The 144179-nt window shown below is 38.8% G+C and overlaps 10 protein-coding genes and 2 pseudogenes across 10 annotated transcripts; 9 read left to right on the forward strand and 3 right to left on the reverse strand.

The window, feature by feature from the left end:
- Positions 1–9212: 9212 nt before the first annotated feature.
- LOC112167838 (pentatricopeptide repeat-containing protein At2g29760, chloroplastic) lies at positions 9213–11673 on the forward strand. Its single transcript, XM_024304923.2, has one exon. It carries the CDS (start codon positions 9244–9246, stop codon positions 11458–11460), a length of 2217 nt encoding a protein of 738 aa, XP_024160691.1. The 5' UTR covers positions 9213–9243; the 3' UTR covers positions 11461–11673.
- Positions 11674–12075: 402 nt separating this feature from the next.
- Positions 12076–13659, forward strand: LOC112164058 (phosphoglucan, water dikinase, chloroplastic-like). Its single transcript, XM_024300302.2, has 4 exons — positions 12076–12273; positions 12655–12700; positions 12797–12957; positions 13072–13659. Exons 1-4 carry the CDS (start codon positions 12076–12078, stop codon positions 13657–13659), a joined length of 993 nt encoding a protein of 330 aa, XP_024156070.1.
- A 695-nt stretch (positions 13660–14354) lies between these two features.
- LOC112167366 (zinc finger CCCH domain-containing protein 25) lies at positions 14355–16463 on the reverse strand. Its single transcript, XM_024304377.2, has 3 exons — positions 16207–16463; positions 15833–16130; positions 14355–15505 (listed from the first exon to the last, which is right to left on the reverse strand). Exons 1-3 carry the CDS (start codon positions 16377–16379, stop codon positions 14867–14869), a joined length of 1110 nt encoding a protein of 369 aa, XP_024160145.1. The 5' UTR covers positions 16380–16463; the 3' UTR covers positions 14355–14866.
- Positions 16464–51839: 35376 nt separating this feature from the next.
- LOC121049634 lies at positions 51840–64560 on the forward strand. The gene is made up of 4 exons (XM_040507476.1): positions 51840–52023; positions 52137–52204; positions 64234–64302; positions 64451–64560. The coding sequence occupies exons 1-4, from the start codon at positions 51864–51866 to the stop codon at positions 64475–64477; spliced, it is 324 nt and encodes a 107-aa protein (XP_040363410.1). The 5' UTR covers positions 51840–51863; the 3' UTR covers positions 64478–64560.
- A 2138-nt stretch (positions 64561–66698) lies between these two features.
- LOC112164061 (fatty acyl-CoA reductase 1) lies at positions 66699–79905 on the forward strand. The gene is made up of 11 exons (XM_024300304.1): positions 66699–66707; positions 66877–66943; positions 67051–67154; positions 67359–67561; positions 71706–71806; positions 76098–76293; positions 76453–76617; positions 76806–76887; positions 77201–77467; positions 79532–79659; positions 79749–79905. Exons 1-11 carry the CDS (start codon positions 66699–66701, stop codon positions 79903–79905), a joined length of 1479 nt encoding a protein of 492 aa, XP_024156072.1.
- A 4665-nt stretch (positions 79906–84570) lies between these two features.
- LOC112167924 (villin-1) lies at positions 84571–91913 on the forward strand. The gene is made up of 23 exons (XM_024305029.2): positions 84571–84794; positions 84887–84978; positions 85304–85403; positions 85665–85733; positions 85931–86167; positions 86408–86585; positions 86662–86794; positions 86947–87112; positions 87289–87439; positions 87557–87645; positions 87734–87889; positions 88141–88209; positions 88327–88395; positions 88516–88653; positions 88840–88968; positions 89169–89316; positions 89464–89474; positions 89685–89825; positions 90158–90283; positions 90442–90504; positions 90701–90941; positions 91136–91311; positions 91407–91913. Exons 2-23 carry the CDS (start codon positions 84923–84925, stop codon positions 91518–91520), a joined length of 2760 nt encoding a protein of 919 aa, XP_024160797.1. The 5' UTR covers positions 84571–84794; positions 84887–84922; the 3' UTR covers positions 91521–91913.
- A 1036-nt stretch (positions 91914–92949) lies between these two features.
- LOC112165498 (non-specific phospholipase C1) lies at positions 92950–96295 on the forward strand. The gene is made up of 3 exons (XM_024302043.2): positions 92950–94306; positions 95460–95636; positions 95778–96295. The coding sequence occupies exons 1-3, from the start codon at positions 93211–93213 to the stop codon at positions 96098–96100; spliced, it is 1596 nt and encodes a 531-aa protein (XP_024157811.1). The 5' UTR covers positions 92950–93210; the 3' UTR covers positions 96101–96295.
- A 413-nt stretch (positions 96296–96708) lies between these two features.
- On the forward strand, positions 96709–98232 carry LOC112165499 (ammonium transporter 1 member 3). Its single transcript, XM_024302044.2, has one exon. The coding sequence runs from the start codon at positions 96715–96717 to the stop codon at positions 98107–98109; it is 1395 nt and encodes a 464-aa protein (XP_024157812.1). The 5' UTR covers positions 96709–96714; the 3' UTR covers positions 98110–98232.
- A 151-nt stretch (positions 98233–98383) lies between these two features.
- Positions 98384–101615, reverse strand: LOC112165500 (E3 ubiquitin-protein ligase AIRP2). Its single transcript, XM_024302045.2, has 5 exons — positions 101338–101615; positions 100571–100721; positions 100082–100148; positions 99697–99931; positions 98384–98748 (listed from the first exon to the last, which is right to left on the reverse strand). Exons 1-5 carry the CDS (start codon positions 101400–101402, stop codon positions 98538–98540), a joined length of 729 nt encoding a protein of 242 aa, XP_024157813.1. The 5' UTR covers positions 101403–101615; the 3' UTR covers positions 98384–98537.
- A 5437-nt stretch (positions 101616–107052) lies between these two features.
- Positions 107053–118248, forward strand: LOC112165501 (annotated as a pseudogene).
- Positions 118249–118606: 358 nt separating this feature from the next.
- Positions 118607–119468, forward strand: LOC112165502 (heavy metal-associated isoprenylated plant protein 27). The gene is made up of 2 exons (XM_024302046.2): positions 118607–118759; positions 118904–119468. Exons 1-2 carry the CDS (start codon positions 118610–118612, stop codon positions 119294–119296), a joined length of 543 nt encoding a protein of 180 aa, XP_024157814.2. The 5' UTR covers positions 118607–118609; the 3' UTR covers positions 119297–119468.
- A 5435-nt stretch (positions 119469–124903) lies between these two features.
- Positions 124904–132127, reverse strand: LOC112164063 (annotated as a pseudogene).
- Between the last annotated feature and the right edge of the window lie 12052 nt (positions 132128–144179).

Raw genomic sequence — 144179 nt, forward strand, 5'->3', positions numbered from 1 at the left:
ATTGCCCTCCTTGACTGGAGACTTGGGGGACTTGTACTTACATGAGCATTTGCAAGCATAATTATCTACAAAAGAGCCACACTCATGTTAACACCAGCGGTACCAACTACCGCCAACGGTATGACCTACGGAATCACCACCAAGCAAGCTACCGCCCGAGCCCCGGCTGGCCCCCAGATCACCGCCGACACGCCACGTCAAGTTGGCATCAGAAGCTCCAGAAGCTGGGAACTAAAGCATATCAGTCCCACATCGAAAACATGGAAGAGATCAGCCTCTTCCCCATCTATAAAAGGTTCTCTCCTCTCTCCTCATTAATTACGCATTTACTACTCACCTACTGCTATTCTGTCAACACAAATACATTGACTAACTTAGGCATCAGAGAAGAGAAGACTTCCCAACGCGTTCTCCCTTTGACGCCGCTTTGTATTTCACTTGACAGGTAGCGAAAGCTCTGAAACATTACAAGTAACGATCCACCCATCGGATCAGCGTTATCCAAAGGCTTGGGCCACCGCTCAAACCTTAAGCATCAACAGTATATAATTTGATGTTATGGCCGTAAGGTATGCTTAATGTCATGGCTACAAGATAGTAGGCGTGACTTCCAAGTTCTTAAAATTTAATGCCTACTGGCTTTCTATTTTATTTTATTTTTTCTTATGCTATGAATTTCATTGGTTACTTATTCTAAATGTATGATATTTAGTGATGTTCACGGCTATGAGGTAGGTTGTTTTATGCTATGAGTTTTTTTGATACCATGTCAAGAGGTATATAGTTATAGATACCCCATTGCTATGTGATTTATTAGTTACCAATTCTGAAGGTATGTTATTTAATGTCATGGATATGAGGTATGTTTAATGTTATTTAATGTCATTACTATAAGGTTATAGACGTGATCTTCAAGTTCTAAACATTTAATGTCTACTGGCGTTTTTATTTTAATTTATTTATTATTATGCTATGAGTTTTCATTGGTTATCTATTCCAAACGTATGATTTTTAGTGATGTTCATGGATATGAGGTAGGTTGTTTTATGTTACAAATTTTTTCTGATACCTTGTTAAGAGGTATATAGTTTTTGTTACCTCAATAATATGTGATTTATTAGTTACCTATTCTAGAGGTATGTTATTTAATGTAATGGCTATGAGGTTATAGACGTGACTTTCAAGTTCTAAAAATAATATTTGCTGGAGTTTTCATTGGTTATCTATTTCAAATGTATGATTTTTAGTGATGTTCATGGATATGAGGTTGGTTGTTTTATGTTATGAATTTCTTCCGATACGTTGTGAAGAGGTATATAGTTTTTGATACCTCAATGATATGTGATTTAATAGTTACCTATTCTAGAGGTATGTTATGCAATGTCCTGGCTATAAGGTATGTTTAATGTTATTTAATGTCAAGGCTATAAGGTATGTTCATGGCTATAAGGTAGTAGGCGTGATTTTCAAGTTCTAATAAAAATTTAAGGCCTACCGGCTTTTTATTTTATTATATAGTTCTTTATGTTATGAGTTTCATTGGTTCCAAAGATATGATAATTTGTTATCCTCATGGTTATGAGGTAGGTTGTATTATGCTATAATTTTTTTCTGATACCTTGTCAAGAGGTATATAATTTTAGATACCTCATTGGTATGAGATTTATTGGCTACCTATTCTAGAGAAATATGTCAATTGTCCTGACCATTGTTATTTAATATCATGGCTATATGGTATGTTTAATATTATGAGTTCACAAGTATAGTTTTATATTACAATATCATGCATAGATCTATTTTTTGTTTTTCAAATATAGTTTTATATTACAATATCATGCATAGATCTATTTTTTGTTTTTCAAATAGTGGCCTTACGTGAATTGGGTGTAGATTAATAAGAAAATATGTATTGGTTTTTCCCAGTACTTAAAAAAAAAAGGTTTATATCTAATTTTTCCAAAATAATAATTTAGGGTTTATTGTACTACAAAGTTATGCATGACATTAAAAAAACAGAAAAAAAGTATGGATGATGAATGCCTAAAAATCTTTCAATACCGAAATCCTTCATTGTGTTTATAATAACTTGTTCTAAAACATCTTGTACTTTTAGTTGATACAATTTATCCTTTATCAAGTTCTTTTCCACTACTTCAATATCATTTTTAGTTGTTTCATTCGACATCTCATGCATTGAAGATAAGTGTTCTTGTAATGACTTGCATTTTTGTGTTAATTTTGTGTATTTTACGTGAAATTAATCAATGTCCCAGTTGGTACAAATTATGGTATTGATGCCTTGTTCTTATGATTAATCGAGAATTAGAAATTATTTCGGACAACTATTCGCTCGGAGTGCTTCGATTTAAGGGTTGACTTTTTATACGTTAGGATTCTGTGAAAACTTCCTTCACGGAAATCGTAGAGCACGTTATTACGAGTTAGTGGACATGACGAACGCCAAAATCGGAGTCCGTACGAAGAAATTATGGTCAACGGAAAAAGTTTTCATTTTTGTATAAAGGTAAAAATTTTAGAAAACGGCAACAAAAAAAAAAAAAAAAAACCCTAGTTTCCTTTTTGGAAACCCAACACTTTCTCTCTCTCCCGAGCCAGAAATCGTCGTTCTCCTTCCTCCGACCATATCTCGGCCGTCCGGCCACGTATTGGAGCTCCACATGTCGCTTTCGATTCGCCTCTACTCCCTCTCCAAGTCTGTGGTAGCCTTGTTGCACAATTTGGGCTTTAGAAGGCGTAGTAAGGCAAAGAAGATTGGTGGCGGCGTTGCATCGGGGTATCATCAGAACTCTAGATTTCGGCCACTTCCAGCAACGATTCTTGAGGACTTTTGAAGCCCAGGATACGTAGTTACTTCCTTCTAATCGGCTTGCAACGATTTGAAGTGTGGAGGTCGAATCGAAGATTTGAAATTATAGGTTTTCACCGATTCTTGGATTTGGATTTTTGAGGTAAATTCTAACCAAATGGCTTAGATTCACACTTTTTGCTAGTTGTGAAAGTTGTTGTACTTGTTGAGATGAACATTTTGGCATAAGTTTCGTGACCCACTTTGGGGGTTGCAGCCGGCGTGTGGAGCCCATGCTCAGCCACTACTGGCGGCGCATCCAGCCAGGTTTTTGGGTTCTGTTTTCAAGGTTATCGATACGAGCTTATTGATATATCATGAGGTCATGTTGTGTTAAATTGAAGCATGCTAGATTTACGTAATTTCAGTTTTTCTCGATTTGTGATCCATGAGGATCCGACCGTTGGATTGTCTTATAATTTTGAGAAATTGATCCTAGAAGTGTTCCGAATACCTTGGGAGGTCTCGGAGGAAGTTTTGTCTCGACTGACGAAATCTTCGATTTCAGGTTCAAATGCTCTGTTCGAATCATAATAGCTTTCGTTTTAATCGTGCACTAAATTGAGACCTTATTTTACTTAGGTGATTGATGAAGAGTGTTCCATTCTTTATCTTGGTTGTAAGAGAAGACGCAACGGGATTTAGAAGTGAGTAAATCTCACGTGGTTCATTTATGAACCGAGTTACATTATTGTTCAGTTTAATCACTAAATTGTGAAATTGTTTTCTGGAAATAAAGATTTGTTTTAAATTATATGAACTTCATCGGCTACGGTTCATCGGTAAGTAAAATGATATTTTAATTATAAAAATGATTTTTCCTTAGTTTTGCGATTGTGGACTGTAGTTTCTGGAAATAAAGATTTGTTTTAAATTATATGAACTTCATCGGCTACGGTTCATCGGTAAGTAAAATGATATTTTAATTATAAAAATGATTTTTCCTTAGTTTTGCGATTGTGGACTGTAGTTGGTATTAGTGGCATTCCTGAGTGGATGACTACGTGTATGTGTGTGTGTGTGTGTGTGTGTGTGTGTATGTGTGTGTGTGTGTGGCATTGTGATATGCATAATAAATTGTGATTTTATTCAGGTTATGGTTTTGAGCATTTACTCTTTGCGGGAATACAATATATCATGTAATTGTTGATTTTATTGTGTTGAAAGAGTATTTGAGTTTTGGTGTAACATTTTAAGTCATGTGGGACATTTTAAATATTTTCGGATCTACAGATCTGGTGTCACAGTACTGACAGAGAGAGACAAATATATCGGGAACCATGCCTTTGGCCGGGCGAGTGGTTACGATCAGTTAGAGCTCTAGTCTGTCTGCCATTGTATTGCATGGGGGTAACACGTGTGTTACTTGAGGCTCATGAGTACACGTTTTTAAAAGACAGTTTCGGGTGGTTTCTCTTTTTTATTGTCCATTAAGGGACTTGGGTTCTTACTAAATTGTGGAGTTGGTTTCGGATTGCTTTAATTTATTCTTGAGTGAGAAATTGTCAAGCATGCGGTGTTTGAGTCATTTTATTTGAGTTTACTCATACGAGCTTAAAAAACTTACTGGGTTTGTTGTTTGCAACCCGGTGTACTATTCCATGGTGTATGAGTTATTCCTGCAGGTTAAGATAACCAGGGTTGAGATCAAGGCGTGTAGTGCAGTAGTGTTAGGTTCAGAACCTATTTTTGTTATCATACTGCTGTTTTTGGTATGTTCTTAGTGAGCGTTAGATTTTGCATTGATGCTTTCGTGTTTATGTAAACACTTGGAGATGTAATATTTGACTCTAGTGATTGAGTTTGTATTAACATTTGTGGTTTCAGTTTATTTGTTGCTTAGTTTAAATGAAAAAACTCTAACCATTTGGGCTATTGTTGATGTAATACTCCAGAAATTCGTTATTAATTTCTTGGAATTAATAAAGTGTTCGTTGGTACGATTTCGTGGTTCGGGAGTGGAGCGAAATTGTTTTGGACGAATAATTACTTGAAACGTTTTATTTTCGAGGGTTCAAAAGGTTGACGTTATGTTCATTGAGTTTCTCCAAAAACTTCCTTCACGAAAGTTGTAGAGCACATCAATACGAGTTCGTGGATATGTGGAACGTAGAAATCAGATTTCGTATGAAAAAGTTATGGTCAACGGAAGAAGTTTCCAATTTTGAAAATTTTCTATGAGTAGGATTTTTCTAATTTTTTTTCATAATTTCCAAAATTTTTTTTTTTTTTTTCGGAAATTTTCTCTGTTCTCTCTCCTCCATAAAACCCTAGGATTCGCCGAACCTCAGCCGACCAGACCCGACTTTTCCGGCGCCATCAGACGTCCTCCAACCAAGAAACCACTGCAGACCGAGTCGTCTCCACTCCGCCATTGTCCCCACCAAGCTTGTTTTCGTTGATTCAAGCCGGAAGTTGCAGATCTACGATGTGAGTCCCGATTAGATTTTTCGATTCCGGTGGTGGCTGAACTCGAAACCGGTTATTTTGTGACGCTCTGCTCCTCCTGATCACATCCATACAAGTCTTAAGTTCCAATTAAAAGTGTGGAGGTGCAACTCACGATGAATAGTAATTCTTGGCTTGCGGCTGTGATCTGGCCGAATGGACTCAAGTCTCAAGTATTAAAGTTTATCATCATAGTGTAAACTTCATTTTGGACGATTGGATCTTGTTGGTTTTTAGTTTGGTCTGGCAGCGGGTGGAGGCCACGTGCTGTCACTTGTGGCAACGCGTCCGACCTCTGTTGGAGTAGTTTCTTACTTTATTATCATCTACTCGTCAATACGAGAATTTATTATATGATTGGTAACATTTGGAGATCGTTTGAAATATTAGGGTTTTTCTGTAACTTTAATTATCTCGGTTTTCGATCCGTAAGGATCGACTTGTCATTTTAACACATTGATTCTAGGAGTGTTCCGGAGACCTTGGGAGGTCTCGAAGGAAGTTTCGTCTTGTTGGACATAGCCTTTGGTTTTTAGTTCGCGTGTTTCAAACTTTAAATGCTTGTGTATGTTGTGTCGTATTGAGCGTGACTTGTTGTGACTAGGTGTGAAGAGGTTGTTGAGAGGAGTTTGATGGTTTGAGCTTTATCTCGTGTGGCGTGTGAAGACGCAGCTAGATTTAGAGGTGAATAAATCTCACAAGGTTCATTTATGAACAAAATAACTTTATTAATTCAGAATTAATTGTTTAATTGTTAAATCATTTTCGGAAATAAATATTTGTTTTGAATTATATGAACTTGATCATCTATTGTTCATAGGTAAGTAAAATGAAGTTTTATTATAAAAAATGATTTTTCACGGGTTTTGTAATTATGAACTATAGTTGGTATAAGTGGCATCCCTGAGTAGATGACTACGTGTGTGTGTGTGTGTTTGTATTTATTTATTTATTTATGTGAAATATATATATATATATATATTTATATATTTATATATATATCTTGGTGGAATTGGGCGTTGTTGTTCACTTTTGTTGTACGATGTGATTTTGAGGAAAACAAATGAAATTGGAAAGAAAGATGATTTTGTCGGATTGAACTTGATTTATGTGTGTACTATTTTGATGATGGTTTTGAGATATAAAAATATTATTGTTGAAATGATTTTGTTATTGTTTTAAGGTTGTTGGAGATGATGAAACAATGTTATGTGCTAACCAGTGTGGTGATCTGTGAGATGATATGCGTGATGATTTTGCGTAAATGATGTGGGTTGTGGTTGTTGACTGATTGGTGTTATCAATGGTTGAGTGTGTATTGTTTTTAGTTTATTTCTGTAATTGAATTGCTTGTTTTCTTTCGTGATCTCCTGAACTAAATTATATGCAAGGATTACTATTTTCTGAATTGATTGGTTTTAATATAATTTCCTGAACTAAACTATATGCAGGGATTACTATAATTTCTATTGTTTGATTTTAATGTAATCTCCTAAACTAAACTACATGTAGGGATTACTATGATTTTGGATTGTGTGCTTTTTGGTGATTCCTTAACTACTTTTCTAAGCAGGGATTACTGATTTTATTTAGTTTAATTTGCGAGTGCAGTTGTGGATGAGACTCGTTATCATGACATCGTGGTGATAAATGCTTCTTGTTGAGAGGAAAAAAGAGTGAATTCTTGGGTTGTTGCTGAGATCTTAAATGATTTGGTTTGTTACGGTGGTGACTTGCGTTTTCCTTTAAAAAAAAAAGATTTTGATTTTGGAAAATAACCATTGTGTTGATTTGTTGTCCTTGAGTCAAAAAGGTGCTTTGTGGTTATTATGGTTTACTCACACAAGCTTGCAAAATCTTACCGGGTTTGTTGTTTCAATCCAATGTACTATTCCATGGTGTAGGGGTTATTGTGCAGGTCAGAGTAACCAATAAACTTCGTCGAAGCTGAGTCCTTGTTGCTATCGTAGCGTGGACATAGAAGTGTATTTTGATTTTAGTCTTCCGCTGTGTAATGAGTGAGTTTACTTATTGAATTGTTGTTTCGGTTTAATTTGTAAGCTTGGTATAATGTAATATGTGACTCTAAACAACAAGTCGGTATTGACATTGATAGGCTCGGCTTGTTTTGTTGCTTAGTTTAATTGAAAAAATTCTCAGAGTGTTATTTTGCTTGTTAAGTTATCGCATTTCAGATTCGAATTTCTTTAATCGAATTTTAGGCGTGACAGTTGAGTTATCGCGTTTCAGATTTGAATTTCCTTTATCCTTTATTAGAAATTCGGGCCGTGACACTTCTAGTGTAGATCTTGCCCTTTCGCCACATACATAAGCTGGAAACCATTCACCATTAATTTTCCAGTCAAGTTTTGCCAAAGTCACTTGATTATAATGAGATGAGGGTCTAATACCAATCTACCTTTATCTTTAGGTGCACAAATTGCTACTCCAGGTGTGCTTGTGTCTCACCACCCCATAAAAAATTTCTACACTCATTGTCTAAGGCATTAGTAACAAATTTAGGACATTTAAAATAGGAAAGAACATGGTTTGACATTCCAAAAAGGTTGGCCTTACCCATGGTTAACCTGCCTTCTCTAGAGAGGGAATTTGTTTTTCAGCTAGCAAATTTCTTTTGTATAGACTAATTGTGATTCGTGTATGCAATTAAAATAATGGAAATACGCATATAATTGCATAGAGGAGTCATAGCTATCTTAAGTAAAACTACTCAACAACTAAGATCACGATACAGTTTATTTCAACTGGATGCATAAATTAAGCTTAGTCTTGTCAGAGTTACTTAATTGGAAGAATCTAACAGATTATTTAATTGAAATCAAATAATAGTCCCCCTTATTTTCTTACACAAAAATATATTAAATTAAAAAAATATCTGTCTCGAAGAACTACGAGATTCTACTCTTCTTATTTTTCTTTTTCAAGTTATGAAAAATATATATTAAGACTCAAGCCATATGAGCTTGCGATGAGAGCGGATATGCTGTCCCCAAAAATTCTGTCTCTATTTTGTCCCGCAAATAATATATCACCACATGTTTTCCAACTAGTAGAGACTTAACACCGTCAAATTCTATTATTTTCATTAAAGACAAATTACAAAATGGTAAACCCTGTGCAGATTGCTGAACTCCTACATTAGTACTTCTCTATTCCTTCTGTTCGATTCACCTACCAAAGACAAGGCTTTTTTTTTTCTTTTTTTTTATAGTTAAAAAATTTATTGAATTAGCAATAGAAATCACGCAAGAAGGAATCCTAATGTGGAGCATATAAGGGCCGAATCCAACTTGACCCTAGAGCTAGGAAAGGACAAACCAAGAGGTGTACCCTACCAACAAGTTGTCTTTGTACAATAAAACACTGCTCCGAAACACTAATAGAGAGAAATTAGTAAAAATTGAAGGTAAATCCTCAGTCTCCTCAAAATAATTACCAAATATCAACAATAGAATTGTCACGATCTTAAGATTTGTAGACCAAATCATTAAAATTTATAATATGGGTATTTAAGAAATCGGCAAATCAACCAAAAATAGACTTGTACGAGCCCAAAAGCCCACTGCTCGCCAAGGCTCGCAATTGTGGTACTCACAGCATGATTGTACTGAGACTCTTTGTAGAATATAGTAATGATCAATCTATTTGAAACAAAATAGAGATAATAACAAACTGAAAGATGTCTCCTGAGTCCCAAATTCAATCCCGTGGAGAAACTAAACCCAACAAATGGCTCCTGTTTTGAGCACGCTGCACCTAAATTCCCGACACCTAATGTGGTTCCTCAAGTTCATTTCATCAATCTTGGGCCTGGGCCTGAACCTGAGCCTGAGCCTTATCATGTTGGCAAATAGAAAGCCGTTTTTAAGTAGAAGAATGGGTTTAGTATCAACGTGACCGCAGGAGACATGGCAACTCTAGGCACCCCAGTTATCTCTCTCCCACGTCATCCCACCACTCCCTCTCCAACCGTCAACAACGACCTTCGCTTCCCAACCCAACCGCTTCTCCCACTGATAGAACAATGCACCACCATCAACCAGCTCAAGCAAGTCCATGCCCAAATGCTCAAAACAGCCCTATTCTTCGACCCTTATTCCGCTAGTAAGCTCATCACAGCTGCTGCTCTCTCCTCCTACTCGAGCCTCGACTATGCACGCCAAGTGTTCGATGAAATTCCTGACCCAAATCTGTTCACTTGGAACGCCCTCATTCGCGCGTACGCCTCCAGCCCCGACCCAGTTGAAAGCATTCTCGTATTTCTGCAGATGCTCGACGAGTGTGATGAGTGCCCCAATAAGTTTACTTTCCCTTTTTTGCTCAAGGCCGCCTCGGAGCTCCGGGCTTCCAAGGTTGGGAGAGGTTTCCATGCCATGGTGATAAAAGCCGAGCTGGGTTCGGATGTTTATATTGTTAATTCGCTCATTCACTTTTATGGGTCGTGCGGGGATTTGGATTTGGCGCGTTTGGTGTTTTTGAAGACTTACAAAAAGGATGTTGTTACTTGGAACTCTGTTATCACGGCTTTTGCTCAGGGGAATTGCCCTGAGGTGGCGTTGGAGTTGTTTAAGGAAATGGAGGCGGAGAATATGAAGCCGAATGATGTCACCATGGTTAGTGTCTTGTCAGCTTGCGCAAAGAAGGCGGATTTGGAGTTTGGGAGGTGGGTTTGTTTGAATGTTGAAAGGCATGGAGTTGAAGAGAACTTGACTTTGAATAATGCTATGCTAGATATGTATGTGAAATGCGGGAGTGTTGAAGATGCAGAGAGATTGTTTGGAAGGATGCTGGAGAAGGACGTTGTGTCGTGGACTACCATGCTTGATGGGTATGCTCGGATGGGGAAATATGATGAGGCTAGGCGTGTTTTTGCTGTCATGCCTAGTCAGGATATTGCTGCGTGGAATGTGCTCATTTCATCTTATGAACAGAATGGTAGGCCGAAAGAGGCTTTAGCTGTCTTCCATGAGTTGCAAAAGAACAAGGGTCCCAAGCCTGATGAGGTTACTCTAGTTAGTACTCTGGCAGCGTGTGCTCAATTGGGAGCGATTGATCTTGGCGGCTGGATACATGTTTACATAAAGAAGCAGGGAATGAAGTTGAATTGTCACCTCACAACCTCGCTGATCGACATGTATGCAAAATGCGGAAATCTAGAGAAGGCACTTGAGGTTTTTAATTCGGTGGAGATAAGAGACGTATTTGTCTGGAGTGCCATGATTGCTGCTTTGGCAATGCATGGTCAGGGGAGGGATGCATTGCACTTTTTCTCAAAAATGCTAGAAGCTAAGGTGAAGCCAAATGCTGTGACATTTACTAACATATTATGCGCATGTAGCCACGCAGGATTGGTGGATGAGGGAAGAATATTTTTCTATCAAATGGAGCGAGTTTATGGAGTTGTGCCTGGAATAAAGCACTATGCGTGCATGGTTGACATTCTTGGTCGTTCAGGTAATCTGGAGGAAGCTGCAGAACTGATAGAGAAAATGCCAATTTCTCCCACTCCTTCTGTATGGGGGGCTCTGCTTGGTGCATGTACGCGCCATGGGAATATTGCACTTGCTGAAAAGGCTTGTAGCCATTTGCTCGACTTGGATCCCAGAAATCATGGAGCCTATGTACTCTTATCAAATATATATGCCAAAACAGGGAAATGGGAAGCAGTTTCTGGGTTAAGGAAGCTCATGCGAGATTCTGGAATAAAGAAAGAACCTGGTTGTAGCTCAATTGAAATCAACGGTAGTGTTCATGAATTTCTAGTTGGTGATAATACTCATCCTTTATCCAAAGATATCTACTCAAAGTTGGATGAGATAGCAGGGAGATTGAAGTCAATCGGATATGTGCCAAACAAGTCACACCTACTGCAATTTGTTGAGGAAGAGGACATGAAGGAACAGGCCCTAATTCTTCATAGTGAGAAACTAGCGATTGCCTTTGGACTTATTAGCTCCAAGCCATCTCAATCAATTCGCGTTGTGAAGAATCTTCGTGTTTGTGGAGACTGCCACTCAGTTGCTAAGCTTATATCGAAGCTTTATAATAGGGAGATTTTTCTGAGAGATCGATATCGGTTTCATCATTTTAGAGAGGGGCATTGTTCATGTAATGATTACTGGTGAAAATGGAAAGCTTTTGCAGCTCCCAAACCCTCACTCCTACAAAAACATTAGACAAATGTTCATCTTTTGTATATACATGTTATGTTATGATGTGGAATCTGTTGAGTCGAACTTGTTGAGAATGGAAGATAACTAGGTAACCTTCGTTTAGTTTCTCAATGAATGTTTATTTGGAATATTGCTAAAAATTTTACCTTCTATTATTATCTGGTTTTCTTTCTCTTTTTCCATGTTCCCTATAGTTCAAAGCATTTCTTTCTTGGGCTGAAAGGGGCATCCGCATAGAGCGGTTCGACTCAAAAGTTGTAAGAATACTAAGAAATTCTTTTTCCTATTATTGTCTCAGATCCAATCAAACAGTAGTAAAACCAAAACTGAAAATTCGCACTAAAACAGGGCTCAGATTTCTCATTTCAGTTGAGGGCACGAGAGCTTTTACCATGTTGCGTGCATGGTATAAATATAAAATAGTCCAACCTCATTCTGCCATGTGTTGAGTTTCCACCTGATGTCAGATCCGTACCCTTCTCATTTCTCATGCCTATATGCCTGTTATACATATAGCTTTGTTCATTTTATATCATTAGGACTCTCTTTCTGATACAACAGAGCCAAATGGAAGCCTTTGCAAGATCTTCCACAACGTTGTTTGCAAAGGCTAATACTAACAAGCGTCCATCGCCTGTAAAAGCTCTTCTGAGTCAATCTGGCATTTGCTTTGTAAGGGTTGGGAATTCAAATGCAAATGTTCTTCATCATACTTCTTTGCTTAGGCACAAAGCTATTCGATCGGTTGCCTCATCTGAAACAAGGGTACTAAAATCCTCGAATTCTTTCATGCCATTCTCATTAGTTTGTTTCTTTGGCGTTCTTGACTCGATGAACCAGGCTATTACGGGCGGTAGAAACACAAAATCACTCAAAACAGTTCCCCCGTGCAGTATTTCAGTATTTCAATCTTTTCAATCCAATGCTGCTTTCTTAATTTCTTTTACATAACATGTTAAGTCCAATATGTTGTCACGTATAAGACTACACATATCTGTAAGTTTGTTTCAACCAGCTAAAACCTCAAACTAGCAGTCAACATGGTGAAGGATAGAGAATTTAGCTAAACTGACTTGTATGTTCGATCATCTAATTTCTCTTCCCCAACTTGATCCACTGATTTAACTCTCTAAAATTCATGAGTAGGTGTTAAGGAACCCAGACTCAGCCGGAATTGGGATCGAACCAGCAGGTAAGTTTACCATATTACTATGATCTTGTTAAGCTTTCAACAATCAGTTTCGATCTGCTTCTCAATATAAAGTCACTGTTACTTTCTGCTTCACAGCGCCATCAAAAACCGTTAATGTCCAATTCCAATTACACAAGAAGTGCCGCTTCGGTGATAATTTTCTCTTAGTAGGGAATGAACCTATCATTGGACAGTGGAACCCTTCAAGTGCTATACCCCTTAACTGGTCAGATGGAAACATTTGGACAGTTGACCTGGTAAGAACTTCAAAAGCATAGTATTAATAATTTGGAAGTTGTAAATTTGATCAAAATAGACGTTAATCCTGTGAAGTCATAATGTCGTTTTCGAATTTGGATGGTTTCAAATAGGACATACCAATTGACAGAGCAATCCAGTTCAAGTTTATACTAAAGAAAAGCACAGGAGATCTGTTGTGGCAACCTGGTCCAGACCGAATTCTTCACACCTGGGATACCAACAGCAGTATAACCATAGCCGAAGACTGGAAAAATGCGAAACTTCAGAAATTAACTGAAAAGAAAATTGTCAGTCGAAACGAGACGCTACTTACAAACCAGGCTTATAGCATACCAACTTATAGCAACAAGAATGAGTTTGCTTTCAAAGAGAGGGCGTTTGGTTCTGAAAAGGGAACTCTGCTTCAGGAAAGCCAAGCAGTTTGCATTGCAGACGACGGTGTTTGCATCATGACAAGACCAGCATCCTTAGGAAGCATGGATGAAGATGAATACTGTGAAGTTGAATATTATGACGATGAATATTACGATGATGACTGTGAATATGAAGATAGATATGAAGACGAAGACATCATGTTTACTTATGAAGGAGGCCGTGTTCTCGTGCCTGGTTTAGTACAAGGGGTAACTGGAAAAACCATTGATATCAGTGCTGATGGCTCGATTGTGATTGATGCGAGAGGGGAACACAATTCTTAATCAATCTGGTCACTCTTATTCTATATACTGCTTTTTCTTAGAAGAAACCTGCACAATTTTGTTTTTGTCACCACTCATTTGGAGACTGGAGAGCCTACTACTAGGTAAATGTAAATACGGCCTTGAGTATTTGGGACAGCCTTTTTTTATATGTAATCGCTCACCTCGAGCAAAATTTTGTTCTTTTTGCCTTTTAACTATATATACAGCAATTAATCAACTGATAAACTTTTAAAGATTTGATTGCATTGGAGTTTGTTTCTATTTTATGTGTGAATCTTCAAATTATAAGCGCGCGGATTGAAGCAAATCAGTTGCTAAAATGGTGTTGTTCTCTACAAGGTTGACTAACATTCAAATTCCCTAGGCCTTTCACTAATGCTCGTCTGACTAAGCTTTGTCAGAGCTGGAGAATCGTTTGGTACTCGATGCTTGTCCATCATCCTAGGCTCCTAGCCAATGCTTCTTACAGTTGGTTCAAACCAAGCTTGGAAAACCATGGTTTCTCCTGTAAATTTAACTTCACAGTTCTTTCTGAGAAAAAAATAGCACTGATATTTCATCACCATTATCAACAGATAGCACTAATGATTGAAATTTTTCACACAAATAGAAAAGCTATCAATCCTAGATACGCCCTCAACAATACACAGTTGGTAGACATCTGTTAAAATGTCCACGACAACCATCACAAATTAAGAATCAAGAACAGATATTATGCAGAGTTGCTTACTTGCATAAGCATTGCCTTTATCGCATGCATCATCACCCCGACTTCCTCGTCCTTTTGGGTAGGAATGACCAAAAAGTAGCAAGATAAGATATTCCACAAACATTGATTGGCCAAGGCCTTGGCATATCAAATGCAATATACAAACCAGAGAACATATTAGGACCATATCAGCAACAAATAAGGATACACCTCACACAATCTACCGGAAACAACTCTTTAACATTGCATAACAGGAAGCATTACAAACAAGACATGTGAAAATTGTGAAGGGCTTGAGTATATGTTTTACACCATTACTCCCTCCTTTTGACCAATGTTAGAATCCCACCCATGAGTCAACGATATGTCTACCCTGTCACATCAATATTCTTCCATGTATTTGGTCCAGCTTTCAGTGATAATTGATTACTTCCTAATCTCCCTTTTGGCGAACTTCTCTAGACTTTGGAGGCACTTCATCATCATGATGCCTTCTCAATCTCTCTCCTTACCCCGACTTGCTCGTGGCTGTGGCTCTAATTCGTCATGATTGGGTCGCCTTGATCTCTTTTCTTCCATCCTATCACGATCTTCCCTCATGTCATGAGCTTCCAAATCATCACCACGTCTTTTTGGTCTCCTATCTTCTCTTCTATCATATTCACTCCTGACATGATCTTCTCTAGACTTGGGCTCATATGCAGCATCATCACCACGCCTTCTGGGTCTCTTATCTTCTACAGACTTTAGCTTCGGTTCAAATTCATCGTCGCCTTGCCTTCTGGGTCTCCTATCTTCCCTTCTATCATGATATTCTCTTGCCTTCGGCTGAAATTCAAAATCATCATGTCTTCTTGGTCTCTTTTCTTCCCTCCTATCATAATCTTCTCTTGATCTTGGCTCCAACTCATCATTCTCACCACGTCTTCTTGATGTCCTCTTTTCTTCCTCCAAGGCCCTCCTGTCCGGTACTGTCTTAAACTTATCTTTAGTGCTGAAATCTTCTCGCACTCTAGGCTCTGGAACACGATTTGAGGGGATGGTGCCAGGTCTTTTGTCACTCTTTCTCGGACCATCATAGTTTTCGTGTCCCCATTTCTTGTCCTCAGCACCCCACCCTGTGTTTGCAGCTCTCTGAATACAAACAAAACAAAATCATCCATAAGCACCTAGATATGCAGAGAGAGAATTATTTATAGCAAAAAAGAAACATAACTCCTCATCTATCTTCATAAACTCCGATCTTGCATTTGCTCCAACCATGTAGAGCATATATAATTAGTAACATACAGGAAACAAGCTCACTATCCCCCAGGGGAAGCTAAAGGCAGATAATTCAAAACTAAAACTGACATTAAATTCCATCAATCCTCAAAATCCAAACATCAACAGACATTGCAAAAATAACAACGCAGTCATGCCCGAGAACTGAAAACAAAATCATGGCAATGGCAGCCTTACCTGTTCATTGTGAGAAAATCTACATCCAGCTCCACGAGTACATTCACCTCTCTGGAAAGCTCGGCAAACGCCACGCTCCTCCCTCTTCCTCTGCTCCTCCTCTTCATCTTCCTCTTCTTTCTTCTTGTACTTATCCACATGATCAACCCTGATAGTTCGACCCACCACTTGGGCTCCGTTCAAATTATCCACAGCGAGATTGGTACTCCTCTGGTCCTCATACGCAACAAAGGCGAACCCTTTGGATTTCCCGGTCCCTTTATCGCGAACGAGGTTGACATCGACGACCTCTCCGTACCTGAAATCGAATCAAGATTAAAAATTGAAGACGAAGTTGCAATGAATTGGAATTAGGGTTAGGGTTAGGGGTTTACTGTGCGAAGATGGCGAGGAGATCGCCTTCGGTGAGATCAAAGGGAATGCCGCCGGCGTAAACGTAAGCGGAGTCTTTGTACTTGGCGTGCCATGAAGCGTCCTCTGAAATCCCTAATTGAGCTTCTCTCGCATTGATGTTCTGAATCCGCTTCACTAGGGTTAGTGGGTTCATCGCTTCGTCGTCGTCTCCCCCTGAATTTTCAGCTCTCTCTCTCCGAGTTAAACCCTAATTTCTGCCAGCAAGAAAGAAAGAAAGACTTTGATGGGCCGGACCGGACCTTTTATTGGACTAGAATATAAAAAACGGTATTTTTGTAGAATTTTTTTTTTTTTTTTTTTTAAATACGTAAGAGATTTGGATGTTCACCGAGGGAAACAACGATGTACTCCCTTGGTGTAAGGAGAAGAAGCTTGTACATCCATTCACTACTCCTTATAATAATTTTAGAAAATTACATGTAAGTGTCATTTTGAAACTTATATTAGCCATAAGGCCACTTAACTTATCTTGTACACATAAGGCCACTTACATTCACAAATTATTTTTTTCATGACAATTTTACCCTTATGCCTAACAAACCCAAGTGCATCGATCTTTCCGTCTTACATCGATCAGATCGATCACGATCTCTCTCTCTCTCTCTCTCTCTCTCTCTCTCTCTGTGTAGCGACCTTCTTGCTCTTCTCCGGCGGTGAGGATGTCGGTGACGCTGTTTGGACGAGGCGGCAGGCCAGGCTTCTCTCTCTCCTCCCAATTTTAACGAGAGAGCTCCCCTTCTGTTTCTCTGCTGCTCCAATTTGAGCACCACCGCCTTCACGTCGTTGTCTCCACCTCCGATTCCGGCGACCACCTGCACGACGCTATCAGACCTTGCACAGCCATCTTCACCTTCGATTTTCCAGAAAATAAAGCTGATCAAAAAATTACAAACCGGACGAAAACGTTGGGAAGTCTGCGGCTACAGTCTGATTCTCTCACTGGAGACGATTCTCTACTCATCTCCGATTCACTCAGATCTCCAATTTCGACTTGAGACACCTCACGAGCCTCGGCTCCGGCAGCTCCTTTCCTCACATCTAGCTCGGCTCCGGCAACACCCTTCCTCCACCGCCACCATCGCCTCTTCCTCCACCTCACCTGCATCGGAAACCTAAATGAGCACTGATTCTCCGGCGACGACGACAAGGCCCGCGACCTCTTCATCTCCAACCGAAAAGTCGCTCCAGCTCTTCGAAATGGCCTACAGGTCAGACAACGACTACCACTTCAAGGTCATCTTGATCGGCCATGCTGGTATCGGTAAATCCGATTTGTTGTCCAGGTTTGCCACCCGAGTTCAACCTCGAGTCTAAGTCCACCTTCGGTGTCGAGTTTGGCACCCGGAGCATCCATGTCGATGATTAGATTGTCAAGGCCCAGATTTGGGACACCGCCGGCCAAGAAATGTGATAAGCTTTTCAATTCCATTCATTATTGTCATTGTATTTGGTTTACTTATTGAGGTTGAGACAAAATCCTTCTGGTATTTTTGTTGAAATTAATTAGACGGCATGATTAGAATTTGTTTAGTTTGGTTTGATTTGATTGTGATTTATTGGAATAAATGGGCTTGGATTTGTTTGAATTCATCTGTTGTGGAATTTTGCAGGGGAGAGAAAGAGAGTTGTGCTCTTGTGTGATGGGGGATGGTTTTGTGGTTGAATTCTGTTTTCTGATGGTGTTGTGATGTATTTTGATTGATGAATAATGAACCGTTTCTTGTATGTTATTTGTTGCAGTTAGTAACTCTCTATAACTGTTATAGCGGCTTTTCAACATAGCGATAGTATCTTTCTATATCTATGTTAGTATTTTTTCAACATGATGTCAATAGCTTCTATTTTCATTTTCATTATTTCAAGTTAGCAGCTCCGTGTAATTGTTTTAGTAGCATTTCAATATCGTGATAGTAGCTTTATGTGTCTATGTTAGTATATTTTCAAGCTAATGTCAATAGATTTTTTTTTTTCAAATCAGTAGCTCTCTGTAACTATTTTGGTGGTTTTCCATAATGGTGATCGTAGCTTTCTGTACCTATGTTAGTAGCTCTGTAATGTTAGTGAGAGTAGCTCGTTGGTGTTAGTGACAATAACTTTTGTGGTTGGTAAAAGTAGTTTTTGGTGTTAGTGAGAGTAATTTTCTGGTGTTGGTGAGAGTAGCATTTGTCGTTGATGAGAGTAGTTTTTGGTATTGGTGACAGTATCTTTTGTTTGTGAGGATAGTAGCTTTTCGTTTTGAGGAGCAGAGATTTTTTGGGTAAGGAGTAGCTTTTGTTGTGGGTGATAGTAGCTTTTTTTGTTGGTGATAGTAGCTTTTATTATCTCACCGGAGGTTGCCGGAAATCTCACTAGAGTAGCTTTTGTTACTAGTGACAGTATCTTTTGTTGGTAGTGATAGTAGTTTTTGTGACCTTGCAGGAGGTGGCTAAAAATCTCATAAGAATAGCTTTTGTTGCTAGCCACAGTAGCTTTTGGTGTCAGTGAGAGTAGCTTTTGTGGTCGCCGGAGTTGGTCGGAAGTTGGCCGGAGATCCGCCGGAAGTTGGCCGGAGGTCGGCCGGAGACCTGCCGGAGTTGGTCGGTGACCTCGCCGGAGAGGAGAGAGAATAATTGTTGATTTTGTACTTTAGTGGCATTTATGTAAATATGTTGGTTTTTAAGATCCAAAATATAACAACTTTTTTAGTCCAGTGGCCTTATGAGGGAAAAAACTAGTTGGTGGCCTTATGACTAAAAAAACAATCAAAGATGCACTTATATGTAATTAACCCTAATAATTTTGCATTGAAGCATGATCGTCTTTCAATGATTGGAATTTGTAACAAGTTGGTATGCCTTGCTGATTTTCAGGTGTAGTTCTTGTGGGAGAATCATAGTTAGAAAGTATGTGGTTTGCCTAGTGTTTTTCCGGACATTTTTGTTATTTTACATTTGACTTTGATTCATGTAACAATGACCATAAGGTGTGATCCTTAACTAGAGGCTCACGGAAGAGTTTTTTTTTTTTTTTTTGGGTCAATGATTGTATTAGAATATTCAAATGATTAAGCAAAATACAAGAGGTATATAAGATTCCAACAAAAGAGACACATAGGCCTAGATAATGAGGCACAAAGGCCTATAAGACATGAGATAAAGCCCACAATGAGCCTAACCCAAATACAAGACATGTGAACAAAGAAAAACTTGGAACCCTAAAATCCTATCTAACAACCACCAAGATGAGATCTGTTGCCACGAAATACTATTTGTCGTTGGTTGAACGGAAGCCACAACCGTAAAACCACATCGTGTCATCTCATCTACTGGTTGGACATACCCGGGCTTAAGAACGGCCAAGAGAAACAAAGTAACCATAAAGCAGAGTGTGATTGCTGAGGCAATCTTAACGTCCTCTTTAGAATGGACAAAAATAGGCCAAAACAGGCGAAAGCTTGCGTAGATGTAGTGGAGAAATAAGTAGCTCTACTTGACAAAATGGCGCTTTGTATTTGGCTCAACTTCGTACAAGAAGAAACATTCTTTTATTGCAAGGTCAGATACGAATAGTGAACTGTTTTGTGAGATAGTGATGCCCGAAACTTTAAGAAGAAGAAATAGAGATTAGTGTTCTATATCAAGATACGAAGGGTCTCTTGCCTAGTTTACGTTTGAATGTTTAAGGTCCGCTTAGGATAGTTCTGATTTTCACTTGTGAGTCATGAAAGAATATGGTATAGCATAATCGTGGACCAAGTTTTTTAATACATATGGCAGGTATTCCTCTATGCCATAAGCCATTTGGTTTTAAAAGGAATGGATAAGCAAAACGTATTCGGTCCACCGACGGTGAACGTTAACTAGCAGGTCAACAATGTCACGCCCTGATTTTCAAGCAAAATAATAAACAAGTTAAACAATCACAATTACTCCTGGCCTGATGGTTTAGACATCAACACAAAATACCTGAAAAAATAATAATGCAAGCAACCAACGATGTCATGAACCCATAATGTCAATACAAACTCATTCTTTAGAGTCACATATTACATTATACTAAGTTTAAAATTAAGTTGAAATGACAATTTAATAAGTAAACACACTCACTACACAATGGAAAACTAACAAGCGCGAAACACTAGAATCAGATTTCCAACCTTACTTTGACAATAATAAGGAAGCCTTATATATCAACCATGTACCCCGACCGGCAAGATAAACCCCTACACCATCGAATAATGCACAGGGTTGCAACAAACAAACCGGTAAGCTTATGAAGCTCGTGTGAGTAAACTGAAAACAAACATACCAAAAAACACATGCTTAAGTCATCTCAATCTAAACAATTCAATAAGCATATATCACGACAACATCATCAAATTCACATCCTTCAATAACAGGTTTAAGTCAGCTAACTCGTGACTAACACCCACATGCTCTGACTCTCAACTCAACATCCGGTTAACAAAACTATAACCAAAACAATTCCACCTCAAATAATGTTAAAGGTGAACTCCATAATCAACACCACATAAATCTCCCTTCTCAAAAACAAAACATTTGTAATTTTTTAAATTATTTTAAAATTCAACAACAACTTTGCAAAGCAAAGTAAATCTCAAATTATCACAACATTCACAATTTAAATAAAGTAAACCCAGTAATCCTGCATAGAATTTAGTTCAGGAGATCACATAAAAGTGGTGATAACCAAAGTGGTAACTAGTGTGGTGACTTATGGGTAAAGTTGTTGGGTTGTTGTTGAGTTAATGATGGTTGAGAACTTTAGATTTTTGATATGGTGACTAGTGTTACTGGTATATGAAAGAGTATTGATTTTTAGATTATTGCTAGTATTTGAATTGCTTGATTTTGTCGAAATCTCCTAGACTAAATTAGATGCAGAGATTACTATTTTCAAAATTAATTAGTTTCTTTGTAATCTCCTGAACTAAACTATATGCAGGGAATACTATAATTTTAATTTGTGTCATTTTAGGTGATCTTCTGAACTAAAATCTATGCAGAGATTACTGGTTTTGCTTTGTTTAAATTGTGAGTGCTGTGATGGATTGAGATATTTATTGCTTTGAAAAAATTGTTGTTGCATTTAAAATGTTTTAAAATGTTACGAGGGTGACAAACATTTTGTTTTCCGAGAAAGGAGTCATGGTTCATGTGGTGCTGATTATTAATTTCACCTTTAACGTTACTTGAGATGGAATTGTTTTGGTTATAGTTTTGTTAATTAACTGAATGCTAAGTTGAGAGTCAAAGCATGTGGGTGTTAGTTATGATTTGGCTTACTTAAGTCTGTTATTGAAGGATGTAAAATTGATGATTGTTGTTGTGATAAATGCATATCGATTTGTTTAATTAGGTTAAGATGACTTAAACATGTGTTGTTTGTTATGGTTGTTTGAGTTTACTAACACGAGTTTTATAAGCTTACTAGTTTTTTTTTTGCAAACCGGTTGTAATACCCCGAAAATTTATTATTAATTTCTAATGATTTTCCAGAAATTATTGAGTTGATCGCTAGAAAAATTTCGTGGTTCGAGGGTGGGGCAAACGTGTTTTGGACGAATAATTACTGGAAACGTTTTATTGACTTTTTATTTTATTGGTTGAGTTTCTCTGAAAACTTACTTCACGAAAGTTGTAGAGCGCCTCGATACGAGTTCGTGAACATGTGGCACACGAAAATTGGAGTTCGTATGAAGAAGTTATGGTTATCGGAAGAAGTTTCTAATTTTGGAAATTTTCCTATAAATAGAAAAATCAGAAAATCCAAGGTTCCAAAATTTGGAAACGCCGAAACCCTAGTTTCTCTACCAAAGTGCAGCCGACCCGACTTGAACCCGGTTGACAACTTGGAGATTCTGACGCCATCTGACGACCTCTGGCGATGCCACCACCATGGTTCTCTTCCTCTCTCTTTCCTCTACCGACCCCGACCACTCACTCACCTTAACAACCACCGTGCCCAGCACAGCAAGGCTTGAAAGGTGGAGGAGTGCCGCCTGCATTACTCCATCCTTTTTCCGGCGACGATAGGGCTAGAACCGTACTAGGTTTTATAGCTCTCCTCTTGCTCTCCACATTCACACCGGCCTTGCTACACGATTCGCCGTGGATTGACCGGAATCTGGAATTGAAGTTCAAATGGCGAAAATCGACAATCTAGCTTTTGAGCTTGATCCTGGCCGGTTAAGGCCGAATCAACCTTAGCTCTAGGTATAAATTTTGATCCTCTTGTTGTGCTCTACATTGTGTACGGTTGGATTAGCCTGGAATAGAGGTCGGAGTGGCGGCACGTGGGGCTCACGCATAGCAGCTTGTGGCGGCACGTGGCAGCGCATTCCGCCTTTGTTGGAGCATATCCTTTCTCCTTTATCATCTACTCACCAATACGAGAGTTTTGATATATGATTTGTAGCATTTGGAGATCGTTTGAGCATGTTAGGGTTTTTAGTGGTTTCAATTATCTCGGTTTTCGATCTGTGAGGATCCGGCCGTTGGATCATCCTTTTTGTTTAGGCGATTTGACTCTAGGAGTGTTCCGGAGACTTTGGCCAGTCTTGGATGATGTTCGTCTCGATTGACTTAATATTCAGGTTTTAGTTCGCATGTTTTGAACTTCAATGCTTTCGTATCTCAAGTGGTATTAAAATGTGACCTTGATGTGACTAGGTAAGTGACAAAGTTATTTTGGACGGATTGTGTTATCTCGATCTGTAAGACGATGCAACGGGATTCAGAGGTGAGTAAATCTCACGAGGTTCATTTATGAATAGACTTTCTTTATTTTTTTTGGTTTAATCGCTAAATTGTGAAATTATTTTCTAGAAATTAATATTTGTTTTAAATTATATGAACTTGATCGTCTACAATTCATAGGTAAGTTATGAGGTTTCAATCATAAAAATGATTTTTCCCGAGTTTTTCGAATCTGGACTATAGTTGGTATTAGTGGCATTTCTGAGTGGATGACTACGTGTGTGTGTGTGTGTATTTATGTGAAATATATATATATATATATATCTTGATGGTGTGGCATTGTGATAAGTATAATAATTGTTATTTTATTCAAGTTATTGTTTGGGCAATTACTCTTTTCGAGAATGCAATATATCATGTAATTGTTTATCTATATTGTGTTTAAAGAATACTTGAATTTTGGTGTAACATTTGAGTTATGTGTGACTTTTTAAATGTTTTCGGTCTACGGATCTGGTGTTATAGTAGTGACAGAGGAAAATATATCTGGATACTAAGCCTTTAGCCGGGTGATTGGTTATGATTCAATTAGAGTTCTAATATGTCTGTCATTGTATATCATGGGGGTAACAAGGGTGTTACTTGCGACTCATGAGTACACGTTTTTAAAAAAGAGTTTTGGGTGTGTATTCTTTCTTTTATTGTCCAAGAGGGACATGGGTTTTGTATTTAAAATGCATGAGTATTCACTGGAGTTGAAATGGTGATTCATTGGCTTTAGCTTGAGTTGTTTGATTTTCTTATTTATTTTCCTTTTTCATTTGAATTGTTTGGCTTTTACATAATCTCCTGAACTAAACTTTGTGCAGGAGTTGCTATGATTTGAATTGTGTGATTTTTGGTAATCTCCTGAACAAATTTTCTATGCATGAATTACTGATTTTTACCTTGTGTGATTTTAAGTTCGATTGTGTATTGTGGACTTAAATGTTGTTGCTTTAATTTATTCATAAGTTGAGGAAATTATAAGCATGTGTGTTTTGAGTCATTTTAGTTGATTTTACTCATACGAACTTAAAAAGCTTACCGGGTTTGTTGTTGCAACCCGGTGCACTATTCCATGGTGTAGGGGTTATTCCTGCAGGTCAAGGCAATCAGGATTGAAGTCGTGGCTTGTTATTGCAACAGCGTTAGGTTTAGAATCTATTTGTGTATCTACTACTGTTTGTAGGTATGCTCCTAGTGAGCATTTACATTTACTTTGATACTTTTGAGTTTATGTAAACACTTAGTAATATAATATGTGATTCTAGAGAACTAGTCGGTATTGACATTGTGGCTTGGTTTGTTTGTTGCTTAGATTAAAGGGAAAAAAATGCAAACAATACCCGACCTTTGGCCCATTAGTAACTTTAGTACCTGACAAAAAAAATATATATCACTTTGGTACCTGAAGTTCGGACCCCGACCCAACATTAGTACCTAGAACACTGTGCGTTGGCCATTACGGCGTTAGCCAAGTGGCAAACTTTGAGGGGTATTTTCGTCCCTTCACTCAATCTCTTCTTCTTCGTCTTCTTCTTCCTCCCAACTCTCCTTGTTTATCTCAATCTCTTCTTCTTCCTCAAGCTCAGATTTCCAATATATTACAACTCAGTTGATCAATCTTTTACTAAGAAGAGAAAATTGACATAAACAAAACAAAGAAAAACAACCATCGACACCAAATTTTATGCAGCACCAACTTCACTATACCTATCCTTTTGATATACAGAGAGTATTCAAGAGAAAATTGTTTAGTGAGGAATTGGGAAAAATTCACCAACAGTGTCTGAACACTTAGGGGACTTTCAGAATGATACATGAACTGACAAAGTTATCTATGTGATACATGGACTCATTTTTTTGTATCAACGTCATACCTACGACCAATTTCCGTCACAGAGACAAAATGACCGATTTATCCTCAAAGTTTTTTTTTTCTCTTTTCTTTCTTTCTTTCTTTTTCTTTTCTTTTCTTTCTTTCTTTTTCTTTTCTTTTCTTTCTTTCTTTCTTTCTTTCTTTCTTCTTCTTCTTCTTCTTCTTCTTCTTCTTCTTTTTGGGTTTCTTTATTCTCTCCTTCTCTCCTTGCCAACACCAACACCACCGCAACCAACACCAGACCACATCGGTCAATCAGTTCAACCAACACCACCACCGCTCCCATCGAGCCCATTTTCTTTCTCGATCTCCGGCGAAACCCTCTTTCTTCCTCATGGTCCTCTTCTTCTTCATCCTCGTCCTCGTCCTCTTCAGCAATGGGTAACCTAACCCTCTGCATCCTTAATTTCTTCTTTTCTTCTTCTTCTCCTCTCCGTCTTTGGCCCTCGATGAGTTGATGGCTTGATCAGTGAATCCACCAACTACTGCTCCAGATTTCTTCTCTTATTCTCCTCCTCCTCTGGCTCTGTCTTTGGCCCTTGATGGCTTGATCAGTAAGTCCACCGAAATACCTAATCATGATGGTAAATAGGTATTCTGATAACCAATTCATAAAACCCAAATTGAAATTGATAAAGCTAATTAGCTAAACCCTTTTTGATTTATGGCCTTCTGGGTATTGGGTTGTTTTTTGATATCTGAAATTGTGTATACGTGAATTTGTGGGTTTGTTGAATTTTTGTGTGTGTGTAAACGTGAATTTGATTTCTAGGTTGGGCTTGCTGAATTTGTGTGTAAACTTGAATGGAGTTCATGGATGTTGCTGATGCGCAGAGCCTTTTTTTTTTTCATTTGTTAAGAAATTCAAGCCCCACCAGGGTTGAATTCCTGGATCTGCCCCTGGGTCGGAGGAGAGAACGAGAGTGGTGGTGGCTAAGTTGTCGGCGGTGGCAGCGGGGATGAACTCGGAGTGAGCGGCGAAGCCTCAGTGCACAATTTCAATTTGCTATAGGATTTGAAGTGAGGGGAACCAGAAACATCTGCGGTGCATGAAAGTGGATTGAGACGCAGCGGCGGTGTTTGATCAGCAATCGGCAGTGGGAATCGGACAAGCAAGATGATTTTGAATCTTGATGATTCAAATCAGGGGAAGAAGAAATCGAAAAAGGAGAAGAAGAAGAAAGAAAGAAAGAAAAGAAAAGAAAAAGAAAGAAAGAAAAGAAAAGAAAAAGAAAGAAAGAAAAGAAAGAAAAAAATTGAGGGTAAATCAGTCTTTTTGTATTCATTAAGTGACTCACGTGCGATGCATGTGCAAAATTTAACGGCTCCGTGACGGAAATTGGTAGTAGGTACCATGTTGATACGAAAAAATGAGTCCAGGTATCACATTAATAACTTTGTAAGTTCAGGTATTATTCTAAAAGTCTCATAAGTGTCTAGACACCGTTGATGAATTTTTCCCTGAGGAATTCCTGAAAGATTGATCATGTTCAGCTAATGAGGCTAATAACAATAGATACCCTTTCTCCCTTGTCCACTACGCTTCTTCTTTTGAACTAATTTGGTGACTCTAACCATTATATATCAATTAATATTTGGATCCTAAACAAGAAACAGTAATACCTTTTGATACCCATACCCAGCAGCTGTAAATTTCGGTTTTGTTCAGGTCTTGATACCTCTCGCACATCTCATCTTTTCCACATGACCATGCCAATCAAATCTCGCTACACAATCCACCATTCACCGTCGCCGTCGCCATAACCCTCGCTCAAACTTCACCCGAAACAAGGCTGAGAGAGAAAGAAAGAGGTTCCTCCTCGGTGGCCATAGAAGGAGTTTGGGTCTGAAATTGGACGAGCTTGGGTATGTGGTAGAGCCAGGTACTACCCATTGCTTCACCTTCATTCCCCAATTTCATCGTCTCTCTTTTCAACTCTTAATGCTCAATCTCAACATGAATATCTCGAAATCAATCCCAGGAGGTGGTTTGGGTTTATGGTTTTCTTTGCGTTTTGTCTAATCGATCTGGGTTTGGGAGAAGAATTGTTTCAGTTTTTCTTTTTTAATTGGATTTGGTTCAAGAACATGAAAATTTTCTGGGTTTTGATTTTATGATTTTGTGTATGAGTTGTGTGAGTTGAGATTGGGAAATGTGGATGGGAGGTGGCGACGATGGTGGTGTGGAGGTGGATGGGGTGGGTGGTGGCGGCAAAGAAAGACATGGCTCCTCTCTCTCTCTGTTTTTGGTTTTCAAGGAGAGGTGGAATTTGGAGGTTGGAAGAAGAGTATGAGAGGAGAAGAGAAGGTGGAGGAGAAAGGAGGAAGGAAGTCAGGAAGGGAGATGTTGTGCTGGTAATTTGAGAAGATGAAGATCTGGGATTCATACCCAATTCAAGAAGATGAAGATTTGGGATTGATCCCAGACGTGAGACTTTTTTTTTTTTTTTTAAATTTTTAGTCATAAACTTAATACTAATTTGAAATTAATTTTTTTTTTAAATAGAAACTGAATTTACCCATGTACCCTTTAATATATGTCAATCCGTTAACGTCGTAACGGCTAACAGTGTTCTAGGTACTAATGTTGGGTCGGGATCCGAACTTCAGGTACCAAAGTGATTTTTTTTTTTGTCAGGTACTAAAGTTACTAATGGGTTAAAGGTCGGGTACTGTTTGCATTTTTCCCCCTAGATTAAATGAAAAAAGTTTGTATGCATTTTTGGCGATCTGTTGAGTTATCGTGTTTCAGATTTGAATTTTTTTTATTCAAAATTCAGGGCATAACACCGGTACACTATTCGATGGTATAAAGGTTATCTTACAGGTCAAAGTACATGGTTAATGGTTAAGGCTTCCTTGTTGTTTTCGCAGTAAGGTTGGAAATATGATTGTGTTGTTTCACATTTGTTAGTTTTTTACTTTTTCGCTGTGTAGTGAGTGTAGAGTAAGGCTGTCAATTTCGACACGACCCGATAACACGACTCGAAACCTGCACGAAATAAAGCGGGTTGAACCCACACGATTAAAAAGTGGGTCGGCCGTGGGTCAACCCGCCATGACTCATTTAATAAATGGGTCGACCATGGGTCAACCCGCCAACACAAAGTGAACCCGTATAACCCGATTATGATATACTTCTTCTTGAAATTTTGGACATTGGGAGTATTTGATCATAGGATTAGACAATTTGAAATATTTTGCTTTATAATTATTAGATTTAATTATTTATGAATATATATAATTATTTATATTCTTTGTCTTGTGGAGGTTTTAGTGAATTTAATCAATTTATGTATTTTTTTTTAGTTAAATGGGTCACATTGTTAACCCTTAAATTGGTCATTTTATCTAACACGACACGACATATTTGTTAAATGAGTTAAGCGGGTTGGAAACGGTTAACCCATTTAATAAATAGGTTGGGTTTGGGTTTAAACTTTTGACACGATTATTAAATGGGTTGGGTTTGAGTTTATATTTTGCGACACGACAAATACCTTGACCCGACACGAACCCAACCCGTTGACAGCCCTAGTGTAGAGGCTGTGTTTACTTATTAAATTGTTATTTCGACTTAATTTGTAAATGTGGTGTAATGTAATATGTGACTCTAAAGAACGAGTATACATTGACATTATGAGTTCAGAGCATCTTTGCGTATTTGTTTTAAAAGGAATAAAATTCAAGTATTTTGTGTTGATGTCTAAACAATCATAAATACAATTAAACAATCACACCCATTGTATTTATGATTGTTTAATTTGTTTATTATTTGTGCTTGAAATTCAGAGCGTGACATAACTGGTTGTAGAAACGAGAGTGAAGAAGAAGTAAACGAACGTTGAATCACTTATGAGTGATGGAAATGACCGAGAGGATATTGGAGACCGTCTCTAATTATTTTTAGGTGGGCTTCAACTGTAAGATTTTGTGGACTTTTTATTCTCGATTAGGAATGCAATAACTTGCTACTCTACTTGCAGAAAAAATAATTGGACAGAGTTGTGCTATTCTAGTTTAATTCCTCCTACATTGAGGATACAAATTTATGTATCGAGTGTATCTACACCAAGTTAGTATTAAGTTTCACAATCTTCATTCCTTATGCATGAGTAAGTTCGTGTTCTTAATCTTGAGCATAACACATATATAAATATATACATCAATATTAATTTACATTAACATCAAAACAATGACGTTTTGATAACACTATTTACATATATATATATATATATATATATATTCCACTAACTGATCTATTTTTTTGTCATTTTAAGGGATTTCTTACTTTTCAATCACATTTCGGCATCTTGACCGTTCATTTTTTAGATTTTAATGAAAATTTTCTGCCAAATTGATGACCATTAAGGTATCAAACTATATTAAATCAATAAACGAACTAAATCTGTCCAACCTGAACTGTTTATGTTTATAATTGTAAATCGCAGTTATGAATGCCTTAACGATCATCAATTTGGCTGAAAATTTGCATAAATCATCTACTCATATAGTCTTAAAAACTGAACAGTCGAGATCTCAATATGTGATCAAAAACTGAGTCTAAAATGTTATCCCTTAAAATAACCAAAAAAGAATCTCTCACTAAAAAGGACTATATATATATATATATATACACACACACACACACACATACAGATTCTATCCAGAGCAAGGCCTCGCTTTGAAATTTCAGAGCGATGTTAGAGTTTAGCGTCACTTTTTGGTCGCATATCCACATCTCAACCGTTCAGTTTCTAGGTACTAATGTATAGATCATCTCTGCAAAATTTCAGCCAAATTGATAGTCGTTAAGGCATTGATAACTGCCTTAAAGCTAGTATGGTTCAGGTTGGACAGATTCAGTTCGTCCATTTGTTTAAGCGAGTTAGATACCTTAAAGACCATCAATTTCGTTGAAATTTTGCAGAGATGATCTATACATTAGTGCTTAGAAACTGAACGGTTGAGATGTGGATATGCGACCTAAAAGTGACCCTAAACCCTAACCTTGCTCTGAAATTTCAAAGCTATGCCTTGCTATAGATAAAATCTGTATATATAAATTTTCGGGTGGGCTCATTCATGTGGATCCGCCCATGTGTTTAGGACACCCCAATACTTTGTCTTCCTTGTCCTTATTAATACAGCTGCATATGTTTGCATTTATATGTTTCTTTCTCGTCTTTTATATCTTGGTTTTGTTGGAGAGATATTATCCATGTTGTAATCTTTATTGAGGGGGTGGCAATACATGTGTGGCTTTTGCCCACATTTATTATAGATCATATATAAACCTATGTAAACGTGACACGTGTTATGTAATGTGATGAATACAAATGAAAACAACAGATTACCAATTAACCAAACGCCATTTAAGGATTGTCCTTGTCGTCCAGGACATGTGCCCACAGTACCCACCATACAAGCTTGATATCCAAAACTGGTATCCACTGACGAGCAATCAAATCCTACAGTATTTATTGTTTTTGTTTCTATTTTTTTGTTTAATCAAAATTGAATGCTTTGTAATTGGGTTTAGGCAGTACACAAAGAGGTAAACAATTTAGACCAAATGGAAACATAGTCAAATAGAATAAGGTTGAGAGAATGAATTTTCTGATATATAATTACACTCATTCTGTGATATATATAAACAGATTACAATCGTACTACAACTATTGTGTACTACTGTATTACACAACGTATACAAGGTAAGTAGTTACAACAATATATTCCCTTGTAGTCTATTCCTAAAAGGGAACGATGACTCACACTAACACTCCCCCTCAAGTTGGCGCATATACATCAACCATGCCCAACTTGCTTAGTGAGTCATAAAACGCCTTCCTGGAAACTCCTTTGGTAAGTACATCTACAAGTTGCTCTTCAGTTGGAACAAAAGGAAAGCTAATAATTTTGGCATCTAGCTTCTCCTTTATAAAGTGACGATCAACCTCCACATGCTTAGTACGATCATGCTGTACTGGATTCTGTGATATGTCAATAGCTGCCTTGTTGTCACAATACAACTGCATGGAATTTTTGAGTTTGAAACCCATATCACGAACAGATTTCTCAGCCACAACAATTCACACACTCCATGAGCCATACCTCTATACTCGGCCTCAGCACTAGAACGTGCCACAACTTTCTGTTTCTTACTCTTCCATGTAACCAAATTACCTCCCACAAAGGTAAAGTAACCTGATGTTGACCTTCTGTATGTGATATTTCCAGCCCAATCTGCATCTGTGAAGCCATAAACCTCAAGAATTTTGTTGTGTTTAGAAAACAGTACTCCGCTTCCTGGAGCTGACTTCCAGTACTTCAGAATTCGCATAACAGCATCCATGTGACTCTTACTCGGATTATGCATGAACTGACTCACCATTCTCACTGCATATGCAACGTCTGGTCTAGTATGAGACAAATAAATCAAGCACCCAACTAACCTCTGATAGCGAGCTCGATCAGTAGGTACCTGATCTGGATACTCAGCTAAACAATGGTTCTACTCAATAGGAGTGTCAATAGGTCTACAATCCAACAAACCTGTCTCTGTCAGCAAGTCAAGAACATACTTCCTCTTGCACAGATAGATTCCTTCTCTCCCCCCGGCTACCTCAATTCCTAAGATGTACTTAAGCTCACCCAAGTCCTTCATCTCAAACTCAGAGGCTAGCTGTCTCTGCAGTCTATCCATCTCAACCGTATCATTACTAGTGATTACCATATCATCCACATAAATAATTAGAGTTGTTACCTTCCCTTGTTGATGCTTGAGAAATAAGGTATGGTCTGAGTTGCTCTGCCTGTAACCAACCTTCCGCATGAACTGTGAAAATCTTCCAAACCAAGCACGAGGTGACTGTTTGAGACCATACAGAGATTTTCTCAATCTGCAGACAAAATCACTAGGAGGAGCAACTACATACCCAGGTGGAAGGCTCATGTACACTTCCTCGGCTAACTCTCTATGAAGAAATGCATTCTTGACATCAAACTGTCGGAGTGGCCAGTTTAAACTAGCAGCAAATGAGAGCAGAACCCGAATAGTGTTCATCTTGGCAACAGGGGCAAATGTTTCATCATAGTCTATAGCATACGTCTGAGTAAACCCCTTTGCTACAAGGGGTAGCTCCACCTGCTGTATGATGATCTTGGCCAGCCACTCCATAGAAATCCTGTTCTTGGACCAATTGAATAGTAGCTGCTTTCGCCTTAGGACGATAACGTTGCTTTTTAGGTTTAAGGTGTGGGTTCAACTTCCAACAAGTCTCCCGAACATGCCCAAGGTCGTTGCAATAAGAACATTGAGGACGAGGGCGGTTGGTAAAGCCTTGTGGGAAACCTTGTTGATGAAGTGGGGCTGAGCTCTGCTGCTGAAGGAAAGGTGCCGGTGACTTGGCCTGAATGGTTAGGCTAGATACTTCAACCTGTGCATGTTTGACACTCTCTTGCTGAGACTCATCCTTGCGGATGTATGTAAAAGCTGTGTTCAAACTAGGAGGGTCTGTCATTCTGAGAAATTCTCCCTTGGCACTGCTATACTTCTCATCAAGCCCTTTCAGGAATACACGTACCCTTTCTAGCTCCTTCTCCTTCTGGTACCACACAAGATCTTCCTGATTCTTGATCTTGCAAGGACGCTTCTGATCAATTTCAGCCCATACATTCTTCAGCTTGGTGAAATACACAGCTACTGGTTGCCCATTTTGTTGCATACTAGCAGCTTTACACATCAATTCATGAACTTGTATAAAATCAGACTCGTTGGTATACAAATCCCCCAATGTCTTCCATATTGTTTCAGCAGTCTCACACTCTTCCACCAACTGTAACACATCTTCAGTCATGGCTTTGAACAAGAGAGCCATCACAGATCCATCATCATCCTCCCGGCCATTTAGCATAGGCAACCACATCTTCCTCACCAGGAGCTTTGGTTGTTCCATTTACATGCCTCATCTTGTATATGCCACGAAGATGGACAAACATAAACTTCTTCCATGTTCGAAAATTGGTACTATTGAGTTTTGGACCACCAAAAGAACCACCATCTGAACTTCGAACAAAAACCTCAATCTTTTGGACCTCATTGATCTTAGAACTCTGTCCTTCACTATCATCACCACCCATTGCAACAATACAGCAGTAAAATCACACAATCACAGAATATGCAACGGAATGGGAGAGATAGAAGATTCCAAAAAATAAGAACAGAACGTGCAGATTTTTTTTTTTTTTTTGGGAACCTGTTGCATGAGTCGGGTTGGCCCGAGTTCGACTTGTTGCACGGGTCAGGTCGCTTTGACTGCAGAAGACGCCGACGTTGATCTGGACAGAGACACTAACGCCGATCTGAACAGAGGACCGAGTCTGGGCTGGTGATGCCGGTCTGGTAATCAAGGGAGGTTGGTGACGCTAATTCTGGGCTGGTGACGTCGGGCTGGATCAAGAGAGGCCGATCTAGATTGATGAGAGGAGCGGCAGCGGTCTCAGGCTGAAGACGAAGCCAGCTGGACAAGAGGAGTGACGATGGTCTTGGGTTGAAGACGAGGCCGTCTGGACTAGAGAAGCAACGGTGGCCTTGGCTAAGAAGGCAAAGCCGATCGTAGCTGTGAGATGAGGAAGTTGACCGTGAAGAATGAAGACGTCTACCAACAGTTGGAGAACGACGTCGTGTTCTAAGTCAACTGAAAAAAAAAAAAAAAAAAAAAAAAAAAAAAAAGACAAAGTCCTTTGGATCTTTGCTTTGATACCAAGTCAAATAGAACAAGGATGAGAGAATGAATTTTCTGATATATAATTATACCCATTCTGTGGTGTATATAAACAGATTACAATCGTACTACAACTATTGTGTACTACTGTACTACACAACCTATACAAGGTAAGTAGTTACAACAATATATTCCCTTGTATCTATTCCTAATAGGGAACGATGACTCACACTAACAAACATAACAAGAACTATGCCCTAGAACAACAGCAGCGAATGTATACCACAAAGAGCTCTCTCTAAGAAAGCCAAAGACTTGATGTGTTGCACCCATAATTTAATTTAAGAAACAACCAATGATACTGGGAATCAGAAGTTCGGAATCCCTTTCAACTACTATTTCACTGCATTCTAAAGGACCTTCCCTCAAGACAACTGCTTGAGATATCACCACATCTGATTTGCCAATATTCTTGGCATTGGTAAAAAAAAAAAGATTACCTAAACTGAACCATTGAAATTCAGTTTTACCATCCCATATTGATGCGGGATGCCTACCCACTATAGCTGACTTGTGGCTCAAGATTTTTAATAAGGGGATAAAATACTACGGGATCTATCAGCCATGGACGTCCTGTCCCTGACAACAACTAATGCAAATAAAGCGGGAGTTTTGTGATGAAAGAAACACGTACAATACATTCTCCTGATCGAATCCTAAATTTTGCAAAATTTGGTGTGAATCTAACGTTAACCAGAAAAATTATTCGTCGAGCAGTGGTTGGCAGGTGTATTCACTACATTTGTCCACGCCAGCCTCATAATTAGGGGAGAGGATCCTCTCCTGAGCACATTAAACACCTGAGCTATTTGAGCTTTCTACTAAATGATGACACATGTCCAAACTCACATCTAATGGCCTACAATAAATTTAGGTTTCTATCTCTAATTTTTTTTTAGTTTTATGTTGCCGTGCTCTTGGTTTCATTTCCCCCTCTTTCTCCCTCTTTTGTTCTTGGCCGCTTCTGCTATGAAATAAAAAAACACAAGTCTTCAGCCTTTAAATTCAATGGTAGGGCTGGGCGTCCGGACCCGAAAGACTGAGGACCCGACCTGAACGGAGGAAAAAAGCCCGATTCGGTTCGGTTTTGATATAGGAATTTTCGGTTCAGTCTAAAGCCCGACCCTATTTCATATAATCAGTTCGGTCTCGGTTTTCACATTTTCAGGGCCCGAAAGCCCGAACTGACCCGAATCTTGTATCAGTTGCCACATGTCAGTCCTTGATTGGGTGATATAATAATATGTTAAATATTAAAAAAATAAAAAAATAACAAACAATCCTAAAACGCTAAAACATGTCTCCTCCAGTCGAGTAACCCGACCTCACTCACCTCAGCCTCCCTCTTTCTTGATAGTATCGAGTCGATACCATCTCAGCCCCAGAGGCCCAGATTACCAATTTCTGAAATCTCCCTCTATGTCCCTCCCTCACGGTCTCACCCTTCTCTCTCTCTCTGTCCATTACCAGCTGCTGTACCACTCTCAGTCTCCGAAATCCTCCTCCGCCAGCGACTCTTTGAATAGATGCGAAGCTCCAGAAGTTCGCCTCCTGCAGTTAGCCGTTTCGATTCTCCCGTCGCCGTCACCGCTCCTCGCAACTCAGTTCGGTGAGTAATCTAGATTTAAGGGTTTTCAATTTGACTTTTTCAATCCTCTTGATCTGTGAATGAAATTGAAATGTATGACATAAAATTACCTTTTGTTGAACACAGGAGATAAAATTCCAGCCATTGGACTTGGGACATGGCACTGATGGCAGAGTGGTATTTTCTTGACTTCTAAGGCCATGGCTGATTCAGATAGCAGATGGAGATGTCTGTCATAGTGGAACTGATTTTGCTGCCCAAAAACTCCAAAGTAAGTGTTTCAAAGCTTGCACCGTGGAGATGGATATAGTGTTGAAATTACCAGATGTGCCAATTGGGGTTTTGATTTGATGAGCTATATGATATTATGATTTATTGCCTAGCTGTGCTTGATATGACTATTTGTTGTTTTAACCAAGTTCTTGATCGGAGGATTGTTGTTTTCACCGGTTCATTAATAAAAGTCCAGACATTGTTCTTTACCCTTTACAAGTTTACATCTCTGTTTTATACCATTTCGTATTGGAACTTATGAGTATGTGATTGATATGAGTCTGATATGATTGATTTTTCACCTATTTTAGTGTGAATTGGTTTTGAATTATTAAATTGGCAGTAGCATGACTTAATCTGCCTAATGCGGATGCTGATTTATTATTGTGTTGATGTTTGATTTGGCAGACTGCCCATTTTTGCAATCTACATTTTATTGGTTCATGATTTAATGTTTCTATTGGATGATGTATTGGTTCATGATTTCATGTTTCTGTTGCATTTTTGTTGGTTCATGATTTGGTATTGTGTTAATGTTTGATTTGGGCCATTTGGCAGACTGCCCATTGTATTGTGTTAATGTTTGATTTGGCAGACTGCCCATTTTTATAATTTATATTATCTTGCATCATTGCTATGTTTGATTGGAGAGTACTACATGTTAACTTTGTATTTGTAAATTGATCTCTGATTAGGTTTGAAATGTGAATGCAGAGTTGGAGCCTGGAGGGAGTTGTCAACTTGTCATGGAGTTCTGGAGCTGTTGAGCAAGGGAGCAGGCCGAGCAGCTATTTGTGCAAAACTGGAAATTGTGTTCCTGTTTGTGTTGCAGACTTGCAGTTGTAGTACGATTTAAAATTTGAATTTCAATTGATTGAACACATGGTTTAAATGATTGAATAATTTGTATTATTTTCCATTGGACAATGGACAATGTATTTGTGAGTTTGTGTTGTAAGCTATAAAGTATAAACTTGTAGTAATGCATGATTATTGTTATGTTAATGAGATTATTGGATATTTGGATATGCATTCTAGTTTTCTAGGTACCAAAACTGCAGAACTGCAGTTTGGAAAACAAGGAAAACAGGCAAAGTTTGTTGAACAGGAAATTGGGCCCGAAAAGCCCGAAAGCCCGAACCGGCCTGAATGGGTTCGGTTTCTATCAGTTTCTATCGGTTTTGATTTAGAAAAAAGCCCGAACAGGCCCGAACCTATAATTTCGGTCTCGGTCTCGGTCTTAGTGATTTTTGGGCCCGACCCAACCCGCGCCCAGCCCTATTCAATGGTTGTGTGCAGGGAGATCTAATCAAAAGTTCAAAACTTTAGCTTTGAGTCTTCTATCTCACTTTCTCTTGTGAGATAGAAGGTAAGTGTAATACTCCTTTATTTTGGGTTTTCTTTTCAAAGTTCTCTCTTCATATTGTGTGTCTTAGAGTTTAGGACTTCTGTATTTGATATTGACGAAGAGGAATTCAATGCTTCATTATTGATATCAAACCATAAGAAAGCATCAAAGCAACGTTATTTTTGTATCTGAAGATTTTTTTTATTTTATTTTTAGGTCTGATTATTGATCTGTAGCTGCATTGGCTTTAGTTTGAAAAAAAAAAAAATGTCTTGCTTAGTAAATTAAGTGAAAAGTATGAGACGCTAGGGGACAATTGGTTTGCTATATTGGTTGTATTCTTTGTATTGGTTGTGCTTTTTTAGTTTAGTAATTGTCAATTGCATATTGTTATAGTTACTATACAAGAAATTGGTTGTAGATGGATAATTCACTGGGTGCTGCAGACATTAATATTGAGAATTTTGATTTGGAGTAGGATTGGAAACCTATAAAAGGAATGGAGTTTGATTCTGAACAAGCAGCTTATGACTTCTACAATAGATATGGAGGAAAAAAGGGGTTTGGTATTAGAAGGGAGACTCATGGTAAGAATAAAAGAACAAAATAACTCACTTCAAGATTATTTGTTTGCTGTAAGGAATGTATTCGATCCAAATATAAGAGGGATTACATGATTAGAAAACCCAGAGGAGAGACAAGAACAGGTTGCCGTGCTGAACTTTGTATTAAATTGAATAGGAGAAATGGAGAAGGCAATTATGCAGCTTACTGTTTTATTTTTTTAAGAGAGGGCAAATGTGTAGCCTTGTACTTGCTATTGACTCCTATTAGTCATTCTGTTACCAATTTCTAGGTTACATATATAGAATACCGAAATGACTTCCAAACTAGTCTATGTCTGATTTGGCACTCTTTTCATTGCTTTTGTTCATATTGAAGACTTGCTGACTATAAACAAGATTAAATAAACTGGAGAATAGTGAAAAAAAAATTTATTTATCTTCAACATGATTAATTACATAAAAGTAAGGTTTGTCGAGTATCCTTCACAAACAAACAAAAACAAAGAAGATTCTAAGTACCAGCCATGAAAAGATCACGGCTAACATCTCTCTTACTCCACCAAGGAACTATACATGACAAGTACTTTGGTTTTGCCATTGGCTAAACAACATGAGGGGTAAGCTAATTCAACGAGGCTACTGGATGAAGCGGGGGCTGTATTTTGGACTCACAAACTTGGCCGGCTTCTCTGCATACTTCCTTGGCTCCACCAGCAACTTCTGATGCTTTCAAATTCTTCAAAACCGCAGCACTCATATCTAACCTGCTGTTCAATACAAATAGTTTTGAGTCCACCAATCTAAACTAGCTTATTTGAAAAACAAAATTTCAACACAAAGCTTTGGGATCCATTCACAAACCATTTTACCTCCAGTTTAAGACGACTGGAGGAACTCTTCAAACTGAGCTGCTTCAAAACTAGAGGAGAAAACGCATTGCAAGTATGAGCCTGAATAGTACTTATGATCATCATCAAGCATGAATCAATCCAAACAAGCTCACTTTTCCAATTCCTCTTCATTGTAGGCCATCCGCGTTGGGTTGTTCCAATGTAATTGATATTATAAACGTGCACAAGTAAAATTTCATTAATAAAAAAAGGCAATCGAATTTTCTCAGCTTTTTATATATAAGCATGTACTTTTTAATGTTTAACGAAATTTCTACATTGATTGCTGCAAATCATTTCTTTTAGGGAAAGATTGACTAGAAGAAATTCAAGCTGGAGGAATTAAAGAAAGAGAAGTAGAAATTAGTTACCTTCAAATCTGTAACAACAGGAGCTTTAAGTCCTCATGTAGCTTATTTTTCATTGCATATAACTGTTTCTTTCCCACTGATAACGTCCTTCAATTTGACAGTTCTGTATTGGAATAAATTCGGGAACATCAAAACTCGATATACTGGAGTGTGTTAGATGGTAACAATTGTCACAAACATGTAAAATCAACCAAAAGTCCAAACTTCCACTCCTATTGAACAACTCAACACATCCCCAGCGATTGACCCAGAAAAGCATGAATAAATCTAAAATGCATATCCCCAAATTCGAGGGATGAAAAACAAGCCCAGATAAGGAGAATAAAATCAACCAAAAGTAATTAAACAAATTGAAGGATCTCAAATCTCACATTGAAAATCGCCCAAACCAAAACCAACCAAAGCGTCGACGATGAACTTGTTGCAGCTGAAAATTGTATGACAGTCTAAGCTGCAAGTTTGGGTCGTAAGAGTGAAGAACAGTAGAGATAAGGGAAGGAAAAGAGGAGCGGTAGACCATTAGATGTAAGTTGTACACGTGTCATCATCTAGTAGAAAGCTCAGGTGTTCAATGTGCTCAGGAGAGGATCATCTCCCCTTAATTAGTTGGCCAGATATTTGTCCACACCGCTTACTCCACCTCCCTCACCCCTAAAAGAAATTCTCCTCTACTTCCACCATCTCCTTAAACGACATCGTCACCTCCACCTCGTTCCGCCGCAATGGCCTTCTCATTGCCGCCGCCAATCTCTCATGTCTCGTCCAAGTCTTTGATGTTAAAACCCGAACCCCGCTCCAGAGACTCTAATCCCACACATGCCGCCTTGTTCGCAATCACCGATAAGCTTCATTTGGTCTCCAGCGATGACGAAATAGTTGTCAAGTACTAGGACATTGCAGGCGAGACCACGATTTGTTAAGTAGGGTGCCTCCATTTTGGGTTGAGACTGAGATTGGCATATTCAGGCAAATTTTGCAGTCAAGATTAGATTTTGAATCCGAACCATGGCCTGGGATTTTGATTGGAGCAGTGGGGTGCTTTCAAGATTGAAGCAGTTCTCAACAATGAACAAGCTGAAGAAGACAGACGGTGCTTTGTGTGGTTTGACCATTTTTCCCTTTGTGTGGGTTGAACTGATGACAAAGGTGTCAGGTTGCCGGTGCCACATCATCACTTGATGGCATATTTAATAGAGCTTTGAGGATTGGACACAGAAGATGAATTTAAAAAGTGCAGAGGTACGTACGCTTGATTTAAGAATAAAAAATTAAGAACTAACATGATTTTTGACCCAAAATTAGAGGAGACAAACTGAAATTAGTCCATAAAAAATAAAGTAAATTAAAAATGCAAGTAGACATAAAATTTTTAGAACGTGAAAGTCACGTCTATAACTTTGTAGCCATGATATTAAATAACAATTAAAATACTTCATAGCCATAACATTAAATAACATACCTCTAGAATAGGTAACTAAGAGCATCTCAGCTGGTCAAAAAGCTTGTGTCAAATTCGAATTTGAAGGATGACGTGTCATGGTCACTTTTGACAAAGTTTTGGTCCAATGGATTAGTTATATTTAAATATTATTTTATTATTTTTTGAAAAATTTTATAACAAAAAGAAAACTATTTTTCTCTTTCTTCTTTTTCTCTTCAGGTGTTCGCTCTTCGCTCTTCTTCTTCTCTGTTTTTCATTTTTCTTTCTTTGATGGGCAACAAAAGATGAACACCAAAAGTTTCATATACCCATATTTCTTAGCGTATATCACAACTCACCAATTCAACCCACCCAAGGAATCGAGCTCCACCAGGTGCCAATCTATGCTTCAGGAGGTCGGAGACGAACCCAGAAGCATAAGATGACCAGGGAGGACAGCGGCTCTACCAGTACCCGAAAACCACCAAAACATCAATTCATCAAAACCCATCCAAAACTGAAAAGTATACCAGTACATAGAGCTCATCGAGAGGATCGATTTCCATATCTCATGTAGCCCCAAAGATCGCCAAAAATTGCAGGAACTTCTCCTGAAAACCTGAAGCTAAGCAGTTTTGGTGGCGAGTTGCTTCCTCGTAGCTTTGCTGGTGGTGGATTTGCGAGCGGGCCATTAATCTCAGAGAATCAGAGAAAGAGAAGAAATTTTGAGGATATAATTATGGCTTTAATAGACTGGCGAAAACATTTGTTCTCTGTCTTTTTTGTTGTTCTTGGAAAACCCAAGAAATTAGGAAGAGGGTGTTGTTGAAATCTCTATCTTCTTCTCCTTCTTGATTTTTCTTTGGTTTGGATAGTAGATACTGGGTATGAAGAAGAGAATAAACGAGAGAGATGAGGAAAGAGAGAAGATAGAAGATAGAAGAAGAGACGAGAGACGAGAGAAGAGAGAATTAAAAAAATAAAAGACAGTTTGCCTTTGGTCTGCCAAATTTCACAGCCTTCCCAATCTATCTTTTGCCACATCAGACCACGTCAGAAATGGCACATGGGTTGGAGTAAACAAATATGTCAAAAGTACTTGTTCAGTTGTCCAAGTGGCAAAAGACGACTCCATTGGAGATGGTCTAATAAATCACATAGCAATGAGGTATCTAAAACTATATACCTCTTGATATGGTTAGGCCTCATCAAAAAGCCCGCGGATCAAGTGGGCTGATGGAGGCCCGCCGGCCCTGAGGGCCAAAAGCCCGGCCCGACCGGTCAAAAAGCCCGCAAAATCCCGCCTTGGTGGGTCGTTAAAAGCCCTGCAAAAATCCGGCCAGGCCCATAGGCCCAGCCAGTCAAAAGCCCTCTAGGCCCGGCCTGTAAAAGCCCACAAACAAATAATATTATATAAATAACACATAAACTATTGTGCAGAATACCTAACTTCGTTGAATTACTGGGAACTGCTCAAACAGAATTAGGAGTTGTACCCTATATGCACGGAAAGCCCTATGTGTCTAGTTTTTGAGGAATTTTTACGGTTTGCAATTCTGACTTTTCTAGAAGGAGTTATGGAAATTTAAGTGAAGGAAGTTCAGCTTGAACGAGAATCTGCAACACAGAACACCTAACTTCGTTGAATTACTGGGAACTGCTCGGATAGAATTAGAGCTGTACCCTATATGCACGGAAATCCCCATGTTTCTAGTTTCTGAGAAATTTTATGGTTTGCAATTACGACTTTTCTAGAATGAGTTATGGTAATTTAAGTGAAGGCAGTTCTGCTTCAATGGGAATCTGCAACATCTTTTACAAGTTCATGTCTAGAACCGAATTTCGCTGAATTACTAGGAGTTGCTCGGATAGAATTAGGAGTTGTACCCTATATGCACGGAAAGCCCCATGTGTCTAGTTTCTGAAAAATTTTACGGTTTGTGATTCCGACTTTTCTAGAAGGAGTTATGGCAATTTAAGTGAAGGCAATTCAGCTTTGACCGGAATCTAGAAGGCCCAGCACATATATTTGAAAATATTCAGTGTGCCACATCATCACTATATGTGTGTGTGTGTGTGTGTCTTTGTGTGAGTGTGAATTTGTTGTAATTTGGCTTATGGTGAAATTAGTCGTTCTCATACTTCTATATAGAATATGTGCATATATATTTTACGTGTCATGACTGCGGTTGACCGATTCGATCGAATTCGAAAATATGGTGAAATTAGCTAATTTTTTTACCACACTTATAATTTATTATAATAATCTCATCCAACGGTTGGTTTTTCCATTTTATTTGAATTGATAGAGATTACCCTTTAGAGTATATGATATATAAATATTGGTTTATAAGAGTAACTAAGTTTGACCTAGTTGATCGAATTCGAAACGAGAACTAAATTGGCTGAAATTTTTACAATCACCATAAAATATTACAATCTCTCCATCGAGCGGTTGGTTTCTCCAAATTCATTTTTCACTTCATGTTTGCTTTAAAATGAATTTCAACAATTTAAATGCAATGTATAAGTTATACAACTTTAGGAGGTAAATTGGTATAGGGCTATAGGCCAATGTCTTTGTAATTAAAATTGAAGTTTTTATTTTATGTTCACGCACATCCATCTATGAAATATTTACAGACGTGATGTGAAAAAATAAGCACGTTTCACGGTCGTTGTGTCATCGGTCAACTAAGAAAACATACAAGTGACGACGGTTGACCAATCGATCGGATTTAAAAATATGGTGAAATTGGCTAAATTTTTTACCACACTCATAATTTATTGTAATAATCATATCCAACGGTTGGTTTTTCTATTTTCTTTGAATTGATAGAGGTTGCTCTTTAGAGTGTATGATATATAAATATAAGTTTATAAGAGTAACTAAGTTTGACCTAGTTGATCGAATTCGAAACGAGAACCAGATTGGCTGAAATTTTTACAACCACCATAAAACATTACAATCTCTCCATCGAGCGGTTGATTTCTCCAAATTCATTTTCCACTTCATGTTTGCTTTAGAATGAACCTCAACAATTTAAATGCAATGTATAAGTTATATACCTTTGGGAGGCAAATTGGTATAGACCAATGTATTTGTAATTAAAATTGAAATTTTAATCTTATGTCCACGCACATCCATCGATGAAATATTTACAAATGTGATGTAAAAAAATAAGCACGTTTTGCGGTCGTTATGCCATCGGTCAACCAAGAAAACATACAAATGACTACGGTTGACCAATTCGATCGGGTTCAAAACTATGGTGAAATTGACAAAATTTTTAACCACACGCATAATTTATTGTAATAATCACATCTAACAGTCGGTTTTCCCATTTTCTTTGAATTCATAGAGGTTGCTCTTTGGAATGTATGATATATAAATATAGATTTATAAAAAAATTAGTGTTTTTAAATATTTATTATAAATAAAGCCCATAAGGCCCGTCTCGAAAAAGCCCGCAAGGCCCATTTTATATGGATGAGCTTGGATCCTTCGATTTATAACAAAGCCCGGGCCGGCCCAAGCCCGCTATGAATGAGCCGGGTGACGAGGCCTAGATATGCTATCGGAACAAACTTAGGGTGCGACTATTTCCACCTTACTAAATACTTTGTTCACCCTACAATCAAAATTTTTCTTTAAAATCCCAAAATTGTCCTTAACTACAATTATTAACAAAAAAATAGTTGTAGTAAATAAAACTTCACCCATCAGACATCCCATTTCAGCTTTTTATACCAAAATAAAAAATAAAAAATTATCATATCAGCTTCTTCATCACTAGTCTACCAAACAATTTGTTAGACGAAAATTTCAAGTTATAGCAATAAGTGAAAAGACTTGTTGGTTAGTATTATTTTGTTCTACTTCATCTAACTCGTGTTTGATTCTACGTCATAGTATCTTATGAAGGGAGAAGATAGAGAAGAGGGAAAAAAACGAAAGAGTAAAAAAAACGAGAAAGCGTGGGGTTGCAGCACGATGGTATGCTTATTTTTTTTCTTGGGACCTTGACCAAAAACACCAAAGTAATAAAAAGTTATCCCACTTACCCCAACAACAGTTTTTTCTTCCCACCTACACAATTTAACAACAAATGATTATTTTGCTCTAAACACAATTAATGAATTACAGCTTCGCCACTCAACATTAATCTCTCTGACTCTCTCTCCTCTCTCCCCCATCTCTCCCAACTGAACTCCGGCTCCGGCGCTCGACATGGCTCTCTCTCTCTCTCCCCTCCAGCTTTGACGTTCGACCCATGCCGTCTCTCTCTCTCCTCCAGCTTTGGTAACGACACAGCAACTCGGAGATCAGAGTTGTCTTCGTTGCAATTTAACCTCGCTTTGGTAACGATCAACCAACTGGGACCAGGCTGATCCCGTCGCTGCGAAGCAGACGACCATCATCCACGGAGGACGTCAGTGACATGGAAATGAGTGAATCAGATCAGGTTTCAAGGAGGCTCTGGGCTCGAGCTCCCAGAGGACGTTAGCGACATCATCCACGACCTTTGCCTCACCGGAAGACTACTTCCAATCCCGAGTCTGCAGTCGGAAAGATGGGAGAAGAGGACATGGGTGCCTAAATCATTTTCTGGGTGCCCAAATCAGTTTTTTTTTTTTTCTTTTGAAGTAACCGGACAGAATGAAAGAAAAAAAAGTTTTGAATGTCTATCTATTGGGGGGCAATAAACGTTTTGAATTGATGTAGTCTCTTTTTTTTTTCCTGTAATCAAAGTTTTATTTGTCTAAATTTAGGGAGATTAATTCCAATTCTAGCAACTGAAAGTCCTATTGGGGCCAATACATGGCTGATAGTCGTCTATTGGGGGACAATAGACTATCGGGACAATAGACTATCGGGGCAATAGACGTCTATTGGGGGGAAATAGATGTCTATTCAATTTAGGGGGTAGAAAAACCTTTCCGGTGAGATTTTCAGCAAATTTTGGTGGGCAGTGACCGGATTCCCGTGGCAGGTGACCTGAATCAGGCGAAAGTTGGCCGGATTCCGAAGGCCTGTGACCGGACTCCGTCGACTCGTGACGGGACTCCTGCCGCCGGTAACCGGGCTTCAGCGAAGTCTCCTATGGTTTCTCTCTCTTCCATTCTCTCTCTCTCTCTCTCTAAGTTTCAAAGGGGTGAGGGTAAAATGGTATTAAAAAAAATTAAAAAACAAAAAAAAAAATCTTAATGGGATATTAGAGAAGACCTCCTTAGAGTGTTTTGGGTAAGAGAGAATTAAAAAAAGTTAATGGGGTAAGTGGGAAAAAAATCTCTAAAATTGGGGTAAATGGACAAAAACCCTTTTTTCTTTTATCGTTTCTAGCAATTTTTCACTTCTGCTAGCAGTCTTTTTTTTTTAAGTTTGTCATTTTACCCTTAAAACATTCAATGCAGGATGATAGGTCAGAAAAGTCTAGTTCTTGAAGTGTTTTGTTCTTTACTAATATTTGCAGTCTTTCTTTTGAAATGTGGCTATCCTATGCCACAAGTAAGCTGATTTATCATTGAACAATGTCCTTTTAACACCTGTGATTAGAGGTGGCAAACGGGTCGGCCCGGCCCGAGCCCATATCGTGCAGGGCCGTGCTCGTGCCGGGTCAATAACGGGCCGTGCTCGTGCCTACCACTATAAAGCACGATTTTAAAATCTTAATTTGAACAAATAAAAATTAATTTTATTTAATTATTTAGAAATTTAAAATAAATTAAGTTTTACAACGTTTTTCTTAATCTTAGCTTTTTAAGATTAGATTTCTAATAATTTTTTATATTCCACTATAAGAAAGAAATAAAAAAAAACTCAAAATATATTATTTTTAGTATATTATTGTGAGATTAATCTTTATTAATATAATGAAGATTTAGTATCTATTATTCTTTCCTTCATTCTATAGTTGTATTATTATGAGATTAGTCTTTATTAATAAACATATATTTAATATTTAGAAAAAATACTTATGTCAAAATAAGGATATAATGTTTTGTTTCATTATTTTGACAATATAAAAGAAAGCATTGGTGGAATTGTCATGTGATTTTAAATAAAAAGGTCTCATATTCAAATCTCATCATTGTAGTTTTTTAATATTTTTAAAAACAAAATGAAATTTTGTGTTTGTAACGGGCCGGCCCACAATATGTCGTGCTCGGGCCGTGCCGGGCCAATGGGCCAATATTCTTAGGCCCAGCTCGACCTGTTATTCTAACGTGCTCGGGTCGTGTCAAGCCACTAACGGGCTTGGGCCGTGTCGGGCCGCTTTTAAGCGTGCCGTGCTCGTGCTTAGTGGCCCGTTTGCCACCTCTACCTGTGATGGTGTTGTTACTTAATATGTTATTTATGTCTTCAACAAGTGAGATTACTTGTTGAGGTATTGAACAATTCAATTTCATATAATTATCAAAAATAACACCAGAACCACGTAACAAGGAACCTTTAGAAATTTTTATTCCATCCAAATCAATGTAAAAACAGCAACCAATCTTAACCAAAAGAGACATAGAAAGCAAATTCCTCTTAATCGAGGGAATGTAATAAACATCATCCAAAACTAAAAAATTTCAAAAACCTAGATCTAGTCTTAAGGTTCCTATAGCCTTCACTGCAACCCTCATGTCATTTCCCACACAAACATTGGTTTCCTCACTTCTTGGTGCCCTCTTCTTTGTGAATCCCTATAAAGAATTTGTAATATGCAAGGGTGAGCCAGAATCTAACCAATAAGTGTGAGGTTCAATATTGACAAAATTAATTTCTAAAGAAAAAGTTTATGTAGTACTTAAGAAATTCTTACCCTTCTTCACCAACCAAGCTTTAAAACCTGAGCAGTCCTTCTTCATATGTCCTACTTTTTTGCAAAAGTAGCACTTGAACTTAAAAGCTTTGGTGGTGTTAAGTGCGGCAGTGTTTCCAGATGGCTTAGTGACGGTTTTGGTGACCTTAAGTTTGTTCTTCTTTTTCTTTGGCTTTTCCACCAAGTTCACAGAGGTTGCAGGCTCTCTCTCTTTCTTAATTCTATCTTCTTCATCAGCACAGATAGATATGAGCTCATCTATGGTCCAGGTACCCTTTAGAGCATTGTAGCTAGTTCTAAGCCCACTTAAGGTATTTGGCAAAGAATGCAGTGCAACATGCACCACTTGGCTATTATTCACTCCCATCAGTAACTCCCTGAGCCTAGCATTAATGTGGATCAGCTTCATTATGTGCTCTCTAACTCCCACAGATCCTTCATACTTCAGCTCATGGAAAGCCTTAGACAATCTTGCAGCCTCTGCTTTTTCACTCTCTTTAAATTTTCTTTCAATGGCCTCCATATAGTCAGTAGCCAAGTCAGGTTCTTCTACACTACCTCTTACAGTGTCAGACATAGTGTTCCTAATGGTGTTCTTGGCCATTCTATTTGACCTGTGCTAAGCTTTAAATGCCTTAACCTCCTCAGCTGAACTATCTTTAGTTAATGCCTCAGGTTCATCCTCATGAAAGACTAGGTCTATATTCTCATGCATCATCATATAACGCTCTACCAAATCTCTCCAGGCTCTAAAGTTTGTTCCAGTGAGCATCAAAACATTGTTGAGATTCATGTAAATACTTCCTAAATGAGCAAAGTCAAAAAGAAAAATTCTGTAAGTTTCAGTTTCAAAACGCAAAAATACAAAGTTTCAATTTAGCAATATTTCTGCAGATTTATGTGTTAGTTCCAAAAGCAGTTCAAAAACACATAAAACACCAAAACAAAATATCAACCATAATGGAAACAAGTACCACAAGATACTATGTCAATGAAAATACCCCAAATCTGAATTGCACATTAGGCAACACTTTTGTAGCAGTAGACATAATGTACTTAGTTTCTAAATCTTCACCCCATAATTAGAGAACTCAAGTTATCCAAAAAGACAATCAACATCTTATGACTGTAGAAGAGTCTTTAAGTATCAAAATATGAATTCAAAATCATGTGTGAAGCTGTTTGTCACCAAACTATGCTATATTAACACTTCTTTGGAAGACACGAGTAAGCACAGTTTGAAAACAATTAACACAAGTTTCTAGGTCATTTTTATCTTAATGATCAAATGCAAATAATAACATAAATTTATTTGTGCAACATGCCCATTTTTATTTGCAACAACCTGTGACCTAAATAAAGTTTAACTAAATTCAATTCAAGACATCAAGGCACTTGAAAAGAAACTTTACTCAATCTGCAATTTCTCAATGAAAATATGACAACATTTACAGGGAGACAGTGAACTTCTTAACTCAAACATTCATCAATTTATCATATAATCATTGTTCAATCACAGATATATATTAGCATAATGCAAAATATTAAGCACAACCATCCATAAGCAATCACAGAGAAAGCACAAAATTGTTTCAATTCAACTCAATTCAATTCAGAGACACAAACACACCAAAACTTAAATTTATCCGGTCACCATCTACTCTAGCCTATGTGCACGCCGGGAATGCTTCTAGTGTTCTTGTAATTCAACAGAAAACTAATTAAAGCTTTGAATCGAAATATGGTTCTCAGAAGGCCTAACCTTTGTGACTACAATTCTGCAACAATTTTAGCAGAAGCAATAATTCACAAAAGCGATCTTAATCCGAATTTAACTTTTTTTTTTTCTTCTTGGCCTGTTAACCAAAACCCTAATTTCCTAAAACGTTTTGCAATTCAACATAACACAAAACTCTAGTTCAAAATACAATGAATTGATCTTCTAAAAATGATTTATGAATTGTGAAATTTTGCTCTGATACCATTTGTTAACTTAATGAGCAAACCAAGATCGTTTCACAAAATGCATAAACACAACCAAATTATCAATACAATATGAACTAGAATACAACAAGAGGAGATGCATCACCTGCTTCATGCACAACAACCATTCCTTCAAAAAGTAGTAGCAGCAACACAGCTATTCAACACAAATAATCCGAGTTCCAAAACTTCAAGCAGCCACACGCTAGAAATCTTCTACTCAACTATGTGTTTAACTCCTCTCTATGGGGCAGGTTTGAATGTTTTTGTCACATAGTGAATAGGGACTTCAAGCACCTATATATACAAACTAGATAGGTCTTCCCATAAAAGAATCATTGATTCTAGCCAATGAGTTATTTCTGAAAGATGCTATAATTATCATATCAACTAATTAGATATTTATCTTTATCAAAATGGATTCCTAACCATATGAGTGACATACCAAGGCCCATTGGGTGTCTAGGTAGATAATTCATATATTTCCCATTTATTGTAATAAGTTTAATCAGTTTGTTATTTACTTAATGTAGATAATATTAGGTCCAAATAATATTTTATACACCACACAAGAACCTAGCTTTCTTGCTCGCCCTTCAAGCTAGGGCTAGAAGGTTTGGTTATGTAGGTTAGCCATAGAACTTCTTCCCCATCAAATTTCCTTGGTTTAGACTCCGAAGGAGAGGTCCGACCCAATATGAAGTGGGTCCGAAAGCAGCCCAACAATTTGACAACCTCTTTTGATCTGGAAGAACTAACCTGGGCCCAAACAAAAGCCCATTTTGACATAACATTGGACACCCCAATTACTATGGGCACTCAAGCCTTTGAAAGCACTATGCCAATAACCTCATCAGACGACAGACAGGTTGGTTTCTGTCGTCTGATATATTTTAATGACAGACAGTGCAAAAACTGTTGTCTGAATATAGCAACATACCATACTAAGTTAGTTTCGAGAATTAAGTTTGTTTTCAAACAACAATTATCTGTCATCTAGTCAAAGGAGATAAATTGATTTCAATTTGTGTCGTACTGTTTTTCTTTTCTTTTTACTTCAGATAACATCTATCTGTCGTCTCATCAAAGGAGATAAATTGACTTTAGATTTTGTCTTAGCTATTTTTTTTTTTGGCGCAACGTGAAGGAATTTAGTTCCAAACTACTAAATGATTTCTCTCTCCCCGAAAAAACTATCAAACTCAAAACTTTTCCTTTAGCTTCGCTACACAGCACTAGCTCTCAAAGCTGAAACCGGAAAACGACCTCACCCTCCAACTGAATCCTAATTTCTTACCAAATTGAAAGTCCTCACCCTAATCATCAAAACTGAAAACCCAAAACAGCCTAACCCTCATCCCCCATCTCTTTTTTAGAAACACAGAAAACCTAATTCCATACCTGAGACTTTGTTTCAAACCTCAGAGCGAAATCATCGAAGCCTTATTGCTCATTTCAATTTCATGGGTGTTAATTAATCACTAGCTCTTTATCTATGCTGGTAAGCCCTTAGATTCAATGTTCATTGATTTAGGGTTTTGTTGGATTGGGGATTTAGGGCTTTAATATGAAATTTCCTTTGAAATTTAGTTTGTTTTTGCTAGTTTATGTTCGAATTGGGGATGTGGGATTATCGAAATAGATTTAAGTGCTAGGGTTTTTTTGTTGAAGTCGAATTTAGTGTTGTCTAGTCTATGGATTTGCTGCTGCGTTTGAAAAATTACTACCAAGAACTTTGTTTCTAAGTGAAGTTAGATTTCATGGTTTGTTTTTATTGTTTTTGTTCTGATGTGTCTCTCTTGACAAGGATTTTGGTGAATTAAGTGAATTTGGAAGGGTGGATACAATCTGTGGTGTTTGGCTCTGAATTTTCGGTGAGTTCCATCATCATACCAAGTTTGTTTTGTAAATTGTTTTCCTTATTTCTCTGCTGGTCTACAAATGAGCTATAATGAAATTATGACAGAGAGAGTGGGAGTTGCGCCATGGTCAATGGAAACCGGAAAAGAAAGAAGCAAGCAGAGTGACTCTATCCAGTTCAGGTGTTATCAAATGAAGAAGAAGGTAACCCAAACTTGTTCTAATTATGAGTTTGTTTGGTTTCTTCGCTATTAGGATATGAATTTTTCACTAATTCCTTGCTCATCGGTTTACAAAGTATTGTTCTTTACGACTTTATCATTCTCCAATTTGTCCTCACCAAAATAAGGTGTTTACACTCTCACAAATGTGAAAACAAGCAGCTTTCAGATATGGTTAGTTATTCTCATAAAGGTTTTTTATTCTTTTTTATTAGGCTCTTCTCAAATGTAGGGATGGTAATGGAGAGGGTAGGGTAAGGGGATTAAATTACCATGCATCCTCATACCCGACTTCATTCGTCATCCCCTTACCCGCCCCAATCCCAGTAATAAGATATTGGGGATTCCCCGTCCCCATCTCCATTGGGGATTATGTCCCTGCACCGGCCCCAATCCTCGTTAACAATATTACTCATTTATTGTATAAAAATTCATACAAACAATTATGAATTGTAAAATATAAGGTTAAAATCAAACATCAAAATAAAATAAATTTCTTATTTCAATCAAGGAAAATTGACATGTTGATAAAGATCTTTTATTAAAAAAATCTTCCTTTTTTGGAACATATTTATTAACAGAATTTAAATATTGACAAAAAGATAAAGTTTACATAAATATTTATTTATAAATAATATCAAATATATAAATATATATATATATATATATTATTTCAGATAATTCTTATTGGGTGGGTACGGGGATGGAGATCAAAATACGTGGCCCGATTGCAGATTTCAAATATTGGGGATCGATTATATCCCATCCCCGTTACCCGATTTCCCCTGAATTTCTCCCCTTTAGAGTCGAATACCCAACGGGTAACCTACCCGATAGGGATTTTTGCCATCCCTACTCAAATGGTTTGCTTGGTCAGTCAATGCCCTCTAACTTGGAACTTGATGGGTCAGTCAATGCCAAAGTCAATGGAATCACAGTTGGGAATACGAAGCTTCACATTGAACAAGAATATGTTCTCCTTTATCTTCACCAAGCTTTTAATTGGTTTCTTTGCATCAGTGAACTTCACCAATTACAAAGTAAGAGAAAAGTTTTGTCTTGCATATTGATCTGCTCGCATTGCCTTCTAGTTTAGATTGGAGCGCGCGCGTATGCAAGTTTCCTTTTTGGATCTGAAAGTTTTGTGATTTGGCGATATCCAAAGAAGCTGTGGGAGGGGAGGGGCTTGTTTTATTATATAGTCAGATCACTAATACAAAGGTAATGCGTATATGGATTGGAATATGCTACATATTTTTGTCATATTTTGTTTAGTTGTATTGTCAAACTTAAATGTTTACATTTAAATGGATACTAAGTTTTTTTATCTTGGTGTTGGGTAATTTTGTCAAGATGAGGAAGTCAAAGGTATAAAATCATTTTTCTTTCCATCGAATTGGTAATTAATATTGTCTAATTTAAATGGTCTTATAGTATTAAGGATGAGTTTTTCTATTGGAACCTCAAAATTTACTCACTTGACCTCTTTGCTTTTTACACCTCCTATCAAATTTTTAAATACTAAAATTACTCACTAAACCTCACTAAAGTTCCTCAAATAACCTCACTCATAAACAAATTATTATCTTTAAAATAAAAAAACTTAGTCATTTCAATGATTTAATTACTCTATAAATCTTAACTACATATACATACCTTAATCAAACAACATGCATAAATTGTTTTTCCAATAAAATATAAAAAAATCAAACACAAGGTATTGAGTTTCGAAAATTAATTTCTAATCAATAAGAAAATAACATGAACTATTCTGTGGTTTTTTTTTTGTATTTTAGCTGTTAAAGAAAATGAAGAAATCATTTTTTCTTAATGTTTATTTATTTTCTCTACTTTTTGTACCTCATGATTAATTATTAAAAAATATATTTTTTTTAACTGCTACTCTTTTTTTTTGCAAATATAATGGATAGACTTAGATTTAGGTCATAAATTATAATAGGATTTATTTTGTTTTCCCTCACCAATGCATGTTCAACATATATATCAATATATCATTCATTTTTATGTCACATTATCTTAATAATATTTTTAATTCTTATTAAATATATATGAATGCTTTAATGAGTATGTAGTGAAATTGAAAAATGAAAAATAGATAAGGAAAATAATAAAGAATACAATCTAATATTATTGAATTGGAAAGTCTACATAAAATAAATATAATATTTTTTTGGGTATAATTATTGTCCTTAATAGTCATTTTATAGTAGGTTATATATGTCATTTAATAATTCATAATAGAGTGAGGTCAAGTGAGTAGATTTGGAGGTCCCAATAGAAACACTCATTAAGGATCTGAAATTTAGCTTCATTTTATATGTGTATAGCATATTTTTATATGTTATATTGTTTATTGTTGAGTTTTTTTATTAGAATCTCCAAATTTGCTCACTTGACCTCTATGCTTTTTACACCTCTTATCAAATTTTCAAATACTAAATTTACTCACTAAACCTCACTAAACTTCCTCAAATAACCTCAATCATATAATTTGCAAACAAATTGTTATCTTTAAAATAAAAAAGTTAGTCATTTCAATGATTTAATCACTCTATAAATCTTAACTAAATATACATTTCTTAATCAAACTTGGGTTTCAAAGATTAATGTCTAATCAATAAGAAAATGCCATGAACTATTCTGCTTTTTTTTTAAATATTTTTTTTTCTATTTTTGCTATGCAAAAAAAAAAATCATTTTTTTATTCTAAAAAAAAAATCATTTGTTTTTAATGTTTTTTTTGTACCACGTGATTAATTATTTAAATATTTTTTGTTTTCTAAACTACTAGTTTTTTTTTTTTTTGCAAATATAATTGGTTGACTTAGATTTAGGTCATAAATCATAAACTCACCAATATGCGTTCAACATATATATCATACATTTTTATGTCATATGATCTTAATCATATTTTTAATTCTTATTAAATATATATGAATGCTTTAATGAGTATGTAGTGAAATTGGAAAATGAAAATAGATAAGGAAAATAATAAGAAATACAATCTAATATTATTGAATTGGAAAGTCTACATAAACTAAATATTGTTCAAGTAAACCCTAATTTGTGTTTGGCCCAAACTCTAGGTTACTTGACCTAGTGGTAATAGGGTTAAATTAAAAGGATCTAGATTCCTATTCAATGTACGATTACTTTCCTTGTATGATTGAGATTCTATACATTGTAATCCTCTATATAAAGAGGCCCCTATTATCAATGAGAATACACAGCAATTTCCTCTCAATTTCAGTTTCTCTACAACACATTATCAGCACGAGCCCTAACCACAAAAACCAAAAACCTGAAAATCTTCGTCGCTACCGCAAGCACCTAGCCCATGCTAGCCGCCTCACCGCCGCTGCTCTCCGGCAGCCTTGCCGCACATCTGCTGCCCCTACAGCACCGCTGCATGCCCATTGCATCCTTCTCCTCCTAGTTTCTTCAATCCTCTCGTTCCTGTGCATGTCAGTCAGTTTGCAAGCCCTGAAACGTCTAGTTCGGAACTTCAGATCAAAATTAGTCCTTCATCAAAGTTGTTCGCCTCTGTCTCTTCCATCTAACCTCCAAATTTCAGCCCTATTGGAGTTGTTTTGTGACCTATACACTAATCGGAGTGGGAGTTGTTCAAAAGCAAATCTGCTCCGAATTTCAACAAGTTTGATTCGCCTAGGACTGAAGCTCGTCTGCAATCTTACAACGAGGATTGAATACGCTATGCAATCCTAAGAGGTATGGTTTACTAAAAGTTATCGCTTTTGAAGTTTTTTTATTCTTTTTCGCTTCTTTTTCTCGGGGACTTGCAACCTCCCTTCTTCTACCCCCCTTTCTTCATCATAGGGGAGACCAAATTGAGCCGAACTGTGGGGGTTCGTGCTCACTCCAAGTTTAGAGCTTGTTGAGATCTCCAAACTTAGAGTTTGTAGAGAATTTATGATCGACCACTTACATCATTGTTTCGATCTAATCCAACCCCTCTTGGAATTTAATTTCTTGGAAAGCGATTACGTAAGAAATTCCTAATTTCTTGGAAGCGATTACGCTCAGGAATTTTACATGTTTTCGTGGTAGCTTTTTACGCTCCGAAACTAACCCTAATTTCTTGCTCTCTTTCAGGATGAGTAACCTGAACAAATTGGACTTTGGTTCATTGGGAACAACTGGCTTTGGATATCACAGGTGGGTTCGTGATGTCCGCCAGCATCTCAAGGCAGATGGAATTCTATATACGATTCTCGAGACTAGCCAGGACGTGCTAATTGTTGAGCAAGCTCAAGCTTTGGAAGCAAATAGAGCAGCCTTAGAGGCAAATAAGGCGAAAGCTATCATCCTAATGACTCGTCATATGGATGATTCGCTCCAGTACAAGTATATGAATGAAGAAGACCCCAGAAGGCTGTGGGTCTCACTCTAAGAAAGATTTGGCAACGTCCGTGACTCCCTACTTCCTGACCTAGAAGTGAGATGGCATAGCCTCCGCTTCTGTGATTTCAAGTCAGTTCTTGACTACAACTCGGAAGCACTTCGCATTAAATCCTTAATGGAATTTTGTGGTAAAGAGATCACAAATGCGAAGTTGATTGAGAAGACTCTCTCTACCTTCCCCACCTCTGCATTGATGGTTTCTAAGAACTATCGAATTGATGTTACTGCAAGACGGATCACAAGGTCTCATGAGCTTATTGGAGCTATGAATGTGTCTAAAAAGCATGACAACATCCTTGTGAAGAACTATAATTCGAGATCCGTGGGAACAGAGCATATTCCGGAATCCAATTATAGTCGCGCTCCAAAGAGAGGGCGCCAAGAGCGAAACCCTAATCTTAGGGACACATTTGGACGTTCTGGTCCATATAATCGCTCTACTTGGGAAGGTAACCGCCAAAATAGGCGAACACGGAACCGAAGAGGTCAACGTGGAAAAAGAGAGGGAGGCAACGCCTCTGGCCATGTTGGTGGCGCCACCAACACTAAGAGCCATCTAAATGACGCTTTCAAAGCGCCTCAATCAATGGAGTTTGAGCAAAGAGATGTATGTTCTCGATGTGGAGTGTCTGATCATTGGGCACACATTTGTAGAGCTCGTGAAGAACTTGTCACCACCTACAAAGCATATTGTGAAGCAAGAGAAGCTCACTATGTGAAACAAGAAGATCAAGAAGATGATCTAGAGTGAAGGCTTAAAGACTACAAATCTGGCTGGGATCAATAGATCGCCAATTCTGTTTAAGTCTTTATTTTTCCAAGAGATGTAATAGACAATTGTCATATACTTTGTAGTAAATGCCAATGGTTTAGTCTTTCTTCAAAGTAGGCTCACCCCAAAGTAAGTGTGATGTCTAGGAAGGTTCTGAGATTAGTGGTACTTAAGCGAGCCTTGCTCCACCGACATCTCTTTACTCACCTGGTCACATTCATTTTGGAATTACCGAAAGAAGTTAGACGACTACCATTGTTTAGCATTAGCTAGCAATCTGGATTAGATTTTCTTTGGTCAAAGAGACAATGATATAACTCCGTTGGCTTATGAATAAAATTTCTAGTTCTTTTCATTATGACTCCATTTTGATTCTGAGCATATGACTTTTGTGACTACTATGGCTGGGCCATCAGTATTAATTTAAGGACATGGAATAGCCCAAGTTCCACTTGCTAAATGGCACCTTAATTACTGTCACAGAAACTCTCCACACTCCTAGGGCCAATCGCACCTATGAATAGCCAACGGATTCTATGCGAAAACGCATGTAGAGAACGGAAATGAGTTCCTTTGCAATACCTCTAATGATTGCGAACAAAGGCGCATCTTAGAGAAGTTTATGTGTCTCTCTAATGGACTCTATGTCACTATTTGAGCTATTCAATCCAATATAGTTATGAGAGAAGATCTCTTGGATTTAGACACATATTGGCTTTGTCACGATAGGATAGATCATCCTTGTCATGATATGATGATCCGTCTACCAAAGACTTCACATGGACATCATTTCTTTCGCACGAAATGAAGCATGAATTAAAAGTTGATTTCTGGACTAAGTGTGACCGACGCAGCTGCCTAGGGCACCGCCTCCATCCACCACCAGCCTAGGGCTGGCGCAGTCCCTATCCATGACACCATGGATGGCGTCCATCATGGTGATGGCGCCCTAGGTGATGCTGCAATCACCAACTTGCTTCAAATAGCGTTTCAGACGCTTAGGCCCAACCAAAATTCTCATTGGTTGCTTCTAAAGCCTCTCGCTCGTTTTACAAAGCCCGTTCCTTAGGGAAATTAGGACTGAGACCGTCCTATGCAAAGGATATGAAAATACTCATTATGTTCTTACATAGAATCCATGGAGATTCTATGGACTAATTCAACCAACTTGCGGACGTTTAAATATCTCATGATATTGGTTGATACATAAACACGCTGGTCACGTGTTTTGCCATTGTCCACTTGTAATGCTGCTTATGCTACACTCCTAGCAAATATCATATGACAACGGGCTCACTCCGCGGATCATCATATTCCGTCAATTGGACTTGATGATGCTAGCGAGTTTACATTGAAGACTTTCGATGGTTATTGCATTGGGACTGATGTTGGACATCACATTCCCATGATCACACCCAAATGGTCTCGTGGAAACGACTACGATGGTAGCTCAAACATTGGTAATGCGCACCAATTTCCTTATATTCGCTTAGGGTGATGCAATATCGCATGCAGCTACGCTAATTCGTCTACGATCTACCGCCACTCAATCTACCTCTGCATTACAGTCTGGGTATGAGTATCCTACTTATGCACATTTGAGTGAGCCATTTATGTGCCAATTGCGCCGCCACATCGTACTATGACAGGTCCTTACAGACGAATAGGCAACTACGTTGGATTTGAGACTCCAACAATCGTCCGCCACTTAATGCCCTTGCAAGGCGATCTCATTACTGTTAGATTTGCGGGTTGTCACTTTGATGAGACAGTCTTCCCGTCGTTAGGGGGAGATAAGAACACAAATGTTCAGCGGGAACGACAGGAATTGTCATGGTCTGTCCCCACTATGTCTCATCTCGATCCCTGTTAAAGTGACGAGATCACACAAATATGCTGCAAACAAACCTGCAAGGAAGGACGTCCCTACGAGAGGACGTAGCGCCACCCTACACGGAGATAGGCATGGCGCCAACGCCAAAGAGAGTGGCACTCTGGCGTTATAGGCCATGGCCCCAGCTAGGATGCATGGGAGGTCCGTGGATTCGAAGGATACTTTGGCACATTCCAATCCTTTGATCATCAAGACTCAAAATCCGTCTCATAAGTATCTTCCGGGTTATGGTTATCGTTAGGGGACGCCTCAACGTCAGAACATATTCCTGAGAATATAGAGCTCTATGAAAATTACACTAGTGTACATGAGACATGGGAAAGAAACTCCATTATAATTGTTGATGTAGTTGAGCATTTCGTTGCGCATGAGTTTGTTGAGCCCGATGATATCGAACCACACTTCGTTGATGAATGAATGCCAACGTAGAGAGATTTGGCCTAAATGGAAAGATGCGATCCAGGTTAAGATGGATTCTCTAATGAAGAGGAAGGTTTTCGAGCTAGTAATGTCAACACCTCCTAATATAAAACCTATTGACTAATGTGTAAGCCCCTGAAAATTTTAGTTAATTTCCGAAAGTAATTTTTCGCCAATAAGATTTTTCCGCAAGATAATTTAAGTGAAGGAATTTATTTTGGAAATTATTTTGGTATCGAGACCACCTATTGGGCTGACAATTTAAGTTTGGGCCGAGATTCTTCCATTTGGGCCTAGAAGGTTATCGAAGTTTAGTGAGGCGACTGTTTGTTAAAGTTTCCGATGAAAGACGAATAAAAGAAACGTCACGAGCCCAAAACCGAAAGCAATCAGCTAGGAGAATTGTGTAATTCATCGAAGGGGCAAATTTGACATTTCTCGTACGTGAGTATAAATAGAATACTTGGACACCCTAACACCCTAAAAACCATTTCTCCCTCACTCTCTCGTCCTCTCCCTCTGCCATCGCCGGAACCACATCGTCCGGCCACCGCCTCACATCACCGCTACCACCAATCGAAGCACCACCTCAATCTGACCTAAACCGATAAGAGATCGAAGCCATGCATCGACCCGGCCTCTCTCTTCCGCTATCCTTCTCTCTGCCACCATCGGAGACTCCATCTCCGGCCACCTTCTCCCCACACCATCTTCACCAATCGACGCAGCATCCAAAACCAACCCAAGCCCGAGCCTTAACGTCGAAATACATCGTCGGCAGCCTCTACCCGTGACCACCCAAGGCTGCGACGCTGCTGCCTCTCAACCTCCATCAATTTCCGGCAGCCTTTTTAATACACCGTCGCCTCCAGTGAGCTCAGGGAGCGCCGACCATCAAGCCCCCGACATCCCATCGCCAGGAGACGTCGAACACACATCGCCAGAAACCGAGCTCTGCATGCCTTCGTTCTCTAATCTCCAACGCGAATCGTGCTAAACCACCTCCATGGTTGGAATCAGCGTCTCAAGTTTTCCAAAAGTCCAAACACTCGACCTCCGATTCCGACCAGAGCCGCCACACGCGCCGCCGGCGCCAGCGCGTGAGAAACCTTGATGTCGCCGTGAACTCTGCCGGCGTAGTCCTCTTGTTCTGGTAAGCCGTTTTCGAAGCCCCCTTTCGTTATTTGGTTGAGTTTCAGTTCCAAAGTAGTGGATTGCTGATGTTCAAATCTTTTGGTTGATGTTCTTGAATTCGGGACTTGGAGGATGGGAATTGATATGAGAGGGGAGCTTCTGGTCTTGGTATCGATTTCAGTTTTGGTGGGATGGTGAAGAATACAGAAGGACTGCAAGAAGCAGTACGTTATGGAGTTTGTGGTTTCGGCAGAACTGAAAATGGGTAAGGAATGCAGGCTTATGAATTTAAGAGTTTGATTGTTGTTTGGACTTTGAGACTAATTAAATAAGTTGTTGTTCTGTTGTGGAGATGGGGACTTGAGGTTCTTGGATTCCTGCAATTTGGAGTATCGGAGAAGATGAGCTACAGGGGTAGCTTTGATTGAAATCGAATAAGGTAAGAACTAAGGACCTCAAACTCTATTCTGGATGTGAAATTGATTGAGTGTTGAATATTGATAATATTGTTTTTCTGCTAGAGGTCCGAATGGGTTGATAGTGATGGACTGCAGCAACTAGAAATAGCCTCTAGCTGGGGAAAAGAAGAATGGTAAGGGACTGTGTATTTTGGAAACTGTTTGGCCGTGTACTGTTTGTACTGATCAAAGTTATGGTTTTATTGAGCATGCGTGATATAAATTTGGTTATGGTAATTGAGTGATTGGTTATGTTGGAAATGTCATTGTTATAAGGTGAATGACTAAATCAGTGAGCTCTTTAAAGAAGTTGTCAATTGCAAGTTAAATCGTTGTTGTGAAAGAAAATGTTGAGCATGGGTAACTATCAATGTTAAGTGGAGGTGGGTAATGAAAATGGTGGATTTTATTTGATTGAGCTAAATTAGGATATTGGATTCATGTTCATGAAATAAGGTTAAAATCGGAGTTTCTAGTGTTGCCATATCCCGAAGTTATCGTAAGAATGTAATAATTTGGGAATGGTAATTACTATTTATTTGTTAGTATTTAATGATTAAGTAAAATGAGGTCAAACCGGTTGACCGGAATTTTAACATGGAAAGAAGTGTGATCACCATCTATCGAATGAGCTCACTACGTTAAGTGAATTGTTCGGTAATGGAATTTGTCATTTGTTTTCTTAAAGTAAAAAGGGTAAAGAAATAAAGACCAAAGTGCTAAGCATGATCACCATATCCCAAATGGTTCAAATGCAATATCATTTGGATTATTTGGGAATGGATAGTATATTTTTATGTTAAAGGTTAATTCAATGGACTTCAAGGAAATGAAGTGAATGCCTTAGGTGCTCGATTGATTAAGTTAATGACGTCGAGTTACTTATTGGTTTACTTTTATTATAAAGGACTCGAGCGTGTGCACGTGAAGTTGGAAGAAGTATCGAAAATTCGAAACGCAGCTGATTGTGTACGAGCACTCCAATTCCAGGTAGGGTGAGCTGTCCCTTCCTTGTTAGAGGCTTTTCAGTATATGTAGAATGCTATACTAAGATAGTATGTTGCCTGCAAGAACGTTTTTGGTCATTCATTAGTCGATGCCTTGTGATACATGTGTTTCTAGAACTGATAATTGCTAATTGTAAAAGCCGAGGCTAGACTTGCATGTTGAGATACTGTACCCTTGTATGTTTATACTTGTGACCTGAAAGTGAATGGGACCTAGACGCTTAGATTCCTAGGGATCCCACAGTGTTGATAACCGTGAACCTCTAGAGAGGGCCGTGCTCCTATGTTTGTCGAGGAAAGATAAGTATAGACAGTGAACCAGTCATAGGAGACTCAAGGCCAGGAAATGGACACTTTCGCTACTTGTAGTCAGAAGTACTACAGAGTAGTTGGCCGGTTCTCGAATTCAGGACGAACCAGGTCGGTCACCGATTTGTTTTATTTTAGCCGGCAGGTAAGTATCTCGGACTCCAAGTTGTGTGAAACATACTACATATGTTTTATAAAAGCGATAAATGTTTGTGGTTGCCTCTTTATAAAGTATTTTCGATAAACGTGCACAATATTATGTAGTAAATATTTTCAAGTATATTATTATTTTCAAACCTAGCATGGTTGGGTCGGCCCCTATTGGGCATGCGAGGACGAAAGCTCACCCCTACAACAGTGTGCAGGTTTTGAGCATGTGGTCGGGAAGCATATAGGAGAGGCACATGGCCCGGCTTGGCGTATTCCTCTTTGTCTTTACTAAAGTATGGTTTTGGGTCCATTATCGGATTTCAAAGTAACTTATTTATTTACTTTCTTACTAATTTATTTATTTATTTATTTCCTATCATATACAAAAATAAATCTTCCGACAGACCCGTAACCCTGGGGCGCGTCTCCCAAGCTTGTAGTTGCTTAGTGATTTATTTTATCTTCCAAATTGGGCTCCATTTGCAAGCCCAAACTCTTAGCCCATTTCAAATTCCGCTTTTGCAAATGTGTTGCTTGGTTGCTAGAACAACTTGTCCAAGAAAGTGCTTTGTAAACCAACAGTTTGAACCAAAAAAGGCCTTGCGATTTCGGGTAGATGAGTTATCGGGATGTCATTCGTGACATGTTGGTTTCTCATTGGCTCGAGGTCGCGCGCTGTGGGGCCCCTCTCTCGGGTCACCACATAATGGGTCTTCGTTAGAAAGCGTGATGAGAAAAAGAGATAGCAATCTCGCCTTATGGCGCAAGGCTTCTCACAAAACTCCCTGGAATCGACTACGATGAGACATATTCTCTCGTAATGGATGTCATCGCACTCCACTACCCTGCCAGTTTGGTAGTTTCCGAATAACTAAACATGCAGCTTACAAATATGGTCACTACGTATCTCTATAGGGATCTAGATACGGAATATACATGAAGGTTCATGGTGAACTTCATTTACCCAAGTCAAGTGGCTCTAGACCACGGAGCGGGTTTACAAAGAGGTTGAAACGCTCGCTAAAATAACTACTTGATTGGGAAGGGATATGCCCACGAGTTTCCATAACAAGTTTCGGATTCCATCGTGGTTCATGTTGGACATGATCTTCATTAGAAGCCCTTAAAGAGTTAAGGGAAACCGCTGAACACTTGAAATCCGATTTTGAGATGAAGGATTATGGGAGAACACAATTATGTCTCAGTTTGGAACTTGAGCATCGTGTCGATAGATGCTTAGGCATTTTTGACAAGGTCAAGCCTTCAAGCACCCCCATAATCATTTGTAGTCTTGATCCTGAAAAGGATCCTCTTCGTCTGAAGGATGATGACGAAGATGTGCTAGAAGCAGAAGTGCCTTACTTGAGTACAATAAGCGCATTATTGTACTTAGCTCAATGCACAGGACCAGACATCTCGTTTGCAGTGAACTTGTTAGCTAAGGTATACCTCTGCGCCAACGCAATGCCATTTTGATTGGTGTAAAAGATATCTTTCAGAACTTGAGATGTACGATTGATATGGACTTGTTCTATCCCTACAGAGAGAAGATGGATTCGGACCCATCACACACCAGAAACGTCGCCATCGCTGGCCTGCGTTCTCTATCTCCATCCCAAAACGATATAAGTGTTTTGGAAGGTTTTGCTGATACTGGGTACCTCTCTGACCCACACAAATGTCGCTCCCAAACTGGTTAAGTGTTCACCATGGGAAAAGACCGTGATATCTTGGAGGTCTACAGAACAGATCGTAGTCGCTATATTTTAGAACCATGCAGAGATTATTGCTCTTCACGAAGTGGTTCGTGAATGTTTATGGATTTGATCCATAATCACGCATGTTCGAACAATTGTGGTTTGTAGTCTACCACAAGATGAGCCTACGAGCATTTAGGATAATGCTGTTCGTTTTGAACAAAATGAAGCAAGGCTACATCAAAAGCGACAACACCAAGCATAATCAGCATCAACAGACTCTCCTCAAATACCAAAGTGAACTAAGTTCGATATGAGGATAATGTGGCAGACTTGTTTACTAAGTCATTGCCCAAATCCACATTCGAGAAACATGTAGCAAGAATTGGCTTGCGAAAATTATCTGAACTCCCATGATCATAGTCATCAGGTGGAGACGCAGACATCAGGGGGAGATGTCTATATGTTCACCTCGAAACGTGAAGGGTGTGTTGTGCTCTTTTTCTCCTTCGACCGAGGTTATTTTTGTCCCACTGGGTTTTTGTTACTCGGCAAGGTTTTTAACGAGCAACGAGAGAAGCACCGCGTTTGGGCAACACAAGGGGGAGTGTTCAAGTAAACCCTAATTTGTGTTTGGCCTAAACTCTAGGTTACTTGACCTAGTGGTAATAGGGTTAAATTAGAAGAATCTAGATTCCTATTCAATGTACGATTACTTTCCTTGTATCATTGAGATTCTATACATTGTAATCCTCTATATAAAGAGGCCTCTATTATCAATGAGAATACACAGCAATTTCCTCTCAATTTCAGTTTCTCTACAACAAATATAATATTTTTAGTATAATTATTATCCTTAATAGTCATTTTATAGTAGGTTATATATGTCATTTAATAATTCATAATAGAGTGAGGTCAAGTGAGTAGATTTGGAGGTCCCAATAGAAACTCTCTTTATCGTTTCAGACAATTGTCACGGGAGCAGGAGATGAAACACCTAGGTTTTGGAATGTGTTTCCTTCCCCTAAATCTCAGGTACAAGATTTAATAGATTATGATAAATTTTGGCTGAAAATAAATTCAATATTAAAATGATGAACATTGTCCTTATGCACATTAATTCTCCATATATATCCTGTTGATCATAAGGTTTTTGTATTAGGTACATTTACCAATTACTCAATGGCTCAAAGCGCTACTCAAAGATTGATAGAAGCTAAGTATTGACCAAAACAATTTTACAAGATTTTGCTTCTTCTATACATGGAAGTTAGCTTTGGACAGCTAGATCACTCAGATCTTGTAAAACTAATTGGTGCACAAATTTATCCCACAAGTTAGCTAGAACATGCATCTACATATAAGTGAATAATGAATTTGCTTTACTAGTTAGCCATTTGACCCTTTAAATGATGCAATACTGTGCTCCGTTGATAAGGAAATGGAGTTCCATCTATAGGGAATATATTGCCTTTAGGGACTTATATATCTTGTTATTGCAAGGACTTCTCGATTTCCACTATTTTCATGGAACGTCTGTATGAAGTAGAGATGATGTGTAGTCTGCAGAAAACGAGTTGTGAAGTCTTTGACTAAGGTAGTAGATACGCTGCTGATTACTCATGGGACAAGTACACCCTTCATGAAGTACCTTTTGAGGAGGTTGGAGCAACCGTGCTTAAACTTTTAGCAATGGAGTAGATTAGTTAATATATACTACTGTTAACAGACTGTATTTCATGGTTTGAGTATGACTTTTTCATCATTGGGATATATGATAATACTTTAGAAATTATATATATATATATATATATATATATATATATGTCTTTTTTAATAATATTAAACAATAGAAAGTTACCAATAACTGTTGTTTGAAACAAGTACAGACAACAGAAAGACCAAAGACACTTCAAGCATCTACACATTCAAAGGACATTTAACTGTCTTTTTATAGCGAGAGACACAATAGATAACTAATAGTGGATGTTGTTTCAATAAAGTTCACACAACAGATTTGGCAAAGAAACATGGAAATTCTACACATTCAGACGATATTTTATTATCGTATCGCATTAAAACAGACAATAGATTATTTGTAAAGTCTGTTGCTAGAGTTTGACAACAACAACATTTGACTGTCGTTCTATTTCATATCTAACTACATATACGTACAATTTGTGCATATTTAAGCACACTCAGATGACAAATTTTTTTTAGGTATCTGTCGTCTGAGTGAATTTCTGACGTCAGGTTTTACCTGTCTTTTGAACATCAATCAGATATCAGCTTACTAGATGACAGATTTTTTGCATATCAGACGACGGTCCTAGTCTATCGTCTGATGAGGTTATTGGCATAGTGAAGCCGACCACTGATAGCTAGCCTAGCAGCACCACCGGTCACCACTGTCATCCTCAACTTAGTTGCAGTCCCACTAGCGCTGCTGCATAGCACTTGCAGTGTACCTCCAATTGCCCCAAGTACTCTATTTCTTATAAAACCCGACGTGCCCAGCCCAGAGATAGAATCATCCAGGCGAGAATCGAGCCATCGAGATTCAAGCCATAGCATGGGTACTGCCATCAGTTCAGAGACAATTGCAAACAGAAGCAATAATGCCCAAAGTTGTTCCAAGTTTGATCCATTGAGACTTTGACGCCGAACAACATTGCAAGGTAGTGCCAGAAGCGACGTCACCTCCATCTCAGCCTCGTAGGGAACCATCACGCCAGTCGCACAGCGAATCTGGCCACCCTCTCGACTTGGATTCATGTCGTCTCCCTGATTTGGACCCCACCAGACAACCCCATGATGATCATCAGGCCAATCAAATTGCCAATACTTGCAATCCCTCACGCCGCCGCCATGGACATAAGTGGTAGAGCTTGAGATGTGTAGATGAAACGGTACCCAATTGGATGGATTAAATGATAGGAAAGGACCCAAACAGATATGCCCTGGGTTTGGAAGTCGGCTGGAGCCGCTGTGTTCGTCGTTGACGTCACAAGAAGACAGCGCTAGTGTTAGCGCAAGAAGCGTCGCTGGGAGTGCTAGGGTTTTCATCCTTCGCGCGCACACACACAACTCGCCCATTAAGTTTTTTTTTTTATTCTAGCAATTCTAATAACAATATTGAAGCCAAGAATTACTAAACTTACAAGTTAATATACTAATGCAAAGTGCTTTGTGGCTCAAGATTTTTAATAAGGGATGAAATACTATGGGAGCCATAAGCCATGGACTTCCTGTCAATGACAACAACCAATGCAAACAAGACTGGGATTTCGTGATGAAAAAGAAAACACGTAGACTACATTCTTCTAATCGAATACTAAATTTTTGCAAAACTTTGGTGTGAATCTAACTTTAACCAGAAAATTATTCGTCGGGCAGTGGTTGGCAGGTGTATTCACTACATGCATCTGTCCATGGAATTAGTTGGCCAGGCATTTAAGTTTGGCTGGGCCTATATAAACTCCAACCAAAAAGCATTTGAAACCAACCAATCATCCGAGTATATATTAGTTCAAGTACACTCGACCAAAGCTAAACCCCCTTCTTATCAGTTCCAACTTAGAACTTCAGTTATTAATGGATCAGTCGGAGAGCATACTGGGATACCTACATAATAAGACCATTTTGATCACTGGAGCCACTGGCTTCCTTGGAATGGGTCCGATACCTCTCTCTCTCTCTCTCTCTCTCTCTCTCTCTCTCTCTACACACACACACACACACACACACACACACACTAATTTGTTACATTAATGTATTATGCAGTACTTGTAGAGAAAATTCTGAGGGTTCAACCAAACGTCAAGAGGCTTTATCTTCTTTTAAGAGCTCCTGATGCCAAGTCCGCCACATATCGAATGAATAATGAGGTCTTCTATTACATACACAACCATAAACGACTAAACGTGGTCGTTATTATTTACAAATTATAAATAACACGCATGCATTTCCATGCATTACATGCATACACAACGCATGCAAATATGCAATAATAGTAGTTGAATTTTCATGTAATTTTGGAATGATGAGGTAGAGTAGTTTACTATTCGACTTGTTTGAATTTGTGTATCAAGATCCTAGGGAAGGAATTGTTCAAGGTTCTGAGAGAAACACGCGGTGAAGATTTTGACTCCTTTGTATCTCAAAAAGTCATTGCTCTACCGGGAGACATAGGTTTTGAAAACCTGGGGATGAAGGATGTCGTATTGATGGAAAATATGTGCAATGAGATACAAATCATAGTGAATTCAGCAGCAAATACCAAATTTGATGAGAGGTAACAACTAGCAAATACATGCCACACAAATATCCAACTTTTTATAGTTAATGTTCTGTTCTCTTACAGTACTAGTTCCATCTTTGATGTTTTCTTCTGCATGAGGTAAAGTATTGATACGCGAAAATTGAGTGTACAACTTACAACTCTACAGAAGATTGTAGAATAGAGTAAGTAGGGTATCATTAAAGGTCAGGGATTGAGGGCACTCCAAACAATTCACGCAAGATATACAAAACACAAACCAAATCAACTATCTAAAATTAAAGAAGACAAGAAGAAGAAAGAGAAGATGACGAACATAAAACAAAAGGAGAATGGGGGTTTTAATTTTGTAAACACAAGAAAACAAAGAAAAGAAAAGATGATTTATGGCTTGAGAAAGATCAATGAGATGAGATAATTAAGAGCATGTAAATCCACCACAATCATATGCAAATCTGATTATTAACTCCTAATTCCTTTACTACGCTTGTGGAAGACAACAACCAAGAACAAACCATGAACGCATGCATAAGTTCTTATTACTCCCCTTAGGTTATCTAACTTAGTGAACGCACTCAAGTTAAAATATTTTAAGCATGTGATCTCAAAACATATAGCGAAAGCACATAACATGTTTATTCAATTGATGCATAAATCATTAAGAACAATGGAAGTTTGATTGTTGATTAAGTTCATCCTAGTTCAAAAAGCATGTCCAACCAATAACTCAAGCATATATTGATTTACTATTGTCCTATAGTAGTCGCTACTTGTGAAATGAGATGCAGAAAGATGCTCTCTTAATTCTAGCTACAGATACATGCAAAACATTCTAAGCATGCATGCACTCAAAGAACATAAACATATATGAGTTTTTTTATGACACGAATCAATATGGCTAATCATATATTGCACATAATTGGGGCTTCAAAATATCCCCTAACTATAAAGAAAATTAGTTAGTCATGATTTTCACACAAGAAAACATCTTTAAGAATTCAATTACAAATTATAGAAAAACCAAAAGTTTGATGAAGTATGATGAAGGGCAGCACTACTAGAGAAAACTCATTCAGGGACAAAATCTGTTTGTCTCTAAAAGCTGAAAATTTGTCCCCCAAAAAAATTCGAGACGGAACAGTTTTGTTGCTAAACTCATCTCCTAATCATCGTCCCTAATTATGAAAGGTAATCGCTGATAAATTCCGTCTCCTATTGCATTTGGAGAAGAAATTAAAATTATCCCCTATTCAATGAAATTTCATCCCCCATTTTCTGAGATTGGTGGGAACATTAATTACAAATGACGCCAATAAGAGGAATAGAGGACGAAACTCACTCCGTCTCCTTTTGTTTTCAAAATTAATTTTAATTTTCAATAATGCACCGAATAATAGGTAACAAATTTCGTTTGTCGCCTATTAAATAGAATATTTGTTTTTGACAAAAAAAATCAATTTCTTTTACATTATTATTATGGATAATCTAGTGATAAACACAAGCATATTATCAACTTGTTTCCTATTACACCAACTAACATAAAAAAAAAAAATAATAATAAAAAATTAAACACTTTCATAAATATGCTTCATAAGTCTTCAACTAAAAATAAAATCTACAACTAAGAACATCGATCCATGTGTTAATAAAGATAAACAACATCCTAATAAGTTAACTTACAAAAACCTAACAAGTTAGCTTAATGCATATAGCCAAGATCTTCCTTATCTTCAACATCCAATCTTTTGGTCATTCTCACCACTACCATCATCATAGGGGGGACATATATTTGTTTTTGCATAGGCTGCAAACTTGGCTTCCAGTTCCTCTATTTTCAACGCCTATATGTTCATGATCTATCTGAATCAGAATTCTCTTTTTTGCTGCATTGACAACAACATGAGTTCCTACACCCCTTGTCCCACTAGTTTTCTTGATATGGGAAGAAGCCACATCTTGACTTGCATTGCATATGAGAAACAAGCACAAATCAATCCGTTTTAAGTACTATTTCTGTGAGAATAGTGCATCTATAAAACTTCAAGTAACTCATCATATATGACTTGCATTGGTGTCCTGCCCTTGTTGGGTTGACCATTGCGTGATTTGGTTGTGGAGGTAGTTGTTGGTATGGTAGTGGCTCAATGCGTCGCTGTGTTAGACAAACAGTAAAAAACAGAAATAATGCAATAGGTATTAATAAGTGTTGTAATATTAACGTAAATAAAATTATCTTCGCAGTAGATATGAGGAATGAATACCAATACAAAAAATTGAGTAACTAATATGTTGGCGTGTCTATATCTTTTAATTCAAATCTATCTTTTTTCATTTTTAAGACTTAGCTAGGAGGCACAAAACTTAATGAAAGTCCAAGTAACACATTCATATATTCAAAGATACATTAACAATTATGCTATAAAAAAGTAAAACCTGTAAACAAAACCCCACCTTTTCATTGTACAATATATTGATGTGTTAGATGGACTTAAATCAACACTAGTTTGTCACTTGCAATGTACAATATTTTTAGTCTTTTATTCCTACTATGAGTTATTAATTTTTGCTAAATCCCGCTCAAATGAAAACTAAAAATATTAAAATACCGCCAACAGAATTAGTCAATTAGGGGCAAAAAATTTCGTCCTTATTATTTTTCATTCAAATTTTGGAATTCGGTGCAATTTTCCTATTAAATTTTTACCAATTATTTATAAAATAAAAAATATATATAGGAGACCAAATTAAATTTGGTCCCTAATTAAATTTCGGGACAAATATTTTTTGTCCCTAGTTGAAATTTACTTGTCTCTAATAGATTCAAATGAAGAGTTTTGAAAAACAAAACTTTTAGGGACGAAATCAAAAATTTTGTCCCTAATTATGTGTTTGGGGGACGAAAAATTAGTCCGTCCCAAAAAAATTTGTCTCCATGCCAAATGGGTTTTCTCTAGTAGTGCAGCCACGACAAAACTTCTTTGAGGGCTTCCAAGAACGCAAGGAGGCTTCAAGGATGTGCTCACAGTAGCATGGATGGAAGGGATGAGGGCTATCCTCCTTTGCTTTTATGTGAAAATGCAGAAATTTAGAATTGAGGGAGTTTTGGACGAATTGTAGAGAGAGAATGGATGCTTTAGACGTCTAGAACAACCTCTATATATAGTGGTTACATCCCTTGAATTATTCTCCAAGATACTTGTACATCTTCGAATCTAAGTCAAATCATTTTAACCTTCTTTAAATTTTTTGATTGGTTGAATAACCTTTTAACCAATAAATTGCTTCCACATCATCAAATATGAGTCACCAAATCAAGCAATAACCTTGTAGGATAGTTGTTGCCCTATAATGTCCAGAATCTCCAAGAATCTTCCTGAGTATCACGTCATAAAGTCTCCTAATTGTTTTTGTAAAAACTTTCTTGCTGACTTCTGGATTGTTGATAGCATTGCAATCTCTGTAACTGATTTTCACGACCAAAAAGCTCTCTGGTTTGGTGATCGATTGAGAATCAAATTATTAATGCAATTCAACTATTGATCAATTTTTGACTTCTGAGTAAGATAATCCTTAAAAATTGATCTAAAAGTAACAGATTTGCTCACCTAAGGGACAGTTTTAAGGGACTGTGAGGGACAAATGCATCTTAACCACATGTATTAAATATAAAAGCAGAAATTATAATAACTTAAAACTGTGCATTTATTTTCAGCCGTCAGATTCACTTGTCCCTCACAGTCCTTTAAAAACTGTCCCTTAGATGAGCAGGCCTTCTAAAAGTAAATACCTTTGAAAGTTGTTTTTTTTTTTTTTTTGAATTCAAACTCGAATTGCGATCAATATATTCATCACAAGCCAGAAAAGACTGTTACATACAATTTCACTACCATCTATAGACAAACAAGAAGATAGTGGTAGTACCCACAGTGGTACATAGAAATAGACCTAATCATTACACATTTAAATATGTAGACATAGCGAGAATCCTTCTTTGGTACTACTCCAGAGGCGCTAGAGACACATAGAGTGCACAAAAGTGCCTAGGTTCCTAATCACATAGAAAAATATTGAAATAGATACTACATGCATATATATGTTTATATCACATTTACTAAAATAATCATATATATATATATATATATATTTGTTGGGTTTGCAGATATGATATATCCCTGAGCATCAATACATTTGGAGTTCTGCACATGTTGAGCTTTGCAAACAAATGCTTAAAATTAGAGATGCTTCTCCACGTATCAACTGGTAGTATTTATATCCCTTTTTGTTCTAATTAATTCAGATTGCATAACTTAAATAACATTTTTCTATTCTAATTAATTAGTACTACTAGGGAGCCCATACCGTGTGTGGGAGAAAAAGAAATAAAAACTGAAATATAGTGGGTAATTTTTGTGAAGAACGTGTTATTTTTTTTTTTTTTTGAAGGGGGTCGGGGCTGATGCGGCTGTCCTTAAATTTTGATTAATGTAACTGCATAATACAAGGGGGGACATAGAGCCTGAACCCCAAATTACAATAAATATCAAGAGAACATCCCGAAATAATATCAGAAGTCTCAACTTAGGCTCCGTTTGGGATTGCTTCGCTTTTAAAAAAATCAGCTTTTGTTCATAATTTTTTATTGTGTTTGGTAAATAAATGAAAAGCAGCTTTAATTGAAAATTATAGATCACTGACAACATATTTTAGAAGCAGCCCAGATGTTGCTTTTAGAAGCTGCTGTGTATCAAAACATGCTCTGCAGTTGTTTTATGTACTGACAACACTTTTAAAAATATTATGTACTAAACACAAAACTATTTTAATTCATAGCTGATTATTCTCACAACACAGCAGCAACAGTTTTTTTTAAAAGTCACAGTAATCCCAAACTAGCCCTAAGTCTATGTATTAGAACAAGCACCAATTAGCAAAGAGTGTACGATTGACTACTCCATTTACTTTGACATAGCGGTGACATACCGGAAAGATAACTCTATCACGAAGAAGTATCATTACAAATACCATAGTTTTCCTACTATGTTGCTGCACGGAAAATCTGGCGACACTTCGTTTTATCCTGCCACTAGGAGGTTGCGTCTATCTGATCAAACAAACAGCTCGCCGCCTCACTAGGCCAGACAAAGCATATTGAGTGTGCATACCAAGACAAAACCCATGTCGCCCTACCAAAACATGATAAGGACTTATTGCTGGCATAGAGCCACTTCTTACTAAAAGTAATAAACAAGAAAACAAAAAAGAAAAGTAAAATGGGTCTAAGGCCAAAGCCAAAGCCCAAACCCAAAACACAACATGCCCAAGTCAGATTAGCATGCTGCAGGAAACACGACTCCCATCCACCAGTGCCTCCCCTTCCGTTCGGCCACTGACAGCAGCGCCATCACTGTCACGCCCTAAATTTTGAATAAAGGAATTTGAATCCGAAACGCAAAAACTTAACAAGCACAAGAAAACACTTAGAAGATTTTTCATTTAAACTATGCAACAAACAAACCAAGCTCATCAATGTCAATACTGACTCGTTCTTTAGAGTCACATATTATATTACAGAGAGTTTATAAATAAAACTGAATGACAATTCAATAAGTAAACTCACCCACACTCTCTCACTGCACAGTGGAAGATTTAAAACTAAAAGTACCCTTCGACGTCCACACTACCAAACGTACACTTTAACTTGGACAATGATCACTTGATATTCTAACCTGCACAATAACCCCTACACCATGTACACCATGGAATAGTGCACCGGGTAGATTTTGCAAGCTCGTATGAGTAAACCTAGAAAGCCACTAAACACCTTTTCGATCCAAGGACAACAAATCAACACAAATAAATACCGGTAATCCTTGCATAAAAATTTAGTTCAGGAGATCACCCCAAAAGCACACAATTCAAAATAGAAATCATAGTAATCCCTGCATATAGCTTAGTTCAGGAGATTACTTAAAAATCAATAACAGAAGTGAAAAAGAAAAAGAAATAAATAAACCAAACAATAGAAATGAAAAAGGAAATTAATTAAAGAAATCAACAACTCACACTAATGAATCCTTCCAAAACTCAAAATCTTTTACCAAAAGGACAATTACAAGTCACCCCGTGACAAAATCATAGGAAATGTTAACATAACAAATCAATATGAAAATCTGATCTAACCTAGACACGTTGGTAGACAAACTAGAGCTCTAACTTATCGTAACCATTCACCTGGCCAAAGGCGTGATTCCCTATATAATACCTGGGGTTACAACCTGTGACCCCAGATCCTTAACTCAACCTGACCCTTAGATTAAAACATTTAAATGAGTCGCATTAGACCTAAAATGTTAATCAAATCACCAAAAGGAGAAATCCCAACCTGTTACACCTACATATTCAAACACTTTCCAAAACAATGGAAATATCATTTCTCACAATATATTATTTCCCGAAAGTTATACCCCAAAAGTCCAAAACAATAACGAACTCACTCATACACATTGCTTGTATCACCACAAAATCACCAGTACATATTCTATTTCCGCAAATAATAAATGCTCAAATTAATATTCCAAATAAAATCACCATTATATTACTTTACCCAATGCCAGACCATCCAGATATATATATGAGTCCTGTTCCCCTGGTCAGCTACTAACCAAGGATTATTTACTCAACTACGTTCAATCCTAAACCATAAACCCTAAACTTAGTACATGAATCGAAAACGATTAAAGTTCAAACCCCCATTGAACTAAAATCTCGAAAGTAATGCCAATCGAGGGAAAACTTTATCTGAGACCACCCGAGGTCTCTGAAATACTTCTACAATTAATTATCAAAATTACAAGTCGATCGAATGGCCGAATCCTCACGGATAGAAAACCGATCGAATTGAAAACGCTAAAACCCTGACATGCTCATACGATCTCCAAAAATTATAAACCATATATTGAAATGCTCGTATCGACGAGTAGATCGCAATTAGGGACAAAAATTGTCCCTGAGGTGGTCGGAAGTCGCTGGAAAATGCCGCCACTGACCTCTAAATTAGGCGGCGAAACCTATGCTCAAATCTTGCCCACAACATGTACAGTAACTTTCATAAGTAGGACAATGTCTGAATCAAACCCATCTGACCGGAATTTGCCTCGAAAGATTTGAAATCCGATGGACCCTAGATTCTCAATGTTCAAAATTTGATCTCCAAAACGTTGAATCGTTGCAAGCCACCTTGGGAGAAAGCTTCTACGTCCTCTGGCCTCCAAAAGCCCCTAAGAATTGCAGCCTATGGTGGCTGGAATCGTGAGTTCCGATTTGGGTCCAGCACTGCACTGTTGTAGTACTTTGCCACCTTGCTATGCCTTCCTCCGCTCATTTTGTGCTCAAATGCTATTGCAACTTGTGGCCCGGCCAACGGTGACCGGACGGTGGAGAAATCGCCAAACAAAGTCGGATGCTCGGAAAAGCTCGGGAGAGATCGGGGAGAGAGAGAAAAAGTTTTTGAAAATGGAAACTTTAGGTTTTTCTGTTTTTTCTTTCTTTTCTTTTCTTTTTTTTTCAGAATTTTTCCTATTTAACCAAAATGGAAACTTTTTCCGATAACCATAACTTCTTCATACGAACTCCAATTTTCGCCTTCCATATATGTACAAATTCGTATCTACACGCTCTACGACTTTCATGAAGGAAGCTTTCAGAGAAACTCAACGAATAAAAGTCAACTCTTTGACCGCTTGAAAATAAAACGTTTCGAGTAATTATTCGTCCGAAACACTTTCACTCCACCTTCAAACCACCGAAACTTACTAATGAACGAATTACCAATTAAGGAAATTTCACAAAATTAATAACGAATTTTCGGGGTCTTACAATCACCACCTTCCTCCTGCAATATAGCCACGTTGCCCCTCCAGTGTTCAGAAACAAACCGCCCAGACCAAATCAGGTCTAACTGATCCGATCTGAACCCTGCGGATCTCAGCGATGCAATCGCCTCATCATCACTATCATGCGATCTCCGATCCGGCGATGCCACCTCAGAATACCCACCAGGCCGTCTGCGCTCCTCCCTATGGCGATCGCTCGGCCCCGCCTTCCAACCATCAACCCTCCGCTGCCTGTTGCCTTGAAGCTCCCCAAGCACCCTGGACGCCATCACCCCGCAGCGTGCTCTTCGCTGGACCATTCATCACCAGACACAAGGTCCCTTATGGCCCGTCCGACAACTGTCGAGAGGGCGTGCCGTCAGACCGGGCATATATTCTTGCCTAAAGACTTGTCGCGCCTCCTAGGGTTTGAGAGAAAAGTTTTTTTAATAGGATTTCATCAAGTTTTAGATAATTGGGGAAGCTCTTGAACTTGTTTAGATTTTGACTATTACACTTTCTTTTTTTCTTTTCTTTTGTGAACTGACTTTTTGTATCAGTTTTAAAGATTTTTTTAATATTTGAGAGTTATAACTGTAAAAAATCTCTTTTAATTTTTTTCTTTCCATGTCTCATTGTCCTTAGATTTGCATAACTAATTAGTGGTATGTGTTTTTCAGCATATGTGTGTGATGAAAAGGTTGGACTCATACTAGAAGACTCAACTTCAATGAGTAAGAGGGTCAAGAAGATGCCTAGATTTGATTTCGAGGTAGTAGAAAAGAGCCTAGTTAATGAGAAATTGAATGAATTGAACACACAAGATGCTTCAAAAGAAGTTATTACAAATACATTGAAGGATCTCGGCATTGAAAGGTCTTAGTCATCGACCTACTCACTTTTGCAGTATTCAAAATTCTTATCAATTAATAATCTTTCTCATTCTTTAAACTTTGTTTTCTCCAAATTGTGATGAAAATAAAAAAGGAAGAGAAAATGCTTTAATGATTTCCTTCTATACAACTTAATTTGTAGAGCCAAACTACATGGATGGCCAAACCCATATGTATTTACAAAGGCGATGGGAGAAGTACTCTTAAGTCATCATTCTAAGAACAATCTACCTTTTGATATTCTACGTCCACCTATAATTTCCAGCACATACAGTGAACCATTTCCAGGTTGGGTTCAAGGTTACGGGTAACAGAATCCATACACTTCAAAAATATTATTTGGGAATTGAGAAATATTGTTAACCCCTGTAGCTTATGAGAGCGAGGTTAATAATATTTCTCCATAATCCTTTATTACTTGTGTGATTTGGTCCATAATCAGGTCAATACTAAATTTGTGTATACATGGTGTTCAATAGATTTGGGTGGTTAAAGAACGGTTGATAGCGTAATTGCTGCTTATTGTAAAGGAAAGCTGACACGCCTACTTATCGATCCTATGACAATAGGTGATATGGTGAGTTTAAGTGTATGTATTCATTCTTTATAAAAAAATATATAAAAAAAAGAGAGAGTATGTATTCATACTCTTGGTCTATTTCAGGAAAAACATGGTGATTCATAACCTAGGGGTATGTGAAGAGCAAACTAATGTAATCCTTGAGTTTATAATACATTGCTAGGTAGCCCGAAGGAAACAAGAAAAATAAAGATATCAAATTTTTTTTTTTGTTACCTTCTTTTTCACATAAATAAATAAATTAATTATGTTTTCTTCTATGTCAAAGGGTGCGCATGCGCATCTAACTATGTTTGTAAACTTTATGCAGATTCCTGTGGATATGGTGGTAAATTCAATAATAGTAGCCATTGTGGTGAATGCAAATAAGTCATCTGGCATCATTTACCATGTGGGAAGCTCACTAAGAAATCCTATAAAATTCTACGATATTCTTAGTTTTATGTTCAAATACTTCACCAAATTTCCATGGGTTAATAATGATGAAAAGCCGATCGTAGTGAGGAAGATCTCAACATTCAAGACTATGGCTACTTTTCATATGTATATGAAAATTCGCCACTCACTTCCTTTGAAGGTTTGTTCTAACCACTCACTCGATTATATAATTAAGGATTAATTTCAGTTTACCCCCCTGAAGTTAGGGGTCGTCATCATGTTAGTCCCTCGAGTTTCAATTTAATCAGTAACACCCTTGTACTCTCCAAATTCATCACCCGTGTCCAATTTCTACTATTCCGTCCAATTTTGACCGTTAAGTTTGACTTTTGAGGGCTAAAATGGTCATTTCAAGACAAAAAAAAAAGAATTTTTTTTTCTTTTTTTTGTTTTTATTTTTTTGCATTTTTTTTCTGTTTTTTTCTTTCATTTTTTTTTTCTTTTTCTTCGCTTATTATTATTATTATTATTATTTTAATAATTTTGTCTTCAACCTATACACCACAAGTTATAATAGGTTTATAAAAACAAAAACAAAAAACTCTATGTGGTCAAAAAGCAGCTCGCTGGTCTACGATATTTGTGATATATCTCCGATAAAGCAACGAATTTTAGGATATATCCCCAATAAAGTGAAGAAATATCTATAAAATATGATTAAAAAAATAAATATATATATTTCTTCATTTTATTGGGGATATATCCTAAAATTCTTCGCTTTATCGGAGATGTTCCACAAATATCGTAGACCAGTGAGCGAAGAATTTTAGGATATATCCCCAATAAAGTGAAGAAATATCTGTATTTATTTTTTTAATTATATTTTACAAATATTTCTTCACTTTATTGGGGATATATCCTATTATTCTTCACTTTATAAATCTATTATATTTTATAGATATATTTTACAAATATATCCTAAAATTTTTCGCTGGCTGGTTACAAATAAACCCTATAATAGGTTTATAAAAACAAAAACAAAAATACTCTAGGTGGTTAAAAAGTCGCTCGCTGGTCTACGATATTTGTGATATATCTCCGATAAAGCGAAAAATTTTAGGATATATTTGTAAAATAAATCTATAAAATATAATAGGTGTAAAATATATCCTATAATAGGTTTAAAATATAGGTTTAAAATATAATAGGTTTAAATATAATAGGTTTAAAATATAAAATAGGTTTAAACCCTATAATAGGTTTAAAATATAAAAAATTTCGCTTTATCGGAGATATATCACAATAAAGTGAAGAATTTTAGGATATATCCCCAATAAAGTGAAGAAATATATGTATTTATTTTTTTAATCATATTTTATAGATATTTCTTCACTTTATTGGGGATATATCCTAAAATTCTTCACTTTATAAACCTATTATATTTTACAGATATATCCTAAAATTCTTTGCTTTATCGGAGATATATCATAAATATCGTAGACCAGCGAGCGGCTTTTTGACCACCTAGAGTTTTTTTTTTTTGTTTTTATAAACCTATTATAACTTGTGGTGTATAAGTTGAAGACAAAATTAAAAAATAATAATAATAATAAGCTAAGAAAAAGAAAAAAAAACAAGAAAATAAAAAAAATGGAAAAAAAAAAACAGACAAAAAAAATGCAAAAAAAAAAAAACAATTTTTTTTGTTTTTATTTTTTTATTTTTTTTGTCTTGAAATGACAATTTTAGCCCTCAAAAGTCAGACTTAACGGTCCAAATTGGACGGAATAGTAGAAATTGGACACGGCTGATGAATTTGGAGAGTATAAGGGTGTTACTGATTAAATTGAAACTCGAGGGACTAATATGATGACGACCCCTAACCTCAGGGGGGTAAACTGAAATTAATCCTATAATTAATGTGAAGAAAAATTACTTATTTTTTAATCAATTAATACATTATTCTCAAACTTTTGATATAATGGTAGAATAACTCCTTACTTAACATACCATTATAAAGAATGCTTGAATCTATTAATGTATGCTTAGAGAGAGTCCTACCTTTAAGAGAAAAAATATTGTCAACCAAAACAAGATGTATGTTTAGAGAGGTAGGCCGGTCTATAATAATTTTGTTCATATTCGATCTTCTATTCATCAATAAGATAATGCCGGATACCCATAAATAAAAGAAGTGAAAAACAACAATGTCTGTTAACAAGATATCTTGTTATTCATAAATTTAATTTCATTATTCTTTCAGGGATTAAAATTGGTGAACAAAGTATCTGGCCAATCTTTCCAAGATGTATATGTCAAGTATAACCGGAAACTCAGATTAGCGATGCGTATGGCGGAGCTATATCGTCCCTATCTGCTATTCAAGGGCATGTACGTATGTTTTTATTTTATTATCATTAATCAAATTGTATCATTTCTAATCATGTATTGACACTAACAGAGTGTGAAATGTTGCATAGTTTTGACGACAACAACACAGAGGAGTTGCGAAAGATAACAAAAGAAGGTTACATAGAAGCAAAAGATTTTAATTTTGATCCGACATGCATTGATTGGGAAGACTACATTATGAACACTCACATTCCAGGATTCCTGAAACATGTTCTAATCAAATGATGGATTTTCATTGGGATGCAATAAATATGTGAGTAATACATATGTATGTATGTATTTGTGTGCGCGTGCAAATTTGTAAATTTATGTGTTCTGTCACCAACCAGTTTGTTATAGCTGTTCTTCTAAGTAAAGCTGGCTTTACTATGCTGTGAGAATAAATGGCTGTAAAGTAAAACACTATATGTTTGGTAAACTATATTTTGTAAAGGATAATGGCCATTTACACAATTTTAGCTTAAAAATTGTCCACATACTCCACTAAGAATTTTTTACTGTCATTTACCCAATCTAACATCTATTGACAATATTGCCCTCATTTTAATTAATAAATTACACTCATATATCTTTCTCTCTCTTTCCCCTCCCCTCTTCGATCTATTCTCTCTCTCCTCCCCCCTCACTGATTTCTTCTCTCACCGGAGACTTTCCATGCCTCCTTCCTTCCTTCCTTCTCCCCAAGCCCACTTCATTCTTCCTTCACTCCACTCTCACCTACTCTGCTTTCCCAAGTTTCCTTGGATTTCGCCCCTCTAAGCTCATGGTTTCGACGATGAAAACGTTTTCGAAAGAGCTCAAGGCTTCCCAGTCGACGGTGTCTCCGACTTCGGTGATCACTTTCGATCAGAGAAGCGAAGACGACATGACGAAGGAGTTGGAAGGGTCGGAATCAGTGACGGTTTCGCCGACGTCGGTGATTGGATTCGAGGAGAGAGCTGAGGAGAGGGGGGCTGGGTGTGCCTTGTCCAGAGGATTGAGTAGCTCCGGCGGGTTGGAGTTCGGGTCGGGGCTTTGCTCTGGGTCGGGGCTCTGATGCCGTCGTTCAAGCTTCTCTCTTTTTTTTCCCCCCTCTTTCTGGTAAAATGCGTAGGAGGCCTCCAACGTCGTCCATGTTGTTGCGGTGGTTTGTTTCTCCAAATAATTGGTCGATTTCAATATGGGATGTTGCTAGTAGTGATTGTTTTGTTTATTATGATTTGGTTGGGCAATAATAAGATTATTGAGGGGCAATAAAGTTGGACGCAGGATTCTGGTCACCGGTCCGATCACCAGAGTCCGAAGGCCGGTCACCGGAATCCCACGACAACCTACCAGAGTCCGGCAAAGTCTCTCTCTAAGTGATAAAGGAAGAGAGGGCAAAATTGCCCTAAAAATAAACAAAAAAGAATAAAAAATAACTTAATTAGGTATTAGGGAAAAATATAAGTGGATAATTTTTCAGAGTGTTTGGGTAAGTGGGGTTAATTAACCCCAAAATTGTGTAAATGATCATTATCTCTATTTGTTAAGGTAACTTCCAAATAAATTGCTAGCACTTTGCATAATGACTAGAATAGAGAAAACCCAGTTTTTCCTTCTTCTTCTTTTCTTACGAATATTTAATAAAATAAATTAAATTAAATCAATCAATTTTTCTTCTGTCCCACCTTTTCAAATTGGTTTAGGGTTTTGGAGAGAAAACCCAGTCGTCATCTTCCACATTAGTCTTCACAGATTAATTAAATCCCTTTTTTCTTTTTAGTAATTTACCGCTTCAAATTTTCAATCAATCATCCTTCCTGCTTCTGCCTTTTTTAGACTCTTCTCAAATGGACAATAGCTTACCCAAGCCAATGAATCTCAGAGGAATCATGGGAATAAATATGGTGGCTCTAGCGATATGATGTACTGAAAAGATAGGATCAGAGATTAATCAAGATACGGGGCTCAAAGGACTGAGGGAGATTACCTGAAGAGGGATAGGGACAACGATTGTATTTGATTAAGCACAAAGGTAATAGATTGAAGACAGTCAGACAGAGTTGAAGTACCATCGAAAGTTTAAGAGTTTAAGATTGCCATATTGAAAGTTTCATATTTAAGCTCAGCGCTTCCGGGTGCTTACAATATAAGGGGCATTTGGGGGAGCCCCTGCTTATATAAGCAAAGCCCAGTTTGGTTAGCTTCTGCTGGTTTTGTTGTAGTTGGTTGGTTTCTTTGCCTAGGTGGCTTAATGAAGTTCTTCTTTCAGACCAAAAAAAAAACAAAAGAAAAATGGACTCCCTTGGTATTTGGACATTTCTACTAAAAATGTTCTACTCCCTTGGTATAAGAAGAAGAAGCTTGTACATCCGTTCACCACTCCTTATAATAACTTTGCATTGAAGCATCGTCTTTCAGTGATCAGACTTTGTAACAGGTTGGTACGCCTTGCCGATTTCTTGGGAGAGTACCATAGCATTACAAAGTATTAGTTTTACCTGGTGTTTTTCCGACATTGTTGTTATTTTGCCTTTGACTTTGGTTCATGTAACAATGACCATGAGGTGTGGTCTTTAACTAGAGGCTCATGGGTAAAAGGGGCAGACAGGCCTAGATAAGGAGGCACACAGGCCCATAAAACATGAAATAAAGCCCACAATGAGACTAACCTAGATACAAGACATAAGCCCAAAGAAAAACAGGGAAACCCTAAAATCCTATCTAACAGCCACCGAGATGAGGTCCGTTGCCGTGAAACACAATTGCCGCCAAATTCATGTGTTGCTTGGACGAACGCCACAGCCGTAAAACCACATAGTACCATCTCCTCCACTGGTTGGAACACACACACACACAAGGCTTAAGAACGCCCAAGACAAACAAAGTAACCATAAAGAATGTGATTGTCAGAGCAATCTCAACGTCCTCTTTAAAATGGACATAAATCCGCCAACGGGCAAAAACTTGCCTAAATGTGGCGAAGAAGCAAACAATTCTGCTTAACACAGTGACACTTTATTTGGGCTCAACTTCATACGATGTCACATTCTTTTATTGCAAGGTTTGATATGGTCAATGAACTATTTTTTGAGATAGTGATGCTCAAACTTTAAGAAAAAAAATGGAGAATAGCGCTCTATATCAAGATACGGAGAGTCTCTTGTCTTGTTTAAGTTTGAACGTGTTAAGTCCGATAAAGATAAATCTAATTTTTACATGTGAATCATGAAATAATATGGCATAGCAAAATCGTGGACCAAGTTTTTCAATATATCTAGCAAGTATTCCTCTATGCCATAAACCATTTGGTTTTAGAAGAAATGGAGAAGTAGAGCGTATTTGATCCACCAATGGGAGATGTTAATTAGCGGGTCAACCACCACCAAAATGAGTGACCTGATTTTTTCTCTACCCCTACACCACCTTCGACCATGAAACCGGTCTGAAAAGGATATCCTAGTCTCCTCTAGTTGCTGCCCGAGCTCCACCACCCTCCATAACAGCCCACGATGGCATATCGAAGAGGAGAACCAAATTTAGGTTGCAACCGGATTCTTCCTCCTTCGACCTCCTCAAGCTCCTCCACCACTTGAGTTGTGTTCCTCTCTTCCTTATGATTTCAATGTCACCAACCATGCACATTGAATCGATCCCACAACGGCGTATTAAAGAGGAGAAACAAGGGTTGCAACTGATTTTTTCCTGCTACGGCCACCTCGAGCTCTGCCACCACTTGAGTTGTATTCATCACTTATTTGCGGTTCCAACGCCACCAATCATATGCATAATAAATCGATTTGTGGAAGGAGAAAGTATAATTGAAAATTTTTGGCTGAAAACCTTTCGAGGTAAAGACAAGGTAGAGATGAAGCCAATGCCACTGAAATCACCCATTTTAATGGTAATTGACCCATTAGTAAATGTACACCGTCAGTAGATTGAATAATTTTCGGAGGAAAAGTAATCTCAAAATCGCTTGCCAAAGTGCTGGAGAGAGTTATTTGATGCTTTCGGTAGACCTAAAGAGCTAACATGTCAAAGATTTTGGAAATGGAGGGTATGAATTTGAAATTGATAATTATATGTCTGGGGATTCTTCTGTAGACAATCTTGTTTTACTTGGTCAAGCAATGTGTATTCTAAGACAATACGAGAAATTAAAGAAACAATAAGTTGATTCTTTCTCATTCAGCATTATTATTTATTTTTGTGTGTTTCCCCTTGAGACTAATTTTGGTTGATCATTAGCTTTCTGAAAGACAATCTTGTTAATGACATTCCTACCAACACTAATGAAAGCATGCAGTTAGTGCATCACACCCAAACATTTCCCTTTACCATCACGCAAGTAAATAATGCACAAACACAATTATAGATTTTTAATTACCGTTTTCAATGCAAAATCGAACCCTGATTGACAATTATATATGTCAATTACAAAAGAAGTTTCATTCGACGCAAATTGTAGCAAATAAGTAGGCATAACTTTTCAATATGAGGAATGATTTTGGTACTCTTTGACTAGATTAATTCTAGCACAATTTCTCAGATCCACATATCGTCGTCTTGTTGGGCAGCTGCCGCCATCCAGAGCACAGTTTCTATAGAACAAAACATGTCTTTTTCTTTTTTTGAATCATCAAAAACATTACAAAGAATATCAGCTAGGGATTTTAGGCTACATAGTAACAGAATTGTTTCAACTTACTAACAGCCAATATATCAATTTCAAGCTGTGAACTTCAACAGTGGTCACCCTAACAAGTAACAACTATGAAGTTGAACTGTACCAAGAGCGGGAAACGCCGTCCAGACCACGCCCCCCCTTTTTCAATCATCTTTTGTTTGTCTAACTTTGAAGCAATGGGCCCATGACATTAGCTGGCTACTAAAGCCAAGCACTGCATTTCTTTTTTCCTCTTTCCCTTTTGTGAACAGAATGATGGCTTTACCAAACTCCTATGGACTAGTTAGTACAGTTTCTTTATTCATTTTCCAACTTCTTTATTACATCGTCATTCTTAAAGGGTCAAAAGGATTAGGAATATACCACTACTGGGGTCTTCTGGGTTTTGCTTCTTATCTGCAGATAGAATCAAACAGAACCCCATTTCTCTGATTCCTCCATAACTGCACAAAAAGGACTTCAGGTATGTGAACTTTACTCACTCAATCTGCTTGACTGCTTTTCTTTACTTTTTATTTCCAGAAATTGATCAGATTTCATTGAATTGTTATAAAGGAGAATTCTTGTGGACTGTGAAGTACATGAAACACAATGTCTATCTATGCTAAAGATACAGATCCAGCATTCCAGGCTGCAGGAGCAAAGCTGTATCCTTTCAATGATTTTATTTCAGTGTCGCAATATAGTCAAAATCTCAACAAATTTCAATTTTTTTTTTTTTTTTGTGTCAATGAAAAACTTAGATTGCAACTTATAACTAGATGGGGCAAGCTAGTGAAAAGTTGGGAGCTTTTCTGATACTCAATATGAGCCGTTTTGTCATCATTCAGCAAAAGATAACTGGGAAATTTGAGATTCATTTTTTGGTCTACAATTGTTTTTGAATACTATGCATCAGTGTTCTATCTTTCTTGATGTCTCGTACATCCGGTGTTCAAATTCATTGCTGTTTCCTTATCCTTTATATGATAGTGGCTTGGAAATTTGGTGTGTTGAGAACCAAAAATTGGTTTCTGTCCCGACACCTTCACATGGGAGATTCTATTCTGGGAGTGCATATCTAGTCCTGAGTGTAAGTTTATGGACAAATCTACTGATTTCATTGCACTATCATTGTTGTTTTTGTAATAATACAGTGCGAACAAGTTTGACTAACTATTACCTGACAGTAATTATGTCTTCTGATATATACGATACTTCAAAAATTGAAATATGGTAATATGTAATTTGTCTTGGAATGTTGCAACTTTACTGGTGGATCATCTTTGTTACCTTTTAGAATATATTATCAGGTACGCAATTAGATTAATTTTAGTCTTGTTTATCATGACAGACATTTCTGCCAAAAAGTGGCCTTCCTCAGCATGACATACATTATTGGACTGGAAAGAATGCAAATAAGGTGTTCACTTTTCACCCTGTCTTCTATTTTAGTTTGTAGCTAATTGTCATGCAAAATATTTTGTAACACATGACTTCTAGCAGCACAAACAATCTGGTGCAAGATCATTAGTAGAGCTAAAGCCTCTGAATCTCTAGGCAATTGTAAATTTGATCTCTTTTAGCATCAAAACTCAAGAGGGAATACCATATTGACAGGTGGACTCAGCGTTGGCATCAGATAAAGCACTTGAACTAGATGCAGCCCTTGGGTCATGCACTGTGCAGTATATGGAAATTCAAGGCCAGGAAACTCAAAAGTTTTTGTCATATTTCAAACCCTGTATTATACCCATTGAAGGAGTATATGCATCACAGCAAGACCACATAAAAAGAGAAACATATAAAGTCACCTTGTTAGCTTGCAAAGGGGACCATGTTGTTCATGTTAAAGAAGTAAGCCAGGCTTGAAATGAGTTGCTCAAGTATTTATGTTCTGGATCCTATTATTAGTCTAATATGATATATAAACTTAACACAACTTTTATTTCAATTTCTACAAAAGCTATCAACTGTTGAGTTTCCAATACATTGAGATCATTGTATTTGTTGCTATTTTCTTACTAAATACCTGTTACTAATTCTATTACTATCCCTGGCTAACTATTTGATCTGTATGGTCTGCATGTTCATCAGGTGCCTTTTTCTCGTGCATCGTTGAACCACAATGATGTATTCATACTTGATACTGCCTCAAAAATTTTCCTCTTTAGTGGGTGCAACTCTAGCATACAAGAAAGAGCAAAAGCTTTGGAGGTTGTCCAGTACATCAACGAGAATAAACATTGTGGAAACTGTGAGGTGGCAACTGTAGGTTCGAAATCTTCTAACCTCTCTCTCTTTCATTTAAGGAAACCTTACAGCAATTACTAATTGTTAAAGTGCTGCAGAGGATGGAAAATTGGTTGGCGATCCTGATGTAGGTGAATTCTGGAGCTTATTTGGTGGTTATGCTCCCATCCCTCAGGATTCACCTTCTCCTGTTCAGAAACAATCTGAAGCACCCTTTGTGAAACTTTCATGGTGAGCATGACTAATTTTGGAAACACCTTTAAGTTCTTCAGCTTTTCTCTTTCTCAGCACGCTTGTTCAAGTGAATGAGATTGCGGATGATAATGACTCCTAATTTCTTTTCCCTCCTTTTTTTTTTTTTTTTGATGTTCTTCTATTTACAGGATAATGACTCAGGGTAAATTAGGTCCATGCCAAACTGATTCATTAAGTAAAGAAATGCTTGAGACGGACAAATGCTATATGCTGGACTGTGATTCAGAAATTTTTGTTTGGATGGGAAGGCATACCTCAGTTACAGAAAGGAAAACATCAATCTCAGCTACAGAAGTAAGAATCACTTTTCTCCCACTGAGTGACTAGTAAAGAAAATATTCTGCTAAAAACTTCAGTGGTATGATTACTTAGGAATACATTACTTACATAAATGGAAAGCTTATAACTGAATCTCATGACATAGCCATGGGCTTTGTTTTTTAAGCAACGATTGCATTACCCTTTTACAGGGATTCCTCAGAAACCAAGGCAGGTCAGCTGGTACTCATGTGACTTCCATAACTGAAGGGTTAGAAACTGCCAAGTTTAGGTCATATTTTGATAGTTGGCCTCAAACAGTGGAGCTCAAGCTGTATGAAGAAGGTCGAGATAAAGTAGCAGGTCTAATTCCTTGACCAAATCCCAACTTTGTAACATGACATAGCAGCATAAGCATTAATGCTGTAGTCATAGCATTACTTGTGTCAATATAATTTTATAACATGTACTTCCTTCCAGCAATGTTCAAGCACCAAGGTTATGAAGTGAAAGAGCTTCCTGATGAAGAAGAGATCCAGCCATTTATAGATTGCAGAGGCACATTGAAAGTAGCTCCTTATCTGAAAATGTTATTCTCATTTAAACTGTGTGTTAAGCTTGCGTTCCTTTATGCTAATGCAATCTATAACATTTCAGGTTTGGCGGGTAGATGGTGATAGACTGTCCCTTGTTCCAGCCTCAGAACAAAGAAAGCTTTTCAGTGGGGATTGCTACATTCTGCAATATACATATCTTGGCAACGAAAGGGATGAGAATCTATTTTATGCATGGCTTGGTGGTGGGAGCGTAATGGTGAGTTGGTAACCATGACTGTTATGACTGGTATTGATAGGTTGTTGTAGCTTTGTGTGATTTATTCATAGTTCTATTCATGACTTCCTGGAGGGAAAAGAAGAAAATGAAAGACCATATAAATCACTACTTTACCTGGGAAAAGCTGTTTAAGTTCCGAATTACTATGTATCTGAAGCAACTATCCAGCTTTTGGTAGCCTTTAGTGAACTTCAATTTTCTTCTTTAATTGTTATCTGTTTTGCATGCAGGAGGATAGAAGAGATACTATCTGTCATATGAATGCCATAGTTGAGTCAAGCAGGGGGAATCCTGTTGTGGTAAGTTCTGTTAAGATAGCTTGTTTAATACACAGTTTCCATGTTCATATAGTGGATTGAATTCTTCATTAACTGCATCACTCATGCCAATTAGATTTCCCTGACTTATGTTTTCAGGCTCAGATTAAGGAGAACAAGGAACCATCTCAATTTTTTTCAATTTTACAGACATTAATTGTTTTTAAGGTTTACACCTCTCTATTTTTTTATTTAATTTTTCTTTTCCTAATCCAATATTGGTTTTGTTTCAAATTAATCTAATGTTGATAGTCTCTCATCTTCTGAAATTGTTTGCTTTTCTTTTAGGGAGGTAGGAGTCAACGATACAAGAAGTTTGTGGCAGAAAAGGGTATTGCAGATGAAACTTATGATGAAAGCAAGACAGCTCTTTTTCGTATTCAAGGGACGAGTCCTAACAACATGCAGGCCATCCAAGTTGATACAGTAAGCCTTTAATCTCTCTTGAGAGTTTATCTTATAATGAGAATTTCTGTAATTCCATTTTGTTTTAGCTTTTTACTAATGTACAATAGCTTCTAGTCAATGAAAGTGTGTCTCTTGACTTCTGATCCTCCAGTATCTGAATTACATATGCCTGTATGATTTGAGTATAAAGTGGTACTGTTTCAGGTTTCAGGCTCTTTGAACTCTTCCTATTGTTACATCCTGCAAACTGGTACATCTGTTATCACTTGGATTGGGAATCTCTCGTCAAGCAGAGATCATGATCTTCTTGACAGAATGCTGGAGCTAATAAATGTGACTATTTCTTGAACTTTTACTCTATACCATAATCGCTTTCTATTGAAAATACTAAATATGGCATTTGCAGAAAGTCAGTCTAAAAAACCAAAAATGAGAGGAATTAGTATTGCATGAAATATCTCAGTACTGCTCTCTTTACTTATACTTCACTCATAATCATAATGAAGTATTTATTTTCGCTTGGTGCCGATTAGCCAACATGGCAAGCCATATCAGTCAGGGAAGGGAGTGAATCTGATGTTTTCTGGAGTGCACTTGGTGAAAAGGCAGAGTATGCAAAAGGAAAAGAAATAAAAGGATACATAGATGATCCACATTTGTTTATGTTGAGCGGAACTGAAGGTAACAAAAATTTCTAGTCTTCAAAATTTTTCTCTCGGAAGATAATGCAGCTTTTCCAAGTCATCATGCATGGCTTTACATGGCTGTATAATTCTGTCTACTGATGGGTTTGCTTCTTTTGCATCTTGATTGGAATTTCCCATTCAGGTGATTTCAAGGTACAGTTTTACCTACATTTGTGTAAGCATGCAGCTCAGTTGTTTTGCAAAATGACTAGTATATTTGCTGTACCTTGTTGTTGTTATTTCCATCTAATGGTTTCGGCTATGCATTTGTTAATTAATATAATATATCAAATTCTAGGGATGGTTTGTCTTGTCAAGACTTGTTTGAACTTTACTTGATCTGAATCAATTTGAATATCTCAGGTGCAAGAGATATACAATTTCACACAGGATGATTTAAATACTGAAGACGTGTTAGTCCTCAACTGCCACATAGAGATATATGTCTGGATTGGAAGCCACTCAAATATTAAGTCAAAGCAACAAGCCCTTACTCTTGGCCTGGTAAGTACATTACACCTGAACTTCTCACTTCTTTGATTGACTGTTTCACAGATACTATAAGGATAACAATCGTCACATTTGTGATTCCAGTAACCTAAAGGCTTATAATCTATTACTGCATATTAATTTATCATTCAATCTCTGTGGTCTCATATTCACAATTTTATTGTCGCTTTGCTGCACCTAGAAAAATTAATATCTGATCTTTCCAAAGCAACAGTACTGCCGTAATTCGATGCTAGTTCTGTAAATATATAAATGCCTTTCATACTTGATCGTGTTAAACTTTATATGTATTCTTATTTTCCTATAACTGTACTTGGTTCTGGCAGAAATTTCTTGAGACCGATGTACTTGTGGAAGGGCTATCTTTGGAAACTCCTATATATGTTGTTAGTGAAGGCCATGAACCACCATTTTTCACTCGTTTCTTTGAATGGGATCCCTCAAAATCAAATGTAAGATCACACCCCTACATGGACATTTCATTATATATGTTAAAGATTCTCCATAGCATTGAAATTTCGTTTTTATTAATTAAATGAAGATAAAAATCAGGAACTTATGAGTTAAACATTTCTATTTCATCTGATCCACTAAACTTCTGTCTTTGTAGATGCATGGCAACTCATTTGAGCGGAAACTTGCGATTCTAAAAGGAAAACCACAACAGTTAGAAGTAAGTGACTTCACAATGTTCATACAAAAGATGTTCCTACAAATCTTTTGTATGACTTCGTTTGACTTTCATTTGTGTGTTATAATCTCTCTGCCAGTGTATTTTGTTTCTTACCGATTCCTAAATCACCTCTCATACAATGTCTTCTGCACGTTATTGTACACAATACTCATGGGTCTTTGGTTGAATTACTCAGGCACCAATAAGAAACTCATGGAAAGCTTTATCCAGGGAGACGACCCCGGATACTTTGAGAAGCAAGTCCATGAGTTCCAATGGCCGGAGAAGAAGTTTTTCTCCTGCACCTGGTGTTTCATTTCCAATCATAAAGTCCGGCTCAACTCCAATTGCTGGTGTTTCATTTCCAATCATAAAGTCCAACTCAACTCCAATTGCCAGGAAACTCTTTAGAGGATCGTCTCTGAATGGTAGTCCTGGTAATAAAGCATCCCACAGTACCTATACTATTATTTGCAATCAAACTTTGTTTTCATTTGTGTTGCAAAATTATGGGCGGAACATCTTTAATCATTGAACCTTTTTTCAGAAGTAACACTAAATGTCTTGAAACTTTCATTTCTTGTTTTTCAAGTACCTACCTCATTATTACATCTTCAATTTCTTTTGGCAGATGGGTCATTCACATCTGCAGGTTCCCCAGAATCGGAGGAAAAGTTATCTAAAAATGTGGGTAACATTCAGGCTGATGGAACTGAGGATGACATAAATCTGTTAGTATATCCATACGAACGACTAACTGTCAATTCTAAAGACCCGGAAACCAGCATAGACATAACCAAAAGAGAGGTAACCGTTTGTTATGCATCCAGATTCCATACACTTAAGGCATTCTATCTCAATTTAGTAAGCAATCACTAATCAGCTTCTCCTGGTGGATTTAGGCATATCTATCTGAAGAAGAGTTCAAAGTGAAATTTGGCCTGACTAAACGAGAATTCTACAAGCTTCCCAAGTGGAAACAAAACAAGCAGAAGATGGCGCTTCATCTTTTCTAAGCGAAGCTAGCTCCATACCTCAACCAGATGCAATTTTATTTACTGAGATCCTCTGTGATAGAACCACAGGGAATATTACAAGCCAAACGTGTGTGATAATTGTTGAATCTTGTGCACGCTTTCCAATCCATGTCTAAATTTGTTGTCTTCGTAACCAAGTCATCATTGTGTCAAACCAACTAGGTATGCTTGATGTACTGATCCTCTATTTTTGGGGCTTTCCCGTGGATCTTAGAATCAAGTGACTTCTTGTTTTTGGGACAGAAGAAGTCAGAAGTCGGTATCTTTGTTCACCAAGGATGCAAGTGATGAGTTCATACTCCATTAATTTGTATAATTCAGGCGGGTGTTCCGATAGTAGCAAAATATTTATACATGAGTTGTATTCTTTTATGGTAGCTATACATGATTTTTGGTTTTGGTGCAAGGTGACAATATGATTTCGGTAAGAGTGACAGAAGAATATCTTCATCCAAAATTTTGGACTTGGCTCGAGGATTACGTATCAAACAGGAGAATTAGACTTTAAGGTACTTGTAGTAAAAGCTCATCCAATCACTTTTTTAAGCTAACCCATTACCTACCTATCACCTTCAACCTTAAAGAACAAATTTTTAACTAGTGCGGCCTTCATGACTCAACTAAAAACAACAAACCCTTCCTCCCCTGGATACAAATCATTTGTCTTCCAGTTACTTACTGAATTGTTTTTAATAGAACTGAGTATGACAGCATAAGATAATGAAAAAGTAAAATTCTACTGGAACATTAACATATCCGTCCATTAATAATAATTAAATTTTTTATATTAACCGATCTAATCAAATCGAACTGGTCTATCAATACTTAAAATCAATTTTACAAAGACACCAAATTAGTCTACTTGAAGAGTCTTTTATTTTAAGTCTACTCCAAGAAGTCAATACTATTTCTAGAACCCAGAATAACAGACTATATTAATAGAATCAAAAGATTATAACACGTTTACTTACTTGAAATGGAAAATAATCATGAATCGGAGACAACTGGAATGGAAGAGGAAATGAATCGATATTAATTCTGGATGAGTTGATTCCTAAACCCATTTCCCACATCGTAATCAAATTCCTGAGTATTCAGGAATCGATTCCTTATAAAGAGGTAGGACCTACACCCATTCCGATTCATCGCAGAAATACTTTTAGCTGAAATCATTCCAATTCTTTTATGTGTTAATAAACGTATGAATAGTTTTATCCTGTAATCATTCGCTTTCATTCCAAGTAAGTAAACGTGCAATCGGTGGAGATGAGTGCCTCCAAAATCTTTAGTAGTGTTCATCCAGCCAAAAACCTATGGATCCATTAATGCCACGTATGAATTTTGGGAGTAGTTCATTCTCCACTTTACGGCTTTGCGTACTCCAATCTTTATTAATAAAGAAACAAAAAAAAAAAAAAAAAAAGAGTAAAGAAACCTTTGAAACGTCTGTCGATCAATCTTGAATTCGGCCGTTGAAAGAAGAAACCAAATCGCCACCCAACAAAGCCTCCATCTCAGAAAGGCGTTATCTTTGATTCTCCAAAGCATATACTCCTATACCATTTCAACCTCTACAACTCTTAGTTCAAGCTTCACAACCTGATCCTCATCTTCACTACCACTCAAAGCTTTTGGCTTTTTTTCTCTCTCTCTCTCTGGGTCACCGGACATGGCTTTCCGGCGACCCTCTTTCACCTGGGCTCTCTTCCTCTGCGTCCTGCTTCTCTCTACCCATTCTTCTATTGCGCGCAAAACCCACAAAATCCGAGGACCCATCAAAACCGTCGTCGTTTTGGTCATGGAAAACCGCTCCTTCGACCATATCCTCGGCTGGCTCAAGTCGACCCGACCCGAAATCGACGGCCTGACCGGCAAAGAATCGAACCGGCTCTCCGTCTCCGACCCGAATTCCCCGAAAGTCCACGTCTCCAGCGACGCCGACTTCATCGACTCCGATCCCGGCCACTCGTTCCAGGCGATCCGGGAACAGATATTCGGATCCGACCGGAGCTCCGGCAACCCGGCGCTGATGAACGGGTTCGCCCAGCAGGCCGAGTCCATGTCCCCGGGCATGGCCGCCACCGTCATGAGCGGCTTCAAACCGGAGGTCCTCCCCGCCTACACCGCGTTGGCGAACGAGTTCGCCGTCTTCGACCGGTGGTTCGCTTCGGTGCCGGCGTCGACCCAGCCGAACCGGTTCTACGTCCACTCCGCCACGTCACACGGCGCCACCAGCAACGTCCGGAAAGACCTAATCCACGGCTTCCCGCAGCGAACCATCTTCGACTCCCTGGACGAAAATGACCTCAGCTTCGGGATTTATTACCAGAACATCCCCGCCTCTCTGTTCTTCAAGAGCCTCAGGAAGCTGAAGCACGTGACCAATTTCCACAGCTACGCCTTGAAGTTCAAGCTCCACGCCAAGCTCGGGAAGCTGCCCAACTACGCCGTCATCGAGCAGCGATACTTCGACGTTAAGGAGATGCCGGCCAATGACGACCACCCGTCGCATGACGTGGCGAGAGGGCAGAGGTTCGTGAAGGAGGTGTACGAGACTCTGAGGAAGAGCCCGCAGTGGAAAGAAATGGCATTGCTGATTACTTATGATGAGCACGGTGGGTTTTATGACCATGTGCCTACGCCTATTTCGGGTGTTCCTAGTCCTGATGGGATTGCCGGGCCTGACCCGTTTTACTTCCGGTTTGACCGGTTGGGGGTTCGGGTGCCTACCATTCTTGTCTCCCCCTGGGTCGAAAAGGGTACCGGTGAGTTTCTCTTACTTGGTTTGTTCATTAAGTCTGTGGTCCAAGATTATTCGTGTGTGCTATTATGAGTCAAAGTGGTTTCGGATTTGATAGATCATACTCTTGCCTGTATGGATTTTAAGTCCTTGGTTGGTGTGCTTTGTTTACTGTGTCATATTTCATTGTTTTGCTTTGTTTGTTTGTAGTTTTGGACTTCGATATCTGAAGTGATTAAGTGGTTTAAGTTTTGTCCTTAGTTAGAGGAAAATTGTTGAGTTAGGTTGGTATTTGGTAGCCTTTGGGGTTGGTAGCGGTAGGGTATCAACTTTTGCATCTTGTATGAATTTTGCAAATAGTATTTTTCACTTGGCTTCTAGAGTTGGAGTCGATACCTTTATGATATCTTGGGGGAAATTGTGAGCTTTCTGTGCTGACTACACACCTAATAGTTTTCGCAACTGAGATTTGAGCTGTAGCAGTATAATGTTATGTAATGTCAATTTGGGTTCACATCGCTTTCATTCATGATTTGTGTCTGTTTGAGTATTAAGAAATGTTATCAATGTCCTGTTCATGGGAAGAGAGCCTTGCAGTCGTTATGGATTTGTCAGTTGTTTCTGGGAAGATTCTGCATCCCTCCTATAACAAGTTGTGAAGAGGCTTTTTGGTGTTTGCAGTCTGTACAAGTCCCTAATGTTCATGGTGTTTGCATCCCTTTCAAGGGGCAATTTTATGTGATTGCATTTAGTAAGCAGGGATTCTGTTGATGTATATTTGAAACGGGGTTTTATGCATTTTAAATCAGTGAAAACCTCAACTGGTGGCCAAGCTAATGTTTACCTTGATATCATTCCCTGCCCTCATATAGTGTCCATAATCTCTTTCTGAGTGTTTTGGTTCAGACCTCACAACTGTACATGAAAGAAGGTGTTGTATTATGTCTACACTATATGAATCTGTACATCTGCCCCTTTCTTCAATTAGAACTATACTGTGTGAAGTTCTATACCCTCTTTTTTGTGCCTTCTGAATGCTCATCATGTATATACTATATAGTATAAGCAATCAATTTCAGTGATTAATTTTTCATACTTACACTGTGTGACCCTAAAGGTATTATTAGGCCAAGTTTGGCTGTGTGGTTTATTGATTGACTTTTTACATTTTGTTGTAGTGATCCATGAGCCAACAGGGCCAACACCACATTCCCAGTTTGAGCATTCTTCTATTCCCGCAACTGTAAAGAAGCTTTTCAATTTAAAATCCAACTTCCTGACAAAGAGAGATGCATGGGCTGGTACTTTTGAGAATTACTTTTACCTCCGTGACACTCCTCGTGATGATTGTCCAGGTTTGCATTAAACCCTCTGATTATTTCGTTTGGATGATACGCCCCTTACATTTCACAAAGAGATGCATTTTATCATTGGACGAATGTTTTTTCTTTTCTTGCAATGTCATCCACTGTTAATGCTCCGGATCATTGTTACAGAAACTCTTCCAGAGGTGACGAAATCACTGAGGCCAGGGGGACCTAAAGAAAACATAAGCCTCTCAGAGTTTCAGGTTGAACTGATCCAGCTTGCATCCCAGCTCAACGGTGATCATGTACTCAACACTTACCCCAATATTGGCGAAAGAATGAACGTGCGCGAAGCCAACAGTTATGCAGAGGATGCTGTCAAGAGGTTCCTGGAAGCTGGAAGAACTGCTCTTAAAGCCGGAGCCAACGAGTCTGCAATTGTTATGATGAGACCATCTCTCACTAGCCGAGTTAAAATGCAAGATCATGGTTCGTACCTAGAATCCCAATGATTACCTTTCAAAGTTACCTACTGTAATTAGGAGTAATCACTACATCTGTATAGAACCTAGTTATTGAATGTATGACAATGTTGAGCCTTCCACTACTATTATGGTTTAATCAAGCTAGCCGGTTATATGGTACACAATCTTGAATGCTTTGTGTTGTCTATGGCACGTTATTGGTGGGTTATCAAATTCTATTAAAACGTAATGTCATATAATTGCAAGAACATGCAAATGGCATTTAATGTGTTCAGTATTGACCCACGTTCCATAATATATGGTTGGTATAGAAGCAGAACTACAAGATCATATGGCAAAATCTTCTCATATTTCAAAATAAAAAAAGGCTTATGGACTATTTGATGGTGCACGACTGCACTAACAAATAGGCCCTACTACGGAAATCAATCCCCCCAACTCAAACCGATTATTGACAGCCAAGTTGGGAGAGTAGACCTATCAATAATTCATGCATACATAAAGCGACCCACAAATATGTATCTACCCTTCAAACTTGAAGTCTCATTGACACACAAATATCACAAGCTAGCTTATATGGTCCTTCTATCTTCAGACACTTTTCTTCACTTCATCATCACCCACCATTTCTAATCTAATTCATGGCGGCAACATGGGAAGAAAGCGTGACGAGCTCCATCAACACCATCTATCTCCTCTTCTCTGCCTACCTCGTCTTCGTCATGCAACTCGGGTTTGCCATGCTTTGCGCTGGTTCTGTTCGAGCCAAGAATGCCATGAACATAATGCTCACTAATGTTGTTGATGCCGTGGTAGGCAGCCTCTCTTTCTATCTCTTTGGCTTTGCTTTCGCATTCGGAGAAGGCTCCAATTCCAATCCTTTCATTGGTACCAGTTTCTTTGCTCTCAAGGACATTCCCAGCAGCTCAACTTATGACTACGACTTCTTCCTTTTCCAATGGGCATTTGCCATAGCTGTTGCTGGTATAACAAGTGGTTCCATAGCTGAGAGAACCCAATTTACTGCGTACCTCATCTTCTCTTGCTTTCTCTCTGGGTTTGTGTACCCTGTGGTGGTTCACTGGGTTTGGTCATCAAGTGGTTGGCTCAATCCTGGTTCGACTAGGTTCTTGCTGTTTGGTTCTGGTTCTATCGACTTTGCTGGAAGTGGTGTGGTTCATTTGGTAGGTGGGATTGCTGGGCTTTGGGGCTCTTTCATAGAAGGCCCAAGAGTGGGCCGGTTCGATGCGTTTGGGAAGGCCATACCAATCCGAGGCCACAATGTGACCCTTGTGGTGCTCGGAACATTTCTGTTGTGGTTTGGATGGTTTGGCTTTAATCCGGGCTCTTTTGATAAGATTCTCGTGGCTTATCCGGACACAACCGATCAAGGGAATTGGACTGCAGTGGGCCGAACAGCAGTTGTTACCACATTAGCCGGGTCCACTGCCGGAATCATAACCCTCTTCGGCCGGCGGTTACTAGTGGGACATTGGGATGCACTAGATGTTTGCAATGGAGTTCTTGGTGGGTTTGTTGCCATAACTTCCGGATGTGCGGTGGTTGAGCCATGGGCTGCAGTCGTTTGTGGATTTTTTGCCGCTTGGGTCTTAATTGGGCTGAATATCTTGGCCCTCAAGCTTCAATTTGACGACCCACTAGAGGCAACCCAATTACACGGTGGGTGTGGCGCTTGGGGTCTGATATTTACAGGGTTGTTTGCAAAGGAGGAGTTTGTAGTCCAAGCCTACGATTCGGGTGTGGTAGGTACATCACGGCCTTATGGACTGTTAATGGGTGGGGGTTGGGGTCTGCTCGGAGCCCAAGTGGTTGAGGCTTTGGCGATTGTTGGCTGGGTTAGCTTGACAATGGGTCCGCTATTTTACATCCTTCACAAGCTTAAAGTTCTGAGGATCTCTGTTGATGAGGAAATTGCAGGTCTTGATGTCTCTAGCCATGGAGGACAGGCCTACGTTCATACAGATGAGAACCAGCCTAGGTTTTATGCAGATTATGTTCGAATGCAAGCTAATTAGTCTTGATCCAACAGTTATCAGGCAAGAACAGAGTTCTTTTCAAAAAACAGTACAAAGTTCCCAAAATATGTAAATTTGATTCATCCTTCTTAATTTCAATGCAATATTTGCATTTTCAAGTTATCATGACTAGCACGAAGCATTTCTTAACCTAACACCCCCGCCCACATTCAAAACAAAATTCGATAGCAACCAAGATCCCAATCAAAACAAGAACACAAACACCAAGTACTCTTGGAAACACATAAAAGGAAATAACGGGAGATACACCATCTTACAGAAACCATAAATTCGTAATCTTATATTTTAAACCCAATTTTGAAGCGAATCAAAATTATGGCCAAGTAAATTTACAATTCAAAGGTTTCGTGTCGTAATCACAGCCAGGTTTGATATATACAAACAGTTCCAAAAGCTGTGCGTTAGCCTTACCGGACATGAGAATCATAGGGAAGATATACAGGATCTGGAACAACTAGAGGCAACTTATCAATGTACATAAATAATCTCTTGCGGTCCTCTCTTAAGATTGATGATAGATCGATAGCATCAGATTTTTCTGTGTAAATCCAAAGGTCGCCTGAATTTACTCTTTTAAGACTATCACGACAAAAGGGGCATGACTGAGACCGCCCACGCCTGAAGCAAGCAGAAAACAGAAGATCAGGTTCCACTCAGTAGCATATAATAGGACTGGCAAAAACATCTAATAAAATGGAAAACCAAAAACCAAATCATGCTTTTGCAAATGTAGCCTCAAGCGAGGCTCAGCACACAAAAAGATGTGGTTTCCCAAACCCGGAACTTCCTCTCAAAAAAATAAATTCCCAAAACCATGATTTCCACAAGAAAACTATGGACTATCAAGGTTTTTTTTTTTTGGGCCAAAATCACATGCTCTCATTTTGTCACCAAAATCTTCCCACCCCAAATCATGATTTTTAAGCCATTCTCATACTGACGGACCTCAAAAATCTTGATCCGATTTTGTTTTACAATTTTCCAAAGTTGAACTGGGAAATTCAATAAATAAAAAATTGGGTTGAGATTCTGAGATCCGTCACTTGGAGCAACTCCTAAATATGATGTTTTACCAATAGCAAGGTAAATTTGCAGAAGTCACTGACAATTTTAATATTTTACCCTGGATCCAAAAGGTTAACCCAACAACTTATGGCAGACAAGGATGGTTTCTGAAAGCAACACTCCCTCATATGGTGGATGAGTGTGCAAAGAGAGATGCATATGGGTGATCGATATGAAGAAGGAAGCAGCACAGCCAAAAACTTTTAAAATATGCAGTCCACTATGCATTCTACAGTCAGCTTTATATTTGTTCTTTTAACAGGAAAAGAAGACAAAGTATATTCAGTTATCCCAAAAAAAAAAAAAAAAGGTGAAAAGAATTGAAGACTGCTATTTTTTATTCAAGGTCTAAGTCGGCTCTCATATTACGCAAACTGGATGGACCAAGCATCGTGATCAAATCTTTCTCAAGCTAAATGACGCGATGAAGCCTCATAATTTGGACAAAAATATGAGCAAAACTATAAAGAAAACCAAAAGAAAAGAGGCCAAAAAGCTTACCAATCTCGGTAACACTTCAAACACAATGAATGACTGCAGTTAGGCAACACAACTTTGCTGTTCAACTCCATGCAAATTCCACACTCTTCTTCTCTTTCCATGTCAATTTCAGAGAGCTTTCCTCTCTCCAACTCATCTTTCCTCCTGAACCTGACAGTACAAACCTCTTTTTGTTTCCTGTCCTCCATATCGGTGATGCCCTTTTGAAGTTGCAACAAAGAAGGAAATATCACCCCTGTCCGTGAATGGAAAAACATGTGAGCACAACACATATCAAGTTATAACAAAGTTTATCTACTGCAGATGAACTTCCAAATTTACAATGTCAAGCATTTGTGTAAAAATTACTACATTAGTAAAGTTATCTACATTGAACCTGACTCACCATAAAATTCTTTAACGCTGGCCCTCCTTTCGTAAATTGACATGGTGGTCTTTCCATCTGGATAAGTCTGCCAAAACACCACATTGCCAGAGGCAAATTAGATGTCAAACCAAATTAATACAATTAAGAAGGAGATGAAATGGAAATATATACACAGATGAAGAATTGAAAAACTGGACTTCAAGATTACGAAAAAATGCCCAAGAAAAAGACCTTTGCAGAAAATTAACTGCTTGTTCGATAAAATTTTTGTAAAGAAAGAATGAGAGGGGAGGAAAGATGAAAAAGATAATAGAGATAAAATTGATTTGATATTAAAGCCCATTTTAGATTTTGATACATAAGCACATTCTTTTTACTAGTTCACGTCTCTCTCATCTCTTCAACTCTATCCTCTCTCATTAATTAGAGAAACAAGAGAACACAAAACAAAAAAACAAAAACAGTGTTCAGATAATCAATAAAATTCAATTAGATAAGAAACCATACCACATAAATAAGAATTCTAAGCAAGCCAAGGGCCCCAGCAAGCTGGCAATCCGTCCACTGAACAAGAAAGAGAAATAAATTCGCCACCGGACTGTAGGATAGTCTCATCTGAAGTCGTGCTCCATCTTTCTCCCTCGGATAATCTAAAGCCCTGAAAAACCAGAAGCAAGCAATGCATTTGATTAACAAACGTTGACCAAAGATCATCTCACAGAGTCATACAAACCACACACAGTGAATAAAACCCAAAGCGTCAACACATAGTAGAAATCGATGAATATTACCAGAGATTCTTGAATTTCTCAAATTACATTGGGAAACCAATATGATGACTAAGACAGAAAATTATGCCACTTGATTAAAGCATGTAATGGGGCCTCTGCAAATTGCAAAAAAGCAATGGGGCCATCTTTTTCTCCCAAATTATGAAAATTTCACACCACCTTTGCATATGAGTCCTCAATCACCATTTTATTTGACACACATGCACAAACAGAGGGATTCAACAATTCTCAACTGAAGAATCATAGACTAACCACACTCTCAGTTATTTTGTTTTCCCAACAGATTCTGGGTCAGAACTAAATCATCCTTGACCCTTTTTCTTTTCTAGGTCAGAACAAAACTAGATGATCCTAACCACCCATAACTTCAAAACTCCCAAATTTCTTCTCAAAAACTCTGCAATTCCTCATACAAAAAATTTCCCAAATTCACTTGAAACACAGAGCAGAAACCCTAAATTGAATAAAAAGGGGGAGACTTACAGAGTATTGGCGTGTTGGATGTCTGCTTCGAGCGCCTTTAGAGAGTCCTTGTATGATTTTCCCATGGCCGGGTTTTTCCCCGGAAGTTTATTCCCATCCACCAAAAGAGAAAAAGCCAGAGAATTTGTAATGGTCAAACAAAACCCTAGATTAAAGTTGCAATCTTTATCCCTTCTCTGCTTTTTTTTCCTTTCTTTTTCAAAGCACCAGAACCAGAATTTGACAAAGAAGAAGAGAGCTCAGACCAATACTAGTGCACTGTGTGTAAAAGAAAACCAATATATATGGGCTTTTGGATTTTTTAAAATTCTTTTTAAGTTTTATCACCTACCCCATTATGGATTGTGGTGGGGGGGAGTTATTCTCTGCTGCTCAAGACTTTGCTCCTTTCTATATAAAGGACCAACTGCTACCGTCCACGTGTAGCTCGGGGTCAACGATTGTGTGACGTGGCAGTTTTTGATTGGTGGGTGTAGTAACTTACTCTGAACCTAGTAAAGGAGCCAAAACCAGTAGGCGGAGAGAGCGGCACCAAGTTTTGAAGAAAGCAAGGCCAGTTTGTGCTATTTAGTCCCCAAGTTTGCTGCTATTGTCACTTTTGATCTCGTGGTTTTGATTTCGGTCATTTTGGTTTATACTAATATTGCATTTCTGTCCAAATCTTTACTTTTTAGTCCAGTGAGAATGGCTTAGTGCCTATGTCCTGATTAAAGCTATTTTTAAGATGGATGCTTTGATTTCTTCAGTCATTTAGACCCAAAAGTTGCATGTGGGATTCCGCTCTTCATTCGTCTTAATTTATTCGGGTCTTTAGTGCGTAATTTTTTTTGTCTTATGATAAAAAGAAGTACGTAAAACCTGATGAACTAGCAATTTGGCGTCTCACTCCACCACATTGTCTCCTCATAACAATTCAAAGCAAATCTAAGCAAAATAAGAAGAAAACTAATTCTCAAAAACTCAAAACTGAAACTAGGGGACCAAAAATACAAAGTGACCGAAATTACAGGACCATAGAAAAAAAATTATTATGGCCAGAAGCCAATTGGTCCAGTGCAAAAGCCATTGATTAATTTTTAATTACCATTACTTTGTTGACTGGCATAGAGTCTTATTCAATTTGGGACAGAAAGTTCCTCAATCCTGCGATTAGTCCAATAATTGGTTAACAAATAGCTGGGTTTTGGATAAGGCTGGATATGCATCCTATAGTCCTTGCTGGCCCATCTACAATAATTATAGAGCTAATATGAATGCCACAATTGGACACAAGTCACTCAGTCACACAACAGATCCTTCAAGAAAAAGCTATATAAATATAAAATATCACACGTCTCATCATAGGTAAAGAAAATTGTGATAAGAATAGGGTTTCTGAATCAGGTCTAAATTCTTATAACCAAGGACGGCATGGCAGACCTTAATTGTGTAGGTGCCAACCTCAGGCGAAGGGAATCAAAATACCTAACCAGAATAAAGAAGTCAAATGGAAAGTCAATATGCAATTCCAATCCCTAATTTAGAGCCGGCTAGGCTGCTAGAGAATAAAACCACATTATTGTTCAATGATGCTGAAGCAGTCAACTAAGCAAGTCTTTTCCTTTCTTGACTAGAAGTTCTAGATCAGAGTGACTACTTTTCATACTATAAGCTTGATCATACAATTGCCTAACATAATCAGCATGCTCAGCTCAACAGTTCCATTCTTTTTTAAAGAAAAGGCATAAACCCAGAACAGAGTAGCAGACTACCTTGGAACAGAAGTATTCTTGCTCTTTTCACAAATCTGCATTCCAGTCAACAAACATAGTTGTGAAAACCATACTCCAGAAGCTTCATAATTGATTGAACATAAGCAGAGGTATTGATCGACTAATAAGTAGACACGCACTGGATGAAAATAAAACAACCTAAAGCAATCATCAAAGAACCTAAATGACGCAAAAGGTAAGGATTATCCATATATTTCCTACCAAAGATTAGTAATAAATCTAGGGCTGGCAAATTCTACCGATCCAAACCAACCAACCGATTACCACCCGAACCAACTATATCGGTTACCGAGATATTGGTATGGTAGTACCGAACCGATTTCCAGATAATGGTACGATACTGGTATTGATTTTCAGATAAATACGGTATACCGTACCGTACCATAGATTGTATATATTATTTAAATATATTTTATATCTATTGATCTGAACCGTTGATTAATAGTTTGATTTCAAATCTTATTATAACCGTTGATTAGACTTAGAACTCTTCAAACCCTAAGGCCATGTTTGTTTCCCAGAATCTGGGCATTGGGAAAGGAAAGTTTCCTTTCCTGCGTTTGGGACAACCATTGGTTCCTCCCCTCAGGATTCACTTTCCCAATGGAAAGGAAAATGATTCATTTCCTTTCCACCGACCAAACATGGCCTAAAGGGATAATACGACTACAAAGTACAAAACCTAATCGGCTAATCCAGTTCCCACTCTTTCCCTCAGCCGCTCTTTCCCTCAAAGGCTTGAACCCAGAAATCTCTGCCTCTCATTTCGATTCAAACCCAGAAATCTCCGCCTCTCCGCCCTCTCGACCTCTCCTTTGAAGTTCTTTGTTGAGTCAAACCCAGAACTCTCCGCCTCTGGACCTCTCCTTTGAAGTTCGATTCATGTCCTACGGCGGTGAGTTTTCTCTTTGTTTAATTTTAGCTAGAAGCACTTGGATTCTTGATTGAGTCATGAATCGAATGTTATTCATCAGTTTCTCTTTCTTTACCAATTCAATTTCAGTTTCTTTTTCTTCAAAATTTTCAAATTGCGTCTGATTCTCTTACGATTTCCACTGGATCATTGATCTTCGATTGTGGCGTTGGATTTCTGCTCCTTCTGTTGCTTTGTTTGTATGATTTTCGGATTTCTGAAAATCAAATATAATTTCTCGCATATGGATTTGGTGAGATTCGATCTGTAGGTCTGGGCACTCATTGGTTTATCTGATTCATATGGATTAAGTGTTAATTGGCAATAATTTGAATGGCGAATTGGTTTGTTTCTGTTGTCAGCTGAATTAAGCGAATGGATGCTTGATAATATACATGGAATGTTGTTTGTTTTAAGCCATGGTTAAGAACTATTGTGAGAGTATGCCATTGTTTAGTTGGCATCCATTTGGTGTTATCAGTTAGGTGAAACTTTGTTAATGTTTTCGGTAACTTAGAGGATTTAGTCTTGAAGGACCCTTTCTAGGAATCTGTCGCCGATTCTGATTAACATGTGGTTTTAAGATCATTTTATGCTTTGTGTCCTTGTACTGTAAACAATCTAATGGCCTTAACGGCGTTCCTTGTTTTCCATTTAAGGTTGTTCGGAACATTGTGATTGACTGATTGTGCTAATTTTCAGATGCTAATTTTCGTGGTTTCTTACTATAATTTTCAGGTGTTGCTCCAATCTCAACAATTCAAGGAATCTGCTAATCAAGGGAGGCTTAAACCTGGAGTAATTTAGGAGCACAGCAGTTGGTCGGTTTGGAGGAAGAGGTCAGTCTTTTTGCATATCTCAGTATTAAGTATTAACTTTAGGATACTAAATACCAATGCTGTCATCAGAAGCTTGAGTTTTATTAGACAAAACAACACGGTCAAATTTAAACAGCAAAACAAACACACAGACACACAAATAAATTTTTTCAGAACTTTATTAAGAATGAAATCCTGAATCACGCTTCAGAGTTGCCAAAAAAACTCAAAAGTTTCAAACTATCAAAGCAGAGTTAAAATAATATTGAAAAGAAGTCTGTTGTCCCTCTGAGCAGAAAATGTAAGAGCAATAAGATAGAAAAGGTTTAAGAAGTTATTTACTCACAGCTTATATTCCAAATACTCATCATCAACGTACTCCTTTAAGCTGGCCTTCTTTCTTTTTCTTCCCCTCTCAATATGAAATCGCGTTGGACACTCTAAATTTGAGTATTCACCGATTATAAATTCGTCTACTCGGTCATAAGGAATGAGGGCTGCATCATCATGATTCTCGGAATTGCCAAATTTGGTCCAAGTCAAATCAGCAGAGGAGAACTCCTCCACTGGTGGATCCTGAATTGGAAGATCTTGACATCTTGTATAGATTCAACAATATCCATAGGGTTGAGATTCGTACTGGAATATATACTATCGAATGAGCTTAACTACAATCTGCAAATACAGCAGAGAGAACCCCATGAATTAACCAAGGAATCCCATAAAACACTAAAATTAAAAAGCTTCTTATCTACTTCCATGGTAAAAACTTGGGATTCTACTTCAGATAGGTAAGTGTTCTTCAAAATCCACCCCTAGCTATATCTAGTCTGTTGGAGTTGAATTTTGCTTCAAAACTAATTATATATAGCTAAAAATTGAATTTAGCTACTCTGTTATAACATATTTTGATTTTCAACATATAAATCATCTAACCGTTTATTTAAAATTCCTCGTTACACTAAGTTGGCAGGGTCAATTTGCTATAAAATTGGGCTTTAAGATTGTTTGTTCACATTTCACCCCTACATTTATGGGTTAGCTCGTGTAGTTGGAGCCCAAACAAACCAACCCCCGAATGCACAACCACCTCCTCCAAACCCACAAAAGATAAGCCCCAAAAACCTTTCACTAAAAAAATAAAAAAACTTAGTATCTGAGTGCCTTCAGACAAAATCGAACGGAAGACCTACACACCAACGAAGAAACCTAATTTTTTTTTTTTTTGCTAATTCTTAAAAACTTCTGTAAATTTCACCAGTAAATTAGCCATTTCAGCCTTCAGGTTCAGAACTCTTATCAAAACACTAGTCTCTTCTTCAGTTCTTCTCCAAGCCGACATGAATTCAGTGACCGCTGCCTGAAAATGTCACCGGGGCTCTTATTTGACTACTCTCTACTACTTCTCAAGTCTTCATCTTCCTGAGAGGAACTCACCCACAAACTAACAAGTTTCTGGGTTTCTTTCTTTTCTGTTTGTTTATCCAATAGTGGTGAATTTTTATAATTGGAATTTTTTTTATTGTAATTGATAGGTTATGTGCCAAATTAAGCCCAAGGGAAGCAAATGAAGTGCGCTCTAATTTCTTCTTTTTTGATATTTTTGGGCTGTTCTTAATTGTGGTTTTGTTCTGTTTCTTTTTTATGTTTGGGTTCATTTTCATGTCGTGAATGGTTGCTTCGGTTTTGGGGTTTGGATAACAAGGTGGTTGCTTTTCTGGGTTTAAGTGGGGTTTAGTGTTTCTTGGTCAGTTGGGTTTTTTCTATGTTGGTTATGTAATGGGGAATACTGGTAGGACGCTGTAGCTAAGCTCAGTTGAGATGTGAAATTCCAATTTTTAAGAATAAATTTTCGAAAAAGAATAAATAAATAGAGGGTGTGAGCAGTGATTTTGGGGATCATGGGTTTGTAGCCAAGTTCAGTAATTTTGTTCGTGCTGCCCAATCTGAGTTTGTTAATAAATCAATTATGTACTATTAAGTTTTGTGTTAGACATTTGGACAACAAGGCATGTTGGAGTTTTGAATGCATTAGATTGTGCATCTTTTTTTCATAGGCAGTATGATCTTACGATGTTATGATGTAATTTTATGAGTTGATTTTGAAGAACACTTACCTATCTGGAGTAGAATCCCAAGTTTTTACCATGAAAGTAGATAAGAAGCTTTTTAATTTTAGTGTTTTATGGGATTCCTTGGTTAATTCATGGGGTTCTCTCTGCTGTATTTGCATATTGTAGTTAAGCTCATTCGATAGTATACATTCCAGTACGAATCTCAACCCTATGGATATTGTTGAATCTATACAAGATCTTCCAGTTCAGGATCCACCAGTGGAGGAGTTCTCCTCTGCTGATTTGACTTGGACCAAATTTGGCAATTCCGAGAATCATGATAATGCAGCCTGTTCGTGTGAGTCATAGTTCCCTATTAGGAATAGACTAACAAGGGAATATATTATTGTAACTACTTACCTTGTATATGTTGTGCAGTACAGTAGTACACAATAGTTGTAGTACATTGTAGTACGATTGTAATTTGTTTATATACACCACAGAATGGGTGTAATAAGATATAAGAAAATTCATTCTCAATCTTGTTCTATTTGACTTGGTATCAGAGCAAAGATCCGAGAGAACTTTGTCTCTTATTTTCTAATTCTTTAATTTGAGGAATTAATTCAAAAACCCCATTGTTAGGGTTATTGAATCTCTTAACGGCGTTATTGGGATTCTGTCGTCGTTATCTTCCTAGCATCACCGTCCGTCCAAGAACGATCAGTGCATCTTCTTCTTGGACGTTGTTCAGACCGGCCTCGTCTCCCCAAACTGCCTTCGTCTTCCTCCGGTGCTAAAGATCAACCTGTCCAGCCAGTTGTAGTGCCCGACCGTGCCTCGAGACCAGTTCATATCACACCAGATCTTGTATCGATCGATTCTCGGTGTCGCCGCTATCTGAGTCACTTTGCTGCCCTGCCCAGACCGCCGTCACTCTTCATCGTCGATCGGGCTCTTCAGTTCGCAGCCCGTCACAGCTCTGCCCAGAACGCAGTCGCTCTCCTCGTCGTCGATCGGGTTCTTCGGTTAGCAGCCCATCGCAGCTCTGCCCAGACCGCTGTCGCTCCTCATCGCTCTCCAAAGATCGACCAGATTCTGCCCGCTGTCGCTCCTCATCGCTCTCCAAAGATCGACTAGATTCTACAGTTCGTCGCCTCCCATAGATCGACCAGACCTCAACTCGGTTAACTCGCCTCAACTCGATCTACCAGTCAACTCACCTCAACTTGGTTAACTCACCTTAACTTGGCCCACTTCAGTTAGTCTCACTCGGTCAACCCGTTCAGACCAGTCAACTCCACAGATCAAACAAAAAAAAAAACAAAAAAGGAAAGAAAGAAAGAAAGAAAAAAAAAAAGGAATTTGGAGGTGCTTGTTCTTCTTATTTCAGCTGCGTACCTTGAGATTTGCGTGTTTTTTCCTCTATTGTATTATTGCAATGGGTGGTGATGATAGTAAAGGTCAGAGTTCCAAGGTCAATGATGTCGAGAAGGTTGAGGTGTCTGTGCGAAGTTCAGATGGAGGTTCTTTTGGGGATTGTGGTAAGATTGGTATGGCTTTAAATGTTTCTAACTTTGTTGGTTCTGATACATGGATTATTGATTTTGGTGCCTCCGATCATATGACTTATGATAAATCGTATTTTACTGACTTGTCTTCCCCACCAGTGTCCTATGTCACCAATGCCAATGGTGAGGCTTTTCCTGTGTTAGGGTCCGGGTCAGTGCATGTTACTCCCACTTTAGAGCTTCATAATGTGTTATATGTACCTGACTTGTCTCATCACTTGATATCTCTTCCATAGTTGAATACTGAGTCTAAATGCTCTGTAACCTTTTATCCTATGTATGTGATTTTTCAGGATCTTCTCACCAGGGAGATAGTCGGTCGGGGGTATCTGAGGGGCAGGTTGTTCCATCTGGATTAGACATACACGGGAGAGAAACCAGGAGCACAGTCCCGAGTCGCTTTGACTTCGAATTCTGATAAGATAAGTGAAATTTGGTTGTGGCATCGCCGTTTAGGGCATCCTTCTTTTAGTCTTATGAAAACAACCATGCCTACTCTGTTTATTGGTGTGAATGAGTCTGCTTTACGTTGTGAAATATGTGTTTTGGCCAAGAGTCATCGTGCTACTTATTCTCCTAGAGTGTCTAATAAAAGTGTTATTCCTTTTGAGTTGATTCATTCTTATGTTTGAGGACCTTCTAGAGAGCCCACTGTATCGGGTATGAGGTATTTTGTGTTGTTTATTGATGATTGTACGAGATTGTCATGGGTTGCCCTTCTTAAAACCAAAGATGAAGTCTTTCCAGCTTTCCAAACTTTCCGTACTCTTGTTCAAACACAGTACCATAGCACCATTAAAGTCCTTTGTTCTGACAATGGAGGGGAATATGTTAATCATGTTTTCCAAGAGTTTTTTAACACCCATGGGATTGTTCACCAAACCACATGTCCACAAACACCTGAACAAAATGGAGTGTCTGAAAGAAAAAACCGTCATTTACTTGATATGGCTCGTGCCCTTCTCTTTAGTGCCCATATGCCTAAGTATCTTTGGGGCGATGTTGTATATGCTTCCTCCCACCTTATCAATCGTCTTCCCTCTAGTGTCCTTCAGGGAAAAATTCCATTTGAGGTTCTTGCATCTCATGTCTTCTTACCTTCATTTTATAATCTTTCAGCTCGTGTCTTTAGTTGTGTTGCTTTTGTCCATGTTCCTAAGAACCAGAGGTCTAAATTGGATGCCCGGGCACTTAAGTGTGTGTTCGTTGGCTACGGAGGGTATCAGAAAGGGTACAAGTGCTTTCATCCACCTACCAGGAAGTACTATGTCACTATGGATGTCACTTTCTTTGAGGACATGAGTTATTTTACCTCTTCAGATACAGCTCTTCAGGGGGAGAATTTATTTTTTGAAGAGCTGTATCATGGAGAGGGGGAGGAATCAGAAGGAGGAGAAGAAGCAAGTGGTATTTTGACGGACCCAGTTGAGACCATTAGCTCGCCACCAGAAGCAGAAGCTCCAAACATCCAAGCACCAGTTTCTATGGCCGAAAATGATGTTGAAGATACAACTCCAAACATTCAAGCACCAGTCTCTATGGCCGAAAATGATGTTGAAGACACAACTGTCCCTCCTACCATTGCTTCTACCCCTGACCCACAGCTTCCTGGTACTGAAGATCACTCATTTGAGGTATGTCCACCCACTAGTAATAGTAGTAATGAGTCTAATGTTGGGCAATATGTGTTACCAAATAGGACCACTCGGGGTCACAGTCAAAAGATATGAACCTACCCTTACTGCCAAATCAAAATACCCAGTAGCCAATTATATGTCCACTAGGAGGTTGTCTAAGTCATATGAATCTTTTATGAATCAAATATCTGCTGTATCAGTACCTAACAAAGTGCAGGATGCATTGGGGGATCCAAAGTGGAGGAAGGTAATGGAGGAAGAGATGGAGGCATTGCAGAAGAGCAATACTTGGCAACTTGTGCCTCCACCACAAGGCAAGAAGGCTGTAGGTTGTCGTTGGGTGTTTACCGTGAAGCATAATGCAGATGGATCAGTGAATCGGTACAAAGCACGTCTTGTAGCAAAAGGGTTTACTCAGACGTATGGTATTGACTACGATGAAACATTTGCTCCTGTTGCTAAGATGAACATTATTCTGGTTCTGCTCTCATTCGCTGCTAGTTTAAACTGGCCACTCCGACAGTTTGATGTCAAGAATGCATTTCTTCATGGAGAGTTAGCCGAGGAAGTGTACATGAGCCTTCCACCTGGGTATGTAGTTGCTTCTCCTGGTGATTTTGTATGCAGATTGAGAAAATCTCTGTATGGTCTTAAACAGTCATCTCGTGCTTGGTTTGGAAGATTTTCACAGTTCATGCGGAAGGTTGGTTACAGACAGAGCAACTCAGACCATACCTTGTTCCTTAAGCATCAACAAGGGAAGGTAACAGCTCTAATTATTTATGTGGATGATATGATAATCACTGACAATGATACTGTTGAGATAGATAGACTGCAAAGACAGCTAGACTTTGAGTTTGAGATGAAGGACTTGGGTGAACTTAAGTACTTCTTAGGAATTGAGGTAGCCAGGGGGAGAGAAGGAATCTATCTGTGCCAGAGGAAGTACGTTCTTGACTTGCTGACAGAGACAGGTTTGTTGGATTGCAGACTTGTTGATACTCCTATTGAGCAGAACCATTGTTTAGCTGAGTATCCAGATTAGGTACCTACTGATCGAGCTCACTATCAGAGGTTGGTTGGGCGCTTGATTTATTTGGCTCATACTAGACCAGATGTTGCATATACAGTGAGTGTGGTGAGTCAGTTCATGCATAACCCGAGTGAGAGTCATATGGATGCTGTTATGCGAATTTTGAAGTACTTAAAGTCAGCTCCAGGAAGGGGAGTAATGTTTTCTAAACACAACAACATTCTTGATGTTTGTGGCTTCACAGATGCAGATTGGGCTGGAAACATTACAGACAGGAGGTCAACATCGGGTTACTTTACCTTTGTGGGAGGTAATTTGGTTACATGGAAGAGTAAGAAACAGAAAGTTGTGGCACGATCTAGTGCTGAGGCTGAGTATAGGGGTATGGCTCACGGAGTGTGTGAATTGTTGTGGCTGAGAAATTTGTTACGTGATTTGGGTTTCAATCTCAAGAGTACCATGCAGTTGTATTGTGACAACAAGGCAGCCATTGACATATCACAGAATCCAGTACAGCATGATCGTACTAAAGCATGTGGAGGTTGATCGTCACTTTATAAAGGAGAAGCTAGATGCCAAAATTATTAGTTTTCATTTTGTTCCAACTGAAGAGCAACTTGCAGATGTACTTAGAAGGCGTTTTATGACTCACTAAGCAAGTTGGGTATGGTTGATGTATATGCGCCAACTTGAGGGCCGGGGGAGTGTTCGTGTGAGTCATAGTTCCCTATTAGGAATAGACTAACAAGGGAATATATTGTTGTAACTACTTACCTTGTATATGTTGTGTAGTACAGTAGTACACAATAGTTGTAGTACATCGTAGTACGATTGTAATCTGTTAATTTATATACACCATAGAATGGGTGTAATAAGATATAAGAAAATTCATTCTCAATCTTGTTCTATTTGACTCAGTCCTCATTCCTTATGACCAAGTAGACGAATTTATAATCGATGAATGCGCAAATTTAGAGTGTCCAACGCGATTTCATATTGAGAGGGGAAGAAAAAGAAAGAAGGCCAGCTTAAAGGAGTACGCTGATGATGAGTATTTGGAATATAAGCTGTGAGTAAATAACTTCTTAAATTTCTATCTTATTGCTCTTACATTTTCTGCTCAGAGGGACAACAGACTTCTTTTCAATATTATTTTAACTCTGCTTTGATAGTTTGAAACCTTTGAGTTTTTTTGGCAACTCTGAAGCGTGATTCAGGATTTCATTCTTAATAAAGTTCTGAAAAAATTTATTTGTGTGTCTGTGTGTTGGTTTTGCTGTTTAAATTTGACCGTGTTGTTTTGTCTAATAAAACTCAAGCTTCTGATGACAGCATTTGTATTTAGTATCCTAAAGTTAATACTTAATACTGAGATATGGAATTGTTATAAACGAAAGCTTAGACCTTTTTATGGTAGAGAATCGGTCACAAATTATACTATATACGAAAGGCCGGTTGGCTGGTTACTGTTACTACTGTTCATCAGGTCGAAAAGGCCATTTTGCCCTTGAATTTTTCTCCCAATTACACGTTTTTCTACGTGTTTCATACTATGTCATCTGGGCATATGCGTCTTTTGCCATTGGAAGGGGTTAAAAAGACGCTTCTGTCCTTCTTTTTCCACTAGAATTTCAGGTTCTTCTTCGTGTTTGACACGATGTTGGCTGGTTCAATTGAGATTTGACATTGTCTGAAAACCCAGTAGACTGTTGGCAGAAACAACCTGCAAGCTCGAACAAAAGCCGATAACGATATTATCAAGTCCAAACAAAACGAAGAATACCGATTCTTCCAGATTTCACAATCGGACAAACAGTGTTCGAAATGGATTCCATTTTGGGATTACAGTATTGCCCTGAATAGTTGAATATATAAGAGGGAGGGATCTCCGGTACTATCCTAATTCGAGAAGCCTCCATTGTCATCAGCATCTGCTTTTAGCCGACATCAAACTTCTCCATCGAGATCAACATCAGCACGGACTTGGTGAGTGTGACCCAAGCTTTTTCATTCATTTACACTTACCAATTTCTTTTATTAATTTGATCTAATCCTCACTCATTTTGGCTTAGTCTTTCCCTTTTTACGTCATTGTTTGGTTTAGTTGTGCAATTGATTTGATATGAATATTGGGAGAAAATGATGAATTAATTTCATGATTTTCATCATCTATATTTGCAGGGATCCATTCATGTGCTATTGTCATGATTGAAACAGAAAGAAGAAGACCTTTGAGCAATTCAAAGGTAAGGGTATGCATGCATATTGCAGATTAAAGTTTGAATCCTGCAATTTAAGGTTTAACATCCTTTTTTTTTTTTTTTTTTTTTTTTCAGGAATTCAAGATGTGGAATTTATATAAGGGGTTCAAGCCAGGTGGGTCTTCTCTGGCCCATGCTTTTGCTTTAGTTTGGATTCTTAGATAACTTGCCGGAATTGATCAGAAAAAATGCGTTTGGGCACCAGTGCAATGGCCAACAGTGTCTAAGTGAGTTATCATCTTTCATATTTTGATCATTATTTCTTTTCATGTTTTATAATCCTCTTATATAAACTTTGTTTCCTTTTACCAGAATTGTTGTTTAGTTGTGAATGAATCTGAATCCATTGTCTTTTCGTTCAAACATCTCTATAATGCTCAATTAACTTAGCATATTAGCTTTTGGTGTTGTCATGAAATGGTTAACTTTATGATTAACAGTCATCTTCCTCAAACGAAACAAATTGCACCATGTTCCAGCAAGAAACAAAATTTTTAACTGATGAATTTCTTTTCTCAAGTTTCTGCATTTTGTGATCTGTATCTACATCTTTTAGATATACTGCTTTCTTCTGTCTGTTTATTTTCTAAAAGTTTATAATTCGTTTTAGCCTAATAATCAGGAAAAGTTAATATAAAATGCTTCATTTATGCATTACCTTGAAGCCTTAACATCCTTTTAAAAAAGGCATATAATCTTTTGATAAAATTTCACTAGGCTTCAGTGACAGATACAAGAAAATAGATCAACTGATTCTACTGAAAGCTTCGATTCTAATTTGTCTGGCATCTGCATGTTTTTTCCACCTTGAGTCATTCGGTCATAGTTTCAAATTCAGTCTTCAGCTTTAAAGGCTTAACTTGGTTGATTACAGCAGCTATGGCGGGTTGCTTCTTATGAATTACATATTGGCTAAAAGCATTTTAGCAAGTCAGGTAATTCTCTATCTGTGTCTATATGTATCTCAATTTTTTTATTCACTTCTCTAATTTCCAACTATCACACCTAGGTTTGTAAACTATTGGTTTCCTTTGCTTTAACAACTAAATTTATCAGTTTAAATGTGTAAGCAATCATTTAGCACTATTTGTGTATTTCTAGCTGGGCGATCTAGCACAATTGTTCCTCAAATTTTTTTAATCTTTGAGGGAGATATATGGCACCTGTCGCAGCTAAAGAGACATTCTACACCTCGGGATGTTTGCCAAGATTTTGCACCAGTGGCAAAGAATGATGGAAGCAGCAACTTTCAAATTAAGACATTTGTAAATGCCATAGCAGGTAATACCCTTTGTCTGTTGCTTAACAAATAGCAAAAAGTATGTTGCTGTTTCAGTATTGGTTTTTCTAAGATTGGGAATACCTTTACTCTTCAAAGTTCAGATTTTGAGGAGTGAGTTGTTTTAGCACAATTCTTGCTTGACTGTTCGTGCTTTTTTGTTTCATGTAGTTTCTGAAAAATGGAAGGAAAGTTTTCATTTACATGGGGTTAGGAAATTGATTATATCATTTACAGAGGATGCACTTGCATATATAACATGTACACTTCTAACTCTTAGGGGGTCATGGTGCTCAAATGATTCTATTGCAATTCTGTGGGATTATTTCTCCCCCTAGCTCCCCTCCTTCCCCAAAACAAAAATTTGGGACAGCGATTGAAAGAATGGAAGTTTTTATTAGGGAATTAGGTATTTCATTGTTCATCACTAGATGTTCTGCAAATATTGGAACACTTCATGGCAAAAAAATTGCTCTCTCTCCCTTTTTTTTTTTTTTTTAATTACAGTGATGAGCTTTCAGCTTTTAAGTTTGATAAGGAAAATTTTTAACTTTTTTTAACTCTGAAATTGGAAGAACATTTTGACTTGATTTTCATGTTTGATTAATCTGATTCTTAAAGTTCTGATCTTCTGTTGCTCTTGGTTTTATTTGCAGCACGGATGTACCTAATTGGATCAAAATCGCTCATGTATGTATTTGGTTAACATACCAAATCTGTAAAAGATACTCTGATTACGGACATAATATTTTGAACGTTTGTTTTTGTTGTAGTTAAACTTATAACCAACCCGCAGCATCACGCGGAATTGATCTCTATCGTTGTCTACACAAGCAATTACTCTCCTAAACAATAGTAATGTTATGAGATCAGGGATACCATGTAATATTTTGTAATAATTTCTTTCTTCCATTACGTAGTTCTAATTCATTGACGAGTAACTCCCGCGGCAAAGCGTGGGCATAATTTCTAGTATAATACTGTAGTTTAGCTAACAAATAATTCATATGTGGAATGACTGTTCAGATGGACATGGAATGATCTATTTCTAGCTTTAAGATTTCATCGTTGCTGCTGTTTCATTAACTTGTGCACCTACAGTTATGAAGTTGATTTTTCTTTCTCCTTGAAGGTATTGGTGTTCTTTTGGTCCTGAAAATTATGGGGAAGGTGGGGGTATTTTACCTAGCAGAAGATATCGACTCAACACCCGCAATCGCGCTGCTAGACCTCAATCTATGCGGGGCTGTACATGCAATTTTGTGGTGAAGCGTCTCTATGCACGTCCATAACTTGCACTACTTATCTATCATCAGAGGCGTCATGTGAACAAATCTGGTTTTGTTTGCCATGGCCCACTTGATGGAGATGCCATTGGGCCCGGAGCCAAGACAGTTCCATATATCTGTAATGAGATTCAACAACAAACAATGTCTATGATCTATCTGGGTGTTCCTGATCGAAGAGAATATACTAGAAAAACACATTGAGGGGATTGAGCGATATTGTGCTTCAAATGCAAAAGTCAATAGCCTTGCTTCCCAGTTTGTCCACAAACTTGGGATGATTATTCAAAGGTCTACCCATGAATTGGATCTTGATGATCAAGCCAGCATCCGCATGTGGGTTGAGCGCAATAAGAAATCCATATTCATTCGTCAGGATACTTCAGAAACTGATTCTTTCATTCTGGGGATTCAGACTGAGTGGCAGCTGCAACAATTGATACGTTTTGGCCATCGCAGTCTCATTGCAATTGATTCAACATTTGGTATAAAGAGACTTAAGGTAACACATCCATTATGCTGCTTGATTTGTTCCATTATGCTGTTTCATAAACCAATTTTGTTATAGGCTTTTTAGGATCCGCTGCCAGAAGTAATTGTCATAATGAACAAGTCAAACTCTTGTGTGTCTATCTTGGTGTAATTTTGACCTTTGTGCCGTCAGATTTTCAATAGTTACTGAGTCATGAATGTACAAGTCAGAGTTTTTATATATCTATAGATCAAAGGATCTGCACTGAAATAATGGATATTTAACATGCGTGTTTGAAATGGCAGTATCCTTTGTGCACACTTCTCGTCTTTGATTCTAGACAACATGCACTCCCTGTTGCATGGATCATCACACGCAGCTTTTCAAAGCCAGATGTGTCTAAGTGGATGACAGCTCTACTTGGTCGAGCTCGTAGTGTTGAGCCTGGATGGAGGGCCATTGGGTTTTTAATTGATGATGCAGCAGCTGAGACTGATCCCATCAGGCAAGATGCCCCTCTATAATTCTGAGTGCATAAATTTTCTAGCTGCTGAATATAGTGCAATCTCATAGCTAGATTTCTGGTATTTCAGGGATGTTTTTGGTTGTCCTGTCCTATTTTCCCTCTGGCGTGTTCGAAGATCATGGCTGAGGAATATTGTAAAGAAATGCAATAACATTGAAGTTCAACGGGAACTTTTTAAAAGTCTGGGTAATATGTGCATGGCATTTGGGGTGCAAGTGATACAGCGGTTGCCTTAGAACAACTTACCCAGGATTTTGTTGATCAGGCTGCTTTTATGGAATATCTTAAAAGTCATTGGGTGCCTAAGATTGGTAAGATGTCTCTCTCTCTCTCTCTGGTGCACATACTTGTCATTTGTTAACATCATGTCGAATCTTCTTAAAATTATGTATTAACTTATCATTAATTTTTCTTGGTAACAGAAATGTGGCTTTCAACAATGAGAAGTCTTCCGCTTGCAAGTCAGGAGGCATCTGGTGCTATTGAAGCATATCACGTGAAGTTGAAAGTGAAATTGTTTGATGATTCACATCTTGGAGCACTCCAAAGAGTTGATTGGTTAGTTCACAAACTGACAACTGAGCTGCACTCAGGCTACTGGCTCGACCGATATGCTGATGAATGTGATTCTTTTCAAAACGTCAAGGAAGAATATATTGCTTCTACATCTTGGCACAGGGCACTGCAAATTCCTGATTCTGCTGTTACCTTGGATGATAAAAACCGTCTCTTTGCCAAGGTTTCAAGCCAGAAAGACAGTAGCATTGTACATCTAGTGTGGAATCCCGGATCCGAATTTTCCTTTTGTGACTGTGTGTGGTCGATGCAAGGAAACATTTGCAAGCATGTCATCAAAGTCAATATAATCTGTGAAAGTCATCAAGGTTATCAACCTTCCATGTCTTTCCAGTCATTCAAAGAGTTGCTCGTCAGCCTATCAAAGAAACCAATGGAGGATTCAATTTCACAAGATCTATCAATGGCCTGGACTATGCAAATGCTCGAGCAAATACGGGACCTTGTAGAAGTGACTAGAGCCGATGATATTGGCACCGTGGTAAACAATCTGCCACTGCAATGGGCTTCCAGAAAAGGCAGAACAGGTGTTGGAAAGCCATCAACTGCTCTTACGACTTTTCCTTCTAGTAAAAGGAGTGCATCAAGGCAGAAGACCCGCAAGCGAAGAAGATTGTCAACATTAACATAGTTTTCTTGCGTTGCAAGATTAGATACAAGGCAACTCTTTTTGTACAACTGTCTTTGATTCATATTCTTTATGAAAGAAGATAGGAAACGTACACTGACATTTCAGCTGTGATAAGCTTCTGGTATCCAATCCAACAGTGAAATTGTAGATAAACTTAGCAATGAGAGATTCTTATTTATACATATGGTGAAATGTTGGCTCCCATTGCAGTTATGTTCATTTAAAATCTTTTACCATATTCCGAAACATGGTAAAATTTCGCGGTCCTTTTTAACCTAACAAACAGTATTGGATCTTAACGGATAGAGTGTCCACATCAAAATGAAGCAAATGTGATAAAGCTAGAAGCCCCAGAAAGAACGTGTGCTTTCTACACTCTTCCACATTGGAAACTAACACGTGTCAGCCATCTATAGCTACACGTACTCGGAGTTTGGCCGCCCATGCATATACTGATGGTCTATATCTTGCAGCCAAATCTTCTTTTTTTTGGGAGTATCTCAAGCTTGCCAATGGGTTTTCTCAGTAAAGTCTCCGAGCTCCGTGCTAGGGCTCGGAGTCATAAAAAGCTCAAGAAGAACAAGCAGCTACAGGTATGTAATATGACACTTCAGAGTGTTCATTTCAGCTTAGAATTGGTAGCAGTCAGCAAGTGATATCGTGAACGATTGTTAACGTACTGTTGATTGATTAAACAACTGCAAGTGATATCGTGATGATTTTCTTTTGGTTATCAGACTGTGGAGATAAAAGTGAAGATGGACTGCGAAGGTTGCGAGAGAAGAGTGAAGAAATCAGTGGAAGGCATGAAAGGAGTCACAAGTGTTGAAGTGGATCCCAAGCAAAGCAAGCTCACTGTTATTGGCTATGTGGACCCCAACAAGGTGTTGCATCGTGTCAGGCATCGAACGGGGAAGAAGGCGGATCTGTGGCCGTATGTACCATACGACGTCGTCGAGCATCCATGGGCTCCCGGGGCTTATGATAGGAAGGCACCACCTGGGTACGTGAGGAACGTGCTGAATGACCCTGACCCTCAGGCTTCTGCTCTCGCACGTGCCAACTCCACCGAGGTGAAGTATACGACGGCGTTTAGTGACGAAAATCCAAATGCTTGTGTGGTTATGTAGTCATGGTATAATCTATTACTTTTTAGTTTTTACCTTCTCGCATTTGTAAATTTTTGGTTGTTGACCAAAGTAAAAATTGCTTTGTGTAAGTTTGTAACCATGAGTGTGGAAGGGTGAAAATTCTGACTTTTGTTGAGCTTTATGTTAAAACAAAATTATTAGGTTGTTTTAATTCCTACCAGTATCAATTATGTTTCACCTATTCAGTTAGTTTTTAGGTACTCAATTGTTTTTAAATTGTTATGTTTTAGGTACTCAACTGATAACGTTTTAGGTACTCAACTATTTTTAAATTGGAGTCTAATGAAGCTTTCTCTTTACAAATAGATTTATAAATTGAAAGACATTTGAGTACAACGTTTCAGGTACTTCACTGTTTTTAAAACCGCAGTGTAGTGATGCTTTCTCTTCACTAATAACTAGCCCTTTAAATACATGTCAATTGCCTTTTATTTTTTATTTTTTTTAAATGAAAAATGTTGCAGCCAATTTTGAGGAAGCTTCTCCTTTTTTTTATAGGAGGTATTGCAATTTTTTCAAATATGATATACTCTATTGAATGTCTTATCCTCATATAGAAATAATTTATTTATTAATATTTATATTATGTGAGGACATACATGATACTTTAAAAATTTAATCATTCACTCAAGAATTGACTTAATTATATAAGATAAGATATAAGATTTAAATCGAGAGGCAATCAAGTACAATTGAATAAATAAATTAACTGAGTAGTGTTTAAGGAAAACTGAATTGAGAGAGAATTGAGTCGTACTTTCATTGTGAAAGTTGAGTTTTTGGGACATTTCCAAGCTTTTCCATTATTTCCTAGCATGATAAGGAAAACATAATAAATATATATAAATAAACACAAAGGTTAAGCAAAAGTGCAAGATTAGGGGAATAATTACTAGGTAATTATGGACCTAACAAAATACCTCACACTTACACTTTGCTTGTCCTCAAGCAAAAACATAAACTAAGTTAGCACAAACAAACTAAAAGACATACTTGCATCCTTATTTCCCTTAGAGAACCATGACTTAATGGAATGACTTTCAATTAAGCAAGCTTAGAAACCAAATTTTCAAAATGCAAAGCTAATAATTAGATTTGGAAAGTCATGCTCAACAAAATAGATTGAATGCATATGCCATGTGTGCCACCGTAAATGATTCACATGAGATTAACTTGAACCGCACTTGTCTAACCATCAAACTCACATGGATATCACTCATTTTCACTCAAACGTTTAATGGTTAGTGTTTGCACTCAAAAACAATTCAATTGACATGCTTTCCATAGGCTTACTCTTTCATATTTTCTTCACATGATCATTGCATGAGTTCTCTTGGATCACAAGGTCTTTTATTTAGGTTGTATTGGGGCTTAGGTGCGGGGTTAATGAAATGAAAGGAAAAGAAATTACAAATTCTAAGCCTCTTAGTAAGCAATTCTCTTATTGAGTTCCTTTTTGTTTTGGCTCTAAGTGCTTTGTAAAACCTCCTTTTCTTTTCCACAAACCCAAAAACTAAAGGACTATAAAAACTATTATCCCCCTTTTGTACAACCCACATTCTTTTTGTATTTTTTTTTCACACACTATTTTTGCACAACACTTTTTCTGTTTTTTTTTTTTTTTCATTTTCTATTTTTTTTTCTTTTCGTGACCCTAGTCCATATTGACTTTAAGTAATTCTTTTGACATTTTGAATATGTTTCTAGGGTCACCCTTTTTTTTTTTTTGGCTACAATCCGTAGCTCACGCACACAATAAGTTGGAGTCTAAAGTAGGGGTGGATTTGGTACGGTTACCGACTTTTTCGATCTCAACCGACTACCAACCGAAACAAGTCGGTAGGCCAAAATCCAGTACCACTACCGTGCCGGATTTGTTGGTACCGTATCTATCGGTTACCGAGTTTGTGGCTGGTTTAGTTTCGGTTGAGGCCCAACCGAAGTGGATGAATGGGCCTAACATTGATAAACATTTATTCAGCCCAATTACAAATTTTTGGCTGTTTTAAGCCCATTTTTTTGTTCAGTTTTTACCCAAATACATAAAACCAAATACTGAACTCCCAGCAACTTTCTGAATAATACATAAAAGCTCATATTTGAGTAATTTGACTGATCTCCAAGTCTAAAAGTTCTTAAATATACAGAACCTCAAATAGGAACTAGAAATATGAAATTAACAAAAAAGCTGCAAGTGATTTGACGATTCCAATGACTAAACAAAAAAAACAGCTGCAGCATCCAAATCTGAAAGCAGTAGTTCAATCAGTTAAAAAAAAATGCACAGCAGCAGTTTCTTCAATGTACAGCAGCAGTTTCTTCGAACTGGATGTTTGCACCATCCAAATCTTCAAGTAGTAGTTGTCGTAGACGATTTTGCACCTCCCAAATGCAGCGCAGCAGTTTCTGTAATGTAAAAACCACAAAAAGAATACAAACAGCCAAGTCAATGTATAAATAAGTTGATGATTTCATAAAAAAAAATGCAGAAATGCTAATATTTTCATATTATACCTTTCTGCAGTTCTTCTAAATGCACATACTTCAACTTCAAAGAATCAAAACCCAACCAAGCACACACAAGTTTAGTTACCTAATCAAAGACCTCTCTGCCTCAAGATAAACTGATAAACCGTCAACTGAAATCCATGGTCAATACCCAGAAGCTTCAAATGACTTTCCTACCAAAACACAGATTAACATATATATTAGATAACCACGATCAATTGCAACCGATCAATTAACAAAATCAACAACAGAGTACATATTTTTCATACAAATTAGACTAGAAGGACTAAAGGAGTAACAAGAGTATAAGAATAAAAGGAGATCGATTTTACCTAATTATTTGTGCTCTGAACCACCACTTGAAGTCTTGAACACCGTATAAGCCTCTGAGCAACCACTTCAACCAAGCAACTGATCTAGGGTTCGTCAAACAATTTGGGGATTTCGAAAATCAAATGATATCTGGGTTGAAATTTATGTTGGTGAGCTTCGCATCTTGCTTAGATTGTGTTTTTGGGACTGGGTTGGCAAAAATCTTTGTATAATTGGAGCTAGAATTAAAAAATTGGGGCTGGGTTCTGAGAGAGAGAGTATGGTGTCGAGAAGAGAGAGTCTCTGATAGCGGCTCTTTCTTGTGGGAATGTCGAAATGAGGTCTGAACCTAACCCCCTTAGGTTTTCCCACTCTCCCCTCAAATCCAACGATCTTGATTAATAGCTGCTTGAGATATGCCTATTAATAAAAATTATTAAAAAATGACAAAATCCCAGCATATCCGGTCGGTTCGGTAATACCGAACCTCTCTAATTTGCAGTACCACTACCGAGCCATGAACATATGTTCGGTACGGCAGTACCGCACCGTAGCTTCGGTAACCAAATCTGTCGGCGCCGACTGAAATGGTTCGGCCGGTTTTCGGTTGGTTTCGGCAGGTCTGGTATTTCAAGCCAGCCCTAGTCTAAAGAGTGTTTTTTTTCCCTCTCTTCCTCTGCATCACTTACCAGTTTACTGGGGAGCTTTGACCAATCTCCAATGACTGATATTTGAGTGCCTTCCCTGTCATAACAAAATTATTGGTTGACAGTATGAGTATGGCTGAATCGAGATTGAGTCCAACTAGATAAACATTCACAAATATCAAGCAAGTCACCACTCTCACATTGAGCACAGAAATTTTTTGATTTCTGGTCAGTTTTCGGAAAATATTTGTCAACTATTAACAACTTAACACCCATTACCAGGTATTTACAAATATACTTGCTCGAACCATTTCAAAGAAAAAAGTCTTCGCACAGGACAGAGAAAGCTAGGTAAAGAGAAGTCTAAAGAGTTAAAACTTGAAATACTGAAACAAGTCATGATTTATTAGCCAATTATTTATTTATTTATTTATTTATTTTCTTTCTTCCAACCTTGAATAAAATCACGATTAGATTTAGGTTCAGTCTTTAATACTAATCTAATCCAATCTCGCTCACCAACCAGGGCCTCGAGGGAACCTTATCATCTTTCTGTGCCTATATAAGTAACCAATAATGGCATAAAGCTACACACTCCCAATCTAAACCCAACAAACCTATACAGATTGATCGTCCCCAATTTGAGGTGGAAAATTAAATCATTTTCAGCATAGATGAGCACAAGTATGATACATTAGAACAAGCAGCAATATGTATCCAGGTTCAAGAAATTTGAAGAGAGATGGGGTTAAGGGCTACCTGGCAAGACGTACTATAGATTTCTGACTTAATCAACCCCTCAAACAAACTCATTAAAAAAAAAGAAAAGAAAAGAAAAAATCACCCTAGTACATTTATACACACATTTAGATATATAATTGAAGTACAGAAGCAAGAAATCAAACAGATTCAGATTTTCTGTTGTGGCTTAGCTTTCCCAAACACTTGCAACTACCTCCCTATTCCTTAGAGAGGCGAAATGTTTTCCTACGCTTTATAGGAAGCAATATCATCTTTTGAAGTAATGTTACTTACAACTACCTCCCTATTCCTTAGAAAGGCGAAATGTTTTCCACCGCTTAATAGGAAGCAAAATCATCTTTTGACTAAATAATAACGGCTTTATGCAACAAACACTCCGATTCCAAAAACTTTGAGATTGCACTTTCCCATCAAGAGGAAACTTCACTTTTCTATGTCAATGAGCAAAATATATGATAAATTAAAAGCAGTACCAATTAACTTCAACAGTTTAAATAAATCAGAAGGGAAGAGGGTACAACCAACACAGCTCCCCACAGATACAACTTGAAACATAGAAACTCAAATGCATTGTCATTATCATTAACAACCAACCTCGGAACAAAGCCAATAATCATAAGAAAGCGCAACATATAAGAAAGCGCAAAATTGTTGAGAACCCTAACCTCCATTTCCAGCACAGATCATTGCTCAACAAGCTCTCTTTGAGCCCACCCAGATCCCTCATGACTCAACCTCACATCACCATCCATGATCACCGCCATGTGCCCTGCAAACAAGGCTGTGCAAATCAAGTAAGGTAAAGCCTGATGGATTAGAAAACTCCACCACTTTCCTTTTGTCTTACCAGTTGAATGAGGATAACAGATAATGCGCTAAATATACTTACTGCCCCTGCAGTTAAATATGCCATCTTCTTCTTGCCTAGATAAAACTTACAGGCACACTTTGTCAACAAGATATGCAGAAATATAAAAATACAGAGGTACAGAGCAGGAGCGATGCATTCTAAGTGAAAGTCGGCACAAGTTTACTTATGTGAACTATTTACCAAAGTCAACAAAAAATGCAAAATATACATTCTTCAGACTGCAAAAGGAATGAAAAATATATATCCTACAATTCTAAAGATTAAATGACTACTGCTTCATCAACTTTGTCTTTGCTATCCTGCTGAGCTCAATATCTCAATAAAACAATGAAAGGCAATCAATCAACTTACGTCCACAGACCGCTAATCTGCTATTCATACCTCATAATTCGTATTGAAAATTGCACCATTTAAACTAGCAGCTTTTAAAAATGAGAAAAAAAAAAATGGCAGCTTTTCATTTCAGTCATATTCATAGAATCATAGGTAACAGATATAGCTAGTATATTTTAATATAAACGGAACTTCCAATTTATATAAAATAAGATATGACAATACTAAAATGCTGAAATTTGGATCACAGATAGGAAATGACATTGTGTTACACACACACACACACATCTAAGGTCGCCAAAGGTACGTCAGTCTCAAATCAACTTTATAATGATTTGTTTAACAATGGCAACAAAGCTGGATCTACTATATCCTTGGACAATAAACCAACTATCAATTCCATAGTTGATGCATCTGCAGAGAAACCCGACTCTACCATTTCTTGAATAAGTCTCATAGCCCTTGATGCATCATTGTTATTCAACAACCCTCGGATAATGATGTTATAGGTCCAACCATCTGGAGAGCAGCCTTTCTCTCCCATTTCTCTCAGCAACTTATCTGCTTCATTTAATAAGCCCGCTTTACAAAATCCATGAATCATTATAGTGTACGTCCTCACATTAGGTTGTACTCCTTTCAATAACAAACCATAGAAGACCTCAATGGCGGAATCCATTTTCCCAGCTTTGCACAAACCTTCAATAATAATACTGTAAATTACAATATTCAGTTCCAGCTTCTTGTCCTTCATCTCTCTAAGCAATTCTATTGCCTTAGAAAGTTGCTGGTTGCTACATAGGGCATTAAGTAAAACAGCATAAGTTTGAATATTTGGATGTTGGCCACAACCTTGCATCTGAGACAACAGCTTTTCTGCTTTTTGTATTCGCCCCACTATGCAAAAACCATCAACAAGAGTGGTATAAGTAACAGTATCAGGAACAAGTTTCATACGACGCATTTCCTTGAAAATCTTGTAAGCCTTATCAATCTTTTTACCCTTGCAATATCCGTTTATCAATATGTTACAACTACAAACATTAATCATCGATCCCTTGCTAACCATTAGATCAAAGACATTTTTGGCCTCGTCCATTTCTCCTCGCAAACAGTAACCATCCATAAGGGAACTGTATGTAATTGTGTCAGGTTCGATTCCTCTTTGAATCATCATCTCAACCACAGTTTTGGCTTCCACGACCATCCCCTCCTTACAAAGTGCATCAACCAAGACATTGAAGGTGACTACATCGGGAAAGATATTTTTACTCACCATTTCATTCAACAACCTTGTAGCTTCTTTCCACTGACCTATGTTGCAGACTCCTTGAATCAAAGAGTTGTAAGTAACAACGTCTGGAGCAATACCTCTACCAATCATTTCAGTGAAGAGGTTCAATGCTTCATCAACTAGTGTATCCTTACAGTGACTGTCGATGACGGTGTTATAGGAAACTATGTCAGGCTTGCATCCTCTTTCTTCCATCTTCCCAAGTAATTGAGTAGCTGCCCTGTTGTTTCCAATCATGCAAAAGCCCTTTATTAATGTGCTGAAAGTAAACACATCCGGCTGACAATGACCTCCCCCACCATTTTGCTGAAAAGTCTTGCTGCCTCAGGCACTCTATTTTGGAGAACAAAGCCGTTGATCAGAGTGTTGAAGGTTGCAACATTTGGTTGAAGGCCCGATTTGAAGAATTGGCCCAAGACAGACAAACTAAACCCCATTTGATCCAAATGGCAGTAGCAATTGATGACAATGGTTAGAGTATAAGTATCAGAAGCAATTCCGAGGAGACCCATTTGTCTAATCAAAGAGAGGACTGCTGAATAGTGTTTGAGTTTAGCACGTTGGCCCAAGAGTTGATTGAAGCGGACAACACAAGGCAGAGGACGCCTTTGAAGCATTTCATCGAACACCTTCAGGGCATGCTCAACATTACTCACTCTGGGATGGGTTTCTCTAGATTTGGTTGGCTTTGAGGATTTAAAATGAAGCAAAGCAACAAGAGGAGGAGTAGAGTACTGAAGATATGTCATACCTCTTGTGGTGCTGCAATAAGAGTACGAAAAAGGCGTGGGGCTAGGCCTGGCATTTAAACCCGTAACCCGCAAACCCGCACTATACCCGCACGCAAAAAACCCGCAAATTAATGGGTTTTGCGGGCTAAACCCGTTGGAACCCGTTAACTCAAAATCCTTCCCAAAAATCCATTACCCATACGGGTTTTTTTTTTTTTTTTTTTTTTTTCAACCAGGGCATTTTTATAATTTTTCTTATTCCCCATGAGGATCCAACAGTTGGATCTTCATATAATTGTGAAAAGAAGATTCAAAAGGAGATCCGTGAGGATTCGACCGTTGGATCGTCGTATAATTTTGTGAGGATGATTCTAAAGGCGATCTGGGACGATCCAACCGTTGGATCTTAGTATAATTGTGCAAAGATGATTCAAAAGGAGATCTGTGAGGATCTGACCGTTGGATCGTAATATAATTTTGTGAGGATGATTCTAAGGGCGATCCGGGAAGATCCAACCGTTGGATCTTCGTATAATTTTGAGAGGATGAACCTAAGGGCTATCCGTGAGGATCTGACCTTTGGATCATCATATAAATCGGTAAAGATGATCATCTAGGTGATCCGTGAGGATCTGACCGTTGGATCATGCTATAATTTTGAGAGGATGAAACTAAGGGTGATCCGTGAAGATCTGACCGTTGGATCATCGTATAAATCGGTAAAGATGATCCTCTAGGTGATCTGACTGTTGGATCTTCGTATAATTTTGAAAGGATGAACCTAAGGGCGATCCGTGAGGATCCGACCGTTGGATCATCGTATAAATCGATAAAGGTGATCCTCTAGGTGATCTGACCGTTGGATCTTCGTATAATTTTGAGATGATGAACCTAAGGGCGATCCGTGAGGATCTGACCGTTAAATCATCGTATAAATCGGTAAAGATGATCCTCTAGGTGATTTGACCATTGGATCATCATATAATTTTGAGAGGATGAACCTAAGGGCGATCCGTGAGGATCCGACCGTTGGATCATCGTATAAATCGGTAAAGATGATCCTCTAGGTGATCTGTGAGGGTCCGACCGTTGGATCGTCGTATAATTGTGATTTGTGAATTATTTTTTGTCAAAAAAGAAAAGGAAAAAAAATCTAAAAAGATAGAAAATAAAAAATTTCAAAATAGAAAACCAAAAAAGTTCTTATAGAGAAAATGGCAAATGAGAGGTTATATACATAAGTCTTAATTGGTTTTAGTTGCTTTGATAAAAAGTTAAAAAAAAAAAAATGTTTACGGGTTCCAACGGAAAACCCGCAAACCCGCCGGGTTTGGCCCGCAAAACCCGTTAAGCTAACGGGTTCTTACCGGGTCGGCCCGTTAAGAACCCGACCCGTTAAGAACCCGCACCATACCCGCACTATACCTGCACGTTGCCAGGCCTACGTGGGGCGCATCATCATCTTCAGCATATCTCTGAGAGTCTCAGATTCAGCAGGCGGTTCCCTCTATAAAATTTTGTCGTTGTTAATTCGACAAAAAAGTTGCTGGCTTTGAGCTTTGTTCCTCTGAGGTATGAATATTTCTTGGAAAAATTGCTTTTCGTCCCCGTATTTTAACTTTTTTGCCTCAATGCCAACTTTGTCCTTTTTTAAATTTTGTAATTTTAGAGAATCTCCCATTGTAACGGTCATTTTTCTTAAAAATTAAATTTAACTAGGCAATTTTTTTACTTCTATTCCAGCAGTGCAAGTTATTTATAAGTTGTTATTAAATTGAGAGGAAAAAAAAAAGTGAAATCAAATCGATGCATCCGCAAACTCAGCTTTCCAAAACCAACTCAAGAGCTCAGACAAAGTAAAATTTAGTTGCTACATTTTGAACTTTTAAAGTATGAACTGAAGGATTACCACTACTTCAATTTGAGTAGTGGTTGTCCAAACCAAGTTAACTACAATAGGAAACAGTTTATCACACCCAGAAATTATAGTAATAACATTCACAATACATCCCAGGTAAAGGAGCTTAGTTTTCAAGTTATTCTTGTTGTACCAAGAAAGTTCTGTTTCAACAATGGCAACAAAGTGTCACTATCCTTAGACTTCTAGATTAGATTTCCAAACTAGTGCTAAGGATTCCGTCATGTTATGGCAGATTCTGAAACACCCATGTCATTGTGTTTCGCTGATCATCAAGTTGGTGCACCTTCATCAGTGCATCCCATCCCTTGCTTGCCTACTACTCAACACCATCAAAGATGACCGCCCCTCGCTCCCTCTGTGACATGCATGCTTCTACTATCTACATACCTCTTTTGCTGCTACTGCTGCAACGAGAATAAGAAGAAGAAGACCCGAACTGAATTGCGCATCATCATCATCTTAATTTGCTAGAGAAAGGTTTCCCGATTCAATGATAGAATCTGTTGCTTGCTTTTGAGTCGGAAATATTATTTCAGTTTTGATGTCGTTTATCATTGAACTATTCTTCTTATTATTATTTTCTATTAATTAAAAAAACAGTAAAAATTTTAGGAGATAATTTAAAAAAAAAGTATAAATTAATCTGCTCCACCATAATGCATCCACTGAAACTGGTGTAGCTTTTCATTGTTGCGCTTTCTTTCACTAAACTGACTGCGTAAGACCTAGACAAGCAGATCAACTAAATGACTGCTCAGGTAATCTCATACACGGGGGTCTGCATAAGATGCTCCAAAATAAAGACACAATCAGTTATCATGCTCTGGATAATACATGACATAGCAATCTTCTGAAGAACTAAACAGGGGGCCTAAGCAAGTAAGGGTTAGCTTAAAATGTTCAAATTAAGATCAGATCTTATTGAATAAAGAATTTTGTGATGTTAATTACAAAATATTGTAAAGATTATAAGTATTGGCACCTCCTTTACCCTGAAACAAAAATCACACTAGTTTGTTTAATTGTAAAGCAACTATTCCGTTCAGGGTATCAGAATTATACCACATCTGGACCAGAAAGAGAGAATAATTACACTGCTGATTTGTGTTTCTCTACCCAAATGAATGTGAAATAGTGCTCCTGATATACTTCTTGACTCTGTAGTAAAATATGCAAGTTTTGTGCTATCTGCAAGGTGAATTGCCAAGCTAGAGTAAACTTAATACAAACCTTTGTTGCAAAAGCAGCTGCAATCACAACTAGTTAGATGAGACGAAGATATGAAGAAATAATAGACATAGAATGCATCATCGAGTTTACCAGGCCTTGTAATAGACACTTCCTTAATAGCCTCTGCAGGTAACCTATGTAGAATTCTAGGAATTAATTTCACACAACTTGTAATAGATATTTACTTATTAGCCTCAAATGTAAGACAGTTCTTCAAATGGTAGTACTGCTAAGTTTGTTCTTCAAATGGTAGTACTGCTAAGTTTATCTGGCTAGATATGAGTAAATTACTAATGCATCTGCCAAGCTGGGTAGCTAGGGACATGACTACGTAAAATGCAAGAAGTCAGGATCACATACAAAATGACATTGTATTTTCAATTGATGGATTAATAAATAAAATATATAACACATCCAAAGTTAAGGTTCAAGGGTCATCAACTCATAACACTATTGCTCTACAGAAATTGCACCATATGACTAGCAGCTTATCAATTTAGCTAGAATTAGTCAATAGCAATAAGAGTTCCAAGTTATAATTTATCATGAATCTTTCAACAAGAGCAACAAAGCCGGATCTACTATATCCTTGGACAATAAATCAACTATCAATTCCATACTTGATGCATCTGCAGAGAAACCACACTCCACCATTTCTTGAATAAGTCCCATAGCCCATGATGTTTCATTGTTTTTTAACAACCCTCGGATGATGATGTTATAGGTCCAACCATCTGGAGAGCAGCCTTTGTCTCCCATTTCTCTCAGCAACTTTTCTGCTTCAGTTAATAAGCCCCCTTTACAAAATCCATGAATCATTATATTGTATGTCTTCACATTAGGCTGTATTCCTCTTGAAGACAAACCAGAGAAGACATCTATTGCAGAGTCCATTTTCCCAGCTTTGCACAAACCTTCAATGATAATATTGTAAACTACAATATTTAGTTCCAACTTCTTGCCTTCCATCTCTCTAAGTAATTCAATTGCCGTAGAAAGTTGTTGGTTATTACACAGGCCATCAAGTATAACAGCATAAGTTTGAACACCTGGAAGTTGACCACAACCTTGCATCTCAGAGAACAACTTTTCTGCTTCTTGTAGTCTCCCTGCTTTACAAAAACCATCAACAAGAGTGTTGTAAGTAATGGTATCGGGAACAAGTCCCCTAAGAGGCATATCCTTGAAAATCTTGTAAGCCTGATCGATTTTTTTAACCCTTACAATATCCGTTAATCAATATGGTACAACTCTGAACATTAACCATGGAGCCTTTGCTAACCATCAGATCGAAGACTTTTTTGGCCTCGTCCATTTCTCCTAGCAAACAGTGACCGTCCATAAGCGAATTGTATGTAACCGAATTAGGTTGAATATCTCTTTGAATCATCATCTGAATGACACTTTTGGCTTCCACAACCATCCCCTCCTTACAGAATGTATCAACCAGGACATTGAAGGTGGGGAGATCCGGAGATATACCTTTACTCAACATTTCATCCAGCAGCCTTGTAGCTTCTTTCCACTCGCCTAGTTTGCAGACTGCTTGAATTAAAGAGGTGTAAGTAACAACGTCTGGAGCAATACCTCTGGTAATCATTTCTGTGAAGAGGTTCAATGCTTGATCAACTAGTGTATCCTTACAATGACTGTCGATAATGGTGTTAAAGGTAAATATGTCAGGCTTGCATCCTCTCTCTTCCATCTTCCCAAGTAAATGAATAGCCGCAGTGTTGTTTCCCATCACGCAAAAGCCTTTTATTAGTGTGTTGAAAGTAAACACATCCGGCTGACAATGACCTCCCTCCACCAATTTGCTGAAAAGTAGTACAGCCTCAGCCACTCTATTTTGGAGAACAAAGCCGTTGATCAGAGTGTTGAAGGTGGTGACATTTGGTTGACGACCCAATTTGAAGAATTGTGCCAAGACAGATAAGCTAGACGGCTAAACCCCATATGATTCAAATGGCAATAGCAATTGATGATAATGCTGAGAGTATAGTCATCAGGCGCAATTCGACACAGAAGCATTTGTCTATTCAAAGAGATTACTGCATAATAGTGTTCCAATTTGACAAGTTGACTCAATATCTGAGTGAAACGGACAACCGAAGGCAGAGGACGCCTTTGAAGCATTTCATCGAACACCTTCAAGGCATAGTCAAGGTAATTGATTTTGGGGTTTGAGGTCCCGGGCTCTCTAGTTGTCTGAAGAAGAAAGGCATTGATTAGAGTGGGCGAAGGTGGTGACATCCGGTTGAAGGCCGAGTTTGAAGAAATGTGCCAAGACAGGTAAACTCAACGCAGCTTGTTTCAAATGACAGTAGCAATTTGTGATAATACTGAGAGTACAAGCATCATGACCCATTCCAATCGCACCCATTTGTTTAAACAGAGGAATGACTGCCCAATAATGTTTTAATTTGGCAATTTGAGCCAAGAATTGATTGAAGCAGACAACAGAAGGCAGAGGACGCATGTGAAGCATCTCATGGAACACCTTCAAGGTATGCTCAATATTACTCACCCTAGGCTTTGAGGCTCGCAGGGTTTCACTAGACTTGGTTGGGTTTGAGGGCTGAGAATGAACAAAGGCGGCCATGTAATTCTGGACTACAAAAGGGGACTTTTGCTCCTGCTGCAATGAGAATAAGAAGAAGAAGAGAAACCCCGAACTGATTTGCGCATCATCTTAATCAAGCATTTTTGATTCACAAATCGACAGTGCCTGGAAGCTCGAATAGATTTGCGAGGGAAAGCTTTGCCGATCCAACGGTACAATAATCTGTTGCACGCGCTTTGAGCCTTATTTAGTTCCGTTTTAATATATCCGTTTCCCACAAGTTCGTTTATCGTTGAACTCTTCTTTCTTTTTCATTTGGTAAGAAACGGTAGAAAAACCTCCCCGTGTGAGCGGGTTGAATTTTAAAAGAATTAATTACAACATAAAGATAAACAAGTTTAGAGATATATTAGGAGATGATTATGTAATTGTAATCTATCAATTTATTGATAAAAGAAGAAAAATTAGAAAATCATTGGAGATGAGAAAAAAAAAAGAAAATTTTTTATAAATAGTCACTCAACTATAACTCATTCAGTATTTTAGTCACTAATTTTAAGAATATCACTTTGAGTACTCACATTTATTGTCGTTCTTATACTTTTGCCACTACTACTAAATATTTATTTACGCACCATTAAAACTAAGAGTATTTTTGTCCAATTATCAAAGTCTCCTATCATTTTTTGTTTTGTTTTACCCAAACAGATCAAAGTTTAGTGACGATTTGTGATATTTTCCCCAAATAGCAAAAAAAAAAAAAAAAACTCATATTCTTTGTAGAAAAGAATTTAGAAACTTTGCAGTCCTCAATCCAAAAGTTGAAGTCTTTTTTCTCAGATATTTTCTCTTCGAATTTTTCAAATCTTTTTCAAAGACTCAATTGACAATGGAAAGAGGAAGCAAGGCCAGCCTGCTAGCAGCAAGAACAAGCCTACCATATGGGGAGAAGAAGAAGAAGAGTACAGCGCTTGATGAGACCAGGAAGACAACTTCTTAGAAGGACAGTTTGAAAGTGCCTACTGTTGGTACAAGCTCCAACTTAAAAGGGAAAGAAATTTCATTTTATGTTGGGTATGAGCCTCTATGAGTTTGAACGAGCTTTTAAGAGTCTTTTATGACGTTTCTAGTATCTTTTTTTTTTTACTTTGTCAAGGGGAACCTAAAGGCATCCTAGACCAGAGATAAACCCCTTCGGCGCATGTGAAATGCTCCAACTGTGCATTGCAGCACAATGTCTGACCACTTTGATAGCTTCGGGGTTCGAACCTAGATCAGAGAGCACACCCAACTAGGCAAGAACCACTAGACCACTTGTAGTGGTTGACGTTTCTAGTAGCTAGTTTGTACCACATTTTCGTGATTGGCAAGCTAATGCTAGTTGAATGATTTCCTTTCCATAGGAGGCAAAGTTGGTTCTATTCTTGTATAGACTCGCTTAATTGTGAGCATCACATAAATTTTTAATAGTTTACTTTGGTTTAGATAGGTAGTTCGGATTTTCTTATTGGATAGCTTATGTAAACTTTGTAGACTTTAACCTTTGGCTGTTGATCTAATGACATTCAACTTCTATTTATAAAAAAAAATATTAAAAAAAAAAACAAAAACAAAAACACACACTCATACAACAATATTTAAATCTTTCGGTTCGAATTTTTCAAATATTTTTGTAAAGGCTCAATTGACAATTCTGTCAAAACTTAAGCAAGAGGATACATCTGATGTTAACAATATTAACTTTTGGTTAGTTTGGTTAACAAAAGAAAATTGAATTGAATGATGAACGCTTCAACCCACACAATCCCACTGTCATCCTATCAAGATGGGACCTGGATACTCTTGTTAAGTGTTACATAATGTTATGAACATTTCTTATTCAGAGATTGTCATTCTGAGTTCGCCATGGTTTGGATGACTAGATCAAGGTAAAGAAACTCAGTACAATTAGTTTCCTCCTTGATGATGCTTGCACGGAGTTGATCACGGAAGGCGTCTTTTACTTTCTAAGAAAAAAATTACTAGAAAGATTTTTTTAATAATTACGTACACTCTCGAAAAATTGTTTTCCGAATTAATAAACACCATAAAGAATGCGTCAATCTGAAATATTTATAACCGTTCATACCACCTGCATAATACTCAAATAATACCACGCAAGAAAACAAGACTTATTTCAAAATAATCACTAGCGGGACCCACGGGAACCACCACGATGTGACCGGTCAAACTGGCCCAGCCCCGGCATGGACATATTCACAGAGGAGCATGCCTCTCCTACATCTGAATTGAATAGGACCCAACGTCCTCCAGCGCTTCTATAAAGCCAAAAATCTCCTACAACAGATAAGATCTCTGATCTAATTCTTCTCTCGACATTATCAACCATTACTGACTAAAGCGTCAAAGAGTTTTAGGCCGGCAAACCCGGTTTCTCTCTGACTTTTGTTGTGTTGGACAGATTGCGAGAAGAAAAGGAAAGGAGACAAGACAGATTCGTGATTCCAGACCCCGACAGTAGTTTTACTCGTCGTAAGCCCCGGAAACAATAACTGTTCTAAATTTTTTTTATAGCAATCGCCAATTTCAAACATCGCGGCTGATGCAATTAAGACATTCGATAGAACGTTAAAGTTAAGTTACACATGTAACTCTCGCCGCATGCTTTGCAAAGTTTCATTAAAGTCGTACTTACACCAATGACGTGCACGCATTACTCACTAACTATTGGCGCAATAACTCTTAGTCATTATTTTCTTAGTGACTGTGCAGCGTTACATAACATTTTACATTAATTAGTTATTACATAGACATGAGGAGATCACTCGTTACCCAAAAAGCAAATCACTGCTTTATTTTAAGTGCATTCTTTAATCACTCCTCAAATCAATCACATGAGGAGCCCTAATTCTTTTTCGTCTACAAAAAGTTACTTCTGCTTCAACTAAAATCTACAAGGTCAGAGTTAAAAAGGAAAAATACTGAGTAGGATATTTTTCTCCAAAAGAAGTTAAGAAGAGTCAATTTTTTCTTGTTGACAATATCACAGTAATTTATTATTTGTTTCACCGGAAATCATTGAATTTAGGAAGAAGGATAAAATTGTGCATGATGAATTTAGAAGTGGTAAATTAATTTTCCAAAAAGCAAAGATTCGGGGTGACAAATGGGCTAATCCGGCCAGTCTGTCCATTCGTGCTTTGCGCTGTGCTTGAACAAGCCCATTTAATTTTTTGTCCACAGTTATTTCCTAAACATATTTTGATTGTGGAATTGTCTAGAATTTTGAGAATTTAAATGATCTGAAACATAAATAGCGTAATATATAATGACCACTTGTTGAATACTTATCTGCATTTAAAACTTGATAATTTAGCGGTAAATCATTTAAACATAACCGAGCTATCGAAACACGTACGCACTGTTTAAATATAACTCTCTTATTTAAACCCGATAGGCAATTAAACACGTAACTTCTTTTAAAGAGCGCACAAGAGTTTACACAGTTAGTTCATTTGAGTCTTAAATGCGGTTATGTTTTCTCCCTTATAAATATATTATCACATGAAACTAAACTCCAACAAAGCGATCATTACTAGAAAACACATTCGTGAGTAATCACATAACATTGCAAAGGGAGTTATGGCCGGACCAAGCAGGCGCCATGTTTTGGTGATTTTTCTCTTGCAGGTGACATTAAATGCTTTTGCAACCCCAACACTGGAGGGGCCAGCAAATGTTAAAGACTGTGCAAGACAGTTCACCGAAAAGTGCGGGATCAAAGTAGGAAACAGCATTTTCAGTAATGGATTTTTGAGTGATGATTGTTGTCGAGATCTTGTAAAGTTGGGTAAACCATGCCACGATACCTTCCTCAACACGTCCCTTGCGGCACTTCATCCTAGTGCAAACAAAGCTCATTGGAGGTGATCTGGGGGCGGTCCGGGGCTCGAGCGGTAGCCCGCCTGGCCGTGACCTCACAGGTCATCCCCTTGGTGAGATTCGGTACCTCCGGCGGTATGGTGAGCGTGGCTCATTATAGCTAATTATGCTCGTTCTAGCGTATGTAGGTACAAGTCCCCCAAGTCCCCAATCAAGGAGGGCAATCTTGGTTGGGGAGTTGATCGGCGGTGTGAAGCGTTACTTCCGATAGACTTGCAACAGCATAATTAGCGTCAGTGCGTCGTCAACCATGGATTTTCTGAGCAAACGCTTTATACCCTTTCGGGTGGGCCCCTGCCAGGCCCGCCAGGGAGTCCCCCACTCCCTAGCCAAGACGGACCTCCGGATGGTCGGTAAATTGTTTGATGAGGGGAAGCTGCGCAGAGCAGAAGGTGTTGGGTAGCGAGCCCAATCTTAGTACCCGAGTGGCGGGGGTCAACGTACCTGATCAGGGTCGTCGTAGACTGTTGACACGTCCCCGTGTCCTGTAGGGACGGTCTGACCGCAACGCCGCGTGGCGGTCGCTGGCAGAAAGGAGGCGTAGCCTGGGGATCCGCCGTTGGAGGATACCCCCCCGCTGGATGCAGCAGGAAAACAGCATCGGGTAGACGTGTTCGGCCGTGGTTACTGAGCGGAACTGCGCTCAGCAATACACGGGGTTTGCAAGATGGAGAGGGCCCTGCCGGCGGTGCCATGTATTGCCTAGGCTGCCCTTTGCCAACTGTCAAGTGAGAAGTTCCGCTAGCGGGGTTTCGCTCAGCGGACCTCGATACTTGGAAGATGACAGCGAGAAGTTCCGCTAGCGGGGTTTCGCTCAGCGGACTTCGATACCCGGGGGATGACAAGTGAGAAGTTCCGCTAGCGGGGTTTCGCTCAGCGGACTTCGATACTTGGAAGATGACAAGTGAGAAGTTCCGCTAGCGGGGTTTCGCTCAGCGGACTTCGATACTTGGAAGATGACAAGCGAGAAGTTCCGCTAGCGGGGTTTCGCTCAGCGGACTTCGATACTTGGAAGATGACAAGTAAGAAGTTCCGCTAGCGGGGTTTCGCTTAGCGGACTTCGATACTTGGAGCCTTCTAACCAAAAGTTGTGGCTTCGGTCGGACGCTTCGTCTGATGGTGGTGGACACGTGGCAAGCCCCCAAAGGGTTAGCGTGCGGAGGCGTGTCTCCTTCGTCGAGCCGTCTCCTCGCCATTAATGTCAAGTAATGATGGATTTCGTAACCGAGGCGTCGCCTCGGTTAATCCGGAGAGTAACTGCAGCTGTTGGACACGCGTACGGCTGGCAGTCGATGTCGTTTTTTAAACGGACGGCGTGGGATTGTTTGACGTTGACATAAAAAGGGGGAAGGTTGCATATTTGGCACTGCTCTAAACTTCGAACTGTGCCCTCGTCATCTTCAAGTGTTCTGTGTTTGAAATCGGAGGAGAAAAGCGAGGCGATATCGGCGAGTTCTTGCGCGTGGACGAACAGACGATCTTCGGCTGCGAAGAGTAGTGTGCACACTGCTGTCAGAGGTTCCACTGTGAAGGTTGGTAATCTAGCCTTTTTCCTGTTTGATTGGGTGTCTGTGTTGTTGGATTTCTGTGTTTTTATGTGATATGCTCTGTCGACGTACTGTGAGGGTGTGAGTGGGTTTGGGGAAGGGTGGTTGTGATTGACAATTGGGGTTGTTAGGGCTTTTCTAGATGGTCAAATCTGGGTTTTAGTCTGCGTTCGTTCTTGTTTTGGCATTTTCTGGATCTAACCTATCCCTATAATAGATCCTGTGTGAGCTAACTGATTTGGGTTTTAGGGTGTTTTGGGATGGCCGACGTCATAGAGATCTCGAGCAGTGAGGATTCCGGATCTGAAGTGTTGTTCAGCGCGGCGGATAGAAATTTTATTGACTCATTGCATCCGTCTGCCCGTTCAGGAACCTCACTGCCAGAACCGCTAGAAGTCGAGCCGCTACAGACCATTCCGTGGGAAGTAGATATGGGTCGTCTGTTGCGTCCGGAGAGTTCTAGGGCGGGGGAGGCTGCCGCTGCGCATACCTTGCATGAGGAGCGGCTAGAAAGTAATAGTGCCGCCAGCGGTTCCTCTGGCGGGGGAGGTAACACGGGGGAGGATACCGAGTCTGCGTGGGTGTTCGAGGACGGCACTCCCCTTGACGAGGCGGGAGGTGGGATGACAGCGGTTGCCGTCATCCGATTGAAGCGGGTGTTCCGGTTGCCCGGGGCAGTGAAGCTACGTCCACCATCGGTAGAGGAGAAAGCTTCGATTTTGCCGGTGGGTCATGCCACGGTGCACGAGGCCATATTCCGCGAGGGAGTGACCCTCCCGCTGGTGTCCAACCTTCAGATTCTGCTGTGCGAGTTTGGCATGGCCTTTGGGCAAGTGTGCCCCGACATGTGGCGGTTACTGCTGTCGCTCAACTCGCTGTGGCGGTTGTCTGGTTGCGAAGGACCGACCGTGGCGGAGGTGCTGCACTTCTATGAACTGGTGTACGTGAAGCGCCAGGGTTGTAGAGGGCAAGTGAACCTCAGCCGTCGGCAAAGAGCGCCTAAGCTGATCGAAAACCTACGGGACTCCATGTCGTACTGGCGGGGCTCGTTTTGCGTTGCCACAGCGGGATGGGAGTACCAGGCGGGGCTAACGAGGGGGAGCCGTCGTTTAGAATTAAGTCAGAGTTCCAGCCCATCCGAGGTTGTTTGTTGTTTCCATTGAACACGACTGGCGTGGTTTGTGTTTTTTTTTTTTTCTACTGATGATGATGTCCTGTTTGTGCAGCGGGGTTGCGGTACAACCTCACTCGTGAAGAAGAATGCCGGGTAGCGCGCATCAGAGGCTGCTGGCGGAACCGCAACTTGCTGGACTTCCGTCTTCTTAGCGGGTGGGAGTTGCTGGTAGCCCAACAGTTGACACGCACCGTTGGTAAGTAATCTTAGCTGTATCGTACCTTTGGTGAGGTTGTCCCATGCTAACTGGCCTGCCACTAACTTTTGCAGAGACTCCGCCGGGAAATAAGGCTAGCCGCGACGCCTTTTCTAAAGCCATGGACCGCGCTGAAATTGATAACTTCCTGGAAGCCATGTACGCTTCCGGGATGGAGGCACAAAAGACGGTGGTGGATCCGGAGACACTGGCGCTGAGCCAGTCAGAGGTTCCCGTGGTGCTGCCAATGCCACACCACTCCCATCTTGGTGGTGATGGGCTGCCCGCAGTCCAGGCGGGGAACTGTGGGGCGAGTGAAGCAGCGCCCAGGAAAGAGAGGGCGCCGGCCCTTCTGTGCGGCGTGGGGAAGAAAGCGGTGCGCCCCACCGAGGCTGTTACCATAGCGGGGTTGGCACCGCTGGCGGGGGGTTCGAGGCCAACCGTTGCTGGGAGCACGTGGGTGCTCCAGCGAAAACGCCGCTAGCCGGACTCTGGCGATGAGGAGGAAGTGGAGGTAACGGGGGCCCGAGAGCAACCCAAGAAGTCGATGCAGGCTCCGCCCGGGGCTGTTGCAGATGTGGCGGAAGAGGTGGGTGCGAGCGGCCTGGACTCATTCGCTGCATACGCCGAGTTCCTTAATGATGGTGAGCGGGACTTCCTGTATCACCTCTGCGAGCGGCTAGGGTTCGGCGGTCTGGAGGGGATTGTTCGGTCGACCGCCGTCAGCGAGTCGCCCTTCAGCACAGCCTTTGGGCACGTCGCTATTGGGCTTCACGAGATGTTCCAGGCGGCGTCCAAGCAGCCTCTGGTTGAGCGGGAGCTGAGGGAGGAAGTGGCGGGCCTCTAGAGGGACTTGGGGAAGACCCAGGAGAAGTTGGCTGACGTCGAGCAACGTCTGACAAAGGCCGACTGCGATGCGGCGGATGCCAGGGGCAAGCTGAACGTTGCCATTGAGCGGCACTTGGACCAGAATGAGCGGTACGCCAAGCTGGAGCAGGATATGTCTCTGGTACGGGACCGGGTGACCGCGAAGGAGAAGAAAATTGAGATCCTTCAGCGGCAGTCCGCCCCTAAATAAGCTGAGATCAAGCGGCTGGAGGGTGAGGTCGCTCGCCTAGAGGCTGAGGGAAGCCGTGCTGCGGCTGCCGCTGTTGAATCGTATAAGCAGTCGGCAAAGCACAAGAAGGCGCTGAACGACGCAGCCAAGGCCGGTGCCCTGGCCAATGTGGAGATGTTGTGGCAGAAGGGCGCCATTGACTGGGCGAAAGCGGCAATGCCAGTCGTGCAGCCAAGGAAAGAAGCGCCGCCGACAACCAGTACCCCTCCCACTGCCGCAACTGGTCCCGGAGTCCTCTCGGGTAGCGGGGAGAGTGGTGAGCCTCCAGAAGGTGACTCCCAGCGGACGCCTACGCAGTCCGAGGCGTCCCGCGCTGGGTTCTTGGAGGCCCACACCCGGGCGGATGGCACGTTGGAGACTCCCAGTCCCACGGCCCGAGGGTCCGACCAGACGAGCCGCTCCCATCCTCCGCAGACCGCCGGTGGAACTGCTGAAGGTAGCAGGGTCGACCCAACCAACCCTGCTGATCCCGCCAATCCCGTCAACCCCTAAATAGTAGGAAAGTTTTTTTGTATGGCCGCTGAGGCATAATGATGTAATTCTGTTTTGAGATGAATGAAATTTGTTGGCACCCAAATTCCAAGTGTTTCTTTCTGTTTGTGATAATGTGTGTGCCGCTAGCAGTCTTGATACCTGCTTTGGTCATGAATGAAACATTAAAGGAATTAAAATTGGTCCAAGTGCACAATGTAGCCGACGTAGTCCGCTGACTGGCGTTGCCAGTTGCCCTCAGTGCTAGACTTGGTAACAATGGTTTGAATAATTCCTCGTTTCATTGATAGCTGTCTGAACAACGTTTACAAAAGCGGGGACGTACCCGTTGGGTAGCTTCCCTTAGCTAAATATTGAACAAAAATTTAGCTAAGTCAAGATGCTTTTGGGTAGCTGTATGACTATTTGTAGTAATACCGAAGGTGTTCGGTATTCCAAGGGTGGGTCGTTGTGACGCCATCCTTGTCCATTAAGTAGAAGGTGCCCGGGCCAACGACGTCTACAATTTTGTATGGACCTTCCCAAGTTGGGCGGAGTTTCGTGGGTGGGGGTATAACTTCTTTCATCACCCAGTCCCCCAGTTGGAGGTTGCGGGCCTTAACCCTGGCGTTGTAGAAACGTGATACTCGCCGCTTATTCTGGAGATTGCGCAAATGGGCAGTGTCTCGCTTTTCCTCTAGTAAATCCTTGTCGAGGTTAACGCCGTCGCAGTTGGTCTCGGGGCAGTAACCTTCGACCCTAGTGGTTGGTTGGATTACCTCGACAGGCAGGGCAGCCTCGGTGCCAAACATCATACAAAAGGGGGTTTCACCTGTGGCGGAGGTTGGGGTTGTTCTGATGGCCCATAGAACCTCCGGGAGCTTCTCCGCCCACAAACCCTTTGCCTCATCGAGCCGCTTCTGCAATAGTTTCTTGATTATCTTGTTTGCCGCCTCGACTTGGCCATTGGTTTGGGGATGGGCGACCGATGCAAAACGCATCTTGGTGCCCAGATTGGCGGTGAAAGAGATGAGTTCCTTATTGTTGAACTGTGTGCCGTTGTCTGTGATGATTGCGTGCGGGACACCATAGCGGCAGTAGATGTTCTTCCAGAGGAAGTGGATTACCTTGGCGGTAGTTATCGCCGTCAGCGGCTCCGCCTCTATCCATTTGCTGCTATAGTCAATGGCGACAATGATATATTTGAATTGACCTTTGGCGGTTTGGAATTTTCCCATCAAATCCAGGCCCCACGTTGAGTGAATCCAGGGGCTGACGATAACCGACAGAGGTTCCGCCGGAGCGTGTGGCAGATCAGCAAATTGTTGGCATTTGTGACAGGATCTTGATATCCGCCGGGAGTCATCACCAAGCGTAGGCCAAAAGTAGCCTTGTCGCATTGTGCGATTAGCCAAGGACCTGGCGCCTGAGTGATTTCCGCATTCCCCACCATGTATTGTTGCCAGCACGACCTGTCCCTCTTCTGGGGTTAGACAACGAAGGTTGGGGTGAGTGAACCCCTGGCGGTAAAGTTTGCTGCTCTGCATGTTGTATCGGGTTGCTCTCCGCTGGAGCTGTCGCGCCTTGATTTTGTCTTCCGGCAATGTCCCGTTGCGTTTGTATTGGATAATCTCATCCATCCAGCTAGGATTGGCCTCGATGCTAAAGATCTCCGCCAAGGTTTTGGTGATACTTGGCCTGTCCAGGGACTCCACCCTTGTGTCGGCTGGGCACTGGTGTGGTTGGGCGGTTGCCAGTCTTGCCAGCGAATCAGCCTTGGCGTTCTTTTCCCTGGGGATTTGTGTGATGGTGTGGAACTTGAATTTCTTGAGCAACGTCTTGGTGTACCCTAAGTATGCCGCTAAATGCTGATCCTTGGCCTGAAAGCTGTCGTTGACCTGGTTGACGACCAGCTGAGAGTCACTGAAGATGTTGACACTGTCGGCCCCTAAATAAATGGCTAGGAGTAGGCCGGCAATGAGTGCCTCATATTCCGCCATGTTGTTAGAAGCTTTGAAGTTGAATTTCAACGCGTACTCGACGTTAAGCCCCCGCGGTCCTGTCAAGATGATTCCGGCACCGCTAGCCTTGGCGGAGGCGGACCCATCCACGTGTAGGTTCCACTTCGACTGTTGAGGTGTCGGCTCTACAGCCGTAGCAATTTCTGTTCCGAGCGGTAGATCGATCTTGGTTTCGGGCTGACGCTCGGTGAGCTCAACGATGAAGTCTGCCACCGCCTGGCCTTTCATGGCGGTTCGTGGCTTGTAATCAATGTCAAACTCGCTGAGCTCAATGGCCCACTTGCTGAGGCGGCCCGAATGTTCAGGGTTTTGGATTACTTGTCTCAGCGGTTGATTGGTTAACACATGGATTGTATGGGCTTGGAAGTACTGGCGGAGGCGTCTGGCGGCAACGATGAGTGCGAGAGCAAGCCACTCCAATGGAGGATACCGTGTCTCTGCTCTGTTCATGCCCCTACCGGCATAGAAAACTGGGAGTTTGTCCTAGCCTTCCCGCCGGACGATGGCGCAGCTCACCGCTGACTGAGATACCGCTTGGTAAATGTACAATGTTTCTCCTTGGACAGGAATGGAGAGGAGCGGAATTGCCGCCAGGTATTCCTTCAGGCCTTGGAACGCCGCCTGGCACTCTGGGTTCCAGTCGATGACCTTCTTGTGGGTTGTTTTGAGGACTTTGAAAAATGGGGCACACCTGTCGGTCAATCTGGAGATGAATCGAGACAGGGCGGTTAGCTGGCCCTGGAGGCATTGGACGTGCACCTTCCACTCTGGGTCCTTCAGGTTGAGGATAGCCTGTACCTTGTCAGGGTTGGCCTCGATGCCCCGTTCACTGACAATATATCCCAGAAATTTGTTGGCGGTGACGCCAAAGAAACACTTCTCCAGGTTGAGGCGCATGCCGTAGGCCAAGAGAATGGTTATTATGATTTTCAGATTTGCCACATGTCCGCTGGCCTTTCTACTTTTGACCAACATGTCGTCTACGTAGACTTCGATTATCTTGCCCAGATGTTCCGCGAACATGGCGTTCATCAGCCGCTGATAAATTGCCCCAGCGTTCTTCAAACCGAAAGGCATCACATTGTAACAATACAGGCCTTTATCGGTGGTGAAGGTGGTGCATTCCTGGTCGGCGGGATGCATCCTGATCTGGTTATAACCGAAAAAAGCATCCATCATGCTGAGAAGCTCGTGTCCAGCGGTTGCGTCGATGAGTTGATCA

The sequence above is a fragment of the Rosa chinensis genome, chromosome 5 (genome assembly GCF_002994745.2).
Source record: "Rosa chinensis cultivar Old Blush chromosome 5, RchiOBHm-V2, whole genome shotgun sequence".
Lineage (NCBI taxonomy): Eukaryota > Viridiplantae > Streptophyta > Magnoliopsida > Rosales > Rosaceae > Rosa > Rosa chinensis.

What these genes read in the sequence shown, in the direction of transcription:
- LOC112167838 (XM_024304923.2), top strand. Translation starts at nt 9,244, where the DNA reads ATGGCAACTCTAGGCACCCCAGTTATCTCTCTCCCACGTCATCCCACC.
- LOC112164058 (XM_024300302.2), top strand. Translation starts at nt 12,076, where the DNA reads ATGGAAGCCTTTGCAAGATCTTCCACAACGTTGTTTGCAAAGGCTAAT. An exon ending in TTGCCTCATCTGAAACAAGG is followed by an intron (nt 12,274 to 12,654) that starts GTACTAAAATCC and finishes ATTCATGAGTAG; the next exon opens with GTGTTAAGGAACCCAGACTC. An exon ending in ACATTTGGACAGTTGACCTG is followed by an intron (nt 12,958 to 13,071) that starts GTAAGAACTTCA and finishes GGTTTCAAATAG; the next exon opens with GACATACCAATTGACAGAGC.
- LOC112167366 (XM_024304377.2), bottom strand. Translation starts at nt 16,379, where the DNA reads ATGAACCCACTAACCCTAGTGAAGCGGATTCAGAACATCAATGCGAGA. An exon ending in CTCCTCGCCATCTTCGCACA is followed by an intron (nt 16,131 to 16,206) that starts GTAAACCCCTAA and finishes ATTCGATTTCAG; the next exon opens with GTACGGAGAGGTCGTCGATG. An exon ending in GATTTTCTCACAATGAACAG is followed by an intron (nt 15,506 to 15,832) that starts GTAAGGCTGCCA and finishes GTTTGTATTCAG; the next exon opens with AGAGCTGCAAACACAGGGTG.
- LOC121049634 (XM_040507476.1), top strand. Translation starts at nt 51,864, where the DNA reads ATGCCCTCTAACTTGGAACTTGATGGGTCAGTCAATGCCAAAGTCAAT. An exon ending in GTCAGATCACTAATACAAAG is followed by an intron (nt 52,205 to 64,233) that starts GTAATGCGTATA and finishes TTATCGTTTCAG; the next exon opens with ACAATTGTCACGGGAGCAGG. An exon ending in TTCCTTCCCCTAAATCTCAG is followed by an intron (nt 64,303 to 64,450) that starts GTACAAGATTTA and finishes CCAATTACTCAA; the next exon opens with TGGCTCAAAGCGCTACTCAA.
- LOC112164061 (XM_024300304.1), top strand. An exon ending in AATACCAAATTTGATGAGAG is followed by an intron (nt 67,562 to 71,705) that starts GTAACAACTAGC and finishes TTGGGTTTGCAG; the next exon opens with ATATGATATATCCCTGAGCA. An exon ending in GGTTGGGTTCAAGGTTACGG is followed by an intron (nt 76,618 to 76,805) that starts GTAACAGAATCC and finishes GGGTGGTTAAAG; the next exon opens with AACGGTTGATAGCGTAATTG.
- LOC112167924 (XM_024305029.2), top strand. Translation starts at nt 84,923, where the DNA reads ATGTCTATCTATGCTAAAGATACAGATCCAGCATTCCAGGCTGCAGGA. An exon ending in GTGCATATCTAGTCCTGAGT is followed by an intron (nt 85,404 to 85,664) that starts GTAAGTTTATGG and finishes TTATCATGACAG; the next exon opens with ACATTTCTGCCAAAAAGTGG. An exon ending in ATGTTGTTCATGTTAAAGAA is followed by an intron (nt 86,168 to 86,407) that starts GTAAGCCAGGCT and finishes CATGTTCATCAG; the next exon opens with GTGCCTTTTTCTCGTGCATC.
- LOC112165498 (XM_024302043.2), top strand. Translation starts at nt 93,211, where the DNA reads ATGGCTTTCCGGCGACCCTCTTTCACCTGGGCTCTCTTCCTCTGCGTC. An exon ending in CTGGGTCGAAAAGGGTACCG is followed by an intron (nt 94,307 to 95,459) that starts GTGAGTTTCTCT and finishes ATTTTGTTGTAG; the next exon opens with TGATCCATGAGCCAACAGGG. An exon ending in TCCTCGTGATGATTGTCCAG is followed by an intron (nt 95,637 to 95,777) that starts GTTTGCATTAAA and finishes TCATTGTTACAG; the next exon opens with AAACTCTTCCAGAGGTGACG.
- LOC112165499 (XM_024302044.2), top strand. Translation starts at nt 96,715, where the DNA reads ATGGCGGCAACATGGGAAGAAAGCGTGACGAGCTCCATCAACACCATC.
- LOC112165500 (XM_024302045.2), bottom strand. Translation starts at nt 101,402, where the DNA reads ATGGGAAAATCATACAAGGACTCTCTAAAGGCGCTCGAAGCAGACATC. An exon ending in CAGCGTTAAAGAATTTTATG is followed by an intron (nt 99,932 to 100,081) that starts GTGAGTCAGGTT and finishes ATTCACGGACAG; the next exon opens with GGGTGATATTTCCTTCTTTG. An exon ending in TTGAAGTGTTACCGAGATTG is followed by an intron (nt 98,749 to 99,696) that starts GTAAGCTTTTTG and finishes TGCTTGCTTCAG; the next exon opens with GCGTGGGCGGTCTCAGTCAT.
- LOC112165502 (XM_024302046.2), top strand. Translation starts at nt 118,610, where the DNA reads ATGCATATACTGATGGTCTATATCTTGCAGCCAAATCTTCTTTTTTTT. An exon ending in AGAAGAACAAGCAGCTACAG is followed by an intron (nt 118,760 to 118,903) that starts GTATGTAATATG and finishes TTTGGTTATCAG; the next exon opens with ACTGTGGAGATAAAAGTGAA.